This window comes from Macaca fascicularis, chromosome 10, assembly GCF_037993035.2.
Source record: "Macaca fascicularis isolate 582-1 chromosome 10, T2T-MFA8v1.1".
NCBI classification, from domain to species: domain Eukaryota; kingdom Metazoa; phylum Chordata; class Mammalia; order Primates; family Cercopithecidae; genus Macaca; species Macaca fascicularis.
In genome coordinates, this window is record NC_088384.1 from 113,445,996 (window position 1) to 113,556,648 (window position 110,653).

A 110,653-nucleotide genomic window follows, 5' to 3' on the forward strand; every position below is an offset into this window, starting at 1 on the left:
TGCTCTACTCAGCACTTGCCTAGGAAATTTTCTCTACATAGAACTCTAATATTAAACATTTTCATTCATGCATGGTCTCTTGTCCCCTCTTAAAATGTAAGCTCCAGAGGGATGTTTGTTTCCTACTTGTTGTGTCCCTGGGACCAAGAACATGGGCCTGGCATGTGACGGGCCATTCGTAAGTGTGTGTTTGGAGTCATTCATAAATGTGTGTTTGAGGCTGGGTGCGGTGGCTCAGCCTGTAATCCCAGCACTTTGGAAGGCCAAGGCAGGAGGATTGCCTAAGCACAAGAGTTCGAGACCAGTCTCTACACAAAATATAAAATTATCCTAGCATCGTAATACACACCGGTAATCCCAGTTACTTGGGAGGCTGAGGCAGGAGGATGGCTTGGAGCCGGAGAGGTCGAGGCTGCAATGAGCTATGATCGCTACACTCCAGCCTGGGCAACAGGGCGAGACCTTGTCTCAAAAAAAAATTTTTTTTAAAGTGTGTGTTTGGGTGAATGACTAATTGTTAGGCAGAAGTTGGTGACCCGTGGCGACATGGGTCCGCCGGAGGGGCGGAGAGATTGGTGATCCAGAAACCCAAGGAGGCCGGGGGCGAAGGAGTGCGACTGGACCCGCAGCTGGGCAACCGCGTCTCCAGCCTCCACGGTCCTGTCCCGCCCCCTTCCGGGCAGGCAGAGGCCCCGAGGCTGCCCCGCCGCCTGGGCCCGGCCCCCGCGGCAGCAGCCGAGCGGCCGCACCCCCACTTGGGACTGTCTTGCCGGGAGGGGCGCGGGCGGGGCGGGCCCGGGCGGCGCTGGGACTTGTAGGCCGGGAGCCCGGGCGCCTCCGGGCTGAAGCGCGTGGCCGCGCCATCGACGGGGCTCCAGCCCGCCCAGGTAACGCGACGGCGGGGGACAGCCTCGGAAAAACTGAAGGGGAAACTGAGGCCCGGTGAAGGGACCCAGCTGGGCTAAGAGCATGCGGCCGGGCAGTGGCCGCCTCCCCCGGCCTCTAGGGGGCAAGTGAAGGTCACACTTACATGAAAGTTTTCAAAGGCGCTTCGAAGGGCCTCTGGCTGGGCTGGAGCTTTCCCCACTCCACCTCCTTCCATCGTGGATACACTCAACAAACATATCCCAGAGCCCTCTCCTTGCCAGGCCCTCCAGCTCGGGCGAAACATCCCAGGTCTCTGTTCTCGCGGCGCCCAAATAGCAGGGGAGGGGCTCCAGGCAGGCGAACACACAGGGCGGGGAGCGGGGAAGCTCGGCGAAGGAAGGAGAGGAAACCACGCGGGATAAAGGACAAGAAGGGCCGCGAGCAGGGACAGGAGCGTCAGGAACGAGGAACGAAGCGAGAAGGGAGGAAAGGAGGCCGAGGCTTCCGGAAGACTCGGGGTCCCATCCCCATTGAGCAGAGAGCTAGAGCGGGACCTGGGGGAGGGAGAGGTCAGAGGTCAAGGCTGCGCGTGGAGTGTGGGCCGTGGAGTGGGGGAGGGGGCGGACAGACTCCTCCCCGCCGGCAGCCAGGGCAGAGGGTGGTGGAGGAAACGCGGGGAACTCCTCGGTGCTGGAGGAAACGTGGGGAACTCCTCGCCGGCCTCGCGGTCCCCCACAGCCCACGGAGTGCCACTCCCAGTCCCCACAGACTCCACCTGTGTCGTCCTGTGCTGAGGGGAGGCCGCAGGGCTGGGGCGGGGAGTGACCCGGCTTAGAGCTGCTGTTTCCCAGCTGCACAGGTCCCAACCGCGGGTTCTGGAGATGAGGCGGGCTTGAGGTCCCCCAGTCCCGGCTTCAGAGGTGGAGAGTGTGACCCGCAGGTCCAGGATCCCGGGGCCTGTGCAGTCACACGGCCCATCCCTTCGCTCAGAAAAGCCCAGGGCTGGGTTTCATGCTCAACCACTGCCAACTTGAAATTCCTAGGTTTTGAATTAGGGGCCCCGCGTTTGCATTTTGCACTGGGCCCTGAAAATTCTGTGGCTGGCCCTGCCTGGTGTGAAGCTCACAGAGCCCCAGTATAGGCCGCCCTTCTATGGCTGGGGGCCGGGATGAGGGACCGGGGTCTGTTCTCAGCTTGCCCCCAAAGGTCCCTGACACCAGCCCAGAACGGGGTGGAGCTGGAAAGAGCCCACAACTGCTTCCTCTGCCCCACCGCTTCTATGGCTGCACCCTGGTGTAGCTCCCTCCGGGGTCGTATGCTGTATGTTTACTGGCGGAATTGTTTCTCAGTCCTAGACGCTCCGTGGGGCCAGGGAATATGATCTGTGCTCCGCTGCAGCCTCGCGCCCAGTGACGCATGGGGGCCCTGGTAAATATCGGTCGGATGAACTAATCTTACACATAAAACAGAAATCATTTCACTTTTTTAATACGACACGTGGCTGTTCCCTAAGTCGCCGTGGGTTAAATACAGACTCAATAAACAAGATGCTAAAAACCGTTTACATTTAATTCACCAGACGGTGCGCTCCACGAGGTCAGGGGCCTGGCCTCCCTGGTTCAGGGCTGTGCTTAGTGCCTGCAACCAGGCGGGCCCGCGGGGGCAGCCTGGAGAGAAAGGCGCGCCCGGCGCCCCCAGGCCCGGATCCGCCCTCAGCCCGCGTGCGCGCCCCTCCCCCCGATCTCCGCGCGCCCGGGCGCGGCTGGGCGGGGTTGGGACTACGCTTCCCGGCGGTCCCCGCGCGCCTGGGGCGGGGCGGGGCCGGCTGGGGGCGGGGTTGAGCTGGCCGGGGGCGGGGCCGGCTACAAAGCCCGGGGGCGGCGCCGGGGCGCAGAGTCCCCGCAGCGCCGGTCGGGAGCGCAGCGCGGCGCAGTTCGGCGCGCACGGCGGGAGCGGCGCGCGAGTGGTCGGGCCTGGCGGCTGGACGGGCGCCCCTCGCTGCCCCGCGCGCTCCCCGCCGCCCCCCATGAGCGCAGCCCCGCGCAGCCCGGGTCCGTAGGCGGCGGGGCGCCCCCCATGCTGCTGCAGCCCGCGCCGTGCGCCCCGAGCGCGGGCTTCCCGCGGCCCCCGGCCGCCCCCGGCGCCATGCACGGCTCGCAGAAGGACACCACGTTCACGAAGATCTTCGTGGGCGGCCTGCCGTACCACACCACCGACGCCTCGCTCAGGAAGTACTTCGAGGGCTTCGGCGACATCGAGGAGGCCGTGGTCATCACCGATCGCCAGACGGGCAAGTCCCGCGGCTACGGCTTCGTAAGTGGCCCCCGCGCCCGGGCCCGCACCCCGCCGCACACCTTATCGCGGCCCGGGCGCCGAGTCCACTCCGGGGCACACGCCCAGCCGGCTCGCGGCCGCCTCCGCCCCAGGCGCCTCCCGCCGGCGCCCGCACCTGCCGCCTCCCCCGGGCGCGCTCCTGCCGGTCCCGCCCCCACCACCCAGGGCCCGGGGCCCTGTCCCCACCCCCACCTCCACCCCTGGTTTAAAAGGAAGAGCCGCTGTGTTCAATTAGGACTCCTAAGTTGGTGGGGAGGTTTTGGAGCCAGTGGGTACTCGGGGTTTCCTGGAGCAGCGGCGGGTGAGGAGCAACGGCTCCACCCCGGGGTGTTAGGAGCCCTTCGGCCTCCCCCATATTTTCAACAGCCCCCTCAGCCACCCCAAATAAACATCAGCTTAAGTAAAAACGGTTTGAAGACACTTTCCTACTTCCCTTCCAAGTGCAACGTCGCAAACTCCTTCCCAGAGGGAAGTCTTGGCCCTCACTGGTGGGCAGTCCAGGCAGCCCCCCCACCTCCCTTCGGGGTTCGTTTTTGCCCTGTCCCCGCAGGGGATTATTTTTGTCCTTGAAGGCCACATTTCCCAGGCCTTGAACTTTGAGGAGAGGAGCTGGAATCCAGGAGGCATCTTTGTGGGAGGGTCAGAGGGGCTTTGGCTCAAGGACCCTAGGTTACAGGCACCCTCAGAGGAAGGGAAGAGAGGGGTGGCAGCATCCGGTGCCAGGGCGGAGCCCTCTGCCCCTTTTGCCCCTGGTTTCCCTCACGGCAGCCCCTGATGTGTCTGTGGCTCCTCCAGGTGACCATGGCCGACCGGGCGGCAGCTGAGAGGGCTTGCAAAGACCCGAACCCCATCATCGACGGCCGCAAGGCCAACGTGAACCTGGCATATCTGGGCGCCAAGCCTCGGAGCCTCCAGACGGGTGAGAGCTTGTGTTTTCCTGCTTGGCTCTTCTCGGTTTCTATATTGGGTGTCGGTATCTGTCGGGTGGAAAGAGGCCCCCCCTCCTCGCCCCAGCAGTGGCAGTCGGCTATCATGTGCCTGCAGAGCCGCCACAGGGCAGCCATCCCCCCCTGGAGGATCTAGACCCTTTCTCACAGCGTGTGGCCCACAGAAGGGGGCGGGGGGGGGGCGGGGAGGGTACTGCATCCCAGTTGCCAGCTGTCTTCGCAGGAGGGAGGAAGGGGCCTGGGGATTGGGAGTGCCGACACCAGTGGCTGCTGACACCTGCGTCACTGGCTGCCACACTTCAGAGGTGTGCTTTAGGGTTCATGAGGGGGAGGCCTGGGAGGGGAGAGGAAGCTGATGATCCCTTTTGACTAGAGATGTGTGACTTGTGGGATTCTGCCACCATGTGTGCAGCCCCTGAGACATCGCTCCTGCAGCAAGGCCAAGTCCCTGATTGTTCTCTCGTTTTAGGCTTTGCCATTGGGGTGCAGCAGCTGCACCCCACCTTGATCCAGCGGACTTACGGGTGAGTGGATGTGGCTGGCTTGGGGTGGGCAGTCCTTGGAGATGAAGTGGAGAGGGCCTTGGGCTTCCTGGGTCTGGAAGGCTGATGAAATGACGGTTTTCAGACATGTGATTGCGTTTAAGCCAAGGGAGTGAAGAGAAGGCAGATTGCATTTCTCCATCCCTGGCAGAGGCCGCACCACCTAGGGGATCGTGAGCCTTGGAGCCTGCCTGCCTTGGTGCACACCCCAGCTCCCTTTGCTAGGTGTATGGCCTTAGTTTTGTCACCTGTAAAATGAGAGTGGGCACAGCACATCTGAGTTCTCTGAATAGAGGGTTTAGGGTGGGCCTGGTGCAGGTAACGCCCTATTAAAGTGTTTGCTGATGACTCTTAGGGACTGGCAGGCCGGGCTCTTACCCAGGCACTCCTGTCACCTGCTCTAGTGCTGGGGCAGGTGGTGGCAGTAGGCCATTGCCTCCCAGGTCTGATGTTTGAACGCTGCAGCAGATATGATGTGTTTGGGGCGGAGGCCACCTGCCTGAGTGGCCTGGCCTGTGGGCTTCTAGTCTGACTCATTTAGAAGCAGCACATCCCACTCTTCTCCATCCTAAAATGCCTCCCACCTCCCTGCCCTTTTTAAAACATCTGATAAGGCCTGGCAGCTGCTTGGGGAAGGACACGCACACTTAAGGGATACAAAGGGTCCTGCCTTGTGTCCTGCCTCCCCACCCCGGTGATGGATGGGAGCTGTCTGCCCTAGCACCGTGGCGTATTGATGGGGTTGGAGTTGGAGGGGAAGGCAGCTCAGAGACCACCACCCCTTTTAGGGCATTGGCACTTCATGAGCTTTCTGAATCCGAATCCCTAATGCCAGTTGATCATGTGTGTGCACACACACGTGCGTGCACCGTGTAGATACCATGGAGAGACACACAGCTTGAGGAGTAACCTGCCTCACCGGGGCAGTGTGAACAAGGGGCCTGTGGAACTGGGCTCAGCCTGGCTCCCAGGTGAATGGATTAGAGGCCCCAGCAGAAGTTGTTGTGCCCACTTTTTGGGAGCGCTTGGGGTTACTTGGGGGATCCCTGCCAGCTTCTGTGTGTACTGGTGGATGTGTGCAAGTATAGCAATGGGAGGAGCCGCTGGTTGAGGGGTGCTGGAGGGTGGCGGGGCCCTCCTAGCCTTTGTGAGTGGCCGGGCAGCTCAGCTTCCTGCTGGGGTGCCTCTGTCCTCCTGGGAAGGGAGTATGTAGGGTGGTGGGAGCAGGCCGCCCTGTCCGTCTCATCCTGGAATCTGTTTTGTAGATGTCTAGAATCGTCTCAGAGGGTGTTTGGGGACACTCCAGCCTTCATGCCTTCACCAAGATTCTTCCTCTGGGGTTCAGGCCACAAGAAGAGGGTGTTCCTTGTTTTTCAGAACCTTGGCTCCGTTCCCCAGGCCCACAGCAGGCGCCTGGGGGCATGGGCTGGGCAGGAGCGGCTGCCCAGAGGCGAGGGTGTGCGCCTCCAGTGCCTGCAGCTCTTTTCTGCTTACAGTGGGATGAGGCCTTCCCGCCTGCATCTGGGCTCTCTCTGATCCACGCAGCTGCCTGTGGGACTCCATAACCATCAGTGCTCGGCCTCTGGGGCTTGCACATGTGGGTTCGAATCCTGACTTTGCCGCTTACCAGCTGGGTCTGTCTTGGCAGTGGCATCCTCCTTATCCAGAAAACAGGAACATTAACTGCTTAAAACAGTGGACTGAAACTATTCTTACTTTATAGGTGGGGAAACTGAGGCAGAGAACGGCTAAGCACATGTCCGGGCCTGGGGAGGGGGCGAGGTAATAGACGTCCGGGAGGAGATTAGAACACAGGTGGTGGGTGCCTGAACATACGCTTTCTTGGTGGGGTAGGGTGGGAAGGGCCCCAACCCGACCTTTCCCTTGCTGTCCTGGAATCCTGTGAACACCACCCATCCAGAAGCAGTTGGGATCAGTCAGTGTTTGCCACTGTGTGCACCCGACTTCAGGCGACGGTGTTTTGTAACTAAATCTGCTGGCTGGCCGTTAATACCTGTGACGGTGAAGAGGCCGCAGACTCTATTTGTTGGTTGCCAAAGGGTGGAGACCCAAACAGGGACGGTGTCAGAGGGACCATCCGCTCTTGGTTTCCTGGGAGATCTGAACTCAAGCCTCTGAGAATTGCGCCGCCCCCTGCCCCTGCCTCTAGGCCTTACTGAGGTGGGTGGGGGGAGGCTCCCGGGTGCAGCTCCTGGGTGCAGCGGGGCGGGCTGCCTGGGTCAGCTGTCTGCCCCCAGCCCCCGCCCACTGGAGAGCTGGGCCGTCAGCGTCCCTTTTGTCTTTGTGAACAATCAGGCCCCGGGAGCACAGCCGGGCCTGACTCAGCGGCCAGTTTTGTCGGCCTTGGGCTGGCAGCGAGGCCCGCCCTGCTGTTGGCTGAGGGCATGGAGGGAGGTGGGAGCCAGGAGCCCGGGCAACTGAGCGTTGTCCACCAGTTAACCCCTTCCATGCCTGGCTGAACTCTTCCTCGACTTTCTGACCCCGACCTTTTATACCTTGCCCTGGACAACTCTGAAGATCCCACAGCTCTGCTTTTAGGCAGGACCCTGTGCAATCTTCGCCTGGCTGGGTCTTCAATGTTAGTTTCGAATGATTTACCAAAGAACTTTACACTTCATGCTATTTGCCGGGATTTCCTTGCCTCTTTCCTTTTTTTAAGTTGAACAGGCTCTGTGAGACCTAACTCACCTGTGCATTTCTAACTGTATGTGGCGGGGCCAACGTCCGCGGTTTAGAGGAGCCTTCCTCTGCGGTGGCAAGTGCAGGAGCCGGTGGCCCTGGCCTGCCAAGGGTGTCTGCCAGCTGAGCGTGTCCGTCACCTGCTGGAGGGAGGGGAGCTGCAGCCATCTGGAGAGGGTCTGTGCCCAGGCAGAGCTTAGTCTGGCCTGGAAGGTGCCCTGGTGTCAGGGGGCGTCTGTCCATTCCTGGGCTGAGGGCACCGGGAGTAGAGGTTTGTCCTGGGCCTGGCTGCGCCCAGAGCCTCTCCTTGGGTTATTTTTGAAGGACCAGCTGCTTCCCTGGGTGCAGCTCTCCCTGCCTGTTAAGGAGGCCCGACTGTGGCCTTGACTCCCGTTCACTGAGTGCCTCGCTATGTACATTCTAGAATGTTGGAAGGGGGTGGAACATCCCTGGCCTCCACCCCTAGAAGCTAGTAGCATTGCCTCCCCCAAGTCATGACTACCGAAAATGTCTCCAGACATTGCCAGTGTTCCCTGGGTTTAGTAGTGTGAGGACGAGTATCTGTGAGTCTCTTGGACCTTGCTTCATGGTCACAAGATGACTGTCACAGCTCCAGACAACACAGCCACGTTCAGGGCAGAAAGGACAATAAGGGATAGTACGAACTGCCTCTGTCTCTTCTAGCAGAAAAATGGAAGCTTTCACAGAGGCCTCAACAGGCTTCCACTTAAGCCTCACTGGCCACAACGGAGTGACAGGACATGGCCACCACAGGGGCTCTGATAGGATAAGACAGGCTCCTGGGACTCCGGGGTGTCAGGTACAGGCCATATCCAGGAGCAAGGGCCCCGGGGTCTGCCTGGGCTTGAGGCCAGGCCCAGCCCGTCTCTGCAGGCTCCTGCCCATCTGTGAGTGAGAACAGTAACACTGCCTTCTCTACAGGGCCAACCTGACTGTGTGTGGAGGGCCTGGCCATGGGAAGTCACAGGTGGTCAGTGACGCATCTCTTACCGGCCCTGCTCCGGGGTCTGTTGATTGTGCAAAACCGAGGCTCAGAGCAACTGAGAGACTTGTTGGGTTCACACATCCCGGGATGGTGGGGCCTGAGCTGGGGGGCTGCGAGACTCTTGTCCCTCCCCCAAGGACTCAGCATCTCCTTCTGGCTAGATGGCAGCTCTTGGATGAATCAGAACACAAGGCCCTGAGACTGATGACGGCCGTGAGACCCTCTCCCAGGCATGTGCCTGCCCCACTGTGTGTATAGTTTCAGGGACCCCAACATCCTTCGTGTGAAGGTCTCCGGTGCCCACGTTGGCTGGGTAGTAGATGGCTGCCCTTGCCATCACAGGGCCTTGGTGTGTGCATGCCACAGGGCCTGGATAGAGCACCTGGGTCCCCAGGGTAAGAGGAGGGACTGGGGAGGCAGTGATGGGAAGATGTCTGTCTCCTTGAGAGCATGGGATGCGCAAGCCGGGGAGAGCGTCAGCAGCCACTCCCAGCATCATTCATCCATCAGGTGTTTATTGAGTGCCTGCTGTATGCCAGGCCTGGTGCCAGGGATCCTTTGAATAAGAAAGACACAGTCCCCGATCTCAGGGTGTCCACATTCTGTTTGTGTACTCATGGGCCCGCGTGGCGATGCGTGCAGTTAAACAGGAAGCTGGCGGAATGAGTGCCTGTGTGGGGACCTCACAGTCCCACGTCTCGAGTACAGTGGTGGGGAGATGTGTCTGTGTGTGATAAAGCTTCACAGTTCGTGTGTAACTACACGTGACGTGTAAGGTTAGTGCGTGCAGAAGATGATGCAGCGTGCCGAAGGCCTGCAGTCCGGGTCATAGCACTGTGCCTGGGGTAGTGTCCTGGCTTTGTAATGTCCTTAGTTACTCTGATGTGCCCTTGGGGGATGGAGGAGGCAGGGTACACAGGACCTCTCTGTACTGTTTTTGCAACTTCTTGGGAGTCTTTTATTATTTTAAAATACAAAGTGAAACAAAGCCAGATGAGCTGTTTGCAGGTGATGGCATGTGTGTGAGTGTACGCATGCGCACGTGTGCGAGCGCGCTGGGGAAGGTCCCACTGAGGATGGGGGAAATGGGCCCTATAGACGTCTGGGGAAGAGTAAGCAGCCCAGGCCCAGGGTGACAGGCGAGCGGCAGGTCGCCGTGGCGGGCACAGGGTGAGCACCGCAGGGCAGAGGCAGAAGCTGAGGTCAGAGCCAAGCCAGGCGGCATGGGGGCTGGGAGGAAGTGACTCCCCCACACACTGTGGCGTCACGTTTTCACCCTGAGGGTGTCTCGTGGTGGCCCCGCTGCCCCCCCCAAGGCTTCCTGTTTGGCAGCTCATCTGGAGCCAGGCGTGGGCTGCGCTGTGGCCCTTCTGGGCGGGCGCCCGTGCCGCACCTGTTGTTTGTCCTGTCTGCTGAAACAGAAAGCAGCCTTTGGGTGGCGGGGGCTCCTCTCCGAGCATGAGTTCTTACCCTGGCTCCCTGCTGGGCCTGGGGAGCCTCTTCTGGAAGCCTTGGACCAAGGGAGGCAGCTTTGTCTCAGGGCAGAGGCCTGATCACAGAGCGAGGTGGAGGCCCAAGCTCCAGCTTTCCTCGTTTCACCTCAGTTTCACCTTGTGTCCAGGGTGGACAGGCTGAGAACTCTGCAGTGTGCTGGGCACATCAGGACCTTCCCGCTGACCTTGTTTGGGTGGAGTAGGGAGTTGGGCACTGGGTCAGCTCATCTGACAGATCTTGGCTTGCTTTCTACCCGGCTGGGGACGTGTGCCATGGGGGTGAGGGGAGACCCGGTCCCACACCTAACAGTGTTTCCTGCAGCGAGGTTCTGAGAGGAGGAGAGAGACAAAGGAGGTCAGCATGCCTCAGAAGACGACAGGAGCGGGGAGGGGAAGGGAGCAGCCGGGGAGGCTCAGGGCCCAGCAGGGTGGCCTCAGCTCCTAGAGGACTTTGATGACCCAGGGAGGCACTGCTACCTTCCTCCAGGTGACTCCCGGGCCACGCAGGCTCAGAGCGGAGGAGGGATGGGTCAGTCTGCATTTTTGTTTTCAGAGCGTTTTTGTTTCTGGCTGCTGGGTTGAGCCTGGACTGCCGAGGGTTAGGGTGGTGGTTGGAGGCCCTTAGAGGATGCCCAGTAATCCAGGCATGAGACAAGGGTGCTGCCTGCCCCAGCGGCCCTGGTGAGATACAGTGAGATTCTGGGTACATATTTTGAAGAACCTGGGACAGAGGAGTCCAAGAAGATTCTGGAGCTTTGGGCCTATGAAGTGGGAGATGGGCTTGGCCCTGACTGGGGTGGGGGCTGCTGTGCAGTGCAGTTTTGGGGAGGTCAGGAGTTGGAGTTTGGGCAGGTTCAGCTGGAGATGCTGTTCCAGGCCTGGCATTGCCCCACAGAGAGGACGTTTGACCTGTGTCCTGTGACTGGCTGCCCCACAGAACCTGAATGTCAGAACCAGCTCCCGGCCCTCCCCCTAACAAGTCACTGGGGATTCCCGGGAGGCAGAGCCGTGGCCTGGCTTCCTGCCTGCCGGGCGCCTCGGGGACCTTCCCACACCCAGCCAGGCGGGAGTCAGAGCCCTAAGAGCTGCGGTCTCTCTGCCGCGGTGGGGCCAGGCCCCTGGAGAGCAGGGAAAGTGAAATGGGCTCATTTGCCTTTTTCGTTTTTATTTTCGGAGGCGACTTTATGTTCAGAAAATGAGTCCTCGTGGGCCATGGTCAGTTCTTGTCATCGAGAGTTCTGCTCTGAGTGTGGGCAGCATGTGTCCCAGGCACCATCTGTGCTTCCCTCGCCCGGCCCGCCGGCGTGGGGTTCTCAGACTGCAGGGGCCCCAGCCCTCTGTCTTGGGGGCAGCGTTGGACTCTGCAGCATCCTTAGTGTACAGATGGGGAAACAGAGGCCGGAGGGACTGAGTGATGGTCCATGCGACTTGGACAGGCATGGCCAGGATCTGGACTTGGGGCTCTTCCTGCCCTTGGACCCCTGAGTCTCCGCGGACTGAGTCAGCTGGGGTGCTCTTGGCTGTGTGCTGACCCTGGCTGTGTTGGGGTGCAGATGCTGCCTGGGCCACATGTGAATGGGAAGGGAGGCAGGCACTTCAGATTTCCAGTGTGGACCAGGCCCTGGGTCCCCCTGTCCTCTCCTGGGCTGTGGCAGAGCCAGCTCCTCGTGCATGCCCAACCCTCCTGGGATGGCCTGGCCTTTCCAGCCCTAATGGTGGCCGGTTTCAGTGACTCCGTGATCTGGGAGTTTGGTGTTGCCCAGGCTCCGGCACTAGAGGGAAGCAGAGAACCCCTAAGTCGTCCTTCCGCAAACACCCCTGACCCCAGCTAGGTACCTGTGCCCAGTGTCCAGCGTCGCAGAGGGGCTTGGGTGGCATGTGGGAGGCCTGTCCCACCCATGCCCCTGGTTTCTTCCTTGGCTCTGCCTGGACTTTGCACAAGTGGTGGGATGAATTCTCTGGGAAACAGATTCGCCTCTGATTGGTGCAAGGCCCTCTTCCGGGATCTTGGTGGGAGGATAGAAGTTTTCTGCAGAGGATGAGGAGGCACCGAAGCCCGGTTGTTCTGAGGCTGGAACTTGTAAGGAAACTGGAAGGGAAGGAGGTTCCTGCCCACTACTGTGAGGGAACAGCTGGGCCGTGGCTCTGCATCCCTGGGGAACGGATGGGACTCCAGCGGCGGCCGTACAGCGGGCCGATTCCACAGTGGCTTCTAGAGAGGGAGCAAGTGCCCTGTCCTGAAGAGGCCGGCGGGCCCTGGCCAGACAGGAGCAGCCCTGATGGGCATTGGGTCCCCCGACCTTTGGGCTCCTACCTGATTGCGCCTGGCCTCTGGTCTGTTTTGCTCACCAAGGGTTCTTGTCTGCTGCCCTCTGACCTGGGGCTGAAAGTCCTAGGAAAGGAAGGGCCTCTGTTCCTCCCAGCATTCCTCAGGCCCAAGGAGGCATCGATGCTGCTGAGGCCTCCGGGGTGCACAGAGCATTAGATCCTCACAGCAGCCCCCTGGGGCGTGTGGTTCCCTAGAGGCAGTGATGAGGTCACCGGGGGCCGCCAGGCACCTGGCTGGGGAGCAGAGGCTGGTGGGCTGTGCCTGTCTAGCTGTGACTTGCTGGGTGGAGCCGTGCCTGCCTGTCCCTCCAGCCTACCCAGCCCTGGCTGCTCAAGGCTGAACTGCTTTCTCTGCCTTCTTGGGGCAGGGACTCTTGGCCTGGGAAGCAGTGGCCATTCCAAGGCGGGGGGCTCTTTTGCCTCCCAGGTGTGTGCAAAGCTGGGGCCTGCCTCAGACAGTTAGCACTGGGCACCTGCTGTGCTGGGGCACTTGGGATGCAGCGGCCGAGACCCTGCTTTTGTGGGGAAGACATTGTGCAAGGTAGATGACAAGGGGGCTTCTGATAATAAGAAACAGAGCCGCGGCTCAGGGTGGGCCCCTGAGGGGTGAGCTTTGAGCTGTGGGAAGAAGCAAGTGCATAGGTACGAAGGTCCTGTGGTGGGAAGGAGTCGAATCTGGGAACAGAAGGAGCCCAGGGCAGTGGGAGTGCAGGTGGAGATGAGTTTGAAGAGGTAGGTTGAGGCCTGATAACGCTGGAAGCCACGAGGGAGCAGTTTGGGTTTTCTTCTGGGTACAATGGGAGACAGCTGGAGGGTTCTGCTCCTGGAGGTGATGGGGTCTTAATGTTTTTGTTTGTTTTTTGAGACGGAGTCTCGCTCTGGCGCCAGGTTGGAGTGCAGTGTCTCGATCTCAGCTCACTGCAACCTCCACCTCCCTGGTTCAAGCGATTCTCCTGCCTCAGCCTCCTGAGTACCTGGGATTACAGGCACGCACCACCACGCCCAGCTAATTTTTGCATTATTAGAGACGGGGTTTCACCGTGTTGGTCAGGATGGTCTCGATCTCCTGACCTCATGATCCGCCCGCCTTGGCCTCCCAAAATGCTAGGATTCCAGGCATGGGTCTTGATGTTTTTAAGACAGCTCTGGCCTCCGCTGGGTGAAGGATTCAGGGATGGGAGGCGGGCCGCCACCACCACCAAGGCAGGGCTGTGCCATTGCACCCACCTGGAGAGTTGGTGATGAAGGAGAGGGAGGATCGGGGAATTGAGGGATGGAAGCAGGGAGCTCCCCTGTTGGATGGTGTGGGCATGGGCTGCAGTTGGGGGGAGTGGGCAGGGCAGTGCCTGGGTGGCCGGGTGGGCTCTTCACTGAGGTGGAGAGGGCAGGGGAGTCCCACCAGGGCCAGGCAGACATGTGCCCTGGCAGGCGAGCCAGGGCGGGGCACATGGTATTGACTGGAGCTTGGTGGGTAGGGTGGTGTGCGGCTACCAGGCCGTACCCTTGTGTGCAGAGGCTGTGGCACCTGACCTTTCTGAGTCTGGAGTATGGGTGGGGGTGCTGAGGAACCTGCCTGGCGCATGCACCCGCTCCCCATTGCCAGGGAGTGGAGTCTTGGGCCTGCGGCCGGACGCAGGCCTAGGGTGGGGCTGCCCTTGGACAATGTGGGGCCAGTGGTTTGGCTGCAGTTTTCTGTCTCACCTGACCACTCAGTGGGTTCGCCCAAGCGTGCATGGCTGCGTGTGCCCCTCTGTATCTCTTAGTTCCCACCTGCCTCCTTTGCGGCCCGCCCCCGGCATGGGCACTTGTGGTCAGAACAGCAGTGAGGATTCCTTGTCTTTGCCCTTCCCCGTGTGGTTTCTGATGTTCCACAGTCGGGCGTCTCAGCCTCGGCACTGCAGACCTTTAGGGTGGCATCGTTCTTTGTGGTGGGGGCACCCTGGGCGTTGTATGAAGCATTCAACACCCCTGGCCTCGACCCCTAATGTCAGCAGCACTCCCACCCCCACCGCATATGCCTAGTTGTCAGTTGTGACAACTAGGACTGTCGTTAGGCATTTTCCAGCATCGCCTGGGGACACAGTTGTCCTGGTTGGGAATCGCTGCTCTAGTGATGCCTCTAGCGCCTCACAGCGAGCTCTCGAGGCCATCCTCTGTAGGACCCAACTTACAGATGAGGAAACTGCACCTTGGAAGTTTTGAAACCTGTTTGGTAACTCAGACAAGTGCAGGACCAAGGTGCAGCCCTAGGAGGGAGAGAAGCAGCTGGAGCCCAGCTCCTGCCTGGCGGGGCTTCGTGGCTCCTTCTACCTTAACGTCACTCCGCCTTGGGGCCCTGAGGTGTGGCCCCTGCTGTGCCTTCCTTTTATTTTGAGCCAAATCTGGGGCCCCAACCAGTCCTTGTGGGCACAGCTACCAGCAGCAGACCCCACTGTGCCACTCCCTTGCTCTGTGATGGGGCAAGTCGCTTGGGGCCTCTCTGAGCCTCGGATTTCCTCTCTGGGAAATGGGCTAACACTAGCATCTTTTCTGTGGCTTTTTTTTTTTTGAGACGGAGTTTTGCTCTTTCGCCCAGGCTGGAGTGCAGTGCAGTGGCATGATCTCAACTCACCACAACCTCTGCCTTCTGGTTTCAAGCGATTCTCCTGCCTCAGCCTCCCGAGTAACTGGGATTACAGGCTCCCACCACAACACCTGGCTAATTTTCGTATTTTTAGTAGAAACGGGGTTTCACCGTGTTGACCAGGCTGGTCTTGAACTCCTGACCTCATGATCTGCCCTCCCTGGCCTCCCAAAGTGCTGGGATTACAGGCGTGAGCCACTGCGCCTGGCCTTCTGTGGCTTTGAAAATGCTTCGTAAGTTATCCCAGGCCCCTTATGTACAGAAAGATGAGTAGATACTGACATGCGGTGTCTGCAAGGATCAGGAAACAGGAGAGCCCCCGTTCCTCCCAGCCTGAACATTGCTCCCCCACGCTTGTGTTTGAGTCGCCCCGAGTAGGGCAGCTCCTTGGTGGCCCATGCAAGGCTCTGGCGCCGATGATGTGGGGCATCAGAAACCCGATGGAAATGACGGCAGCCCTAGAGGTGAGTGTGGCGGAACCTGGCTGCCCCACAGCCCCAGGCACTTGTGTTCTGTGTCCCTGGTCTGGGCAGCGGTTCTTGAAGGCAGCTGTGGATCAGGACCCTGGGCCTGTTCGTGCAGATTTCTGGGCCCTGTCTGCCTTTGCAGTCCACATGGGATCCACATTTGGGGGAGGTGTCTGAGGCAGGGGCATGACTGCCCATGTTTGGAGAAGTTGTGGGTTCAAAGCTTCCATAGCCTCCAACTAAGGAATGTTTTTGAGGTTCCGAGAGCTGGGTGGGGGGGCACTGGTGATGCCAGGGACAGCCTGCTGGGCACAGTCCCAAGACGGTCCTTGCTGTGTCTCCACTCGCCCCCTTCCTGAAGGAGGCCTCTGAGACCCTACTGGGGCCCCCTACTTCTGGCCAGAGCGCCTCATCTTTCTCAGTGGGGTCTGTGCCGCCCCCCGGGCCTTTGTTCTGTCAGCGCCACAGGGTGCCCAGTGCCTCCCACAGGCCTGGCCCTGGCAGGGAGCTGGGGTCCAGACAGAACCATCTCTCTGACAGAGCGTGCCGTCCGGTGGGGCATCAGGCAGCATAGGGAGGTGGGGGACTGGCCTCCACGTGGGGTCGCGGGGCTGGAACAAGGGCTCCGGGCAGAGGCATTGGCAGGTCCCAGGCCCATGTGGGGAGGAGGGGAGGGATCAAGGCGCTGCGGGGTGTGGGCTGGCACCAGCGTGGAGCTGGATGTGCGGTGGAAGCCAGGGGTCAGCCGGCCGGGCCGCCCCCATGGTGGGGGTGCCGCTGGAGGGTTGTGCACAGAGGCTACCGGCTGCCCTCGTCCACTCTTCAGATGCTCATACTGGCGCCTGCCTCCGTCCTTGTGCCTCAGGGCTGCTCCCCTGTGGCCAGCTCTGCCTCATCATTAGGTCTCTGCAGGCATCCCCTCCTTCAAGAAGCTGCCCTGTCGTCTCCCCCATCGCTGTCCACACATCACAGCCCTCTGCTGTCTTGACTTCCCCAGACGCTGCCCCCCACCGACCTACAGACTCTGGTTTATGCGTTGGTGCGTTTTAGTGCCTCTCCCATCCTAGAGGCTAAGCCCCTCGAGGGCAGGGGCTGTGTGGTCTGCTCCGCTCTGCATCCTGGCAGATATGTGAGAAGGGCGTTACAGCTCGAGAGCCGGAATTCGAACCCAGGCCTGGCTCCGTGCAAGGCTCTTGTTCCCATGGAGAATGCAGGGTGGACAGCAGACCTTCTAAGCTGGGGAGAGGGAGAGGAGGCGTCGCTGCTGGGTTCCTGGCAGGAGCTGCCTGGGCCTCTGGACAGATGCTGTGGAGGGTTGGCCATGTGGGCTGCAGGTGTGGTTACAGCAGCCATTAGGGTGGCTCAACCTGGGAAGGAAAACAGCAGTAGAGAGGGTGACGCGGTGTAGAAACTTCCCACACACTTCCCAGATGGGGTGGGGGGAGCAAGAGGCCCTGGGTGCCCCCTCAGGCACAGGCCAGGTGTGCCCTCAGTTGTTTGCTGCCAGGTCTGTGGGAGGAGCAGGGACCCGCACCCCTGTCATCCAGGTTTTCCTGGTTCCCACTGTTCCTGTAGGGCTGCAGGATCCACTGAGCACCCCTGCCTTTGTGCTGGAAGCCAGGGCTCCTCTCTGACCCTCAGGGTCCCTGGCTCTGGGGAGCGAGCACGTGTTTTCAGTGGCCCACATGTTACCAAAACGTGCTCCAGAACGCTGCCCAGTTTCTGTCCCTGCCGAATGCAGGAGAATGCAGGGAAGATGTTGTACTTTTCCTCCGGAGCTGCTTCCCTTGAGTAGGGGCTCTGCCTACGGGTGCAGGAGGAAGCTGAGCTTCCAAGTTGCCCCCCAGGCGGGCCTGGCCTGTGTAACACGCAGGCGTGCAAGGCAGAGGAGATCCTGATGCCCAGGGTGCAGTGCTGTGCCCTGGCAAGACCACTCCGTGCCTCAGGCTCTGCAGCAGCTTCTGATGCCGCGGAGGCGGCTGTTCTCTTGCCACCTGGGAAACTGAGGCTGAGCGGCTTGCGCCAGGCCACCCAGTAGCTGGTTGGCAGAGCAGGCACATGCCGGGAGAGCTGCCTCCCTGAGCCACGTTTCCCCCTTGCTGAGAGCTGGGCATGGTGTTGCATGGCTAGCCCGCAGCAGGCAGGAAGTGGTGGCCTCGACGCGTTTCCACAGTGGCCTACTCAGGTAGGGTTAAGAGCACAGCTGTGAGGCCGGCTGACTCCTGGCCCCTCCACCTCATCAGCTGTGGGCCTTGGGCAAGTCACCTGGCCCCGTGTGTGAAATGGGCCTCATGATGGGAAGACTGAGCCGACAGGTTGATGCACACAGTCACAGTACGGGTCTCCCCGAGCGTGGGTGCTGGCGAGTCTGGCAGCTGCTGGCGCCGTCATCTCAGTGGTCGGTGCCATTGCACTCCTTTGCTCCAGCATTCACGCAGTCACTGTCACGTCCTCACGGAGCTGCTGCAGGCCAGAGTCCGTGCTGGCAGGGACAGAAAGAGAAACTCTGTGAGGAGCAGGTGTTGGCTGGGGGAGAGGGCATGTCCATGAGCTGAGTGTGCAGTGTCACTTGGTGGGTGTTGGGTGTCAGGGAGATGAACAGGGCTGGACTCCCAGACGTGCAACGTGGGCCTGCTCTTTATCTTGTGCTGTGCTGTCGTGGCTTCAAATTCTCAGTCATTTGAAAACAACCATCCAAGATTGTTATTTTTGCACCAGCCCCAGGGATGTGGGGTATAGGGCTGGGATGTGGGGGTGCAGTCTGGGAAGAGCCTTGCTGAAAAGGAGACGTGGAGGGGAGGAGGGAGCCTGGTGGGTAGCGCGAACAGCCAGTGCAAAGGCCTTGAGGCAGCAGCCTCCGGCCCGGTGCTGTTTCTGTGCCCATCTAACTGATGAGGAAAGTTGGGGCTCAGGGGGCGGGGGGCGGCACACATCGTGTACCCTGCTGTTCTCTGAGCTGTTCCCCGACTCTGTTCTGGCCCTGACCCGCTCTGCTTGGCCCCACAGGCTGACCCCGCACTACATCTACCCGCCAGCCATCGTGCAGCCCAGTGTGGTGATCCCGGCCGCCCCTGTCCCGTCACTGTCCTCGCCCTACATTGAGTACACGCCGGCCAGCCCGGCCTACGCCCAGTACCCACCGGCCACCTATGACCAGTACCCATATGCTGCCTCGCCTGCCACGGCTGCCAGCTTCGTGGGCTACAGCTACCCGGCCGCCGTGCCCCAGGCCCTCTCAGCCGCAGCCCCCACCACCTTCGTGCAGTACCAGGCGCCGCAGCTGCAGCCCGACAGGATGCAGTGAGGGGTGCTCCTGCCCCGAGGACTGTGGCATTGTCACCTTCACAGCAGACAGAGCTGCCAGGCCATGATGGGCCGGCGACAGCCCGGCTGAGCTTCAGTGAGGTGCCACCAGCACCCAGGCCTCCGAAGACCGCTCGGGCACTCCGCCTGCACCCGGGGACAGCGGGGAGATGGCTTCTCTTTAAATCTAGGTCCCATTGTGTCTTGAGGGAGGACTTTAAGAATGACCGAGAGCTATTTAAAGACGCAATCCCAGGTTCCTTGCACACCATGGCAGCCTCTCCTTGCACCTTCTCCTGCCTCTCCACACTCCAGGTGCCCTCAGGTTTGTGTCTCCCCCGCCGCATCGTGGTGGGTGTCACAGACCCTCTGCAGCCCCTGGCTGCCCTGGACTGTGCAGGGATGCCTGACTCCAGGGAAACCTGAGAGCAAGAAGGTTAATGGACTGTGTATTGTAACTTGATCCTCACGAGCTGTGAGCACAGTCGAGGTGTGAGGACACGGCCTCCTGTTGGAGTCGCATTTTCTCCATCAGGGCACATGGGCGGCTTCCTCAAGCCCAAAGGAGCTCCCAGGCACATGGGGGCCGCCGGTAACAGGGGCAGCCGGCCAAAGGCCCCTTTCCAGTCACAGCACTGAAGTTGCAACTTTTTTCTTGTAATTGTTTTGCTACTAAGATAATTTCAGAAGTTCAGTCTATTTTTTCAGCGGATACTGCCGCCACCAAGAATCCAAAACCTATTTTTGACTTGGAGAGACTTGCTTTTGTTGGTTCCGCCCATGGAGACGACGACAGTGTTTCTGTATAATAAAGTGTCTGCCGGCTCACGGGCCAGGATCCTCTCGGTGGGATGGGCCCCATAGACAGGAGGCCCTGCAGGCCCGTGCGGGCCACTGTCTGCTGCCACCTGCCAGGGTGGCAGAGTGAGTTGTCTCAGGACCCCGTCACTGCGACATTGACGCTCCTCTCCCTTCCCTCCCTCCCCAACTCCCCAACCACTGTGGAAGGGGAGAAGGGAGTGACCCACAGCATCCAGGCCACTCAGGGTCTAGACCACGGTGGTGCCAGCCTGGGGGGCAGGGGCCCTCAGCTCTGCCTGCTGGAGCAGTTGAGTGCAGGAGGGTGCGCCTCTTCCCTCTACCCCCGCACCACCTGCTGTGTGCCAGCCCGAGACGGTTCCTGCCTGTCTTGGGGATTGGTGGAGGGAGGAAGCAGTTCTGCCAGTTGTGGCAGGGCTGCTATGGGGCATCCAGGGCTGTGGGGGTCTGGAGGAGGGGACATGAGGTGAGAGGTATCCTGGCCGAGGGCGGGGGGCAGCGGGGGTCTCCCTCCGGACCTACCTCAGGGAGCTGAGCGTGCAGGCGCTCCAGGGCAGGCCTGGGACAGAGTCAAGGCCCAGAGAATAAAGGTAGCTAATCTCATAATAATATTTTTATTAGAATGTTCTGATGATAAAAATAAAACTTGTTTTCTTTAAAGAAAAAGTTGGTCTGTAATTTTTCTCAAAACGCAGAGCTCCCCTGGTGCCTGAGCATCACCCATGCCCCGCCCTCCTGGCTCAGGAACCCAGGATTTCACTGGCAGCCGTGCATAGAGCGCCTGGCCTGCACCGGCCGCTGAGCCTCAGTAGCAGAACAGACGCAACCCCTCTTCCCACCCGCTAATGCAGGGGAGGCCTGGCGTTCCCTCCGCCATGCGTCATCCAGCATCAGCTTCAGACCCCGAGAGGACTGCGTTCGGGTTACTTCTTGGTGCTATGGCTGGGGAGGGATCTGGACATGGTTTGTGATTGGCAGTCCCCCCAGATCCCTGTGGAATAGGAGGACAGTTCCCCAAGAGAAAGAGGTTTGCCACCAGAAGACCCTGAATGTGGGCTCCTGAGAGGACAGTGGCAGGTGTCCAGGACAACCGCCCTTAGGGTAGAGTTGGAAAGGAAGCCTTGGTCTGGGGCTGGATAGTCCCAGCATCTAGAACTCAGAGTTGGGGAAATCACGAGGCCTTCATAGAGGAGGTGTCAGGGATGGAGAATCCATTAAGTCCTTCCTTGAATTGCTCACTCGCGTCATCCCAAGATGTGTGCTGGGTCATGTGCAAAGTGCTGAGGATAGAGCAGACAGCTGCCCTTTGGGTTTATCATCTGCTGGGGGAGACACAACAGTACCCCGGGGTGATAGACTGACAGGTTTCCTGCGGGGAGGGGATAGAGATTCTGTGGGGGTCTACACTTCTTCTCAGGCCCGCCCAGCCCCTCCCTCCTGCTGTCTCAGTTTGCAAACACTCGTGAGGGGTCAGGGAGGGCAGCATGGGGCTTCCAGCCCGGAGGAGGAGACTTGCCGCAGCTGATAAGAACTTGGGGGACCACAGAAAGGGGGCTGCGGGTACTGCCAGGGTTATCGTGAAGGCCACTCGTGGCCTGCATGTTTCCTGTCACTATCAGCTGGTGGCAGCCTCTGGGACAGGCCTTCGGGAAGGCCTTGAGGCCTTGAAAACATCTCCTGGGTCCCAGGATTGAAGGCTCTGGATGATGACGAACCCAGGAGAGAGAATTTCTAAGTCACCCGAGCTGAGTGGGGAGCAGGGGCCGGCTGAGGGCAGCAGGGATGAGAAGCGTGGCCACCAGCCCCGGCAATGAGAGTCCTCAACCCCAGCGCTGCAGCACCAACATCTGTGGCCGCTGACTGGTTGGCACACTGTGCCACGCGCTTTCATGGATGGTCTCAGTTACCTTCCAGGTAGCCGCGTTAACAGACTGATGAACCAAGATGCTTAGGAGTGGAGCCCACATTGCCTGGACCCCCAGGAGATGCGGTGAGGGGCTTGCCTGGAGCTGAAGGGCGTGGGCCTGATTGAGGTGGCCGGGCTGTGCCCAGACATGCAGGCTGAGCCCAGCCAGGCCTGCCCTGGCCTTGAGCCTCACTGTGCAAGAAGGTTGTGAGTGTCCTCCCAAGGCAGGGACTTTCTGTCTTACCCACTGTATTCCTAGCAGCCGGCACAGGCCTGGTGCCCAGAGGGCCAGATGGGCACACACACATGCATGCAGATGTATGCTTGTGTGTATATACACGTTAACACACATTATCCCAGCCCCCCATACACACACACACTGATACAGGCATACCTATGCATAGATACACATATCCACATAGACATGCATCCACAGACACATTAACACATAAACATGTATGTGCTATACACAGACACTCCCACTCAATGGTATTCAGGGACACATGCACACAGAGAAACAGACACACACTCATTCTCAGACACACCATCACACATATACACGTACACACCCTGGCTCCCACACAGTACATGCACATACGCACACGGAGACACGCACACACAATTACCTTCCAAGGCACACACATATATACATGTGGAGATGGACACGTGCACACACACCCCATGTACCCAAAGATACACACACGTGCACCCAGACACATGTGCACACATGTGTTGAGTGACAGTACAGGACCCACCCCCATCGTTTGGCTCCACATCAAGTGAGGGTGTTGTGGGGAGCAGCAGCCATGGTTTTGAGGGTTCAGTGGAGCAGGTCTAGGCCGGAGGGCTCGGGGGGAGAAGAGATGGGCACAGTGAGGGAGGTGCCGTGCCTGGCCGCTCACCTGGCAGTGGCAGACGGTGGCTGCCAGTGTCCTTCGGCGCAGGGGAAGACCGCTCACTGCCAGTCCCCAGCCCTCGAGAGGATTTCCTGTCTGGACTTTGACGCAGTCGCAGCCAGTGCATAGGCAGCCAGGAAGGGCCAGGGAGCTAACACCTCAGGACAGCCCTCAGCAGGCCGGAAGGGAGTTAGGGGATAGATGCCCCTTCCTCGCCGCCCTCAGCAGTCACTCTGGGGTGCATGCCCTGCGCTGGTGCCCTGAGTCCCTGACTCCCCCTTCTCTTCACTCTCACATCCTCGATCCCCTGCTGTGCTTCCAGGGATCCCCTCCTGAAGCAGCTGCCTGTGGGGTTTGCACACCTAGCTGAGATGGCTGTGAGGGACCACAACGACGGCAGCATGGGCTGGGCACTCACTGTCCTCGGGAGTGGGGTGCCCAAGTCCTGTGAGGCCTGGAGAAGCGCCTGTTTCCCCCTCTTCAAGGAGCTGACAAAGCCCAAAGAGCCTGCGTAGTGCAGCCAGGGTCACCCTGCCAGCCGGGCTTTGCCCACAGGTTGGGTCACCTCCGAGCTGTACCCTCCAAGCAGGCGGGAGGACCAGGCCTGGGGAGCAGAGGCCGAGTGCGACTTCTGGGGCATGTGGCTGCCGTGTGAGCCAGCTGGGGGCTGGGAGAGGCACGCAGGATCCAGAGGGTCCTGAGACCCCACCGCACCCCATGGCATTGATCTGGAGACTGCTTGCTGGGGAGGTGCAGTGGCGGGTGAGAAGTGCTTCCCTAGTGATTGGAGCCCCATTTTCATCCCACTTTCCAGTTGAGCAAACTGAGGCCCAGAGAGGAAAAACGGGCTCTCCAAGGCCATTGGGCCGTCACTCCCCTTCTAGGGGTGTACTCACAGAGGGACTGGGCTGGGACAAGGTGTGAGAACCACAGCCACCGCAACCCACAAAAAAACCACATGATGGTGAGGTCACCTCCATGTCACAGCCCCGGCATGCTCTGCCCGGCCCTGGTGGGGGCTTGCCTGGTTGCCATCCTCTCTGAACCTCACCTTCTTCCCTGCATGCACTGAGCTGACCCCTGGGTAGCCCCGCAGGTCCTGCCTGCCCAGCATCCACTCCCTTCCTGGTGACAGCACCTGGTTTTCCTTAGGGAGCTGCCCCCGCACCACCCTTAGGCCGGGTGGTTCAGTGGAGCCACCTCTACCCCTGCCTCCGCAGCTTAAATAGCATATTCTACTCCCCTGGACCCTGAGAATGGTTCAGGGATAGACGCGTGACCCAGTGTGGGTCCATGCGAGTCAGTCCTCCTAGGGAAGGAAAGCTGTTCTTCTGTTGAGGAAGACAAGCTGGGAGCAGATAAGCCTGGAGCAGCAGGGAGCAGAGAGGAGTTTGTGCTTGTGGAGAGGCTGCCTGAGAAGGAAGCCAGCCCAGGAGAAAGGAGAGCTGAGGAGGAGAGAGGACCAGAGACAGGGTCTTGGGGACACCTTTGGGGGCCGTTGATCCAGCTATGCCTGAAGTTAGACCCTGGACCTTTTTAATTTGAGAGCTCATACCTTCCCTGTTTTACTTAAGCCTATTTGATTTGATTTTTTTGTCCCTTGCAACCAAGACTCTGGACATATACAACCTCAAAGGGCTGGCATTACTTAGAATCAGGTTCAGCAACTGCAATAGAAAGTCCAAAATTAGGGTAGTTGTTAGCTACCTATAATTTGTTCATTTTTCTCATGTAAAATAAGTCTGAAGCAGGCAGTCCAGAGCTTGGATGACAGCTCCACAGTCATCAGGAGCTTAGGCCTCTTCCGTCATCCCAGTGAACCATTTCGATGCATGGCTTCCTTCCTCAAGGCCATCTTGGGGACCAAGATGGCTGCTGGAGCTCCAGCCATCATGTTCAAGTGCCAGACAGCAGAAGAAAGAAAGGGGAGGGCTAGAGTATCTCAAGCTGATACTTCTGAAGGAGCCTTCCCAGAAGTTGCACACAACATTCCTCTTCTATTTCATCGGCCAGAACTTAGTCACATGGCCATATTTAACTGCAAGGGAGGGTGGGGAATGTCGGTGTTTAACTGGGCATACAGCTACCTGGAACACAGAAAGCCTTCAGCTACCAAGGAGGACACGGGAATGTCCTTATGCAGACAACTTGCAGTTTCTGCCTCAGGTCCTTCCAGCAATAAGCTTTGAGTCCATGAGAGTCACGTCTCATTTGCATACACTTTATGGAGACTGTCATTGACCAAGCCTGTTACTTACCTTCGCACCAGTGGGGTGCGCTGAGTCTATCCTTATGCCCATTTCACCAAGGGGGAAATCAAGGCTCAGAGTGCTCACTGCACATGGCCTGAGGCCACCTGGTCCCTTAGGGGCAGTTCCAGGAGGACACCTCGAGCTTCTGCCTCAGTGAGGTGTTGGAAGTTTGGTAAACAGTTCTCATCGGACATGGCTGCTCACGTTCCTGCAGGACTGGATGCCCAAAGTGCCTTCACATTCATTGTCCTTGAGTGGGAGCTGGGCCTGGGGCCACCAGAAGGCACCCTCTGATGTGCTCCAGCGTGTTGCCTCAGTTCCTTCTCCTTAGCATCCTCCCATGAGGAGTGGAGTCATGGTCCCATTTTACAGAGGGGAGGACGGGCTCAGAGCAGGGAGGTGGCCTGATGAGGAATAGCTGACCCATCCAGCTTCGGACCCGGGTCAGTCTGCCTCCAAAACCCGTGTTATTGGTCTTTGGCTATGTGGCCTCCAGGGAGGTTGCATGAAACACCTTGACCAGGGCTCAGTCCTGTCTCCTAAGCCCCACCCATGCCTCCTTCAGGGGTGCAGACCCCCAGCCTGGGCCAGCTGCAGGCAGGGCCAACGAGGTGCGGCAGGAGGGGCTGGATGCTCGGGCCAACTCAGGTGATTGACTGAGCCCAGATGTTCCGGCCACCTCAGGCGATTGACTGAGCCACGGTTACGTCACCTAGAAACCGGTGAATAACCAAGGTCCCGTCTCCCGGGACTGTGGCTGGGATTACAGGGGATGAGTTAGGTAAGGTGCCCCGTGCAGCCCTGGTATGGAGTAGGCGCCTCTCAGGGAGCCCTCAGCCCCCACTGCCAGCAGGGGAAGCTGAACGATGGAGGGTGAGTGTGAGAAGACCCCTGATTCCTGAAAGGCCACCCGCTGGTTTTCAGGGTGCCGCCTGAGGATGACGGACCCATGCTGCCAGTCCAACAAGACAAACCCTCCTGCTTCAGTCTCCTGCCTCTGGAACCGAGGTTGTCCTCAGAGCCCCAGAATGTGTGAAAACTGGCATTTATTGGAGATCTGCCATGGCTTTACACCTGTCATTTCCCTAAACTCTCCCAGCAGCCTGTGGGAAGTTGACTGTGCCCAGTTCACAGATGGGAAAACCAAGGCTGAGAAGATTTAGCCACCTGCCCAAGGCCAGAGAGCTGGGCAGTGGCAGGGCCAGGGCAGAGCTGGGGGTTGGACCCATGCATCCTGAACCTGGAGCCATATGCCACTGTACCCCGAGGACTGCGTTCTGGCCACCACACCCGTCCTCCACCTTCCTCACCCAAAGCCAGCCGGGTGTCCTCCCCACCCCTGCCCTGGCTGCTGAGTCACACTTGTGTTTCTTCCCCAGAGACGTAAACACCCAACCAGGAACCCCCTGGGCAGGAGGTTGGGAGCCCTCCAGATGCTGCAGGAATAACAGGGGCAGCTGCCCAGCGTGCCCCGAGGCTGGGTGTTGCACAGGGCACAGCCTGGGGTGGGCACCTGGCCTTCCAGATACCTCCTGGGCCTCCCACAGGGGCTGATAAGTGCCTGACTCTGCTTATCAACCCCGTTGCCCTGCCTGGTCCCTCCTCAAGCCCTGGTGTGCACATTGGGGTGCACGGTGGCCTGGAGATCATGATGGGGTGAACCACCCTCCGCCCGCAGCCCGGCCCACCGGACAGCTGAGCCTGGTGCAGCAGAAACAACTCAGAGGGTTCCCGGGTGCCTCCTGCTGGCTCCCTGTCCCAGTGATGGGGGCAATTTTAGAGAAATTAAAATGAAGATCATTTTTCTAAATTATAAAGTTAACACTGGGGGAAAATGTGACTATTTCCTTTAATTTATTAAAATAATCTACATATGTGTATAAAAAAAAGCGGCAGGAAAGAGACCAGGTGTTAATGGTCGTAGGAGGACAGGAGGCTTTTATTTTTTCTTAACACGGCTCTCCATTTTTCACAGCTGAGAGATGAAAGCTAGCAAATGAGGCTTGGCGTTTGGTCACGTGCTCTTGCCTCTGTGTGCGCACTCCAGGTGCTCCAGGGTGGGTGGTGTCTGTACCCCTCTCTTCTGCTGGCTTTCTGGGTTTCTCTGATGGGCCTAAGCCTGCAGCGGGGTGGGGGTGGGGTCCAGGAGCTGGTCTACGGGAACCCACTCCGTCTTCAACCGTGTGACTCAGAACACACTGTTTCCCGGCACACACACAATCACACAATACAAACCCTCTGCGACTCTCCACTAAATCCCACTTCCTTGTTCAGCCTCCATGGCCAGGGTGAACTGACCCTGCCACTGGCCCTGTCGCCTGTCTGATCCAGAGGGAGAGAGATGGAGGGACTCACTCTCTCCTTGTTGTCCCTTAACCCTAACTCAAATGTCACCCTTGGAGATGCCTTCTGGGGCCTCCTATCTAAGCTATCACCTCCAACCCCATCCTTGTTCTCTCTGTCTCTTTTTTTTTTTTTTCTTTCCAAGCAGCTCTCTCTGGGATAAGGGCCTGGCCTCAAAGCGTCCTAGGCATGAGTCTGGGTTGCCTCTTCCTCCTCGTCCCTGGGCCTTACAACCTCGCTCCTGGAGATTGGGCTGAGCCTGGAGTTCCCACCCTCCCATGCAGTGACGGGACCCTGGTCCCCAGTAGCCAGCGTGCCCTGGGATGACTTGCCCTGAGCAGGTGTGGACAGCCTCTGCCCAGCTTGCAAGCACAAGCCCTCCTGAACCACAGGAGAGCGGAACGTCACCAAAGGCTGCTTGGCTCCCGCAGGCCTAGGTGGAGGTGTGGCCCATGAAGGCCACAGTCCTGAATCTCAAGCTGAGGTTTAGCAAAAGCCTGCAAGGTAACCAGGGGCGTGGGGAGCTGTGGTCTTCATCCTTAGGGTGGGCAGGGCAGAGAAGCCTGCACTTATCCAGCACCGGGTTTGTGCCAGGCCCTGTGTCCACCACTCACCAGCATGAGCTCGTCGAATCCACATAGCAACCCACTTTATACACGCAGACACAGGCTCAGGTTAGTCCGGGAGCTTGCCCAGGGCCACACCGTGAGTAGCTGGCAGAGCTGGGCTCCAAATCCCGGGGTATCTGATGCCAAAGCTGCCCTCCTAACCTGCAGCTGGGGTCTCCATGGGAGGGCACAATGACCGGTATTATGGTGTGGCCACAGGGAGAAAGGACACAGAGCCACAAAGAATGATACTGTGGAAGGTCTATTTCCCGACCCAGAGAGATGGCCACGGAGTATGGTGGAAAGAAAAAAGGCACCATGAACAGAAGCTTCTCTGACAACGCTGGGCGCAGAGTTCCTCACAGCGGCAGTGACACCCATGCTCTCCAGTTTGCTACAGTCCCCACCAATCCTTACTGTGCCTCTTATTGAACCCTGGCAGGCATTTTAATAACATGTTGGTTAGGAGTCACGGGAGAGCCAAGTAGGGGAGGAAGCAGGAACCGTGTCAGATACACATGTGCTTTATCCCCCTTGAGGTCTTTCTAGAGGACAGTTATGCAGTTATGTGACAGATGGATGGAGGGAGGGAGGGACTGATGAAAGGGAAAAAGAATGGGTGGAGGAATGGATAGAGAGATGCAAAAGAGATGGATGGATGGAGGGTGAATGGGAGGATAGATGGATACATGAATGGAGAAACGGATGGGGAATGGATGAATGGAGGGAGGGTGAAGGGGAGGATTGATGGACTAATGAATAGAGAAACAGAAGGAAGGAGTGTGAATGGGGGGATTGATGGATAGATGAATGGAGAAATGGATGCAGAATGGATGGATGAAGGGAGGGTGAATGGGAGGATTGATGGACAGATGAATGGAGAAATGGATGGGGAATGGATGGATGGAGGGAGGGTGAATGGGACGATAGATGGATACATGAATGGAGAAATGGATGGAGGGAGGGAGAGTGAATGGGAGGATTGATGGAAGATGAAATGGAGGGAGGGACGGAGAGAGGGAGGGAGTGATGGATAAAGGAAGGGATGGATGGAGGGATGAATGGAAAGATAGAGATATCTTCAACCTTGGTCCCTACTCCAGCAGAGTTAGCTTTGCCTCAGGGGATGGTCTGGTACAAGGGTTAATCATTCAAGTGTTTGGAATCTTTCAAGTGTTTGGAATCAGACAGACCTGAATGTGAATGTGAGTTTCTTTCCTGACAAGCTGTGTGACTTTAGGTAAGTCACTCACCTTCTCTGATCCTCAGTTTCCTCATTATTAGACAAGAAATAATAATACTAGATAATAACAATAATAGAATAATAATCCATATTCTATGGATTTGCCTATTCTGGACATTTCATAAGAATGTCCATGCAAGATGCGATCTTGGGGGTTTGGTTTCTTTTATTTTGTATCAGGTTTTCAAAGTTCATCCATGTTGTGGTGTGTGCCGGTCTTTCTACTCCAGCAGAGTTAGCTTTGCCTCAGGGAATGGTCTAGTACAAGGATTAATGATTCAAGTGTTTGGAATCAGACAGACCTGAATGTGAATCTGAGTTTCTTTCCTGATAAGCTGTGTAACCTTAGGTAAGTCACTCACCTTCTCTGATCCTCAGTTTCCTCATTAATAGAAAGGAAGTAATAATACCTAGTGCCTCCTAGAACACGAAGTAGAAAAAGCACTTAGGGCCAGGTTTGAGGGAGAAGTTGAAGGTCGGCCAGGCTTTATTAGGATCAGTGCTGCTGCTACGGTCCTGTCACCCCTGCCCTGAGAAAGTGCCCTTTCTGCTTCCAGGCCCTTTGTGTTGAGATGGTTCATCACTGGGGAAACTCAGCGGGTTTCCCACCTCCCCACCCCCAACTCTGAGGATCTTGGGTCTCGCTGGAGGCTGTCAATACCAATAGCATCCCCTGCTCACGGCCTCCAACCTCAACCGGACTCTCAGACCCCGCCCAAAGCCACAGCCACATCTTCGTGACCATGACAGTGAGAAGCCTCCTTGCAGCCCCACCCCAGAGCAATCCCTGTTATCAGGGCTCCCAGCCCTGGCTGCACCTGAGAACTGAGCTCCAGGAGCTGCTGAAAGCAACCCTGCTTGGGCCCCACCCGGAATCCAGTCTTTGGGAGAAGGCCTGGCATGGGTATTTTTTTAAGCGCTTCTGACTGATACTAAGGCAAAGCCTGGCCTTAGAATAAAAGAAGCTCTGTGTTTAGTTTCGTTTCTTTTCTTTCTAAAATGTTTCTATTTTTTCTTGACTTTTCTCTTTAGTTTCTTCGGCAGTGAAAACAGACTCTGCTCTCTGTAGTTGGATAAAGAATTCACATTTGTTTTCCTTTCAGGGTTTTGATTGTTCAGTGTAAAACATGTTTTTTGTTAATCCCCTTGGGGTACAGCTGGTTAGAGTAGGGGGTTGGGAGCCCCTTCCTCTTCCTTTACAGGGCTCCAAAATCCTCCGCAGAGTACAGTGTGGGGCTGACTTTTATTATAAGGTAAACTGGTTAAAAGAATAACACTAAACACCAATCGAAGGAAAGAGATGAGCTACCACTCTACATCCCCTAGGATGGGATGAAAAAGTCAGAGAAACTCATGTGCTGGTGAGAATGTGAGGGAATTGGACCCCCCCCCCACCCACACTGCTGGTGGGAATGGAAAATAGAAAACAATCTGGCAGGTTCTTCAAATGATTAAACAGAGAGAGCTACCATGTGACTCAGAGATTCAACTCCTCAAAAAACCCAAGAGAAATAGAAGCATGCTTCCACACCAAAACTTGGACACAAAGGTTCTTTTTTTTATTATTATTATACTTTAAGTTCTAGGGTACTCGCACACAACGTGCAGGTTTGTTACATACGTATACATGTGCCATGTTGGTTTGCTGCACCCATCAACTCATCATTTACATTAGGTATTTCTACTAACGCTGTCCCTCCCCCAGCCCCCCACACCCTGATAGGCCGAGGTGTGTGATGTTTCCCGCCCTGTGTCCAAGTGATCTCATTGTTCAGTTCCCACCTATGAGTGAGAACATGTGGTGTTTGGTTTTCTGTCCTTGTGATAGTTTGCTCAGAATGATGGTTTCCAGCTTCATCCATGTCCCTGCGAAGGACATGAACTCATCCTTTTTTATGGCTGCATAGTATTCCATGGTGTATATGTGCCACATTTTCTTAATCCAGTCTATCATTGATGGACATTTGGGTTTGTTCCAAGTCTTTGCTATTGTGAATAGTGCCACAATAAACGTACGTGTGCATGTGTCTTTATAGCAGCATGATTTATAATCCTTTGGGTATATACCCAGTAATGGAATGGCTGGGTCAAATGGTATTTCTAGTTCTAGATCCTTGAGGAATCGCCACACTGTCTTCCACAATGGCCGAACTAATTTACACTCCCACCAACAGTGTAAAAGTGTTCCTGTTTCTCCACATCCTCTCCAGCATCTGTTGTTTCCTGACTTTTTAATGATCGCCATTCTAACTGGTGTGAGACGGTATCTCATTGTGCTTTTGATGACACAAAGGTTCTTAACAGCACTGTTTGTAATATCCAAAAAGTGAAAACAACCTAAATGTTCCTCATGTGAAGAATGGATCCACAAACTGGCATATCCACGCAATGGAAAATTATCGGCTGTAAAAAGAAATGAAGGACCGGCACACGCCACATGGATGAACTTTGAAAACCTGATGCAAAATAAACGAAGCCAAACACCCGCGACCACATCTTGCATGGACATTCTTATGAAATGTCCAGAATAGGCAAATCCATAGAATATTTCAAAAAAAAGCAACTGAAGTCACCATGCAAAAATCAGAATTTTGTGGGCCTTCCCTATGCATATGTATAGCTTAATCTCTCTTTTATTTTGGATGGTGTGCAGGGCGGGGCGCCTCATTCTTCTCCTTCTCCAAAGTCTCCACTTGGCAGGAATACTGGGTTGGAGGTGACCAGGGGCAGGCACATCCCGCAGCAGGGAGTAAGCCACCAGGCGGTGCCGCCAGGCTACACTAGAAGCCTTGACTTCCAGTTTTACCAAACTGGGGAGGAACTCAGCCAAGTTCATGTGAGCAGCAGGGTGTTGGAGGCTGGAAACTGCGAGTCCCGTTGTGCTGTGCTGAGCGTGGACTGGTGGGCAGCAGGCGGTGCCTGGCGCATGAGCTGGGCTTGGGGAGGGCGCAGGCTGCAGGGGCCGTGGGCGCTGCATTGGGCAGGATGGACAGGCGATGCTGCCACCAGCAAACCCCTGCGGCCCAGTGACTGAAAGCACACAAGCTGGTTCTCATTCAGGACATGTCTGTGGAAGGTGGAGGCCATTCCGTGTCACTGTGGCCCTCAGAGCAGGACCCCGGACAGGCTGAGCTGGGCCTAAGGGGAACAACGTGGTCACGATGGTGGAGAGAAAGTGCACAGTGGCCTTCATGCATCTGCCCAGAAGCAAAGCGCTCATGTCATTCGGCCCACGTGTTACCAGAGCCAGTCATGTGGCCAAACCTCACCTCCGAAGGGTGGGAGGTGCAGCCCTCCAGTGTGCTGAGGGGAGAGAGAGCCCCCAGAGACCACTCCAGGCATCAAACAGAGGCTGTCACCACCCTCAGCCGGCAGAGACCGCCTGTGGAATGAGTGCTGGTGGAGGAGATGGGAGGGTGACAGGGATCCCTGGCTGGGCCCCACCCTGTGCCGGGCTCTGGAGGGGAGGAAACATCCCTGTCCCAGCTCCTTGCAGAGCTGCTGACCCAGCCAGGTTGCACCCTGCAGGAGGTGGCCCAGGAGCTATGCTGCCCTTAACCTCACCTTGAAGCTGGTCCTTCAGGAGGAGCCACCTCCATGGAGAGAGGAGGAGCCATGGAGAGGCCAGGGAAACTGCCACGGGGCCATGTCCAGCGCTTCTCCAGCCAGTACTCACCGGAAATGAAAGAGGTGCCAGGGCGATGTGATTGGGGTCTGTCTGCCCTGCTAGACTGTGAGCTCCAGGGGCACAGGGCTGGGCCAGGCTCTGCTCACCATTGTCGCTCCAGTGCCTGGCACCCTGCCTGGCATGCACTCGGCACTCAATAAACGTCTGTGGAAGGAATGATGCATGAGGAGTCCTGAGTGCACATGTGGCCCTGCTGAAACTCGTTCCACCGCGGGGCCTTCGCACATGCCATGTCCACTGCCTGGAGCGCCTCCCCGCAGGTGTTGATGTAGCACCCTCCTCCAGCCACTCTCTGACACTGCCTGCCTCCTCCGAGCGCTTCTCAGGGTTTGTGCTGCTCAGGGCATTTATTCGTTTGCTCATTTTAACATCTGCCTCCTTCCTGAATGTGAACTCAGGAGTAAGGTGTTTCCGACCCAGCCATGACAGTGCCCAGCTGCCGCATCCAGTGTCTGGCACAAAGCAGGGCACTTACGACAGTCGCTGCTCATGCGAATTTTAGAGAATTTCAATTAAACGGCCTTCCAAGCTTCAAAGGCAGCCGAAGCAGTGTCTGCCACCCACACAGTCACCTGCGTGGAGTGAGTCCTCATGAGACAGTGCACTGGGGGATGGGAATGCCCCAGGCACAGACTCGGGCCCCCCCTGGAGCTGCCCTGGGAAAGGCCTGTGGGGGTGCAGCCAGGCCCCCTCCCCTGTTCCCTGCTCCTGCGGAGTCTTCCAGGAGAGTTCAGAGCTGCCCGTGGGAGGGTAGGATGCGGAGGCCTCCCTCTGAGATCCTCCTGGGACTGCCTCACTCTCCTTCAAGGGCCACAAGATTCAATTTTGACCATATTTGCCTCAGAGACAAACGGCCACCCCGTGGGGTGGTGGTATAAATACCAGTTTATTTACTCTCATTCCCAGCAAAGCATGCTTCGAAGGAGCAAAGGCTTCCTGCTTGCTAGTGTACAATTTTGGAAATGTGGCCCTGGGGCAGGAGACTGTAGCGGGCTCGGCTAAAGGCACAGTGGGGGATGGGGTGGGGTGTCCAAGAATGGGGGTGCTGGGGTGCTGCTCCACCCAGGTCACCTCACAGAGTGCCTTCCCTCCAGAAAGTAAGACAAGGCAAATTCAAGAATAGATTCCCTGGCCCTCTGCCCTGGAGCTTCTGGGGCCAGTTACCAGACAGCCTGGAACTGTGCCCAGGTTTTCCTCAGGGCAACCCTCCCTTCCCTACTCCAGGTCCCTGGGTCTCAGGTGAGTCCAGTTCTACCCCTGGCCCCATGGGGGTGGGCATGAGGCCCAGGCCTGGCCAGTAAGAACATTGGATGCCACTGGCCGCAGTAATGAATTCAGGAATGGGCACATCACCCAGGCAGAGCTAATGAGATATCATGAAGCTTATGCTCGGGTGGCCGGGAGAGAGGCAGGACCCCTTTTCCATGGACATTAACCTGGGGGTTAGAGTCTGATGACCCTATGGAGCCTGAGCATGAGGCCAGTTTGGGGGGTAGCAGGGTGTGGGAAACAGAAACTAAGTCCTGATGACAGTGTTTAAGCTGCTGGATCCAGCCATTCCTGAAGCCAGACTAGTGAGAGAGCAAGTCAGTTCTCTTTTTTCATTAAACTAGTGTCTTGATTTTCTATTACCAACTCATCACCAACTTAGTGGCTTAAAAAACACTTATCTGACCAGGCATGGTGGCTCATGCCTGTAATCCCAGCACTTTGGGAGGCCGAGGTGGGCAGGTCACCTGAGGTCGAGTTTGAGACCAGCCTGACCAACATGGAGAAAACCCATCTCTACTAAAAATACAAAACTAGCAGGGCGTGGTGGCTCATGCCTGTAATCCCAGCTACTCAGGAGGCTGAGGCAGGAGAATTGCTTGAACCCGGGAGGCAGAGGTTGTGGTGAGCCAAGATCGTGCCATTGCACTCCAGCCTGGGCGATAAGAGCAAAACGCTGTCTGGAGGAAAACCCTGTCTCAAAACAAAACAGAACAAAACAAACAAAAACAACACTTATCCATTATGTCACAAATGTGTAGGTCATGCTCCAAATGGGACCTTGGCTTGAGGTCTCTTGAGGCTGAAATCAAGGTGTTGGTGGTGCTAGATTACTTACTAGGGGCTCTGGAGAATAATTCACTTCCAGGGTCATTCAGTTGCTGGCTGAATTCAGTTCCCTGCATTTGGAGGACTGAGGTCTCCCTTCCTTGCTGGCTGGGAGCTGGGGCAGGTCTTTGCTCCTGGGGGCTGCCAGGTTCCTTCCTGCACTTTCTTTTTTTTCTTTTTCATTTTTCTCTTTTTTGAGACGGAGTCTCACTCTGTTGCCCAGGCTGGAGGGCAGTGGCACCATCGTGGCTCACTGCCTCCGCCTCCCGGGTTCAAGCAATTATCCTGCCTCAGCCTCCCAAGTTGCTGGGACTAAGGTGTGGGCCACCACGCCTGGCTAATTTTTGTATTTTTAGTAGAGACGGGGTTTCGCCATGTTGGCCAGGCTGGTATTGAACTCCTGACCTCAGGTGATCCACCTACCTCAGCCTCCCAAAGTGCTGGGATTACAGGTGTGAGCCACCGTGCCTGGACTGTGCCTGTGCTTTCCACGTGGCCCCACCAGCAACAACAGGTGAGTGCCTCTCACACTCAATCTCTGCAGCTTCCTTTTTGCTGCCCGCCCCTTTCTGCCTCCAGCTGGAGAAAGTTCTCTGCTTTCATGGGTTTATGGGATTAGATTGGTCCCACCTGTATAATCCAAACATACTCTCCCTATCTGGAGGTTTATAATCTTAATCACATCTGCAAAATTCTTTTGCCATATAAGTTATTTGCGAGTTCCAGAGATTAGGACATGGATGTCTTGGGGTCATTATTCTGCCCACCCCAGCAGTTTGACTTGGGGTTTCTGTCATTTGGTAGGGAACCTGGGAACAGCTCCACCTGGGCTGGCCCCACCTTCCTGAAGAATGGTTGGACTGGATTGGCTCATGCAGCTATAAAGTTCTGGCAGGAATGGCTGAATCTAGCAGCTTAAACACTTATAAGGAATTATATCCTCACCATTCTCAGCCAATGCTGGTTCTTTGCCAAGGCCCTACAGGTGCCCCTGGCGTTCCCCACTCTGGGTTTGTCCACAGGAAAGAAGATGTACCTCCCTTCCCTTGGTCCCTAAAACAAATTTAACCCTCTTTATCATGCAGGGCAGTGGGTTTTTGGTGGTTTTTTTTTTTTTTTTTTTTTGAGACAGAGTCTCGCTCTGTCGCCCAGGCTGGAGTGCAGTGGCGCAATCTCAGCTCACTGCAAGCTCCACCTCCCGAGTTCATGCCATTCTCCTGCCTCAGCCTCCTGAGTAGCTGGGACTACAGGTGCCTGCCACCACGCCCAGCTAATTTTTTGTATTTTTAGTAGAAACGGGGTTTCACCATGTTAGCCAGGCTGGTCTTGATCTCTTGACCTCACGATCCTCCCACCTTGGCCTCCCAAAGTGCTGGGATTACAGGCATGAGCCACTGCGCCCGGCCTATTTTTTTTATTCTAAAACTCTCCATCCTGGGTTGGACTCGGGCTCTCCCTTTGATAAGCCTCATAGCCACTCAGTATTTTTCCCCTAAATGACAGCGCATTAAGTCCCAAAGAGTCTCCTTTTGTTCCTTCCACAAATGACACCTGAGCTGCTCCTCTGGGGGTGGGGGGAAAGCAGCAGTGAAGCAGTAGAAGGTGGGCATGGCTACTGCCCTCTGGAAGCTCACTGCACAGCACTGAGTTAGACTGTGAGGAGGGCTGTGAAGGAAACGGGCAGGTGGGACGCTGGAGGGTCAGGAGGGGCCAGGTGAGAGGCAGGGCCAGCAGAACCTGGGGAGAGGTCCCACAGTAAGGCGTGGGGGAAGAGCATTGCGGAGGTGGTGGCCTGTGCAAATGCCTGGGGGTTGGACATGCTCAGCCACACTGAGGAACGGCAGGGAGGCCGGGAGGGCAGGAGCGTGGTCAGGGAGTGGAGGCTGAGGCTGCCAGCTGGGGAGGGGCCCAGATGGGGCCGCATGACTTCATATCCTCCCACCCTCTTACAACACAGACACTGCTGGCAGCTTTGGAATGGCAACTCTCTGGGGGTTGGGAGCAGGCGGCCTGACTCCTGGCAGTTTCTTCCCCTCCCCAAGCACCGCTGCACTTGACCCGGAGACGATCCCAGCATGACTTCCACTCTCACTTCCGCCCAGCCTTCCAAAGAGTGCTTGAGACCTCCCTGAAGCTCCCACCTGGCACCCGGGCGCTGCAGGCTGCCTCCACCACACCCTGCGCCTTTCCGCTCCCAGAGGAGGGGGAGCACCATTGTTCTTGGTGGAGAAGCAGGTGCTGGCATGGTTGGCTTAGTGAGAAGGGGGAGGACAGATAGGTCCCACTGAGATGGACTCCATATCCCCTGCTTTGCACCCCAGCCTCTGAGCTCTCCAGCCTTCGGACATCAGCTTCCTGCTGCTAACGGTGGTGGCATTTCAATTTTTTTTTTAGAACTGCCTATATTGCCCAGGCAGGTTTTGAACTCCCGGGTTCAAGCTGTTCTCCCACTTCTGCCTCCCTAAGAGCTGGGATTACAGGCATGAGCCACCGCGCCTGGCCCGGTGGTGGCATTTCAACACAGAGAATGAGCCCAGCTTTGATTCCCTGTGTATTGATAGGATCCAGGAGACTCGTGGAAAGTCTCCCTCGCATCCTGTCCCTTCCAATTCTCTTCTCCCGAGGCGTGCGGCGCCTCCAGCTGGGAACGCTGAGGTCTGCACAGGTGGATGTTGACTCTCCCCGGCATCGAGCACAGGCCATTTGTTCTGCACAGCACCCGTCTCTTTCCCCTAAATGTATCTCGACCAGGCCCCTTAGCACACACAGGGCTTGCTCGTTCTTTGCCATCAGCTGCATGCTATCTGCGGCGTGGGTGGGGCAGGTGGGGTGGGCTTTTCCATCCCCAGCGATGGACGAAGGAGCACTTTCAGGCTCACCTGGAACACAGTCGCATGTGCTGGTCTGTCGGCATCGCCTCAGCAGTGAGCCCCTCTGTGGGCCCCATTTCATCTTAGTCCGCCTTAGTCCTCCCACAGCACTCCCAGGAGGGCATGGTGCGGGGCAGAGACACTGGATCTCAGGCCACACTTTCCTGAATTTTTCCCCAAATTCAGTGACCCAGCAGGACCTGTGCCTCCTGAAAGGGTTTCACTGTTATTTCTGGAGTCTCCCAAGGGGCTCACCTAGGCCCCCAAACCAGCCTCAGAAGCCACTGTGGGTCCTCGGAAGTCACCGCGGGTCTTCCCTGCCCTCTTCCCACTCTGCTGTCACTAGCCTGTGCCCGCCACCCCGAGGCTCTGGAGAAGGCTGCCTGGGACCCCCATCTCAGGACACCAGTGTCCACGCCAGGATCTCTGCCCACAGGCAGCTGCAGAGCTCCGGCCCCTGGGAAGGTGCGGAAGGGATCCTCCTTCCAGTGTGCAGTCCTGAGCCACCTCCCCGGGTCCCTACTGACCATCACAGCACCCACCTCACTGCTACCCACCCCACAGCAAGGCCTCCATGGCATGAATGGAGACGGTGGGCCTGTCGGGGAAGGGGTTAGAAACAGCGTCATCTGTTCCAGCAGGAGCCGGTCATGCTGCAGAGCGGGTGCCTCTGACAACTTCACCAGCCCCAACCTCACCCTCTAAACGCATTCATTCATCCAATCTTTCCCCATTTAGTTATTGAACACTGACCAAATACAAGGTCCTGGTGAGAAGACAAAGATGTAAGTCATTTAGCCGGGCATCGTGATGCATGCCTGCAGTCCTAGCTACTCAGGAGGCTGAGGCAGGAGGATCACTTGAGCCCAGGAGTTCCAGGCTGCAGTGAGCTATGATTATACCACTGCACTCTAACCTGGGTGACAGTGAGACCTTATCTCTTAAAAATAAAAAATAAAAAAAACCAAGTAAGTAATCTCTGGAATAATGTTTAACTTCAGTCTGATAAATGCCACAGTGAAGTGTCGAGCCTGCCCAGGCAGCCTCCCCGCCTCAGGCCCTTTGCACGTGCTGTTCCCTCAACCTGAATGTTCTTCCCCTAGGTGTCCACATGGCTCACCTCTTACCTCCTGCAGGTCTGTTCGTCTCACTGATTGCTTCGTTCAAGTTGCAGCCCCTCTCCCCGGCCTGCTTTACTTTTCTTCATAGCCCTTGTCACTCCTCCCAGCCTTTTCTCGCTCTAGGTGCTGCTCACTTGTTGCTTGCGTGTCACTTACATGTGTGTGGATTGCCAGTCCCCTCAAGGAATGTGAGTCCAGGTGGCAAGCATTCTGTCTGTCTTATTTGCAGCTCTTTCCCCAGTACCTAGACAAGTGCCCAATACATAATAACTGCTCAGTAAATAACTGCTGAATGAATGAACCGCCTTAAGGCATGTGACCTGTTCAGTGATTCAGCAGCTCGGGAGGAAGATGTCAGGGGACGTTTTCCCACCACTGGGGACAGACTCAGGTTTTTGTTTTTTATTTTTTTTATTTTTATTTTTTTTTGAGATGGAGTCTTGCTCTGTCATGCAGGCTGGAGTGTGGTGGTGCAATCTCAGCTCACTGCAACCTCCGCCTCCCGGGTTCAAGTGATTCTTGTGCCTCAGCCTCCCAGGTAGCTGGGATTACAGGCACCCATCACCACACCAGCTAATTTTTTATTTATTTATATATATATATTTTTTGTATTTTTAGTAGAGACAAGGTTTCTCCATGTTGGCGAGGCTAGTCTCAAACTCCTGACCTCAAGTGATCCACCCGCCTCAGCCTCCCAAAGTGCTGGGATTATAGGCACGAGCCACTGCGCCTGGCCTGGGCTCAGGGTTTTCAAAGCCTGAAGTTATGTCAATTTTGGACACAGTCTTTAAGAAAAAGAGATACAGTTACATGTGCAGAATTAGGGCCAGGGCCTTTCCCCTAAGCTAAACTTTGATAACCTCAGGGTGAACCCCGTGTGAGCTAAGACGGAAATAGAGACTGGCACTGATGACAGGAACCGCCTACCAGGCAGAGGGAACAGCCGCGGAAAAGCTTCGAGGTGGCAAAGAGCCGGGAGAGAAGGTCTGTGTGACTGCAGCTTGGCAGGGGATCCAGGCGAGGCTGGAGGCCCCTCGGGGCCGGATCAGGAAGTGGCAGGTATGACACTTTGCCTTGACATAGTATGCCTTGTTTCTCAGGAGTCCAGAGGACAAGACTGGCGAGATGACCCTTGGGTTCCAGCAGGACCGAGCCCTCTGCCAGCCGACGTTTTCCTACTCATTCCGGTGGCCCCAGCGCTCCCTCTCGGCTGCCAGAAATGTGTCACCCCTGCTTCAGGGTCCCTGCTGCCCCCTGCCCCACTCAGAAAGATCCCTTGGGGCTGGTTGGGGAGGGAGCCTCCCCGTCCTCCTCTCCCTGAGCTCTGCTCAGAATGAAAGCTCCTAGGGTCCTGGCTGTGGATGCCGTGCCCTCACCCATCCGTGGCCACTGCCAGCCATTTGCATCACAAATGAGGCACAGTCGTGCTGTTGGGCACCAGCCTGGTGCTACCCTCGGTGACTCAAGGACACAGGCCAGGATCCAGCTGCTGAACGTGCTGCCTCGCCCCACCCCCAGCCGCCTAAACTGTGTCACTGGGGAAGGATGCCCTGGTCTCCAGCCTGCCTAGGATCCTCCTGGCCTGGGCGGCTCTCCCCACCAGCCAGGAGAGCAACCATCGTCTGGGTGATAAACCCAACACCAGGCAAGGAGCGCTCTGTGTGTCAGGTAGGAGCTCAGCACTTGGCAGACATTCTTTCTGTTAGCTTTCACAGCAGCCTGCTTTACAGAGGAGGAAACTGAGGCTCTCTGTAGAGAGGGTGAGTGATGTGCCCATGGCCACTCAGCTACTCAGCTATACTCGGTAGAAATGAGGCTTGAACTCATGTCATTCTATTCTAGAAACTGTCCCTTCCAGGGCCATCCGTGCTTACCCTGGGCATGCAATAGCTATGCTACGTATGAATAAAAGTGACCAAAAGCTGCGTGCTGGATGAATATAAGTGACCAATAGCTGCACGCTGGATGAATATAAGTGACCAACAGCTGTGGGCTGGATGAATATAAGTGACCAACAGCTGGGCACTGGATGAATAAAAGTGACCAATAGCTGTGCCCTGGATGAATATAAGTGACCAATAGCTGCACGCTGGATGAATATAAGTGACCAACAGCTGCACGCTGGATGAATATAAGTGACCAACAGCTGCGGGCTGGATGAATATAAGTGACCAACAGCTGTGCCCTGGATGAATATAAGTGACCAACAGCTGCGCCCTGGATGAATATAAGTGACCAACAGCTGCGCCCTGGATGAATATAAGTGACCAACAGCTGCATCCTGGATGAATGTAAGTGACCAATAGCTGCGCCCTGGATGAATATAAGTGACCAATAGCTGTGCCCTGGATGAATATAAGTGACCAATAGCTGCATGCCGGTTGAATATAAGTGACCAATAGCTGCATGCCGGTTGAATATAAGTGACCAATAGCTGCGTGCTGGATGAATATAAGTGACCAATAGCTGCGTGCTGGATGAATATAAGTGACCAATAGCTGCGTGCTGGATGAATATAAGTGACCAATAGCTGCGTGCCGGTTGAATATAAGTGACCAATAGCTGCATGCCGGATGAATATAAGTGACCAATAGCTGCGGGCTGGATGAATATAAGTGACCAATAGCTGCGCCCTGGATGAATATAAGTGAACAATAGCTGCGCCCTGGATGAATATAAGTGACCAATAGCTGCGCCCTGGATGAATGTAAGTGACCAATAGCTGCACCTTGGATGAATATAAGTGACCAATAGCTGCGTGCTGGATGAATATAAGTGACCAATAGCTGCGGGCTGGATGAATATAAGTGACCAATAGCTGCGGGCTGGATGAATATAAGTGACCAATAGCTGCGCCCTGGATGAATATAAGTGACCAATAGCTGCGCCCTGGATGAATGTAAGTGACCAATAGCTGCGTGCTGGATGAATATAAGTGACCAATAGCTGCGTGCTGGATGAATATAAGTGACCAATAGCTGCGTGCTGGATGAATATAAGTGACCAATAGCTGCGGGCTGGATGAATATAAGTGACCAATAGCTGCGGGCTGGATGAATATAAGTGAACAATAGCTGCGTGCTGGATGAATATAAGTGACCAATAGCTGCGCCCTGGATGAATATAAGTGACCAATAGCTGCGGGCTGGATGAATATAAGTGACCAATAGCTGCGGGCTGGATGAATATAAGTGAACAATAGCTGCGTGCTGGATGAATATAAGTGACCAATAGCTGCGTGCTGGATGAATATAAGTGACCAATAGCTGCGTGCTGGATGAATATAAGTGACCAATAGCTGTGCCCTGGATGAATATAAGTGACCAATAGCTGCGCCCTGGATGAATGTAAGTGACCAATAGCTGCGTGCTGGATGAATATAAGTGACCAATAGCTGCGGGCTGGATGAATATAAGTGACCAATAGCTGCGGGCTGGATGAATATAAGTGAACAATAGCTGCGTGCTGGATGAATATAAGTGACCAATAGCTGCGCCCTGGATGAATATAAGTGACCAATAGCTGCGGGCTGGATGAATATAAGTGACCAATAGCTGCGGGCTGGATGAATATAAGTGAACAATAGCTGCGTGCTGGATGAATATAAGTGACCAATAGCTGCGTGCTGGATGAATATAAGTGACCAATAGCTGCGTGCTGGATGAATATAAGTGACCAATAGCTGTGCCCTGGATGAATATAAGTGACCAATAGCTGCGCCCTGGATGAATGTAAGTGACCAATAGCTGCGTGCTGGATGAATATAAGTGACCAATAGCTGTGTGCTGGATGAGCAAGAGTGACACAGAACGAGAAATGAGAAGTGGAGGGAGTCATACAGAGAGAGGCAAAGGTGGAGTGGACTCAGGCAGCCACGCCACCAGAACCCAAAAGAAAACCAGAAATGCAGGCATAAGAGAGTGAGGGAGACAGGCAGGAGAGAGCGTGACACCAAGGTAAACAGGGGTCTAGGGACAGGGTCTCCTTCTGGGGTGATGGAAATGTTCTGGAGTTAGATCATGGTGACAGTTGCACAACTTTGCATACACACTAAAACCCACTAAATTGTATATTTTTGTTTATTGATTTGTTTTAGAGATGAGGTCTCGCTCTGTTGCCCAGACCGGAGTGCAGTGGTGTGATCATGGCTCACTGCAGCCTCAAACTCCTGCACTCAAGCTATCCTCCCTCAGCCTCCCAAGTAGCTGATGACCACAGACACTCACCTCCATGCCTGGCTAATTTTTTTTTTTTTTTTTTTGAGTTGAAATCTGGCTTTGTTGCCCAGGCTGGCGTGCAGTGGTGCAATCTCGACTCACCACAACCTCCACCTCCTGGGTTCAAGCGTTTCTCCTGCCTCAGCCTCCTGAGTAGCTGGGACTGCAGGCACATGCCACCACGCCCAACTAATTTTTTGTATTTTTAGTAGAGACGGAGTTTCACTATGTTGGCCAGGCTAGTCTCGAACTCCTGATCTCATGATCCACCCGCCTTGGCCTCCCAAAGTGCTGGGATTACAGGCATAAGCCACCGCGCCCGGCCGCCTGGCTAATTTTTTATAAACTTTTTTTTTTTCTTGAGACAGAGTCTCCCTGTGTCACCCAGGCTGGTCTCAAACTCCTGGGCTCAAGTGATCCTCCTGCATCAGCCTCCCAAAGGGCTGGGATAAGCCACTGTGCCTGGCCTAATTTACATACTTTAAAAGAGCAGAGTTTGTGGAATATGAATTACGTATTATTTTAAAACACAAGAGGACATCAGGCAAACCTGAACTGAGGCACACTCTGCAAAATACTTAATACTCTTCACTATTTCAAGGTCACAAAAGACAAAGCCCAAGGAAAGGCTCCTGGGTGGTTGCAGTGTGACGTGAGATCCTGGAGCAGAAAATGGACATCAGGAAGAAGCCGTGAGGCCTGAATATGACCTATGGTCTGATTAATATTGTTGCATCGGCTGGGCACGGTGGCTCACGCTTGTAATCCCAGCACTTTGGGAGGCCGAGGCAGGTGGACCATCTGAAGCCAGGAGTTCGAGATCAGCCTGGCTAACATAGTAAAACCCCGTCTCTACTGAAAATACAAAAAATTAGGCGGGCGTGATGGCACGTGCCTATAATCCCAGCTACTTGGGAGGCTGAGGCAGGAGAATTGCTTGAACCTGGGAGGCGAAGGCTGCAGAGAGCCGAGATTGCGCCACTGCGCTCCAGCCTGGGTGACAAAGCAAGACTTAGTCTCAAAAAAAAAAAAAAAAAAAAAAAAAAATTGCATCAATGTGAATGCCTTAGTGTTGCTGATTGTCCTGTGGTTTTGTAAAATGCTAATGTAAAAGAAGCTGGGTGAAGGGCGCCTGGGAACTCTCTGTACTTACTGTCTTTGCACCTTTTCTTTCTTTCTGGAGATGGTGGTCCTGGTTCCCCAGAGCCAAGCTCGGGGCTTGAGTGGGATTACAGGCATGAACCACCGCACTCGGCCTCACCTGCCTGTTTATGATTACAGCAGTTTGCAGGACCATAGTTTTGTGTGCGTCAGTGAAACAGCTCCCATGAGAATGATCTGTGCTGTGCACAGAGCTTCGATTTTGTGTTTTCCACTGATGACACATTGAGATCCAGGGAGGGGGAGTATAGGTGAGGCCCATTCTTGGAAGGGCAGCCCCCACCCCCCCGCCAGGGCTCAGCCCTGTCACACCTGTCCCTTTCTTTCTTTTTTTTTTTTTTGTTTTTGAGACAGAGTCTCGCTCTGTCACCCAGGCTGGAGTGTAGTGGCGCCATCTTGGCTCACTGCAAGCTCCACCTCCCAGGTTCACGCCATTCTCCTGCCTCAGCCTCCTGAGTAGCTGGACTACAGGCGCCCGCCACCACACCCAGCTAATTTTTTGTGTTTTTAGTACAGACAGGGTTTCACCGTGTTAGCCAGGATGGTCTCAAACTCCTGACCTCGTGATCCGCCTGCCTCAGCCTCCCAAAGTGCTGGGATTACAGGCATGAGCCACTGTGCCCGGCCCCTTTTTGCTACTTTCATCACCTTCTTCAAATGGGCCCACCCATGGGCAGCGGGTCAGGGGTGGGGGAAGCATGGGCCTGGGCTGGGGGTGGGTTTGGGGGCTGTGCACTGCTCTGTGGGCTCCCCGAGGCTCCTCTGATAGAAATCATCCTAGTTATGGCAGCCAAGACAGTCATGCAGGGCTCAGAAGGGCCTTGCACAGGGTTTCATGCTCTGCTGTTACCATCTTGAAATTATTCTCTTTTTTTTTTTTTTTTTTTTGAGACAGAGTTCTCACTCTGTCACCCAAGGGCATGATCTCCACTCACTACAACCTCCAACTCCCAGGTTCAAGTGATTCTCCTGCCTCAGCCTCCCAAGTAGCTGGGATTAGAGGCGTGCACCACATTCCTGGTTAATTTTTGTATTTTTAGTACAGACGGAGGGGGGGGTCTCACCATGTTGGTCAGGCTGGTCTCGAACTCCTGACCTCAAGCGATCCGCCTGCCTTGGTCTCCTAAAGTACTGGGATTATAGGCGCGAACCACTGTGCCCAGCCCATCTTGAAATTCTTGGTAACATTTCAACAAGGGGCTCTGCATTCATTTTGTCAAACTTCATGTGGACATCTGACAACAGCAAGTGCCTTCGGAGCCCTCATCATGTGCCGGGCTCTGTCCTAGGCCCGCCACACACATTGCCTCCTTGAATCCTACCAGCCGTTCTGTTACAGGCATGGTCATCGTCAACCCATTCTGCAGATGGGGAAACTGAGACTCAGAGAGCTCCTGATTCAGGCAATACCAGGTAACACCAGCTTTGAAAATCCAATCTGGCCAATCCCTTTTTTTTCAAACCGAGACCCCGAGCGGCGAGGGTTGGCTCAGGGAGATGCAGCCCCTGTGTCTCAGTGCGGGGTTCCCAGCCATTCCCCAGGGAGGAACCAGAGACCACCTGCCCTCGGGTGCTTTCTCCGGGCCTTTTTGGAAGGCCTCATCGGCTGCGTTCTTTTTGCCACATTTCCTTTCTCCTGGCCGGTGAGGAGAACTGTCTCAATGAGGGGTGAACAAACCCCGGTTTTAATCAGAGCAGCCACTTCCTCTCACCAGAGAAGAAACCCGCCCGCTCACAACCCACTTTCTATATTTAGACCCGGGACCTTGCCTTGAGCTGGGCCAGGGCTGGGTGTGGTGGGGCCTGCGGCTGCTTCCGGCCCTCGGGAAGGAAGTTTCCACCTGTTTCCCAAGAGCCGGAGGCACGAAGCCTGCAGGTCCTCGGCTGAGTGCAGGATTCTTAAGCCCACAGGGGCCCACGGGAGGGTAGCTCCAGCCTTCCCCTCTGCAACTCTGCAGCCATGTGGGGGACAAGGCCCATTTCCAGGACAAGAGAAGCCCACTCCCGTTTCATTCATTCCTTCAGGAACCGGGTGTTTCCTGGGTGCCTCCCACAACCCAGGTGCCGTTCTGGACTCTGGGGATATGGCAAGGAACAAGACAGGCCCCTGCCCTCACTGAGCTGACAGTCTAGTGGGGATGACAGAAGTAAATACAATAAAAATAAATTAATAAAATAGAAACCGGATAACAAAGGAAAGGTAATGAAGGCATAAATCAGGTGGACCGAGAGGCGCAGCAGAGAGGGGCAGGGGCCCGGGGCCTCTGCGGGCCCCTGGGGTGTGGAAGGGCCTGGAATGCAGTGGACTGAACAGAGCTTAAGGCAGAGGACAGAGGGTGCTGACGTCAGAGGCAGGGCTCTGTGCCTGGCGTGGTGGGAGCCACGCAAACTGGAGACGGGGGTGAGGTCAGGCCCTGTGGGGCCCAGGGGCCAAGGCACAGGTGTGGATCTCAAACACCAAGAGAAACCACCCAGCGCCTTTGAACCTAGCATGACACGCATCATGAGCTGTGTGGTTTTTTTTAAAGCTCACGCCTACTGTGATGTCAAGAAAAGGAAGCAAGGGGCGAGGGGAGGGAGTCCAGGCCAGTGTGAATGGGGTCCAGGCCAGCGTGGAGAGGTGGTACCCCAATAGTCTAGGGCACTGGCTCTCCACTGGGGCCATTCTGCTCCTCAGGGGACACTGGGCAATGTCTGGAGACATTTTTTCTTGTCATAGTGGTGGGTGTGCTATGGGCATCTGATGGGCAGAGGCCAGGGGTGCTGCCGAGCATCCTGCCATGTCCCCACAGCAGAGGAAGATCTGGCCCCAAATGTCAAAAGGGCAGCAGTTGAAAAAGCCCAGCCTAGCAGGAGGAGGTGGTAGTGACCAGAGCAACAGTGGTGGAGGAAAGTGATGTGCCAGGTTCTGGGATCCAGGGTGCATGGAGGATGGATGAGGAGTCACTTGGCATTCTGCTCTGAGTATTTAAGAGTGACCCATGAGAACTGTAAACTCAAGTCTCAAGTGTGGGTGACCTCCAATACCCAGGCAAAGATCTGCCTAGCATGGGCTCCCCTGCCAAGTGCAGTGTCTGCAGGACTATTCTGGATGCATCTTTGGCAGTGCCATGTGGTGGCAAGATGCCCTGGCAGCAGTGACCTTTGGCAGTTGATCCCCAGCAGTGGGTTAAGGAAGACCTTGGTGTCCTTGGAAGATTGAAAACGAGAGAGGATTCGAGAAGGGGGTTCTGGACTTCCTGCTAACAGAGAATCTGGGCACCTGAGTGATTAAGGAGCAAAGGGACACAGTCATACAGGGATCATAAATTCGTGGAGTGGCTTATTCTGACTTCATTAGGGGTTCCCAGGAGAGCCAAGGAAAGGGGAGGAGGATTGCTGGGTTCAGGAAAGGCACCTGTCACACGCGTGCCTCGCTGACTTGCTCGTTGCTCCAAGAACATAGTCAGTGCTCCCTCTTCTCTGCATCTCCAGCTTCAGTGCTCTTCAGTTTGTCAGGCGCCTGCAGTCCCGATCCTGGGAGAGCGCCCCTCAGCTGTCAGGCTCCAGAATACCCAGGATGAAGGGAAGGCAGGCACGGTGTGGATGGGGCGGGAGGCTTTCCCCATCTCCCCCAGCTTCAAGCCCCTCTCTCCCCTTCCTACTTAGAAGATGCTTCCAGGCCGGGCGCGGTGGCTCAAGCCTGTAATCCCAGCACTTTGGGAGGCCGAGACGGGCGGATCACGAGGTCAGGAGATCGAGACCATCGTGGCTGACACGGTGAAACCCCGTCTCTACTAAAAAAAATACAAAAACTTAGCCGGGCGAGGTGGCGGGCGCCTGTAGTCCCAGCTACTCGGGAGGCTGAGGCAGGAGAATGGCGTAAACCCGGGAGGCGGAGCTTGCAGTGAGCTGAGATCCGGCCAGTGCACTCCAGCTTGGGCGACAGAGCAAGACTCCGTCTCAAAAAAAAAAAAAAAAAAAAAAAAAAAGATGCTTCCAGTGTGGGCCTGCCAGCTCCAGCTGACAGCACCAGGCACTGTCCCAGACACCACCTGAAAAACAATCAAAAGCGGTGAACAAACCATTCATCCCTGAGGAAATATAGACAGTTAACCGGTACACGGAAGACTGCACAGCCTTGCTGATCAAATGAGAAAAACAAAAATAGATAAAACAATAAAGCCCAGTGCTGCAAAGGATGCGGGGAAAATAACACATCCCTTTGCTGTACACAGATTCCGATTTTGAAGATGCTTCTGTCTGCATGGAAAAAGCCCCACGCAGCTACATGGCCCCCCAACCTCGAATGTTATCTTGAGGCCGGGTTCTGTATCCAAGGAAATAACCCTCAGCAACAAAAGCTTTCGCAACGGCATTATTTAAAATGAGAGGTGGAAAACAAAAAACAAAAAAACGCAGACTTCCCTTGCTCACAGTTGTGGAGCGCTCACACTATTCGAGGTGCCGGACACGCATTCGCTCTTTGATCCTTTCCACTGCTCTGTGACTTGTGCTTTATGAGCATCCCATTTTATAATAAGCAAGGGACACACAGAGGCCAGCCCTTCCTCCACAGCCGCTCAGGGGCTCAGAGCTGAGGTTTGAACCTAGGCAGTGCCGCTTGGAGCTTGGGTTCCCCTCCCTCCAAGCTGTGCCTTAGCAACATGAGGCAACCTTGTCCACGAAAGAGGAGGTGACCGCAGCTCCTGGGGACGTGCCAACACGCAGATGTGACCTGAAGACAAAGGGCTTCTTTCCCCTACTGCTTGGCGGTAAAGAGAGCCCGCCGCCCAGCAGGCATGCCCCGGCCCGTGGTTCTGGACTGGGGGCGAGCCACTGTCCCCAGAGACCTGTGTTGGTGGCCAGGCCAGCCCACATACCAAACTGTCACATACTCTTGTGCTTGCCCAGGAACAGAGTCAGACCATTCACGCTGCCTTCATGGGAGTTGAACAGTTGAACGGATGCCCTTAAACCCAGTGTTTCCCTCTGGGAAGACACCCGGGGCCTCGTGGTTGTAGGTGCTGGAAGGATAGCTCCAGCTCCAGGCACCTGCCACCCAAAGGCAGTTGTGAGATTTCGGAGATGCTCTTGGCACAGGGCAGAGGTTGGGGATCTCTTGCCTGTGAGGAGAGGACAAGGGGACAAAGGGATGCACCTGAGGCTGGTGTGGGTGTTGATGTGACCTCTGCTCTCGGGGTCCAGCCTCCCCAACTCTAAGGAACGGGGCTGGCCTGGATGAGTGTGCCGGAAATGGGACTCCGGCCATCACAGTCTACCGGGTGCCCAGTGTGGTAGGCACAGTGCCCAGGAGAATAGCTGTTTCTCTCCAGTGATTGTTCTCTCCTTCTCGGCTGAGCTGGGGGCTCATGCGTCTTTAATACTGGCCAACTCCTGCTTACCCTCTCCATCTGAGAGAGCAGGCCCCAGGCTCCTGGTGTGTGCAGGTGGCAGTTCACGAACCCACTGTGATGGCATCTGAAATCCTGGTCAATGCTAAACATGACTGATGTCCACTGTGCTTATTTTCAGAGTCATCTGCAAAGCAAGTGATACTGCTTTTCTATTTACATTGGTGCAACAGAATTTCCTTTTAAAATAAACATTTATTTATTTATTTATTTATTTATTTATTTTATTTTTTTGAGACAGGGTCTCACTCTGTCCCCCAGGTTGGAGTACAGTGGTGCAATCTTGGCTCACTGCAACCTCCACCTCCCGGGTTCAAGTGATCCTCTGGCCTCAGCCTCCCAAGTAGCTGGGACTACAGGCATGTGCCACCATGCCAAGCTAATTTTTCTATTTTTGATAGAGATGGGATTTCACCATGTTGGCCAGGCTGGTCTCGAACTCCTAACCTCAAGTGATCCACTGGCCTTGGCCTCCCGAAGGGCTAAAATAAACATTTAAGAAAAAAAAATGACTAAGTCATTTTAAAGAAAAGTATGAAACAAATGATAGACCAGATGAGATGGTCAAGGTCACAGAGGGAGCCTCGGAATGTGTGAAGTTTGGGAACCCTGGGCAAGAGCCCTCCTTAGCCCCTGGCAAAGTCACTCCAGATGGTGTGGGTCTTACCAGCCTCTCCTCATCCTGGCGTTGTTTTAGTCCCCAGGGCCTGGGTGGGAGATTCTTGAGTCTCTGGGATCTTTGCCCTCCCCTCTGCTTTTCCCTCTTTCTCTGCTCGTTCCTCCTTCTCCTTCCTCACCGATCAAGCTCAGGAAGCACCCAGCAGGTCCACTGCAGACCCCTCCCATCCCATCTCGCTTTGAGGCTTTTCTCATGGGACAAGGTTGGCCTGTCCTGAGTGTGGAGTCTCCACTTCCTCACTGGACCCCGCTTGTATCTTCCTTCATCTGCCCAGTGCACCGAGACTGCTCATCAGAGTCACCTGAGGGGCTCTTACAAGATGCGCCAGCCTAACCACCTGACCAGTTGAGTCGGAATCCCTGGGGGAGGCACGGGCTACCTCTCTTGACCTTTCTATGCTTCCTCCACTCTGCCCCTGCAGACCCTTCAATAGCTGGCCGTGTCTCCTCCACCATGGCCATCTTGTTAAAACGCTCTGATGCCAGTCCTGGATGGGCCTGAGACTCTGCTTTTTTTTGTTTTTTTTTTGAGACAGGGTCTTGCTCTGGTGCCTAGGCTGGAGTGCAGTGGTGCAATCATGGCTTACTGCAGTCTCAACCTCCCGAGGTCAGGCAATCCTCTCCCCTCAGCCTCTCGAGTACCTGGGATTACAGGCGTGTGCCACCACACCTGGCTAATTTTTGTATCTTTGGTATAGATGAGGTTTCGCCATATTGCCCAGGCTGGTCTCAAACTCCTGGGATCAAGCAATCTACCTGCCTTGGCTTCCCAAAGTGCTGGGATTCCAGGCGTGAGCCACCGTGCCTGGCCAGACTCTGCATTTTTAACCGTGGTGTCAATGCTGCCAGTCTATGGACCATATTTGGGGTGGCGAGAGTATAGACTGGTGGTTGGCAAACGTTTTCTGTTTGAGCCAGACAGTAAATTCAGGGTACACATAGACAACATATACGTGATAGGTTTGGCTGTGTTCTAGTAAAACTTTGTTTATAAATTCAGATGCGGGCCAGGTTCGGCCCACAGTCTAGGAAGCCCTGGTATAGACCACCCTCTCCTGTGGTGGGCATTTGGGGGGCATCATCTCTCCACCCTTAGCAGCCCAGTGCTGCAGACCACGATTGCCTTCCCTGGGATGTGTATGAGCAAGCTAGGGATCAGAGAGGGGGAGCCAGTTCCCCAGACCACACAGCCGGCAAAGGCTAAGGCCAGGACCCAAACCCAGCTCGTGTGATTGCAGCATCTATGTTACCTGACCCACAGCATCACTGAAGCTCTTTCAGCCTCAGTTTCCCCACTTAGCTGTTCTAGAAGGAACCACTCAGTCTCTCTCTGGGACTCTCTCTGGGAGTCCCTGCCTCCCAGGGTTGATGAAAGGTTGAACACAAGGGCTAAAAAGTTTTTCATTCATTGGATGATTTAGTTTATCTGCTTAGGGTAAGGGGATAAGGGCCCTGAGGAAAAGGGTTGGAGAGATGTGAAAAGAAAGAGAAATAGATGAAGGTCTTCCTTGGGGGATCCTGGGGTCCCTGCCCCTCCTCAAAATCCTTCAAGGCCTCTAGAAGGAGCTTCCTGGGCAGGGGCAAAGCACCCCCGGCTCCTTCCCCCGGAAGTCTGGCTGCCCCTCCTCCTGGCCAGGAGCCTGCTCCTGCGAATAGATCTCCTGCAACCCCAATCCGCGCTGTGTGATTGGAAGGTGCTGACAGTCCCCGGCTGGCATTTGTCACCCCCATCTGGGACATCCTAACAACTCTCTCCTGCAAGGAGCCTGGCCTGACGGGAGGAGTGTTTCCCTGTCCCTGTCGCCCTGGGGCTCATTTTCAGGCGGATGAACAATGGCTGCAGAGCGTAGAAGCCCAGCTCTGCTTCCCTGAAGGACTCATCCAGCTGCGCAAACCTGGGCCTTGGCTTTACCGCCTTGGTTCATTCCGGAAGGACCCAGATTCCTTCCACACTTCTGCTCGGTCACCCTCAGTGTGGTGTCTTTTAGTTGCTTCATGGTCACGAAGTGGCTGCGGCTGCTGGGAGACTCCTGACATCACAGCAGCTGCACCAGCACGTCAGTGGCTATGACTGGGTCACATGGCTCCTGCCAGCTGCAAGGGAGGCTGAAAGTCAAGTCTCGGGCAGAGGGCAGTGGGATGCCTATGATTAGGCCCGTCCTGATTCATCCTTAGGGCTAGGCATGCGGCTGGCCCAACAGAACTGCTATTTTGGTAGCAAAGGAAGAAATAAGAAACAGCTTTTGAGAGTGCAGCCAAGAATGAGTGTGACAAGGAGACATAAATATCTATATGCCGGCCGGGCACGGTGGCTGGCGCCTGTAATCCCAGAACTTTGGGTCAAGGAGCGTGTGGATCACTTGAGGTCAGGAAATCAAGACCAGCATGGCCAACACTGTGAAACCCCATCTCTACTAAAATACAATAATTAGCCAGGCGTGGTGGCAGGCGCCTGTAATCCTAGCTACTCGGGAGGCTGAGGCAGGAACCCAGGAGGTAGAGGCTGGAGTGAGCCGAGATCGTGCCACTGCACTCCAGCCTGGGAAACAGAGCAAGACTCCATCTCAAAAAAAAAAAAAAAAAAAATCTATGCGCCTCCCACTGACAGATATTTATTTTTTTGTTGGCATCCCCCACCCTCAGAATATACATTCTAGGCGGGAAATTTTGTCTCTTTTGTTCTCTGCTGTATCTTCAAGATCTACAACCGTGCCTGGCACCATGTAGATGCCTAATAAGTATTTGTGGAGTAAATGGCCAACCCTATGAGGTGGGTACCCCTGTTAGCCCTGCTTTCTAGTTGTGAAACAGGCCCAGAAAGGTTCGGCAACTTGCTGGGGACACAGGGACCTCCAGCTGATGCAGCCTAGAGTTGAGCCCTTGGGGAGCTGGCCCCAGAGCTCATGCACTCCGCCCTGCAGAGCTCTGCCTCTCCTACTAGGCTGGGAGCTGAAGCTGGTGGTTCTAGGCGCAAATTCTTGCTCTGCAGTGACCAGCTGTGTGACCCAGGGCAGCTCCCTCTCTGGGATTTGCTTCTTGTCTACACAGAGAGAAGCAAGCCTTTCCGCTTAAGGATGCATGTGCATCGCAGGAGGTGGTCGCTAGCACAGCTCCTAACAGAGTCTGGCACCCAGCAGCTGCCTGGCCATTGCTGGCTGTTGTTGCTCTCCCACGTTATAGGGTGGGCAACCAAGAAGCAACCAGAAGATGTTCAAGGTCACAGAGCCTGTGGGTTCAAAGCTAGGCCTATGTGTGTCTCCTGCTGGAGGAAGAGCTCCCCTGGTGTGGCCAGTTCCTGGCCGCTCCTGCACTCTTCTGGCTTCCCTGGCTGCCCCTTGCCCCACCCCCTGACCCCTGTGTCCTGTCCCCCCACCCTCCCACCCCCGATCCCTGTGCCCTGCCCCCCCACCTCCCACCCTCCCAGCCCCTGACCCCTCTGCCCTGCCCCCTCATCCCCCCACCCCCTGACCCCTGTGTCCTGCCCTCCCACCTCCCACCCTCCCACCCCCTGACCCCTCTGCCCTGCCCCCTCATCCCCCTACCCCCTGACCCCTGTGTCCTGCCTCCCCCCACCTCTCTGCCCTGCCTCCCACCCCCACCCGCCGCCCGGACTCGGCCCTGGCTTTGTCATGCTGACCCCCTCGCAGACGGTGTTGCCCAGGCGCTGGCAGGAGTTGGGGTCGGGCTGCGCAGTGGGCACTGGTTGCTATTTGTCTTCCTCTCCACGGCCCCGCCTGGTCTGGGCAGCGGTGGCATGGGGCCAGGCCAGACACGTGGTGGGGAGGGCACCTGGCTGTCCTTTCTCCTCTCCCTGAGCTCCTGGTGGTGCTGGCCAGCATCTAGTTTGCCCAGAACTGAGGGCTTTCCTGGGAAGCCTGACTTTCAGTTCTAAAACTGGGAAAGTCCCGGGCAAAGCCGGGTGAATTGGTCACCATGGCAGCAGAAAACCTGAGCGGGGTGGGGGTGGGCAGTAGAAGGGACAGCAGGGGGTCAGGGCCAAGATCAGCCACCCGAGACAATGTGCTGCCCCCCCAGCACCAGACAGAACCAAGGGAGGATCCCTGTCCCATCCCACATCACTGATTCTGGGAGCCTCAGTTTCCTCTTTGGTAAACTGAGGCTAGAGATTCCCCACCTCACAGGGATGAGGGATGGGGAACCGGGTGAGGAAATGAGCCTAGAGCACTTAGCAGATGCGAACATGTGATTCATGGGAGATCACATTATTAGGTCTCTGGCTTCAAACCCAGCTTCCCGCCGCTCAGAATAAAACGTGACTCCCCACAGACCCTGGAAGCTCCTGCAATCTCGGACCGAATCTCCCCCAACTCCACTGCTCACTCTGCTCCAGCCTCGCGGGCCTCCTGGCTGCCCTAGATTGGGCTGGGCCTTGCCCTGCCCCGGGGCCTTTGCACACACTGTTTCCTCTGCCTGGGGCACCATGCTCTTCCCCCTCTCATCTTTGGGTCTCAGCTTCAAGGTCACTACACAGAAAGGCCTTCTCTGTCCCTCTTATTTGAAGGAATATCTGTCTCCTCGGGGACTGGTCATCTCTTAGCTGGTTGAGTGGCTGCCCAGGGCCTGGGATGGTGCCCCACCCAGATTAAAGCTCAGGATGTGGTCATGGAATGGAAGAATAAATGAATATTGGCATGCAGAGGTCCCAGTGGGCTGGAGAAAGACCCCAGCATCTTAAATCCCTTTCCTCTTCTGAACCTCGGTTTCCTCATCTGTCAGCAGGCATAAGAGGAGCGTCTGAGTCCTTGATCTCTGTGAGGCATGAATGAGGGAACAGAGACAAAATCTGTTCAGTGCACTTGGCACGCAGCAAGACTCAGGGCCTGGCAACTCTGCTGATGGCACCCTGGGGTCACCCCTCCCCACTGTTTCCTCCCTGAGCCCTCAGGACCCCATGGGCAGTGGGCGCTGCTCCACACTCCACACAGACCAGGAAGTCAAGCTTGGGCCACCCCCAGTGCCTTCTCTCGGGCACCATTGCTCATGGCTGGCCTCTCCTAAGGCCACAGGTCTGGCCTGGCTGCCCAAGCTCTCAGCCTAGAGGCAGCTGAAGCATCACATGCCCTTGGCCAGCCCTCTCCCGGGGGCGGGTTCCCCTCGGGAGACTTCAGCACATTGTCAAAGCTGTCAAACAATTTCCCTGCCAGGTTTTTGCAAGAATCCAAGGCCTCGCGCCCAATGCCAAACACCCTCTTAAGACGATACCTCCGGGGCCTGCAGGCCCGCTCGGGTCCGCTGCCTCTCCTCGGCCTTATATAGGCAAAAGCCGGGGAATCCCTGTCCCACCCTGGGCTGGGATCTGATGGAAGCTGCCTCAGCCTTGGCCTGACCCCGGGATCTCCCGCCTCCAAATCGGCCATCTCTGGCCAAGGGGCTGGGTGAGAGGCCTGGCATGCGCGCAGGCCCGCGCAGGGCTCTGGGTGTCCCATCGGCTGGCAGCCGGCGCGGCCAGGCCAGCACAGGCTCTTACCAAATAAGGCCTGGGCAGCTGGGCTTGGCCAGGCTCGGATGCCGGCAGCTGGGCCGGCGGCAGCAGGCCTGCCTGTCTCCTCCTCCTCCTGTGCTGCCCTGCCTGCCCAGCAAAGCCTCTGCAAACTGTGGTCCCCTCGACTCAAGGGAGAACTCTACCCTAAGAAGCCTGGATGGACGGTCCTGGATCTCCTTCCAGAGGCATTGCCATGCGGAACCTCTGGGAAAGTTCCATCAGGAACCTTAAGAAGAGAAGGCAAGGCGGAGAAACATTCCTGGGACTCCCGCTGCTGCAATGGGAGCCCTGAGCCAGGCCAAGAAATGGCCCGTCCCTCCCCCAGGACCCCGCCCCCCACCACATCCCCCAGGGTGTTCCAATCTGGATGCTGCTTGTGCCACCACTCAGCCCCTTCCTGGTGCCTGGTCTTTGAGGTCAAAGGGCAAGGCTGGCCGAGTGGTTTGGGAAGGGGGCCTGGGGCTCAGGAGCACACTGAGGGCCCCTGGGCAGTGTCCTGCCCTCCAACTGTGGCTACGATGAGGAAGGGGCATGCCTGCTGGTTGAGGAGGGAAGACCCCCATGACCATGAGCTGGTGTGGGCAGAGGAATGGGCAGGGGGAGGGGCAGGCAGACCGGGGGCCCAGGGGTCCAGGGGTCCAGGGTGCAGGTCCTCTCTCAGGAGCCACTATGGGGCATGGGGCTCCTGTGTCTGCTCGTCTTGGTTCAGCCAGCAGCTTTGGTTCTTGGAGCCTCAGTTTTGCCATCCTTAAAATGGGTGTGATACAAACGCTATCTCAGGGTGGCAGTGGGAGTTTAAGGGGACAAGGTGCACACCTCCCAGGGCCCTGCAGGAAGTTCCTGGAAGGTTGACAGCAGGGCGAGGGAGGGATCTCTCCTTTCCTGGGAGATGGGGGAGGCAAAGGCTCTCCTTCTGTCCCTGACACCCCCTCCTCAGCTCCTCCTGCCTCATTATCTTAGGGGTGATGGGGGCATAGTGAGGCCTCCCAGCCACTCCCAGTGCTGGAAGTGCAGGCGCGGGGTGACCAGCTATTGCACATGTGACTGCATGGCTGTGTGTGTGCATGTGGGGCCCTCCCAACCCCTATCAGCACAGCCATGGGAACGTGATCGTGCAGCCCACGGGATACTCGAGAGGGTGGCCCCAGCCTGCGGATGTCTGAGGTTCTGCTGCTGCCCATTTCTGAAGCCCCTTCATGAGTTCTGGGACTCCTGGGGGGATGGGGCCCACTTACGAGTGCCTCTGAGGCGCTCAGTGCAAAGTAAAGATGTGGCCCCCCCATTCAAAAGGGATGAAGACTTTCACGACAATAGCAGAGTATTAAACCAACAGTGGGCCCTTCTGAGTGTCAGGGTCCCTCTGCAACTGCACAGGTCACACCCCATGCAGCCAGCCCTGCCCCTCTCCGGCTCTGCAGCTCAGGGGGGCGGGGTGGGGCCACTCCGGCCTGGTCACTCCAGCCTGGCCTTAGACTCTGGGGCGAGTAGTGCCAGGACCCACCGGTCAGCCTGGATTCATTATAGCCTCCGGTGTCCAGTAGGCTTGGCAGGAAGGGTCTGTGGAAGTTCATAAAAGTGACACGACCCCCCAGCCCCCAGCCTGGGGAGCAGCCAGGAGCCCTACGTCAGGATGTACGGCCCCTAATGAAAGTGCTCTTCCAGCCACCCTATTTAAGCCAGGTGAGTTTGTTTTCAGGGACTGGAGGCCGGTAAGGTAATGCAGCTGTTTTTAGCATTTTAGCAGGAGGCAGGAGCTGGCCAGGACGCCTGTGACGCTGTGGGTGATGATGGCCATGACTGGGACATATACGGGATGGGCAGCCTGGGCAGAGCTGGTGTGCCTGGAAGTGGAGGGGTTGCCTGGAAGACTGGTGTGGCCTGGACGTCCTGAGAGCCCCAGAACCTCTCCTTGGGGCTCCCTGGGTGGCCACCACCTTTGACTCTTGCCCTAGGGGCACACACTGCTAGAGGCAGCCCCACCTTTCCAGAAAGTTCTCTGGGATCTCCAGAAACTGACCACCCACCCAGGTGCTTGAACGTGTCAGCTGGGAACTTGCAGCTGTTCTGTTGGAACCTCTGAGATTCCGAGCAGAATTGCTCAGAGCCTTCCGATGCCTCACATGACATCCGCTCCCTTGGGGGTGGACAGAGTTTGGCTGCTCATCGGGGTCTCCCAGAACCTCGAACAGTGCTGGCATGAAAGCCGTGAACAACCATCCTGCAAAGCTGGAGAAGCAGGGCATTTCCCCCCTGACGCGCTCAGGACCAGCAGCTGGTGTGAGTCAAAGTCAGCACCAAGGCCAGACCATGACCTGTGAGATACTTGTCCCTCAAGATTACATTTCAGTGGAAAGACTGGCATTTCCCATTCATTCACCTATTTTTTGATGGAGGAAAAAGGTCTTTCTGAGTGTGGGGGGCTCTGTTGCTGGGGGTGGTCCCCTCACATCTTCCTTGCATCACCCGCATCTCCAGTGTATCTTGTGCCTTTGCAGTTTCTCTTTCTTTGAAATGGAAGAGAGAAGGAATATGCTCCCAGAGACATTAACTGGAGAGCTTTGGAGCAGACTTTTATACTCTAAACTTGTCCTTTTCATTAATTAATTAACAGAGATTTATCTGGTGTGGACCTCATGCCAGAGCCTGTCCTGGATGCTGAGAACAGAGGAAAAATGAGCCTAGGGAAATTCTGCCTGAGTGCAGCTAGGTCAGTTTTCTGTTTTACAAATGCAGGAACCAAGGCTCAGAGAGGGTGCGTGAATCATCTAAGGCCACACAGCGCCTGTGTGACAGGCTTTGGCCTGTAAGGGGAAAGCTGGCTAGAAGAGATGAGAGAATGGGGTGTCATTCACCAGCAAAGCTGGGTTCAAATCCGCCTCTGGGAACTTGGGTAGGACCTGCCTGCCTGACACAAATGCATATCTGATTGTTCCCGTATCCCATTTTGTCTGTGTTATCCCATGTAAAATGCAGATTCCCCCATCTTTCCTTTATCCCTTTTGTTTCTGTGGGTCCCCTCAAGCCTTAAGGCCTGTGCTCTGCTACAAGCTAGCCAACTTCTTGGAGCCTCAGTTCCTCATCCGGAACAATTACTGCTGGTTCCTGCAGTCACTCAACAAATATTTGTTAAGCACCTACTATGTGCCATGCAGCATTGGAGGCACTGGGATACAGCTGTGAGCCAAACATCCAGCACAGGGCTGATGTGGGAGTTGGTGGGGTGGTGCAGCGGGCCTGGCCTGGGCTCCCTCAGCGAGTCAGGCCCAGGGTGCCCCAGGGCAACAGGGCTACACTACAGGTAGACTCAGCTTGGCAGATCCCTGGCCCTGGTGGCCGTCATATGGGGGCCAGGCCAGGGGCATGTGGGAGACGAAAGAGGATGGGGGGCAGGAAGGAGGGAGAAAGACGGAGAAGAGAGGAGGGCGCCCTCCTCATCCTCATCCTCCAAAGAAGAAATGACGGCATCGTGCTCTCACCGCCTCATTGTCCTAGTAGGTCCTTCGGACACCCAGCAAGGCAGGCCTCCATTTGACAGATGAGGAAACTGAGGCTCAAAGGTAACATCACTTGCCTAGGATCACTGAATTTCCGAGGGGGACCCAGGCAATCTCCCTTGACAACCCGTTCTCTTCCCTTCGGAGGCAACAAGAAGGAAGGGGAGAGAACGATGGGAGGGGGCCGGAGGGAGGGGCAACAGGAAGTGTTGGAAGCAGGAGGGGGAAGCGGCCCTTGGGGGGCTTTCTGGGCCCTGCCTTATTTTTCCCTCCCTCCTTCTTCTTCTCCTCCTCCTCTTCCTTCTTGTTTGAGACAGTCTTTTTTTTTTTTTTTTTTTTTTTTTTATTGAGACGGAGTCTCGCTCTGTCGCCCAGGCTGGAGTGCAGTGGCCCGATCTCCACTCGCTGCAAGCTCCGCCTCCCGGGTTCACGCCATTCTCCCGCCTCAGCCTCCCGAGTAGCTGGGACTACAGGCGCCTGCCACCACGCCCGGCTAATTTTTGTATTTTTAGTAGAGACGGGGTTTCACCGTGTTAGCCAGGATGGTCTCGATCTCCTGACCTCGTGATCCGCCCGTCTCGGCCTCCCAAAGTGCTGGGATTACAGGTGTGAGCCACTGCGCCTGGCTGAGACAGAGTCTTGCTCTGTTGCCCAGGCTGGAGTGCAGTGGCATGATCTCGGCTCACTGCCACCTCTGCCTCCCGGGTTCAAGCAATTCTCCTGCCTCATCCTCCTGAGTAGCTGGGAGTACCTAGCTCATTTTTGTATTTTCAGTAGAGATGGGGTTTCACCATGTCGACTAGGCTGGTCTCAAACTCCATCCCCGCTTCTCTGGGGGCTTTTGCTCCTAGGGACTTGGACTCAGTTGAGCTCCTGTGGCAAGCCCTGTGGGACTGGCATCAAAGACTCCTGGGCATGTGGTGGCTAGGACTATTCCCTGATGATGGTGGCCCCACCTTGGGGTTGACTTCTCCCCTCCAAGTCAGGGACCTGGCATTTTTGGCAGCCCTTGGGGGCTATTTTTAAACCTCACAGCTGGTTTTCATCATGGCTGCTGATATGTACGTGTAGAAACATTGGCTCTTGCCAGCATTCTGAACAAACCTTGAAAACGAGCAGGGTTGGAGCAGATCAAAGTAGGGGCTCAGGGAAACCTGAAGTGGCAGCCAGTGCTTTGTCCCCACCCAGACCCTTGTAAGGGTAGGGGATGAAAGAGCACGGCTCAGATAGGAGGTGCCAGAGCAGGAGAGAGCAGGGATTAGGCACGTTTCCCCAGAAGACGTAACTGAATGTTGGCAGACAAGAGAAGGGATCTTTAGCAGCTCTGGTCCTGTCATCCTCATTTTCCTTCTGGGAGGCAGCAAAATACAGAGGTTGAGAGCATGGATTCTGGTGTCCCACAAACCCAACTCCTGCCTTGAGTCCTGACTCAGCCTTTAATAGTTGTGTGACTGTGAGTGTATCATTTAGCTACTGCTATGTAACAAATCATCCCAAAACCTAGTTGCTTAGAACATGATTCTATGAGTTGACAGTTTAGCCTGAACCATCAGATGGATGGTTCTGGTGTGGGCTGGGATCCCTCATGCATTTTTGTGGTCAGCTGCCAGGTCTGCAGGAAGCTCTGACTATCATCTAGGGTGATGGGAACAACTGGTCTCTCATTCTCCGGCAGACTCTTCTCCTGATGGAGACAGGGGTCCGAGAGAGAGAGAAGAAAAATGCAAGGCAGTTTGGGGTCTTAGATTTGGCACAGTATCACTTCCAGCAATTCTGTTGGCCAAAGCAAGTCACAAGACCAACCCGACTCAAGAGTTTGGAAATCACCTCTGACTTTTGATGGGAAGAGCTGCAAAAACGTTTTGCAGGATACGTTTTTGGCATGGATACAAGGAGGGATGAATTGAGGTCATTTTATAAAAATCTAGGTACCACACTGGGTACCTATATACCTCTCTGAGCCTCAGTTTCCTCAATTGTGACATGTGAATGATTTGGCTTGTCAATCAGAGAAAACGATGAGACAAGTCTCAATCATTTTTGGAGATTTATTTGCCAAAGTTAAGGACGCACCTGGGAAACAGGTCTGTGCCTTTCTCTGAAGATGATGTTGGGGGTTCCAAATTTAAAGGAGAAAGGGTGGGATATTGAGAAACACACAGTTTTCACATAAACAAAAGGGATAAAGGAAAGATGGGGGGATCTGCATTTTTCCATGAGAGAACACAGACAAAATGGGGTAGAGGAGCAATCAGATATGCATATGTGTCTGGCAGGCAGGGGTGACTGCCCTGGTGAAGATAAGCTATCAATGTTTGTGAGAACTAAATAAGGTGAGGTATGTAAAGTCACCTGCATAGTGCCTCATGCAGAGTAAGTGTTGATTCCTTGAGAGGAGGCTTACTTCTTGTCACTCCCTATCCCACTGTCCCTGTGAAACATGACCTAGGAGGTCAGCTGCTCTCTGGAGAAACACTGCCTGAAAAGACAATCTGTAGTTGCAAGAAACCCACCAGGACCGGGAGCCTTTTGGTAAATATTTCTTTCACTCTCTGCTTCAGTGATAGAAATGCAAAGTCCCAGTTAAGCAGGATCAAAGTTTATCAGGCATAAGGACACACTGACTGCTGTCTTTCTGTCCTTCAGGCCATTAAGGTGTCTTCGCTCTTTCATTCAACAACATCAAACACCTACTGTGTGCCAGGTGCCATATTAAGTGCCGGGGGACACAGTGGTAGCAAAAGACAACACAGTCCTTGCTCTCAAGGAGCCAACAGTTAACTAATGACAGCAATACACGCCAGTTCAGGTCTATGTCCCTGTAATAAGGTAAGAACTTCAGGTCACAATCCAGATACTCAGTAAATATGGCATTGGTTTATTTTTCTTACGATCAACAGAGTTGTGATTGGATCCTTATTCCACTAGGCTGGGTGGGGAGCTTAACCTCAAGCTGTCTCATATTCTAGTTGCTAATAATAACATTCAAGCGTCCTTAATAGCACACTTGTATTGAGTGGTTACTAAATGCTGGCCCAGGGCAGGTCTTTCTTTCTGTTGTTTTTTTTTTTTCTTTTGAGACAGGGTCTTGCTCATTGACCAGGCTGGAGTGCAATGGCATGATCACCTCTCACTGCAGCCTGGACCTCCTAGGCTCTAGCCATCCTCCCACCTCGGCCTCCCAAAGTCCTGGGATTTCAGGCGTGAGCCACTTTGCCCAGCCACACTTCTATATCATACATGCCACTTCTTGCAGTCTCACACACTCACACACATATGCACACGCCACTCCAGCACACCCACACTCACATGCACACACACACACCCCCCCCCCCCTCCTGGGCCACCTTGAGCCTCCACTCACCTGGCTTGAAGTTTGCTTTCCTCAGTTGACCCTGGCCCTGCAAATTGAGAAGCTGCACAGTCGAGGCTGGAGACAGGAGACTTATTTTTCACCTGGCTCAGCCACCAGGTCACTTGCTGCCTCTGGGCTCTATTCCCCTAACAAAAACAACAGTCCACGTTTATTGAGGATGCTGTGGATACAGTCTTACCTAAGACTCACAGCGGGCTCCCGGGAAGTGGAGGCTCGGATAGGGAAAACAGCCTGTCCAAGGCCACCCATGCAGTAACCAGAAGACCGAGGGTTTGAACCCTGACTGTGGAACTGTAGCTACTTTGCTGTGCGACTTCCCAGCCCACTTCATTCTCCCAGTGAGGGTATGCTGCTATATTCCCTTTTCACACACGAGGAAGCTGAGGCTGGTAGAGTGCAATGGCTCTTCACACTGGACTTCTCTGCCTCCCTTGCTCGGAGTGGCTTTCCTCCTGCCCCAGGGCCCTGGCCCACTTTGTTCTCTCTGCCTCCCTGCTTTGCCAAGTTCATTTCTCTTCTTCCTCATGGTCTTACCCCAAATACCATTTCTTCAGGAAGGTTTCTCTGACCCCCAAACTAGACCATACTCTCGCTTGAGGCTTTGCCTGTAGGTTTTCTGTTTGCTGGTATCACACGTGACCCCCAGTGCCATGGCCTGAAGCACCTTTTGATTAGCTCACCGGCTCCTTGAGTCAGGCGTCTGGGTGGGCTCCACTGACCCTCTGTCCGGGTTCTCAGTGAGCCCAAGTCAAGGTGTCAGCAGACTGCGCCCCCTTCTGGAAGTTCTGGGGAGCACCTGTTTCCTGCTCATTGGAGTGTCTGGCAGGATTCAGGTCCTTGGTTCCTGCCTCTCCAAGGCAGCAGCCTCAGGGTGAGTCTTCCCTCTGCCACCCCTCTTCCCGTTCCCTCTTGCACTCTGAAGGGCTCCTGTGAGGACACTGGGCCCACTCCAATGGTCCAGGATGATCTCCCCATTTCCAGGTCAGTTGTTTTGCAACCTCTGTTCCATCTGCTGCCCGAATTCCCCCTCACCGAGCAGCCTAGAGTAGTTACAGGTTCTGAGACTGGGGTGAGGGCATTATTCTGCCCACCACACTTCCCTTGCTCTTTCCTGCCACCTGTTCTTACTAAATGTGTCATTATATATTCGTGTGCTGGATTATTTGTTTTCTCTCTGTCTGCCTCCCATAAATATCATCTGCATGACTCGAGTGGGGGTACATAATGCCCGTACACAGGAGGCACTGATTACAAATTCCCTGAACAGGTAACAGCACTGGGGCCTGAACCTGCACCTCCATGTCATTCTTCACCAACAAAGTGGTTTGGATGCTTAGTTTCTCCCCTACCCCCCATCAGGTCTGCTGTGTCCAGTTGCACAGGTTGTAAACTGCACAAGTCCAGGGCACTATTTGCACCTTAGTCTCTGTGATCCTCACAGTTGGGTGGGGTCCTTCAGGACCTGTAGGCTAAAGCTCTGCTCCTGAACCTGAGCCTGTGTTCTAAACCTGGAGCCTGTGTTTATAACCTTGGCTGCCCATAGAATCATCCAGAGGGCTTAAAAAATCCTCCTGCCCAGGTCATGCTCCAGACCAACTGTGCCAGAATCTCTAGGGTGGCATTTTACACCCCAGGTGACTCGGAAGTGCAGCTGAGGTGCAAGCCTCCCTCCAGCAGGGATGCAGAGATAATTACATAATAAAGGAAGAGGGCCCCACCGCCCCGCACCCCCATATATTTTGCATAACTGAGGCCGGGCAGCTTCCTCTCCCACAGGCCCATTTCTTCACTCTGTGTGGCTGCAGCTTGGCTCTCCAGCTTCCTGTGACCGATAAGCCGTCCTGCATCATTTACGACGCTGGGCCGACATCTGGCTGCCAGTGTGGTCACCAGCCCTGCTCCACTGGGGGGGCAGTCATCTCTCCCGGTGACAAACTGCCTGCCCGGAGTGGCCTGAGAGGAGGGAGAGCAAAACCACATCATCGAACCCCTTGCTCGGGAGTCACTGGAGGGTTGCTGGCTCCTAAGTTTTACTTGGCTTTGGGAAATTTGCTGGCACATTAGTTGCGAGTATTTTGCTCTGAGGGTGCTGAGCACGGCCTTCGAGGTCTCAGCATCTTGGTTCTAGGCAGGTGATGAGGTGCACTGGTGGCTGGGCCATGGCCGGGTGAACTGAGGTGCTGGGAGCAGCAGGGACCATCTGGGGCAAACTGCCGCCGACACACTGGGTTTCTAGGGTGGACTCGGCCTGAGAAAGGACGGAGGAGGTAACTTGGAGGGGCCTGGAAAGCGTGCAGGCCACAGATGGCACTGTGTTTGCACATTTCACGTTCTGTGAGAAATACGCATGGCCGTCTTGCTCTGTCGAGCCCCGGCAGGGAGGTGTGAGATTGCAGCCCCTTGGTCACGTCCCCTCACGGGGAAGGTGCAGTCCCTGTGGGGACACAAGCCCAGGGATGGGCCCAGCACCCACAGCTAGCCATCCCTGGAGCCCCCCGAAGGAGTCCCCCAGGGCAGCCCTCCTCACCTCTGGACCTCTGCCTCCCCCGCTCCCAGAGGTCTGTGTATCTTTGGCCTCCTGACTGGGGGCCTTGGCATTCCGTTTCTTTCTCTTTCCTCCTCAGCAAAGCTGGCGATGAGATGGAGACAATTCATGTCTGACTGCCTGAGCAGCAAAGGAAGGCGGATGGCAGCTCGTCCCAGGCAGACCCCGAAGGTGAAACATCCACATGGCACAGCAGTGCACTTGTGGCCACTGCACCCCGTAGTCAAAACTCCGGGATGTCACCATGCTGAGGACTCTGTCACAGCCCCTGCTCTGGCTTGGCCAAGCTCCAGATGGGGACAATCACATGCCCCACCTTGTCCCAAGAAGGAGAAGGAGATGATGGAAGACCAGCCTTCTCCATGGGGCCATGCGGTGACACTTGCTCTTGCTTACTGAGCACTCACGGGGGACCATCCTCAGTCTGCTGCGTATGAATGCCTTCAGTTCTCACAACAGCCTTGCAGCCATGTCAATCCTCCCTGTACTCATCTTGTAGATAAGAACACCAAGGCACAGAGAGGTCAGGTAACCAGCCTGGGGCCGCATAGCCCGTGGGGACAGTGCTGGTGTTGGGACGCAGGCCTGACCTCCCCAGGCGCCCTGAGTCCCGCTGCCCCTTAGAAGGAGGCCCACGAACCTTGTCTTTGCGGGGCTGTGAGAGGGGACGCTGCTGTCCCCGCTGCAGAGGTCACAGGGGAGCCCTTCCACGGCTCAAGAGGAACCGGAACTTTGGGAACCACATTCTTATCTGCCCCTCACAAGAGCTGCAGCTGGCAACACTCATGAGCCATTAGGGTTGGCTGAGTCCACAGGATGGGGCTTCATCTGCCTACTCGTTCACTCAATCATTCATTCACCGACTCTTTCATTTGTTCAGCCAATGTTTATTGAAGCCTTCTGAGGCCAAGTTCTGGACCAGCTGCACAGCCACGCTGGAGATAAACCCACACGCACGTGCTGTCCATGCTGGGCCAACTGGAAGGACGCCAGAGACAGGTAAAGCGGATAAAGGGAAGGAGGAGGATGGGACAGGAGCCTGCCTTAGGCAGGGCAGTCAGAGAAGGCCTCCGGGGAGGTGGCATTTGAGCAGAGATCTGAATGGAGAGAATGAGCCAGGACCTGGGCGCAGGATGTGCCAAACAGAGGGAACAACCAGTGCAAAGGCCTTGAGGCAGGGGCGGCAGCAGGGCGGCCAGTGCGACCGGAGGCAGTGAACAAGAGGGAGGGTGGCGGGGTGAGGCTGGAGGGGCTGTCGTGGGGAGGGATGGTCAGGTCAGGATGGGCCTGTGCCGCACTGTGAGGGCTTTGGACTTGACTGAGTGAGACGGGGGACAAGGGGGCCCATAAGATTGCTCTGCCTTGTGTTTTAAAGACTAGGGTGGGGCTGGGCATGGTGGTGTGTGCCTGTAATCCCAGTTACTCGAGAGGCTGAGGCAGGAGAATTGCTTGAACCTGGGAGGCGGAGGTTGCAGTGAGCAGAGATCATGCCATTGCACTCTAGCCTGGGCAAAAGGAGTGAAAGTATGTGTCGATAAATAAATAAAGACTAGGGTGTAAGGGCAGAAAAAGGGAGGAAGTGAGGAGGAGAGAGACGTCAGTGGCTTCACATGATGGGGGCAGGAGGCTGTGAGAAGTGACTAGATGCAGGGCTTGATTCTGACTTTGACAAAGGAATTTATGCGGAAGGCGGGACACTTGATGGAGTTAAAATGACTGTCCGGCCTGGGCAACACAGTGAGACCCAATCTCTACAAAAAAACTTAAAAAATAAAGTAGCTGGGTGCAGTGGGTCATGCCTATAATCCCAGCACTTTGGGAGGCCGAAGTGGGAGAAATTCTTGAACCCAGGAGTTTGAGAGCAGCCTGGGCAACATAGTGAGACCCCGTTTCTACAAAGAAAGAAAAAATTAGGCAGGCATAGTAGTCTGCACCTACAGTCCCAGCTACTCGGGAGGCTGAGGTGGGAGGAACACTTGAGTCCAGAAGGTCGAGGCTGCAGTGAGCTGTGATGGCACCATTGCACTCCAGCCTGGGCCACAGAGCAAGACTCCATCTTTAAAAAAAAAAAAAAGTCAGTCACGGTGGCTCATGCCTGTAATCCCAGCACTTTAGGAGGCCGAGGCGGGTGGATCACTTGAGGTCAGGAGTTTGAGACTAGCCTGGCCAACATGGTGAAATCCCGTCTCTACTAAAAATACAAAAATTAGCCGGGCTTGGTGGTGCGTGCCTATAATCCCAGGCTGAGGCAGGAAAATCGCTTGAATCCAGGAAGCAGAGTTCGCACTGAACCGAGATCTCACCACTGCACTCCAACCTGGGCAACAGAGTGAGACTCTGTCTAAAAAAAAAGGTGTGATTTTGGGTGAGTGGCTGATTGTCAGGTAGGAGTTGGTGACATGTGATGACACGGGGTCATCGGACTGGCAGAGAGGTTGGAGAACCAAAAACTCCAGGGGGGTAGGAGGAGAATGAGTGTGACTGGAAGAGAACCTGGGCAACTGCGTCTCCAGCCTCCAAGTTCCTGTCCTGCCCTTTTCCAGGCCAGCAGATGCCCAAGGCTCCCCTGTCCCCACCCCCTCCAGCCCTTTGTTGCTTTCACTTGAGCCCAGGAGGTGGAGACTGTAGTGAGCCGTGATCATGCCACTGCCCTCCAGGCTGGGTGACAGAATGAGATCCTTCCAATAAAGAAGAGAGAGAGAGAGAGAAAGAAAAACAGATAGAAGGGAAGGGAGGGAGGGAGGGAGGAAGGAAAGCAGGCAGGCTGCAAAGATTTCAGCCTGAGCAGTGAGGGGCACGGAGGGCCCACTGTGGAGATGGGAGATGGGGGAAGAGCAGGTATGAGGGAGCAAATTCTGAGTCCTGCTTTCGACGTTGCATTCGTCTGCAAGACTGCTAGCTAATTCCTGAAAACGGGGCGGCTTAAAGCAGCAGAAATTTAAATCCCAAATCAAGGTGTGGGAAGGGCTGTTTCCTTCTGGAGGCTCTGAGGGAGAATCCATCCCAGCCTCTCTTCCAGCTTCTGTGGGCACCAGAGGTCCTTGGAGCTCCTTGGCCTGTGGCCGCGTCACTCAATCCCTGCCACCGCCTTCACACGGCCTTCTCCCTGCGTCTCGGAGTCTCTTCTTTCTCCTACAAAGATACCAGTCATTGGATTTAGTGCCCAACCTAATCCTATATGACCTCATCTGAACTAATTCCATCTGCAAAGCCCCTATTTCCAGAGAAGGTCACATTCTGAGGTTCTGGATGAACATGAATTCTGGGGGACACTGTTGCACACGGTGCAGATGTGGTAAGATTAAGATGTGATGGAGGCCGAGACGGGCGGATCACGAGGTCAGGAGATCAAGACCATCCTGGCTAACACGGTGAAACCCCGTCTCTACTAAAAAAATACGAAAAACTAGCCGGGCGAGGTGGCAGGTGCCTGTAGTCCCAGCTACTCGGGAGGCTGAGGCAGGAGAATGGCGTAAACCCGGGAGGCGGAGCTTGTAGTGAGCTGAGATCCAGCCACTGCACTCCAGCCTGGGCGACAGAGGGAGACTCCGTCTCAAAAAAAAAAAAAAGATTAAGATGTGATGATGAGCCCGCCTGGCGCTCCTGAGAAGGTGGTGGGCCCTGAGCTGGAGGTCAGCAGGTGGTCCAGGCTGGAAATCGAAATTGGGAGTCATTGTCTTAGCCACTGTCCTGGATGTGACACTGAGGAGGGAGGGTGCACAGAGAATAGGCAAGAGGTCAGAGTCCGGGGCCCCCCCAGGCACCTGTCAGAAGCACCTGGGGATTTTGAGGTGGTAAGAGCTCCCCAGGGCATGTGGGGGTGCAACTTGCATGAGCACCCCTGATTAAAGCTGGGTCGTGTGTGGGACCCAGTGGCTCTCTGATGGCTGTTACATAGAAGTAGATCAGTGCCTCCCAAAAGGACAGGTGTGAGTGGCTCTTGCCATTGATTCTGATGAGCCTCCTCCTCCTCAGAGCAGGGTCTTGCAGGGCTGTGCTTGCCTCCTGGATCTCCTCACCGTTGGCAGGGCCCTTGGAACCTCTGGTAGCCAAAGAGATTGTGTGTGCATACAATGGGCAGGACAGCAATTTGACATTCAAATTTGTTCTCTCAGCCCACCAGCCGCTGGGCCCCGACTTGAATGGGCTTTGTAAATCAGATGACAAGGAGCAGTGTTCTTTCAACCGCCATTACCCTCCAGCCTGGCCTTGTGCTACTACCTCACACCCATCCCCCATGACACCTTGGCCACACACAGGCTTTCTTGGGTTGTCTCAAACATGTTGAGCTCCTTTCAAACTTGGTGGCCTTTGAATGCATTCTTTCCTTTTTCTGGGAATCCTGTTTTCTTCCCCTATTCCTCTCTGGCTGACTTGGATCCACCATTCAGTCTTCAGCTTCATTGTCACTTTCTCCAAGAAGCCTTCCGTGATTGCTCTTCCCCCTGACCCTGAAGCTTGGGCTTGCCCCCTGTTATAAGTTCTCATAGTTCCAATGCTTTCCCATCATTGCACACATCAGAATCTATTTAAATAATTATTTCTGCAGTTATTTGTCAATTATGTCTCTGTTGCTAGGATATAGGGACCTTGCCCGTCTTGCCTGCCATGTCGCCCCCAGCACCTATGACAGGGTGTGGCTCACAATAGCTGGTCACTAACATCCGCTGGTGGAGGGATGGGTCTGGCTGGAGGGGAAGGTTTGGTTCAGTGCCCTGGGGTCAGGGGATATTCCTGATCGTGGCACAGCTATTTGAGAGAGGCCGCAGCATCTGATACAGAAAATAAACCAGCCAGTTGGACCACTGGACATCTCAGTCACTGCCACCACGTCCACAGCCATTGCAGAAGGGGCAGCTCACTCAGGGTGGCCATGTGTGTGGAGACTTAATCCTGCCCCTATGGTGCAGATATTGAACCATGAGTGGGCATCTGACCTAGGGGTATCCAATCATTGGCACCAACAGATGACCTGAGCCAATCCAAACTCTCTTAGGGATTTAAGAAGCCCTGGGAATATAATGCAGATGACGAGATGATAGCAGGGTGTGACGCTGACGGTTTCTGGGGCAGAGGCAAGCCAGGCAGGACATGTTGGCCACCTCTTTGGTGCTCCCCAGGCATGCCAGGCACATTGCAGCCCCAGGGCCTTTGCACTGCCTGGAAGGCTCTTCCTGTGGCTGCATGGCTCGCACCCTCACCTCCTAGGTCTTTGTTCTCATGTTCTCTTTCCAGTGAGGTGTACACTGACCACCCCTCCCACCAATTATAAACTTAATTCTCCCCCATGAACACTTGACTTCTCCCCATCATTTGCATCCCCATCTGACATACTTGACTCTTTTTTTTTTTCTCATAGAGATGGGAGGGTCTCGCTGTGTTGCCCAGGCTGGTCCTGAACTCCTGGTCTCGTGTGATCCTCCTGCCTTGGTCTCCCAAAGTGCTGAGATTACTGGTGAGAGCCACTGCGCCCAGCCCTTTCTTACTCTTGATTGACTTTCTTTCCTCACTAGAATATAGGGAACATGGCTCGAAGAGGGGCCATGAGCATGGTCTGTGGAGTCTGGGAGACCTAGGTTCAAATCCCAGCCTTGCCACTTTTTATGTGTGCGACCTGGGTGAGGGACTCTCTCTCGGGGCCCCGGTTTCCAACTCAGCCAGGGTCACAGTGGGAGGCTGTCATCGAGGCTAAGGTCAAGGCAGGTGAAGGTGTTTTGTCAACTGGGAAGAGTGGATGGGTTTGCAGAGTTTGCCCTTTATTCTAGAAAGGAAAAAATGTATGAAGCTTCCAGATGGGAACTTTCTGTCCCTGCATGTTCCCTGCAGATGCTCCATGGGGATGAAGTTCAGTATTTCTTGTGGAAAGTCATTTCTCATCTCTCGTTGTGATTCTCTACAGAACTGAGGCTTCCTGGGTGCTTTGCATTGCAGCCAGCCACGTTCCAGGGAGGGGGTAGCCCCTTGAACCGGAAGTCCTAGATTGAATCCTGGGATTGTAACTCTGCAACTGCACCAGACCAATCTGGTTCAACTTTTATGTAACAAAGTTATGAGTTGTTTTCAGTTGCCGTGAACCCCCAGGTTGAAGGTCGCATAACCTGGGCGTGCCCAGATAACCAAGCATGCAGCCAGGGACGGAACCTAAGTGCTTGAGCCAGGATGCGGGGACTGAATTAAGAAGTGGACATTGCGTGGCAGGATCCAGGATCCAATCAGATTGAGCCCTGGCGTCACCCCAGGGCAGGATCCAATCAGATCACACCTCCTGGCATCACCTCATGGGAACAGCCAATCAGATCACACCTCATTATCCTACGCTTATAAAACCTGACCTAGCCCTCAGTTGGGAGACAGATTTGAGTGTTTCCTCCTGTCTCCTTGCCATCGGACTCACAATAAACCTTTCTCGCTGCAAAATCTCAGTGCCTTGGTGTTTGGCTTTTTGCTGCATGTGGGCAATAGACCCAGTTCGGTTCAGTGACTGACCTAGTTGGCAGTGAGCTCAGCACATGACGCAGTGGCTCAGGACTCCACTCAGCAAGTTCTCTGGGACTGCGTCCCTTTATTGTCCCATTTTCCAGGGAGGAAACCAAGGCTCACTGTGGCGAAAGGGATGCCCGTGGTCACAGCTAGTGAGTGGAGGAGCGAAACCTCCAACCCAGGCGTGTGGCATACTCGACCCTGAGCACCAAAACATTCTTGCTAGAACCATGACAACAACGTCAACAACGACAAATAACAGTGACTAGGTGTTTGCCATGTGCCAGGCATTGTCCTAAGTGCTCCATGGGAACCATGATGACCATCCCATGAAGGAAGTGCTCTTTCAGATCCCATTTTGCAAATGAGGAAACCAAGGCTAGCAAGCAGTCAGATTGGAATGGGAGCCCAGGAAGCCCGCCTGCAGGAGCCGAGAGCTCACCACTGCACCGTGCTGTTTAGTGGACTGTTCTGTCCTCTGATCCCGGCCGACAGGCTCTCCTAGGTTCTGGTGGTAAGAGTTATATTGATTTCTATGATATGTAACAAATTATCACAAGCTTAGTGGCTTCGACAACACCGATTCATTATCTGTTTTAATGAGTCACGAGTCTGGCACGTTCTAGCTGGGTCCACTGCCCAGGGTCAGACAAGGCTGCAGTCAAGGTGGTGGCTGGGCTGCATTCTCATTTGGAGGCTCGAGTGGGAAGAACTCACTTTCGAGCTCCCTCTGGTTGATGGCAGGGTTCATTTCCCTGCAGCTATAGGACTGAGGTCCCTGTGGTTTGTCCAGCTGTTGGCTGGGACTGCTGTCAGTTTCTAGAGACCACTCACAGGTCCTTATCACATGATCCCTCCTGGGACCCTTTCACACTTCCAATCTCTGACTTCAAGAAAGGTTCAGTTCCTTTTAAGAACTCACCTGCTTAAGCCAGGCCCACCCAGAACCACCTCCCTTTTTAGGAACTCCAAGTTAACTAAGTAGTAATTTTCTCAAGGCATGATACACCACCATGTCTACAGTCCTGCCCACATTTCAGGGAAGGGGGTTATACTACAGCAGGGGCCGGGATTCTGGGCCATCTTAGAATTCTGCCTCCCACAAGGGATGGGGGCCTTTCTGTGCTGTGAAGGAAGACAAGGGTTCTCTCTGGAAGGATTCCCAGCCACAGTGCCTCAGAAAGAAAAGTTAGCAAGAGGCATGGGCCCCTTTCCAAAGCCTCCCCTCAGCCGGCTTTGGGAATTTCTCCAAGTCTTGGGCACTGTGAATCAAGTGTGGATTCAGCTCCTGTGTGGCTGTAACCTTTGCAAGAGAGGGAGAGAGCGCACTGCTAAGGGCGCTTTCTGTCTTGAGTGACACAAAACCAGACTCCACTGACTTAAGAAAAACGATTTGTGTGTAACTGAAATGGTCTAGGTGCTGGCTGGCTTCAGGCACAGATGGATCCAGGGGCTCAAAGGCTGTCATCAGGACTTGATTTTTCTCCATCGCTTACTCTCCCATCTTTTTCGGTCAGATTCAGCCCAGGGCTTACCTCCTCCCACCTCCCCTTCCAGTAGAAAGTCAGATTCTTTCTTCCCGATAGGGGCACAGAAGTAACTCCTGTTGGACTGATGTGAGTCATGTTCCCATCCCTAAGCCAGTCACTGAGGCCTGCGGGATGAAATAATCGGATTGGCCAGGACTGAGTCACATGTCTACCTTGGACTTTGAGAGTGGGGTTTTCCCTGCCCAGACTGCTGGAATTCAAGTTGTGGTGGTGGTGGGGGGGTCCTCTCAGAAAATCCTGAGTGCTGTTTTCAGAAAGCGTGGTGATGCACACCTGGGGTGGGGTGGCAGAAACAACAGTTGTCTTCCCCAATATGGCGAGAAAGTGGAGTGGTGTAAGCACCTCCCCATCCCACACCATCCAGGGGCCAGAGGCGACTGAGGGGATTATGAAGCCAGTGGGGCTGTGGGCGGGGGATGGGGGTGAGCGGGGAGGGGGAACTAGTAGCCCCTCCCTGAGGTGGCTGAATAGAGGGAGGGGCAACAGAAATGCAATGGTCTCAGGGGAAGAAGGAGCCTTCCCAAGACTGGGAAGGGGAGGGGTCTATGACTGCGGAGACTGTTTCCTGGGGGCAATGTCTCCCAGGGGCACTGGCTTCCCCCAGTGTCAGGGACTCCGGGTACCGCCAAGTTCTCCAGCCTCAGCTCAGCCAGAGGCTGCAGATCCGCCCTGTCTGGGGATCACCAGCCTCTGACAATGAGCACTTCAAGGTGGACAGTGTGAACCGAAGACCAGCCAGCACCTGCAGTGTCCCACCTGGGGCAGGACCGTGACTCTCTACATTACCTGGGGGCGGTGGGGCAGGCCTGGCTGTGTGATTTGTAAGGCCCAGGGCAGAATGAAAATGCGGAGCCTCTGGTTCAAAACGATGGAGGATTTCGAGGCCGGGACAGCAGAGCCTCAGAGCAAGGCGGCACTCTGAGCTCAGGGCCTGTGGGGCTGCCTGGCAATTCCCTGTGGGAAATCAAGTTTCATCTGGCTTAGAAAAACAGTCAAGTGATGCCTCCTGCCCTCACTGGGGTGTCCTTTTTACCCCGGGCACTTCTCCTGGGCTCCTGCCCTCCTGGCACTGAGGTAAGAGGAGACACACGAAACCTTGCTGGCCTGGCCAGGAGGAACCCAAAGCCGTCGTTTCAGACAGACGAACCTGAGCCGGACGTGAACCTGGGTTCAGACCCTGCCGTTGCTGTGGGTCAGCGGCTGTTCCGCCTGTGGAGCAGCATCGGGTGGGCGCTGCCTGGCACTGTGGCTGTGAGGAGAACTTCTGCATGGCATGGGTGTACTTCACAGGGGGTGCGGCCCCTCTGTAATCGCTCTGCAGTCTGGGCGCCCTGTGATGGGGGCCTGGTCCTCGTCCGCAGCTGTCTAGGCTGGCTCCGGTGTGAGGTGAGGAGTTAACCCCCACCCTAGGTTCCCTCGCTTCTCTTGCCACCCACCTCCCCACCACCAGCCCCTGACTGCCTCCCTGCTGTCGCCAGGGTCCCTTTGCTTTGTGCTGAGGGGATCCTGCCACCTCCCCCTCCCCTATGTGCCCCATCTGAAGGCGTCCCATGGGTCCCCAGGAGTAATCGGGCAGGAGCCTTCCCCAGCGCACATCCCTGAGTCTGCGGGCAGGGGCCTGTCCTGGCCGCCATTGGTCAGAGGCGTCGCAGGGCTGTCCTGGGAATGTCCCCAGAACAGCAGTGTCCTTCCAGTGCTGGGTTCCATCCTACAGCGTGGTTAATGGGCGTGTAGAAGGCACAACGTGCCCAGCTGCTGCCCAGAACAGAGTGGACGTTGCCTGGCTGGGAGCTGATTCTCTTCTGGGACTGCGAGATGCAGAGAAGTACCATGGGGAATGGCTGACAAGCGTGCTGGCCGCAGGCCAGTGCCTAGCTTATCTCCTGTAGCTGCCTGGTGACAATCTGACTTTTCCCAGAGCTCCTCCCACTGTCCTTCTTGACAGTGGGGTGGGTCACTCTGACCTCTTGATTGATTTGCACTTTGACCAAAGGGGAACCGCGGGGGAGGCTGGAGAAGCCAGGCCTGAGGTGAAGGCATCTGTTGAAAGCCATCTCTGGGTTGCACTGTCTGAAAGCCAAGCGATGCCTGAGTGAGGCCGGCTTTGTGGGCGTGTGACTTGGGTGGTCATATAGACACCTGCACTCCAGAAGGACCCCACGTGCCAAAGGACCTCATGGCTGGTTTAATGCCATGGTCGCTATTGGTTTAAGGCTCCCTTTGAACAGGGACCTTTCTTTTTCATTTTGCACTGGGCCCTGCAAATTACACAGCCGGTCCTGGCCCTCGGCGGCCCCACCACGGGTTTCTTACCAACAATTCGGTAATGTCTGTTTTCTCCCAAGCGACGCCCCTTGTTGTGGCCTGCTGGGGGCAGTTCATCCATTCTGGTTCAGAGTCAGTCCTGAACCCAGGCTGCAGAGCCCGGAACCTCCTAGTCCACAAAGGGCAGAAGTTCCTTCTGAGGAGGCAGGGAGAGGACAGGGTGTGCTGTGCCCACATCCTCCTCCCCTCCCTAGACAGCATAAGTCCCCAAAGTGCTTGGGATGGGGGGTGACCATCCACAGGGATGCCTCGGTGGGGACCACACGTGGTTAGTGCCAGGATCTGGCCTGGACCTTGGCATACATCCCCTCCTGGCCTCCCTGGGGACGGGAGGGACGGACTGTGCCAGGGTTCCCAGGGCTGGGTTCTAAGGGAGCTTTTTAAAACAACTTCCTGGTCCGGAAAGAGGAGGACACCAATTAAGTGCCTGGCTGAGGCCTGAGACCCAGATGGCCTTGAGTCCAGTCTTTCACTTAAAGTCCAAGTTTCCAAGAACCTGTCAAAGATGGTAAGTGAGGACTGACTGTACATGACTTTTGTGATGGAAGAGAGGGAGAGGAAGAGAAAGGGTTTTTACCCAGTGGAAGGGGATGAGTCCTGGCCCGAATCCTGGCTCTGCTCTGGCTGGGACTCAGGACCTTGGCTTTCTCCTCTTGGAAGCGGGGCTACTGACAGTTCCTGCTCGACGGGGTAGTGTGAGGAGGCAGAGGGCCTGTGCCCATGGGAGCTCGGACCCTGTGGATTCTCTGTTACTTGAAATATAGCCAAGTTGGGATCTTTCCAGAGACCCCTCAATCTGGGACTCCTTCCAAAGGACACACCTTCTGACACTGGAAGAAGCTTTCCAAAGAGCTCCCCAAAGGTGAGGAAAAACACACACCACAGTTTATTTACAAAGAAGTGGGATTTGGGGAAGAAAGACTGGAAAGGAAGTTTCCATTTTTTGCTTTCTATACTTCGGTATCTCTGAGCGCCCTGGGGCTCCTTGAGCAGTTCAAGGGGTGACCTTGAACTTTGAAGAGGAGTCGAAAGGCAGTAAAGAGAATCCTCGTTTATGCCTCACTTCCCTTGAATTTCCCATAATGTTATCATCCTCCTCGATGACCAGGGTACATTTGTCCAGACTAAGAAATCAACATTGCTACATTACGATTCACTAAATTCCAGACTTTATCTGGAGTTGACCAGTTTCTCCCTAATGTCCTCTTTCTGTTCCAGGATCCCATCCAGGGCACCACATACCATTCAGTCATCACGTCTTCTTAGGCTGCTCTGGTCTGTGAGAGTTTCTTACCATTCCTTGCTTTTGATGAACTTGACCGTTTCGGGGAGTACACCTCAGATGTTTTGCGAAATGCCCTCCAATCTGATGTTTTCATCATGGTTAGACCAGGATGATGGGTTTCTGTCACATCGTATCAGTAGAGGGTACATAATACCCACATGGCCTTGTTTTTACTTTTAAGAAATTCTGGAAATGTCAACGATACTGCTTATTTCTTATGGGATGTGTGTCTGTATCTCAGCCATCATATGTGGTAAGATGGTAACATCGCACTATCCTGCAATCTGTCTCACTCAATCTCAGAGTCGTGGAGGTCCCACGCCAAAGGGACCCCTGTGGTTCACTCTGAGGGAGGCTGATGGGGATTGGCTATGGTCCCCTGGAACCTGCGAATGTGACTGTATTTGGGAAAAGTGTCTTTGCAGATATAATTTAGGATCTCAAGATGAAATTCCCCTGGATTAATGTGGGCGCCAAGACCAAATGACAAGTGTCCTTAGGAGAGAAGAGAAGAGGAGACACACACAGGAGCAGCCTACTGAAGTCACAGGCAGAGATTGGAGCAATAGGGTCACAAGCCTGGGACACCTGGAGTCCCCAGAAGCTGGAAGAGCCCAGGAAGGATCCTCCCCTAGAGCTCTGGAGGGAGTGTGACTCTGTCTACACCTTCCTTGTGGACTTCTGGCCTCCAGAACTGTGAGATAATAGGTTTCATGCAACCCACTTGGTGGTGATTTCTTACAGTAGACATGGGAAGCTAATACAGGCACCATAAATTGCTATTATTATTATTCCACCTGTCCTTCGAGCGAAGTGCACATCCCCGTCTCAGCTGAGTGTAGCACGGCGGGGCTGTGTGCCAACTCCCCGTGACCATCGACAGCACAATGTTAACATTTTCCTGCACTCCGGGTCCTCTGGCTCTGCCGGCCGCCTTCCTGCAGGCCCTGTCTCTGGCGGGTGTGGCGCCCCCATCGCTACCTCCCTTGCTACATGATCTTTGAGGAAACTTTTCTGACATCCTGCAATCTGTCTTGACCAATTTCCTTGATGAAATTAGACCTCGTCACAAACATTGAACGATGCAGCGGCCTGATTTCCTGGAGGTTGTGCCTCCCCCCCGGGTGTGTAGAAAACCGTCAGGCTCAGCCAGGCGTGGTGGCTCACATTTATAATCCCAGCAGTTTGGGAGGCTGAGGCGGGTGGATTATGAGGTCAGGAATTCAACAGCAGCCTGGCCAACATAGTGAAACCCCATCTCTACTAAAAATACAAAAGATTAGCTGGGCGTGGTGACAGGTGCCTGTAATCCCAGCTACTCGGGAGGCTGCGGCAGGAGAATCGCTGGAATCCAGGAGGCAGAGGTTGCAGTGAGTGGAGGTCGCGCCATGTACTGCAGCCTGGGCGACAGAGTAAGACTCCGTCCCCCCCCCCAAAAAAAAAAAGAAAGCTGTCAGGCTGAAACGGGGGAAGCTGGTGGAACGCTCTGGTGTGTGTCCTGGGAACTAAGTCCCAGGGACTTCCAAGGCACAGCCTCCAGTTCACACAGGCAGGAGAAACCAGAGGGTACAAAAGAACGTTTCGTGTCTTTTGGGGGAAATTTGGCTAAAAGTGAGTCCTCAGGGGAGATGCTAGTGGGGAAGAGACCAGGGTTAAGAACTTATTCTGAGGGCGACAGAGCTGCCACAAAGCTCGCTCCACTGAGTACTAGCCACTGACCTTGAGCAAGTCACTGACCTTGAGTGAGCCACTGAGCGGGCAAGCCACCCGCCTCTCCAAGCCTCCCTGTGTTGGTCTGCAGAAGGGGATAATAATGGTACTGATAGCACAGGGTTGTTGGGAAATGCGAGAGAGATGATGCTGACATACTATGGAGCCCTGTGTGTTGGTGCTGACCCAGCGCCCACTGGAATTGTGCAATTCATCACTCTGGACATGAAGGGAAGGCAGCCTGGCGTGCACCAGCTCTGGCTCACTTGCTGTACTACAAAGGACACCTGCTGGGACTACTACTCGGGTAGTTTAGGGTGAAATCACCCAGACCAAGGAATCCGCCGCTTTCCAATCCAGAGAGCGACTTGGCATAGCCCGACTCCTTCCTGCTGCCCTCCAGACCCTGCGCAGGTCCTTTGGGTTGTAAATACTAGGCATCAGAGGCTGAAGATTCCCGGGCTGACCACCCCTGGCTCCTTATCTCTCCACCGCCCATGGCCAAATCCTCTGCTCTATATTTTCACTTGGTTTCTTGTGCCCAGGCCTCCTGGTCCGGATCTCCTTCCCTCCTGGCCCAGACTCTCCAAAGCTCACCTTCCCATCTGCAAAATGGTGCAGGGTTGCCGTGAGGATTGTGTTCCAGAAGTCCTTCTTTGCTTGCTTGGGGTGTGGATGCAGGAAGGGTCCTGCTGGCATGAGTGACTGGTCCCCTACTGCTACCCAGGCCAGGCAAGGACTTTCGTGACCCACCAGGTCATAGTGAGAATGGGCGTCAGCTGCTCCTTGGCAAACACGTGGGATCTCCGTACTGGCCAGGGCTGGGGAACTCTCCAGCTGCCTCGCTGAACACCATCGCCTGGGTCCCGCCTGCCTCAGAAATCCCTTCCCTTAAGCCTTTCGCTCTGAAACACTTTGCCTGAACATCTTCCTGGATTTCCCAGTCCATCCTGATCCTCTCATTCCTCAAACCCATTTCAGGATTCACCTTCAATGACCCAGCCCAGCACCTGGCAGGTTTTCCCTGCATCTTTGTGACTTTCATGGCATTGATTTGAACTTGCCTTTGCTTCCCAGGTGACATAACGAGTATTTTTAAGACCCGCAAGAAGCTTCTGTGTATATTATTTAATCCTCACAATATCCCTGCCAGGTGGTGGCTTGAGTGTTACTGGCCCCATTTCACAGGGGGAAACTGAGGTCCCCAGAACTTAGGCTGCCGCCCAAAGCCATGCAGCCAGTAGGGGGCAGAAGTGGGGTTTTGACCCAGAGCAGTGGCTATTCAGGGCCTGGGTTTCTTTCTGGAGCCTTTCTAGAGCGCTTCGAGCAGGGCAGGGGCTATTTAAGGTGGGTGAGGACCTTCCCTCAGGCACAGAAAGTTGAATCATCAACATAAATACCATTTTCATGCCAAATGAACGCAAAAAATCCATGATGTACAAAATATCAAAAGTCAGGATACAACACTGCCGTTGCCCCCCGCTGCCTCGCTTGCCCTCCCTACATCCAGCCTTGGCTCCAATAAAACATTATTTACAAACACAGATGACCAGCCTGCAGGGCGTTGTTGAACGATTTGAATTTTCATGTAGAAGGTTTGAGGTGTGTTCTCCTTCCCTGCCACCGCATCCCACATTTTTATTATGAAAACTTCCAAGCACGCACAAAAAGAAAAGAGTTAGATAAACACCTGTCTGTCTGTCCTTTTTATCCCCCACCCTGGATCCTAAGCACTTCAGGGCACGACATAGTGCTTTTGACTCAAACTGCTCCAAGCAGGGGCCTTGGAGGGAAGCGGTATGAATACTTTGTACCGAGGTGGTATTTCTGGTCCACCCTGACCCTCTGGGTCAGAATCTGCACTTCTAAGATTCCCTGGCATTCTCCGGCACAGCCAGATTTGAGAAGCGTTGGCATGGCACAGGCTTTGCCAGGAGATGGGACCTGTGTCCACATCCTAGTCCCAGCAGGTTTTGAGTGTTCAGTTTGGCAGTGATTGCTAGGTGCTGGACCGTCTTCTAAGTGCTTCCCATACAAAACTCATTTAATCCTAAATAACAACTCCGTGCCTCTCAACCTGTGATTCTGCTCTCCAGGGGACACTTGGCAATGTCTGGAGACATTTTTGGTTGCCAATCTGGGGGTGGGGCTGGGTGCAGTGGCTGACGCCTGTGATCACAACATTTTGGGAGGCCAAGGTGGGGGGATGAGTTGAGCCCGGGAGTTTGAGACCAGCCTGGGCAATATAATGAAAACCTGTCACTACAGAAAAGTAAAATAAAAATTAGCCGGGTGTGGTGGTGTGCCTCTGTAGTCCCAGCTACTCAGGAGGCTAAGGCGGGAGGATCCCTTGAGCGCAGGAGATTGAGGCTGCAGTGAGCTGTGATTGTCACTGCACTCCAGCTTGAGCGACAGAGAGAGACCCTGTGTGAAGAAAAGGGAATGAACCCAGGGAGGGGATGTTGTTGGCATCTGGTGGGTAGAGGCCAGGAATGCGGCCAAATCCCCCACAGGGCATGGGACAGCTCCACCCCATAGCGGAGAATGATCCAGCACAAATGTGAGTAGGGCCGAGGCTGGAGCACTGTGCAGCTGCCTAGTGAGCTGGTCGCTGTTATGACCTCTGCTTTGCAGATATGGAAATGGAGGCTTAAAGAGGGGAGGGTTCCAGAACCACCACCCAAACGGTAGGTGGAGGGGCTGTGACAGACCCCTCAGAGGGTTGCTGTAAGAATCAAATGGGTCCTTTGATCAATTTTTTATGAAGCAGCTACTCTGTGTTAAGTCCTAGGATCGTGTAGTTCAGGGCTGGCACACAGTAGGCATTCAATAAATACTGCTGCTCATCATAACAGAGCTGCACACCATTCATTGAGCACTCAGGAAGGACATCGTGGGATTGTCCGTGAGGCTCCAGTGACACTGTTCCAGTTCTGTTGTGTGGTGTTCCCATTTGGCTTCCAGCAAACACAGGATGTCCTTGTGGGCAGCTTGCTGGTGCTTCCCTGCTCTTTGGCACCAAGTTACAGCTCTCTGTGCAGAGCCAGGCTGCCCAGCGTGCTTCTGGAACCCTTGGATTCACATCCCGGGCTACATCCCAGCCTAGCCCATCTGCTGTCCCACCAGGGATGTGCATCTCCGCAGGGTATCCACGGTGCTGTTTGTAAACCTCAGGAAGCCTGATTCCTGGGATAGGGCCCACATTCCCGGGGCAGCGGCTCCTAGAAACACCGGCAGCCCAGCAATATTCCGACATACTTATACTAAAAAATTATTCACTGCTCATCTAAAATGCAAATTGAACTGAGCATTGTGTATTTTATCTTAGTCCTAATTCCTGTACCACCCTTCTCCATCTCCCTTTCCCTGCTTCAGTATTTTATAAACACTTTTTATTGTGAAATATACATACAGAAAAGTGTACAACATTTAAGAAACCAGATGAGTGAATTTTCACAAAGTGAACACGTCTGGGTAAACAGCACCCAGATCAAGAACTAGAACATGATCCCAGGAGCCCCATCGTGCCCACAGGTCGCCACTCCCCTCCTGAGGGCAACCACGGTCCCTTTCTGAACTCCACATGGTGACTTCTCCTGCTCTGGGGCGGTCCGGGTGTGGAGGTGCAGTATGTTCTCCTGGTCTGGCTTCTTTTGCTCACACTGTGTGTGGGGATGCATCCCCGTGGCTGGGTGCCTCATGTGTTCTCATCCATCTAGAATATTCCATGGTCTGTTGCGTCACCTTTTGTTTCTCCAAACTCTGTTGATGAGCATTTGGATTGTTTCTAGTTTGAGCTACTATAAATAAACAGCTAAGAACATTCTTGCATGATCCTGATTTAAATTTCATCCTAGCACTTAGAATCACCAGTTACAGCAGACATTGAATTGTTCTGTATTGCCATCTTCCCCATTCGGCCTAAGCCCCATCGGACCCAGGCTGTCTGGGTCACCCTGCTAACCAAGCCCCTCACACACTGCTTGCACACAGTAGGCGCTTAATGTGTGTCTAGGGGATGAAAGAACACCAGCTCCCCACTCCCCAGGGCGTGTGTTAAGGGCTCTCAGGGACAGTACTTATCAAGGGTTAACCTTGGGGCACAGAGCTTGAATTTGCATGCGCTTTGACTAAGGCCCCCAGACAACTGCCAGGCAAATCTTAGGGAAATGAGCCCCGTAGGCTCTGGGAGAGGAGCAGCCCAGACTGGGGCGCTGGAGGGCTCTGCTTCCTTTCAGCTGACTGCCTGTGCCTGGCTCCCACCTGCCCGAGTGTCCTTTTTATAGCCGGCCATGGGCTGCCCTGACTCTCCCCAGACAGTCGCCAGTGGGAACATTCCTGGGGCTTCTCGAGTGCCTCCAGCCTCCCGCTCTGATGGCTGAGGGCTGGATGATAAAGGACAATTAGGGATTCCGACTCCAGCACCCACCTGGCCTGGCTTCTATCAGAGTCCTGTAAAAATAGCCTGCCTCTGGCTATTTTGGGTCGTGAAAAGCCTTGGGGAGACACACTGTTCTGAGGAGGACCGAGAAGGGAACCCAGAACAGCTAATCCAGAGGGAGATGGAGGCCCCCGAGCAAGCCCAGCTGCTCTTCCAGCAGAGAAGAATGTTGCTGAAAATTGCAAATTAGCAGCTCTATGTAAGAATAATGGCACAGTGCACATGCAAATGTACCCCTCCACACACGCGCGCGCGCACACACACACACACACACACACACACACACAGCACTCCCTCCTGTCTCTGCCCGGGCCACTGGCCCACAGAAGTTTGCTTGCCTGGCCCTGGGACATTTGAACTTGGCCCTGGGATGACTTGGCTGGGGGTGGGGTGGGAGGGATTGCTTGAGGAGAGTCTTGCGTGGCAAAGGGCGGCCAGATTTCTCCCTGTCAAATGAGGCATGAGGTTCACTTTGAACTCCTGTCTCAGCTAGGTGGAAAGTTCTACCTTCCATGCAAAGAACTCTCCCATGAAATGAACTCAGCCTCTCACAGTCGCTTTGTTTAAAGCTGATTTAAGAACATTTTAAATGAAAAGGGGGTGCTAGAGTCCCCCCACCAGCTCACCTGGGTTCAAGTTTACATATTCGCTTCCTGATCCACCTGGGTGTCGTGCATCTGGTCTGTCCAGGGGCCTTAAAGTGACAGGAAGAATAAGGAATGTTGTCAAGAGTGCAGACAGCTGGCTGCTGGCACCGTCCTGAGGTGAACACAACGGCTTCACAGCTTTGCTGACCAGAGTGTGAGAGGCGATGCTATCAGCGCCCTGGGCCCTCAGCCTTCCTCCTGCCAGTGAGCCTCTTTCCCCATCTGTGACATGGAACAGGACCTACCTCCCAGGTGACTGTGTGGATTCCATTAGATGAGGGCCGAAAGGGTTGAGCGCAGGGCTGGGTTAAATCAGCTGAACCCGCAGGCTGCACCCTTAACTTAGCCTCTCAGCTGAAGATTTCGGTCATTTTAAATAGTCCTTTGTTATCTGAAAGGGCTCTGGAATTCTGCACCCACAACCTCCTTCCCTTCCCTTTTCTCTTCTCTTCTTCCCCTCCCCTTCTCTCCCCACTTTTCTCTCTCCTTAGGTGAGGTTCCTGGAAGTGGCATGAATACATTTTGCAGGCCTGGCTCCAAGGACAACCAGCCAGTCTCCTTCAGGGGGCTGTGATCTCTGTGGGAGGGGTGGGGGCCGGCGGTCCCTGACCTCTCAACATCTGCCCAACATCCGCCTGACCCTAGCCGAGTCTCACCTGCCTTTTGGACCGGAGCCTCCCTGTCCGTGCACAGGAGCTGCTCAGCACCCACAGGCCCAGGCGGGTGGCAGCACTGGTCCTGTCCCCTGCTCAGGAAGGCGAGGCTGCAGCTGCTGGGGTCTTGCAAGGGGGCTGAGTTAGGAACCCCCATCTAGGGCAGGAGAGAAGCCTTAATTCTCCGGGGCAGTGCAGGGAGAGCCACAGCCTACTTTCCCCTCCCTCCCTCCCTCCCTTCCCTTCTCTCTCATTTTCCCTGCATCCTCTCTCTCTGCCCTTTCCTTTCCTCTTCCCTCCCCTCTTGTTTCCATTTCCCCTCATGTCCAGGGCAGGCACAATTGTGCTGGCCAGGTGCCCAGTGGGGGTTTGGAGCGGGGGTCGTTTAGCTTCTCCTGCCCCGGGAATCTAAACTGTAGGGGGTGGGAGCTGGTAACAAGGATTCACGTTTCTGGGTTGACCTCACTATTTCCTTTAACACATGAGTCTAACATGGCCGCACTGGTCGATGGAGATGGAGTGGCAGCTGCCACACTCCCAGGGTCTCCCCTCTGTCTCCAGGGTGATGCTCGGGTGGGTGAGGATGGGAGATGGGCTTGGGGCCTGCAGCCTCCCCACAAAAGCCAACTGTCCAGAATTCGGAGGCCAACAGGGAACAGTCCCCTGCCCTGGCCCAGGTGTCTGCCTTCTGAGTGGGCCCGGGGCGCCTGGGCTATGCGCCCCCAGAGGTGGAGCTGCCCCCAGGATCACGGGGACATCCTGGCTTGAGGGGACCATTCTGTCTGTGAGGGCTGTCTGGAAGAGCAAAGGCGTCTGGCCCTCACCTCTCCCCCTCCCTGCGAGGGAGTCACGAAGGAAGTTCTGGCTGCCCAGGCTGTTCTTTCCAAAGGACACTTCCAGAGCCGGGGCGATGCTGGATGGCACAAGAGCAAGGCCTATCCAGGCCCCTCGGCCTCCCAGTCAGTGGCTTGTCCCCTCTGAGCCTCTGCCTCTCCCCTACAGGGCAGCAGGATGGACTGGGTGGGCCCTCAGGGTGGGCGCTAACCAGAGCAGCCACGGTGGTACTTCTGACCTTGCAGAGGGGCCAAACTAGACTTCAGCAGAGATGGAGCAAAACCACCTGAGCATGCGGGTCAGAGCCTGGGCTTAGGGATTAGGTGAGCACCGGTTGGAATCCTGGATCAAGGTCCCATGGGCAAGCGTGGCCTATAGTCCTTAGGCCTCCTTTCCACACCTACCCCAGGTCCTTGCTGTCCCCTGCCTGGAATCCTTCTCTCACAAGACTCTCCTTTTGCTCAGTTGTCAAATTCTCTCAGCACCCCCTTAAGAAATGATTAACTCACCCTCCTCTTCCTAGAGCTCCCTGCTCCCATTGCTGCGCTTCGTCCACAGCACGGACACCCTCTGCGCCACCTGCTATTTCACCAAGTCCTTTAGACAAGGACTCCATCCCTTTTATCCCTTGCACTTAGAATAGCACTTGGTACACGGCAGGCGTTCCATAAATATTTGTTCAATACACTTAATAAATGGGGGCTGGAGCAGTGGCCACACCTGTAATCCCGATACCTTGGGAGGCCAAGGAAGGGGCATCGCGTAAGCCCAGAGGCTCAATGGCAGCCTAGGCAACATAGTGAAAAAATTAAAAATTAGCCAGGTGTGGTGTTGGGCACCTGTGGTCCCAGCTACTTGGGAGGCTGAGGTGGGAGGACTGCTTGTGCCTGTAAGTTCAAGGCTGCAGTGAGCAGTGATCACAACACTGTACTTGATATGGTTTGGTGGTGTCCCTAGCCAAATCTCACCTCGAATGGTAATAATCCCCACGTGTCAAGGGCAGGGCTAACTGGAGATAACTGAATCGCGGGGTTATAATTGAACAGTATGAGTTCCCCCATACTGTTCTTGTGGTAATGAATAAGTCTCACGAGATCTGAAGGTTTTATAAATAGGAGTTCCCCTGCACAAGCTCTCTTGCCTGCCGCCATGTAAGACGGGACTGCTTCTCATTTGCCTTCTGCCATGATTGTGAGGCCTCCCCAGCCATGTGGAACTGTGAGTCCATTAAACCTCTTTCCTTTATAAATTACCCATTCTTGGATATGACTTTATTAGCAGTATGAGAATGAACTAATACAGTACTCCAGCTTGGGCAACAGAGTAAGACACTGTCTCTAATAATAATAATAATAATAAATAATGATAAATGGTATGGCTTATGGTTCATCACCAATAGTGGAACCACATTTTGATCCTGCATCCGAGTTGCCAGAACTTTCAGGTACCCATGCAGCAGGGATTTCCCATCTCTGGAATAAAGAGCAGGAGGAGGATGATCACTGCACAAGCAGCCGGGGGGCCTCACAGGTTCCTACGTCTTGGGAGTGTACAGAGAGAAGGAAAGGAATCCGTGGACTCGCCCCTACTGCTCTGTGAAGGACTGACTGAGTTCGGGAAGCTTCCACAAGCGTCCAGGCAGCCCCTCAGCTCTTCACAGCAGGAAGCGGATGTGCAGACAGCCGTAGCTCATTGTCGCAGCCTGGCATGTTTCATTAGTGGTTTCACAATCCACATGCTGGCCCTCTCTTCCTCTCTGCCTGCGGGGGACACTGGGGAGGTGAGTTCTACCTCACAGCCTTGCACATCAGCTCTGTCTGCTCCACGTTGCCTGAGCTCTGGCTCCCAGGGAGTGTCTGAAAATGCCCTGGCCAGAATCCCTGAGGAGCTGTAGCAATCCTGAACTGGGCCTTATCCCAGAGTTCCCGTGTAATTCATGCAGGTGTGGCTTGGGCACTAGCAGTTTTTAAAGTTCCCTAGGGAATTCTAATGCACAGCCAAACTTGAGAATTGCCCTGTTAATGGATCTTAGCTAATAGAAATAATATTAACTATCCTTTATGAAGTTGCTTCTGCCTGCTGACGCTTCTTTGCAAATGTCTCAAATCGAGCTCCCTCTGGGGGCCGGGCAGGGCGTGTAATTGGAAGAAGTGGACTGAGGGAGAGACAATAGGGAAAAGCTGGGATTGTGGTGAACTGGGGAACCACGGCCCGTCCCAAAGGGGCAGCCACGGCTAAGTGCAGCTGATTGTCAACACCCCAGAAAGCAGATCCAGTGGGTAAGATCCTCCTATCAGTAAAGAGAAACAGGAAATTTGAATTTTAATGTGAAATTTGCCAGTTAAAAAATATTAGCAACTCATGGAGATTGGATGGGAGGCGAATCATGCTCATTGCTTGGGTGGAGCCTGTGGGTGGCCAGTTTGAGGCCCTTGCTTCAGGTCCATTATATTTTTTCTTCACTGCAATGTCCGTGGGAGTTAGATATTTCTTATTCTCTTCTTAGAGGCGAAGAAACAGACTCAGGGAGGTAAAATGGTTTCAAAAGCTTGCCGAGGTCGGCAGAGTAACAGCTCCCAAAGATGTCCATGTTCTAATCCCTGCAACCGTGATGTGCTGCCTTCCACGGCTGGGAAATTGAGTGGCACATAGATCTAGCGTTGCCAGTCAGCTGCCTTTAAGAGAGGGAGGTTATTGTGGGTTGCTGGGTGGGTCCAGCATAATCACAGGGGTCCTTTAAATGTGGAAAAGGGAGGTAGGAGGGTCTGTGTCAGAATGAAAAAGACAAGACCAGTCTTTTCTGGCCTTGAATATACAGGAAGAGGCTATGAACCAAGGAATGCAGGCTTCTAGAAGCCAGAATAGGCAAGAAAATGGATTCTTCGCCATAACCTCCAGAAGGAACGCAGTTCTGCCAACACCTTGATTTTAGCTCATCTTAGACTTCTGACTTCCAGAACGATAAGAGAATCACTTTGTGCTGTTTTAAGCCACTGAAGTTGTGGCAGTTTACAGCAGCCCCTGGAAATGAATGCACCTACCCAGCTAAATAAGAGACAGTGTCAGAATCTGAACTCAGGCCCTCTGACTGCAGAGCCTGAGCTCTGAGCTAGTCCCTGAGCATCTGAAAGTATGAACACACCAGAGGGCCTGGATTTTCTGGTACAACCCTGATCTCAATATCTGCTTCTCTGCAGGAGGATGAGTTTGGGGAAGTACAGCCTTTGGCCTAGGGGACAAGAAGGGGATTTGCTCATCAAGTTGATGTCTACCCAATAGCTGTTGAGCCCCCATGAGGCAAGGACTCTTAGACGGCTCCAGGATCCGTTCTTCCTATAGTAACAAGCCCCTGAGTGTCAGCAGGTGGAGGCCCAGAACGCACCCTCCATTTCCCACCTCCCTTGTGGTTAGTATTTGGAGATGGTCCTGTGGCTGGCATCAGGCCACTGGGGGGTACTCTTAGAGGCACAAGGAGGGCCGAGCTGGGGGTGAACCATCCTGGACCATGCAGACAGGGCACCATTTCTGGCACTTTCTGGCACAATTTCTGCCATTTTTTGGCAGCAGCAGGCCACAGTGGGATCTTAGAAGGGTCAGCAGTCGTGGTGGGAGGGGGAGGCTGGCATTGAGCCTTTACTAGAAGCTGTCTTTGAAACATCACATCTTTCTCTCCCAGAAGGTCTGTCACTTGAATATTTTCCTTTATTGGTTAAATGAGGTTTGGCTACAAGGGGCAGAAAGCAAAACAAGCAAAAATCACAATAGCTTTTAAAAAAAGAAACTGAATTCTCCTGGCATATTTTTATTTCCTATAAAAATGAAGTCTGGGGCAGCATTCCAGGGCCAGGAGGAGGCTCCACAAAGTCTTTAGGGTGACTCACGACTCTGCCATCCTCATGGTCCAAAGTTATTGCGTGAGCTCCAGCCATCACATCTTCTTTCCAGCCAGGAAGAAGGAAGGAACAGAGAAGGATGTCCCCTGTTCCTTTGAAGAATACTTTAGAAAACTTCCGCTCACCTCCCTGTGTCATGTGGCCATACCTCTCTGCAAGGAAAATGTAGTCTTTATCCTGGGTGGCCATGCAACCCCCTGAAAACTGAAAACTGGGGGTCTTACAACTTGGGCAAGAGAGAGAGTGGATAGTGTTGTAGTCGGCCCGGTCAGGTCTGTTCCGGCTACAGGGAGGAACTGAATGGAACAGCATCATTCCATTTAAGGAGATTGGCTATGCGTTCTCAGGCAAGTCACTTTTTTTTTTTTTTTTTTGAGACGGAGTCTCGCTGTCTTCAAGGCTGGAGTGCAGTGGCATGATCTCAGCTCACTGCAAGCTCCGCCTCCTGGGTTCACGCCATTCTCCCGCCTCAGCCTCCCGAGTGGCTAGGACTACAGGCGCCCGCCACCGCATCCAGCTAATTTTTTGTATTTTTAGTAGAGACGGGGTTTCACCATGTTAGCCAGGATGGTCTTGGTCTCCTGACTTCATGATCCGCCTGCCTCGGCCTCCCAAAGTGCTGAGATTACAGGCATGAGCCACTGCGCCCGGCCCTCGGACAAGTTGCTTAATCCTTCTGGGCCTCTTTTTGCTCATCTTCAAAATAACTAAAATCAGATTAAATGGTTTTTAGTGTCTTCTTCAGTAGAATCCTTCTATGGGTCTAAGAATTGTCTCATTTTTAGACCATATCAAGATCATATCAAGATGTAGAGACACTGGTGGGTACTGCCTGAGTGGGGTAACTTCTGTGTCAGACTGACCAGGCTTCAGGTCCTGAGGGGCCCTGGAAAACGTCCTTCCTCCTCTGAGCCGGGTCCCTCCTCCTGGTCAGACTCGGGTGAAGGCTGTGGACGAACTGACTGTAAAGTTCCCAGCTTGCCACTCACCAACTCCAGCAACGCCAGCAAATTACTAACATTCTATTAATAAAATCAACAGAGGAAATGCACCTGTTTCCTATTGCTGCTGTAACAAATGCACAAAGGTAGTGACTCAAACACCACACATTTATTCCCCTTCAGTTCTAGAGGCCAGAAGCATGAAATAGACTCACAGGGCTGAGGTCAAGGTGTCCGCCGGGCTGTGTTCCTCCTGGTGGCTTTCAGGGAGAGCCCATTTCCTGCTCACTTGGGTCGGTGGCAGAATTCAGGTCCCAGGGCTGTGGGAATGACCTCTTTGGAGGGTCAGAAACAAGCCCCTGGGATTATATTAGGCAACAGGTTGGATTCAGTTTTAGGAACAGAATTGCCATTTGGAAATTATGCTCCAAATTCTGCTAGATCTGAATTTTTTTAAATAGCCAGTGCAGACACAGAAGGGTAGCTGTGAGCTGGGGTGGCAAGGAAACTTTGGAAAGCTGTGTCCATAGCATCCTCCTTCTGTGGACCCCGAGGAGACCTCTGGGTCCATCTGGGCCTCTCCCCGCCCAGCTTCAGCCGTCGTTGTTTCAGGCCTGTCGGGGGTCCCTGCCTCCCTAGCTTGTCTCTGTCCCACTCCCAAGGCCATTCATTCTTTCTGGCACGCACGTCCCCAGACACGCCCCCTCCCACCCAAGGCCCAAGCAAACACCTCACAACCCTGATCCCAGCCGCACCAGAGGACAGCATGGAATCTGGGAGTTAAACACCAAATGGCCAAGGGTGGTTTTCCGCTGAGGCCTAGAGCCGAGGGGGCCATCAGCACCCATACTCTGAAGGCAGCTGGGGGCAGATCCGGGGCAGTCGAGTAGGTGGGCTTTGGCATCACCCAGCCCAGGCTCAAATCCCAGCTCCACCTTGGAGCTGTGTGACCTAGGGTATGTTTCTTAACTTCTCTGTGCCTTGCTTTTGACATTTGTAAAAGGTGGATCATGATGGCACTTTGCTCCCAGGGCAGGTATGAAGATTACAGATGAAATCAATCCAACACAATTGGTGTAAACTGCTTGGCTTAAGGGGTGCCTGGGACATCCCACAGGGGCTCTGGTAACTGCGATTCCTGTTATGACCATGACAGGCGACAGCAGAATGCCCCACCCAGCTCTCATCTCAGTTGTATAGGCCGTGGGCTCCGCTTGGCCGTGTGTGTTGTGGGGAGGGGCACCCTGCTTTCTCCCGCCGTTGCAGTCCCATTCTCTTTCCTAAGGATTCTCTTTTCCTTTTTTTTTTTTTTGAGTCAGAGTCTCGCTCTGTTGCTCAGGTTGGAGTGCAGTGGCATGATCTTGGCTCACTGCAACCTCCACCTCCTGGGTTCAAGAGATTCTCCTGCCTCAGCCTCCCAAGTAGCTGGGACTACAGGCATGCGCCACCACACCCGGCTAATTTTTGTATTTTTAGTAGAGATGGGGTTTTAGTAGAGACAGAGTTTCACCATGTTGGCCAGGATGGTCCCGAACTTCTGACTTCAAGTGCTCCACCCTCCTCAGCCTCCCTTCTCTTTTCCTTTTACAGCCCTTCTGAGACATCTCTTCTTTGGCATTTCATTCACTCCCTGCTGCACCCTGGATGCCTGTTCACAGCTTGGTCCAGATTTCTAGAGCTGCTTTTAAAGGGTAGGTGCCACCCAGTGTTGCTCCCTGTAATTCCCAGGTCACCTTGCAGCCACAGTGAGCTTGTCCCCACTCTACAGACGATAATAATAATAGTAACAATGATGATAGGAAACACTTGCTTACCACTAATTAAATATGAGGGTCTGTACTAAGCGGGTGTCCCTGAATGATCTCATTTCAAGATCTCCGGAGTCACAGAGGCAGCCTGTTTCCAGAGAGAGTAACTGAGGCACGGAGAGAGGATGAGGAAATGAAGCTGGGAGGCGGTGACTAGCTTGGTGTTCCTTACAAATGGGAGGCGGTGGCTGGAATAGGCCAGGCTGGCCTGACTCAGAGTCCAGCTCTAACTTCTGTCACTGGATTTAAACCAACATTCTAGAGTTTTAATTTTCCCTGAGCAGACACTTCCACACGTGCTGGACACATTTGGAGGTGGACAGAGATGAGGCAAAATTAAACTTCTTCGAACTGAGTCTGGTTGCTCTGGGTAGAGGATCTTGCAAAACTGCCTTGCTTTGCTGAGAGAGACTTCGGTGATGAAAGACAAATATTCTGCCGTCTAAATCAGGTGCAGGAAGTCCCGCGCTGTGAATTGTGCTGCTTAGAAATATTGCTAGTTATTGGGTTGCTTTTACCATTTGGTAAGGAATTTAAATCCCCCATCAAATAAATGAACTGCTATTAGTTTACAAGAAGGGGCTTGGATTTCCACTTCTTTCTAAATAAAGCCTCAGGAAGACAAAAGGGACATGGGGGAAATTGCAAGTAAATTTTTTGGTGTGCTGTGCTCATAAAATTCCAGGACGCATGCAAACGAGGGTGAAGATGGTCACACGGATAAGAGCTTAAACTCGCCGAGAGCCTGCCACTGCCAACACACTTTAAAAAATCAAATATATGAAAACAATAAACTTTATAACGTAGCTATGGTAAATGGAAAACATGATCATTTGCCAACAACAGTAATAAAAATAATGATTATGATTAGTCACATATTTTGAGCATTTACTCTGTGGCAGGCACAGCTGTAATGTTTTAAAACTGATGTTATCCAAATTAGCCGGGCACGGTGGCCCACGCCTGCAGTCCCCACTACTCGGGAGGCTGAGGCAGGAGAATCGCTTGGAACCCAGGAGTCAGAGGTTGCAATGAGCCAAGATCATGCCTCTGCACTCCAGCCTGGGCAACAGAGTGAGACTCTGTTTCAAAAAACAAAACAAAACAAAACAAAACAAAAATCTGACGTTATCCTTTGAAACTGGTACCATTGTTTCCATTTTACAGATAAAGAAAATGAGGTTAAATTCTTTTTCCGGTATGTTAACAATAGGGGTATCCAACGAAGACATGAAACTTGCTTCATCCGTTGTTTCTGAGACGGAGTCTTGCTCTGTTGCCCAGGTTGGAGTGCAGTGGCGTGATCTCGGCTCACTGCAAGCTCTGCCTCCTGGATTCACACCATTCTCCTCCCTCAGCCTCCCGAGTAGCTGGGACTACAGGCGCCTGCCACCACGCCCGGCTATTTTTTGTATTTTTAGTAGAAACGGGGTTTCACTGTGTTAGCCAGGATGGTCTCGATCTCCTGACCTCGTGATCCGCCCGCCTCGGCCTCCCAAAGTGCTGGGATTACAGGCATGAGCCATCATGCCCAGCCTCACCCATTTTTAAAAAATGTACCTGAATTGCCATGTCCTCCTCCTTTCTTCCCTTATTTCACCTATTTTCATCCTTAAAAGTTTAGAAACTTGACGCAGCGGCACCCTCCTTGCCTAGGCTGGGACCCTGTTCCCCACCCACCCTGTGGCTCCAAAGTGCCCACCACACTGTGCCTGTTGTACTGAGGAGGGCTGGGACAGGACCCACTCACCCGCCTTCCCAGTGTGGGGCACAGAGTGGGTTCTCAGCAGACACTTGCTGAACAAATGAATGAGGGAATCAGTGAATGAATGAATAAAGCAAATGCAGAAGTAAATTCAGATTCAAAATCCACCAGCAGTGTTTCGCTACGATTTCAGTGATCCCTGTCTTTGGTTTAGTAGCGATGTGTCTTTTTAAGGCCCTAAACTACTTTCCTAAAATGAGGATATTAGGAGGGGGCGGCAATGCTGGACGTCCCCCAGGGACTGTTGCAAGGATTAAACCAGTTAATATGCTAGTGTATCAGAACAGTGCCTACCCAGAGCAAACACTCAAAAATGTTAATAACAGTAATGATAATATTTATTTATTTATTTATTTATTTATTTATTTTTATTTTATTTTTAAGATGGAGTCTCGCTGTATCACCCAGGCTGGAGTGCTGTGGTACGATCTTGGCTCATTGCAACCCCACCTCCCGGGTTCAAGGGATTCTCCTGCCTCAGCCTCCCAAGTAGCTGGGATTACAGGTGTGCACTACCACACCCAACTAATTTTTAAAAAAAATTTTTAATTTTTTTTTTGAGATAGAGTCTCACTGTTGTCACCTGGACTGGAGTGCAATGTCGTGATCTCAGCTCACTGCAACCTTCGCTTCCCGAGTTCCAGCAGTTCTCCTGCCTCAGCCTCCTGAGTACTGAGATTACAGGCACCTGCCACCATGCCTGGCTAATTTTTGTGTTTTTAGTAGAGACGGGGTTTCACCATGTTGGACAGGCTGGTCTCGAACTCCTGACCTCAGGTGATCTGTCTGCCTCGGCCTCCCAAAGTGCTGCAATTATAGGTGTGAGCCACTGCGCCTGGCCTATTATCAGTTTATATATGAGATATATTATATCTACCTATCATTATCGTTTATGACAAGTGATAAGGTTTCCTATGTACTGTAGCACTGTGAGATTTTACTTTAATATAAATGCATTTGATTTTAAAAAGTGAGTTGGAAATAAGTAAATGTCAGTGCGGGTGAGTCCTAGATAGGATCCCAATCCCGAGGTGGTGTTCAACCCCTGGGTGTAGGATCTCAGGTGAAGGGTTACTCAATTTGGGGCAGCTTCCCTAAGCCATGATTGTGCCATATGCATGGCTGGCAGCCTGGATGTCAGTGTGGGGAGGCCTCAGCCCTAGGAGGAGGCTGAGGCAGCCTTGTTTGGGACCCCAGGTGTGCCTCCAGCCATCTTCCCCACAGCCCCTTCTCTGAGCACGCAGCCTTCACCCCAGACCCGGGCTGGTATTTTTAGCACACAGGCACCCTGCACGGCCCTGTACACTCTGACCAAATTTAGAAATCTCAAGAGATCTTTGCACTTCTACGCCTTCAGGAAGAGCAATGAATGAAAAGCTCCCAGTCTCCAGTTTAGCGAGAGCAAACCCTCCTGTTTTCAGGGCTCTCTCTGGTAGGGAACCCCAAGCTTTACTGCACAGTGAAAAAAAGCCAGGTGCAGAATCCTGTGTGTGTTTTGGGTCTACGTCAGCAAACGCAAAGCAACCCCTGCACCGTGCACGTGTGTCTGAGTCGGCATAGCCAGCAGCCGGGCGTGGAAGGAGCCCCCGCAGGTGGGGGAGGAAGGAGCTGTGGAGGCGATTAACTCACCCTCATGAATATTACCGTTTCCCCTGTTAAACAAGTGTGTATTACTTCCGAAATCTGACAACCCCAAGCACCAAAAGGTTTAAAAATATCTCCAGATTGTAAAGCCTCCGACAGAATGCTGAAACAGGATTGCACAGTTTTCGACCAGGAGCTTCTGAGGTTGTGGCGGACCCTCCATGTTTCTGACTGCCGGACAGTCACAGCCCTCTGTTCTCTAATGCCACCGGATGTTCCCTGGGACTCCTGTCCCCAGCTCTCGTCCACACAATGCTGCCCTCCACCTCCAGACCCGGGGGAGGGGAGTGGCCAGGGCCGAGCAAACTGAGCACTGTATGGCCCCTGGCTCAGGACATCTCTGGGATCCAGAGGCCAGAGACCTTCTGCTGGGATCCCCAAGGATCCCCAGGGACCCCCTGGGACTGTTGTCCACCTCTGTGCCAGCAGGAGAGGAGAGCCTCGCTAAGACTGGAGTGACACGAGAGGGCGCAACCAAGAGCAGGCAGGGAGAACAGAGTGCAGGCGCTGCCTGAGCCCCTGCCCTGGGCTGTGTCCGGGGAGTTACTGTAGAACTTTCTGTATCTGCAGGCTCAGCAGGCAGCGGTGTGTGCCACCCGGTTCCGACCAAAACGAACCCACAAACGCTGATGGCGAGATTATTTGCATATGTGTTGTTAAATATGGTCAATATTAAAATTAAATGATACAAATGTATAATTAAAGGAATTATATTAAAAACAGAGATAATAGCTCCTCAGGACACATCACTCCCTAATTAGCATACTGCACTTCACCATTCCCGAGGCTCTTGGGGTTGCCACCTCTGCTGCATTTGGGGGAAGGAAATGCTTTAGGTCTAGATGTGCATTCCTGTGCGTCCTCTAGATAGCAGGAAATCCACCAGCATGGAAATGGGCAAAGGCTACAAACAGGCATCCCCCCAAAGCCGTTGCTTCCCAGCAGGCCTCTGAGAGAAGCCCTGTAACACAGGCAGCGGGGCACCTGCTCTGCAGGACCCCAAGCAACCGGAAGGAAACGGGAAGGAGAGGGGAAGGAGAGGGGATGGTCTTCGGCATCCTTACAGTGAGAATCACATTTTCTCTTCCCCGTTTCCCTGGTAGCTAGGAAGGGCATTCAATGAACATGTATTGATTGGCTTGAGGAAATCGGGGTCCTAGAAGTCTAGGGCTTAATGTCACCTAGCGGTGGGGCAGGAAGTGGGACACAGTTTTAATTTGACTCCGGAGCCCTGGACTAGCCTTGCAATTGGCACTTCTTGTGCAGTGCTCACGGACAACTCAGCTGAATGAAGGCCCTGCAGGTGGCTGGACAGAAATGCCCTGTAGCCTGCATCCCTCACGTTCAAGCCTTCTGTTTTGAGCACTCATTTCTAAGTGGCTTGCAGCCTTGCAAGATGAGTTTTGGAAGTGCACGGCTACAGTACTTAAAAACACAGAGTCCTGAGTTGAGGCAGGTCTGCCCTTTCCAGTTAGTTTCCAATCCTTCTGATTCCAAAGAGGTTTCTTATTTAGGGGTGAGCCTGACTTTCACACTCGGGCAGGCTCCACCAGCAGCCTCCTGTGCTCCAGTCTCCAACAGAAGTTAAAAAAACAAGGAGGGTTCAATGCATTCACTTTGGGGGATCCCTCCTACTTATTAAGAAAATGATTTTCCATTTTTGGTAACAGTAGAGTTTTCTTTTAAAATTATTCAAGTAAATTTGGGGAGCAAATGCTACAGATAGTTATGCAAGGCATCCTGAGCTGATGGGCAGTTGTTGGATTTGACGGGAAAGCAGGGTCCAGTTCAGTTTCCCAGAGAACGCGAGGCCTGGTGCGGGCAGGGAGGGTCAAGGAAGGGAGGAGCCCAGGGTCCGGCCCTCAGCCCCGCTCAGGGAAGGCAACTGCCTCAGAAAATGCTGGCTTTCATATGTCAGGGACAAAAAGGACCCTTTTTTCTCCTCTTTTTTTAGTTACAAGGCAAGCTTCGAACCATTTATTTATTTATTTATTTTGAGACGGAGTCTCGCTCTGCCGCCCAGGCTGGAGTGCAGTGGCCGGATCTCGGCTCACTGCAAGCTCCGCCTCCCGGGTTCACGCCATTCTCCTGCCTCAGCCTCCCGAGTAGCTGGGACTACAGGCGCCCGCCACCTCGCCCGGCTAACTTTTTTGTATTTTTTAGTAGAGACGGGGTTTCACCGTGTTAGGCAGGAAGGTCTTGATCTCCTGACCTCGTGATCCTCCCGTCTCGGCCTCCCAAAGTGCTGGGATTACAGGCGTGAGCCACCGCGCCTGGCCCTTGCTTTGAGCCATTTATAAAGACAGGCTCGCTGACTTACGGGAAAGTGGGCTTCTCTGCTGTCATTTACTAACTCGTACACGTTAGCTCTGTGTTCCCACCTGAATCTCATCTTGAATTGTACTCCCATAATTCTCACGTGTTGTGGGAGGGATGTGGTGGGAGATAATTGAATCATGGGGGCAGTTTCCCCCATACTGTTCTCAGGGTAGTGAATAAGTCTCATGAGATCTGATGATTTGATCAGGGGCTTCTGCTTTTGCATCTTCCTTATTTTCTCTTGCCACCGCCATGTAAGAAGTGCCTTTCACCTCCCACCATGATTCCCAGGACTCCCCAGTCATGTGGAACCGTAAGTCCAATTCAACCTCTTTTACTTCCCAGTCTCGGGTATGTCTTTATCAGCAGTGTGAAAACTGACTAATACACTGACTGTCATGTGTCTGGACGTGCGAACAGTCCCTAAATGGGTGAGAATCATGTGTTTCTGCTATACTCTGTTTCAGCAATGCAAGTCTTGGGATGGATTAGATGAATCTTTTTTTTTTTTTTTTTGAGACGGAGTCTTGCTCTGTCCCCCAGGCTGGAGTGCAGTGGTGCAATCTCGGCTCGCTGCAAGCTCCGCTTCCTGGGTTCACGCCATTCTCCTGCCTCAGCCTCCCGAGTAGCTGGGACCCCAGTCACCCGCCACCACGTCCAGCTAATTTTTTGTATTTTTAGTAGAGACGGAGTTTCACCGTGTTAGCCAGGATGGTCTCGATTTCCTGAGCTCGTGATCCGCCGGCCTCAGCCTCCCAAAGTGCTGGGATTACAGGCGTGAGCCACTGCGCCTGGCCTGAATCTTAAGTAATAAGAACAAAACCAGTCTTCAGAAAACTTTGAGGGGTTCCAACAGCATTTACCATGGGGCCTGGTGAAACACGAGCTTTGTTTTGCCTGGCTGCTGCATTGTGGAAGGATGGAGCAGAGCAGGAGGGGGCATGACTCCAGACAGGTCGGGAACATTCTCAGAGCTGGGCCCCCGGATGACCCTCCCCTGGTCAGTACAAATACAGAGCCCCACCCTGACACATGATTTCAGTTTGTCTTCTGTCACGTTCTGGCGACTTCTCAATAGTGCTGTGGTCCTTGGGGCATGTGCACCAGGATTGGGGGGCTTTCGCTCCCCTCTGAGGAGATGCTTTCTCTCTCCAGTGTTGATTCATTCTCATTTAATTAAACTTCAAGTTTTAAAATGAGAACTGTCCAACCCAAGTGTCCATCAATAGATAAACAGATAAACAACATGTGATCCCCCTCATGCAAAGGAAAATTATTCACCTTTAAAAGGGTAAAAAAATTCTGACCCAGGCTATAGCATGGATGAACCTCAGTGAAATAACCCAGGCACATAGAGTAGTGAAATTCATAAGGGTTGGGAAGGAGAATGGAGGTCTCCAGGGCCTGGGTGGAGGGGGATAGGGAGTTAATGTTTAATGGGGACAGAGTTTTAGTTTGGCAAGATGAAAAGAGTTCTGGAGATTGGGAGTACAACAAGGGGAATGTGCCTAACACCCCTGAACAGTACTTATCATGGCTAAGATGGCCAATTTTATGTATATCTTCCTTCCACTTACAAAAAGGATACTGTCAAGAGCAGTGGAAGCCTGTTTGCCAGCTTGTTGGGTCCTAACAAAAGACCCCACTGACTTCAGTCCTGTCCAGTTTGCTCACTGGGGCCTGCTGTGTGCTCTGATGTTCATCATGGCTTGGAGTTGCTTCCCCCAACAAAGTACAGAGAAGCTGAAAGTCCACTGTTAGCGGGTTATTGGAGGAGAGCACTTGCCAGGGGCCCACCTCTGCTGCCTGCTGTGCCAGGCTGTATGAAGCACTGTACTCCCATTCTCACCACAGCCACAGAGGACAGCATGTGGTCACCCCTGGGGAACAGCAGACAGCCCGAGGCTCTGATGGGCCATAAAAAGTAGTACAAAAAGAGGTAAGGAAAAAGAGAAAATAATACAACTACATAAATAATAACATTACATGTAAGTGGTCCAAATATACCAATGGAAACACAAAGATGGTTGGACTGGATGAAAAAGAAACTATATAAATAGTAAACACCCATTTAAAATATAAAGACATAAGTCATTTAAATAAAATAGAAATAAGTAAATATAAATATGGAGAGAGTAAAGAGAAAATAAATAGAATAAATAGAAATTTTAAAACATGTCCTCAATCTGATAAAGAGTACCTACAAGAGGGCCGGGCGCGGTGGCTCAAGCCTGTAATCCCAGCACTTTGGGAGGCCGAGGCGGGTGGATCACGAGGTCAGGAGATCGAGACCATCCTGGCTAACATGGTGAAACCCTGTCTCTACTAAAAATACAAAAAACTAGCCAGGCGCGGTGGCGGGCGCCTGTAGTCCCAGCTACTCGGAGGCTGAGGCGGGAGAATGGCGTGAACCCGGGAGGCGGAGCTTGCAGTGAGCCGAGATTGCGCCACTGCACTCCAGCCTGGGTGACAGAGCGAGACTCCGTCTCAAAAAAAAAAAAAAAAAAAAAAAAGAGTACCTACAAGAGTACTCGAGATGATTTTGATTTTTGTCAATTTACTGAGACTTGTTTTGTGGCCTATCACGTGGTCTGTCCTGGAGAATGCTCCATGTGATGGTGAAGAGAAGGTCTATTGTGTAGTTGGTGTAACTATCTGTTAAGTATCTATCTACCTGTAACTATGTGTTAAGTCCGTTTTTCTGGGGTATAGTTTAAGTCCATTGTTTCTTTGCTGACTTTCTTGATGACATGTCTAGTGCTGTCAGTGGAGTACAGTGAAGTCCCCCACTACTATTGTGTTGCCATCAATCTCATTTCTGAAGTCTAGTAGTAATTGTTTCATGAATTTGGGAGCTCCAGTGTTAGGTGCATATATATTTAGAATTGTGATATTTTCCTGTTGGACTCATCCTTTTACCATTGTATAATGTCCCTCTTTGTGTTTTTTTCCCCCACTGTTGTTGCTTTAAAGTCTGTTTTGTCTGACATAAGAATAGCTACTCCTGCTTACTTTTGGTTTCCATTTGCATGGAATATCTTTTTCCACCCCTCTACCTTAAGTCCTATGTGTTAGGTGAGTCTCCTGAAGACAGCTGATACTTGGTTGGTAGATTTTTAGCCATTCTGCCATTCTGTATCTTTTAAGTGGAACATTTAGGCCATTTACATTCAAGAAGAGCCTGTGTAGCCAAAGCAATACTAAGCAAAAAGAACAACTCTGGAGGCACACATTACATAGTCTTCAAACTATACTACAAGGCCATCCTTATCAAAACAGCATGATTCTGGTATAAAAACAGGTATGTAGACCAATGTAATATAATAGAGAATCCAGAAATACAGTCAAATACTTAAAGCCAACTGATCTTCGGCAAAGCAAACAAAAACATAAAGTGGGGAAAGACACCCTATTCAACAAATGGTGCTGGGATACTTAGCAAGCCACATGTAGAAGAATGAAACTGGACCCTCATCTCTCACCTTATACAAAATCAACTCAAGATGGATCAAAGACTTAAATCTAGGACCTGAAACCATAACAATTCGAGAAGATAATATCGGAAAAACTCTTCTAGACATTGGGTTGGGCAGAGAGTTCATAACCAAGAACCCAAAAGCAAATGCAACAAAAACAAAAAAATAAATAGATGGGACTTAATTAAACTAAGATGTTTCTGCACAGAAAAATAAATAATCAGAATAAACAGGCAACCCACAGAGTGCGACAGAATATTTGTAAACTATGCATGTGACAAAGGACTAAGATCCAGAATCTACAAGGAACTCAAACAAACCAGCAAGAAGAAAACAAATGATCCCATCAAAAAGTGGGTAAAGAACATGAATAGACAATTCTCAAAAAAAAAAAATATATATATACAAATGGCCAACAAACAAATGACAAAATGCTCAATGTCACTAATTATCAGAGAAATACAAATTAAAACCTCAATGAGATACCACCTTACTCCTGCAAGAATGGCCATAATTTAAAAAATAAAAAAATAGATGTTGGTGTGGATGTGATAAAAAGGGAACACTTACTGCTGGTGGGAATGTAAACTAGTATAACCAGTATGGAGAATCCTTAAAGAACTAAAAGTAGAACTACCATTTGATCCAGCTGTTCCATTACTAGGTATCCACCCAGAGGAAAAGAAGTCATTATATGAAAAAAGACACTTGCACAGCACGTGCATGTTTATAGCAGCACAATTTGCAACTGCAAAAATATAGAACTGGCCTAAATGCCCATCAACCAATAAGTGAATAAAGAAAATGTGGTATATATATATTGGACATGGAGGGAGTTGGAGACCGTTATTCTAAGTGAAGTAACTCAGGAATGGAAAACCAAATATCGTATGTTCTCACTTATAAGTGGGAGCTAAGCTGTGAGGATGCAAAGGCATAAGAATGATACAATGGTCCTTGGGGACTCGGCCAGGGGGAAGAGTGGAAGAGGGGTGAGGGATAAAGGACTCCATATTGGGTACAGTGTACACTGCTTAGGTGATGGGTGCACCAGAATCTCAGAAATCACCACCAAAGAACTGATCCATGAAACCAGCAATCACCTGTTCCCCAAAAACTATTGAAATAAAATGTAAAAGAGTACCTACAAAAACAGCTAGCATCATACTTAATGACAAAAACTCAATGATCTTCCTCAAGTGGAAACAAGGCAAAGATGTCAGCTCGCAGCACTCCTATTCACATCATATCCGAGGTCCTAGTAAGTGCCATGTGGCAAGAAATTAAAACAGACACACACAGTTTGGAAACGGGAAAATAAAATAGTCTCCATTTGCAGATGGCATGATTATCTATATAGAAAACCCTAAGGAATCTACAAATAAACAATTTCAACTCACACGTGAGTTTAGCCAGGCTGCAGGTTACAAGGTCAATGAACAAAAATTAACTGTATTTCTTCATACTAGCGCCAAAAAACGAGAAATTGAAATTGCAAAAACAGTACAATTTATAATAGCACTCTCCCCGAAGGAAAATCCATGAGAAACTTTGATACAGATTCAACATCTGTGCAAGATGTCTACGATAGATACAAAACAACGATGAAAGAAATCAAAGAAGGCCTAAATGATTGGAGGGATACACTCCTGTGTTCACGGATCGGGAGACTCAGTACTGTTAAAGTGTAAAACTCTTCCCAAATTGATCTATAAATTCATTCCCCCAAAGATCTCAGCAACATTTTCTTTTTGCATAGATTGACAAGTGGATTTGAAAATTTAGACGGGAAGGCAAAGGATTCAGAATCACCAAAAACAACTTTAGAAAAGAAGAATAATGCTGGAGGACTTGCATTGTCTGAGTTTGAGGCTGACTATACGCTGTCATCATCAAGATAACCTGGTTCTGATGAGGGGCTAGCTTGGGAAAGGGTGGAGCTAAAACACCCACACATGTGGCCAATCCTTTTTTTTTTTTTTTGAGATGAAGTCTCACTGTAGCCCAAGCTGGAGTGCAGTGGCATGATCTTGGCTCACGACAACCTCTGCCTCCAGGGCTCAAGACATTCTCGTGCCTCAGTCTCTCGAGTAGCAGGGACTACAGGTGTGCGCCACCACACCCAGCTAATTTTTTGTATTTTAGTAGAGATGGGGTTTCACCATGTTGCCCAGGGTGGTCTCAAACTCCTGAGCTCAGGCGATCTGCCCGCCTCAGCCTCCCAAAGTGCTGGGATTACAGGCGTGAGCCACCATGCCTGTCAATACATTTTAACACAGCTGCAAAGAGAAGTCAAGGGACAAGGGATAGTTTTTAAAATAAATGGTGCTAAAACAATACATCAGCCATGTGTGGAAAAGCGAACGTTGATCCACACTTTGGGTCATAAGTGATATTTGGCTCAAAATGGATCACAGACTCAAATGTAAAACATAACATTATAAAACTTCTAGAAGTAAACCTAGGAAAAGACCTTCGTGACCTTGAGTTATGCAAAAGATTTCTTAGATATGACACCAAAAGAATGATTCATCAAAGAAGAACAGATAAATTAGACGTCATCAAAATTGAAAAAAAAATTTGCTGTTTGAAAGACACTGTTAAGTGAATGAAAAACAAGACACAGACTGGGAGAAAGTATTTACAAAACATATGTCTGATAAAGAACTTGTGTCCAGAATACATAAATAACTTTCAACCCAGAGTATAAAATGTCAAAAGCTATGAACAGTCACTTCACCGGCAAATAAGCATGTGAAAAGATTTTCCAAATCTTTGGCTATTAGTGAAATGCAAATTAAAACTGCAGTGAGATGTCACTGTATGCGTAGTAGAAAGGTTAAAATTAAAAACAAAAACAAGGCTGGGTGCTGTGGCTCACGCCTGTAATCCCAGCACTTTGGGAGGCTGAGGCGGGCGGATCACGAGGACAGGAGATCGAGACATCCTGGCTAACACGGTGAAACCCCGACTCTACTGAAAATACAACAACAAAAAAAATTAGCCGGGCGTGGTGGCGGGCACCTGGGGTCCCAGCTGCTCTGGTGGCTGAGGCAGGAGAATGGTGTGAACCCTGGAGGCAGAACTTGCAGGAAGCTGAGATTGCGGCCACTGCACTCCATATAATATTATATATATAATATTATATATAATTATATATTAATATTATTATATTAATATTATATAATATAATAATATATAATATTCTATTATATAATAATATATAATAATATATAATATTCTATTATATAATAATATATAATAATATATAATATTCTATTATATAATAATATATAATAATATATAATATTCTATTATATAATAATATATAATAATATATAATATTCTATTATATAATAATATATAATAATATATAATATTCTATTATATAATAATATATAATAATATATAATATTCTATTATATTATAATATTAATATATAATAATATATAATATTTTATTATATTATAATATTAATATATAATATATAATAATATATAATATTTTATTATATTATAATATTAATATATAATATATAATATTCTATTATATATTAATATTAATATATAATATATAATATTCTATTATATAATATAATATAAGATAATAATATTATTATATAATTATACAATATTAATATTATTATATAATAATAATAAATAAAATAAAAATAAAAATGAAAACAAAAGCGTGACTGGGTGTGATGGCTCATGCCTGTAATCCCAGAACTTTGGGAGGCCAAGGCGGGTGGATTACTTGAGATCAGGAGTTCCAGACCAGCCTGGCCAAAATGGTGAAACCCTGTCTCTACTAAAAATACAAAAATTGGCTGGGCATGGTGGCACATAGTCCCAGCTACTCGGGAGGCTGAAGCAGGAGAATTGCTTGAGCCCGGGAGGCAGAAGTTGCAGCCAGCAGAGATCACGCCACTGCACTCCAGCCTGGGTGACAGAATGAGACTCAAAAAAAAAAAAAAAAGCCTGACAATGCCAAGTGGTGGCCAATATTTCTGATGGGGCAATGGGCATGCTCGGACCTTGCTGGTGGGAGTGCAGAGTGGTGCATTCACGTCCGAAGACGGTTTGGCAGTTTCTTATAAACATACATCTACCTTGTGACTTAGAAATCTCACCCTAGGTATTTGCCCAAGGGAAAGAAAAACATCTGTTTACACAAAACCTGTATGCAAATATTTATAATGGCTTAATTCATAAACCTCTCAAATTGGAAAGAAAGCCAACGTCCTTGAATTCGTGAATGATGAAGCAATTGTGGCGCGATCAGACAATGGAATATCGCTCAACAATCAAAAGAAAGGAACAGTGAGCCACGAAACAGCAGGAAGAATCTCGAAGTCATTTGTTGAAAGAAAGAAGCCACACTCAAATATATAGTGTAGGATTCCAGCTATGTGACATTCTGGAAAAGACAAAACTATCTAAGACAATTGAAACAAAATCTGGTGCTGGGGGCTGGGAGTAGGGGTAGTGCTTGACTACGAAGGAGTATAATAGAACCAAACTGGGGTCTGTCTGCCATCGTCAAACTGGGTATTTACACCAAGGTTTCCAGAGATAGGAAGAAAGGTTTTTATTGTAGGGTGTCGAGTATGGAGAACTAGGCAGCTGAATGTTTTAATTCTGATCTCCCCAATGACTTGCAGGTTAGGATTTTTAAAGGTGGGGGTAAGTTATTGGAAAGTAACAGTTACAGGCAACATTATAAATTAATATATGAAGGTTCTATGTTGGTTTAGACTTAAAAAGGGCAGGATGTCTTCAAGTGCGGGCTTACAGGTTGTAGATAGATTCAAAGATTTTCTGATCTGCAATTGGTTAAGGAAGAGTTTTGTTTAACAATCTGGGGTCAGTAGAAAAATGTTCACTGACTAGGGGAGTGACTTTCTGAAGCCTCTCAAGAAAAAACTTAGAACTAAAGTTTGGATTTTACTTTTCTTAAATTTGAGGTTTATGTGTCTGGATCTGTCTGATGGGAGATCTTAGAGGGGTTCTGAGTTTTTGAATGACAACTCGGTAACATACATTAAGGTGTTGTCTGGGTTTTACAGGGAAGGTAAACATTTTGGGGACTTGAACTTTTTTCGCTGTCGTCTTAGGTTACTATTTTGTTTTAGTAAGTTCTTTACTTTAGGGGCTAGATGTCTGGATTTCTTTTTGAAGGAACTCAGGGCTTTTTATGTGTGGGGTCCACCGGCCCCTAAAAAAGGGGGTCCCTGTTCTAATTTTGGGAGCACAGTGGGATTCCTAGGGTGATGGAGCTGCCCTGTGTCTTGACTGAAGCGGTGATTACACGACCATTCATTTGTCAAAACTCATAGATCTTAAAAGTGGGAATTTTACTGTATGTAAGTTATACCCCAAAAAAGTTTTTTATTTAAAGACCTAAAAATATGTAAAACAATGCATTGTTGGAAAATTCCACTAAGAATTCCGCTTTGCACTTCACTGAGCTCAAAAGCTGTGTAAGGAAACTCACTTCCATTTGCCCAAGTGGAGGCCTCACCTTCTCATGACTGATTTCTGATTCTTTGTGGAATTAAAAATATATATATATCTATCAGGAGTTATCTACCTGTCTGCATCCATCCATCCAAACATCTGAAGTCATCCCACTCACTGTAATACATGGTAAGGATAATTTTTAAAAAGCACCAGCCGCGCTTATTTGGAAATGGGTCCGTATCAGGAAGAGTGGAATATCATCCAGATGTAAGACCAAACAAGCTCCAGACAAACTCGCAGGGTCAGACAGACGAATCCCACAGTTGATGAATCCTGCCCACGCTGCACGTGACCGCATCTGCCTCCAGGTGGAAGAGGAAACTCTGTGTAGTCAGACCCCGAGTCTTCTTGCTGCCTCCCTCCCGTCCCCCGGGCCTTCCCTGGCCACTGCAAAACTGGGGTCTTGTTGGCTCCCCTCCCATGTCACCTGGGCATGCAATCGTGCTGCTCACTCCGTGGAGGAGGCCTGGCAAATTCCACAGCACGAGTCATGCGCCACTTCCAGAGGCTCTGGAACAAAGACCGGGTGACAGGCCAGCAGAGAGATGCTGAATTGCTCTTTGGGGTTGAACCACCCAGAATGAAATGCTAAGGGCCTGGCTACTGAGAGAACCTCCGGTGTTTCAAACATCTGTGAAAGCAGGAAAGAAACGCAGACTGGAGAGCAGTGGCCTCTGGGGCCGATGCTCCTGTGCCACTCCGGAGATCCTGTTTCTGGGCGTCTACGGGTAGGGTAGGGAGTGTTCCTGAATCTGTACATTTTACAAGCTCCCAATAATACCTAGGCCCAAAGAGATTTATGAGCTACTGCGGTTGAGGGCCTTGAATGTCAGGTGGGGGAGCTGGGCTTGCACCTCCAGATGGTGGGATCAGAGGAAGGCCAGGGGTGTCACATGGCAAGACTTGAGCAGGGCCACGCGGCAGGAGGAAGGAGCACGTGGGCCCAGGCAGATGGAGCCACTGGTGACCCAGTGAGCAGCACACCTCCAAGTGAGGGGATCCAGGGACTCTGCCCAGGCTGCCTCTAGTGGGAAGCACCCCACAGGGACTGGCTGCCACCCATAGGCGCACGGAGGTGGATCCCCACGCGTTCCAGTCAAAAGCCAGGCTCTCCCTCCGTCCACAGCTGCCCGACAGCAGCTGCAGCAACTGCATTCTATCCTGGAAGGCATCTCACCACTCCCACACCATGCGCCTCTCAGCAAAAGCACCGCTACACCCTTCTATGCTTCTCATCCTTTCCTTAAAAATTACTTGCATTTTGGCCGGGCGCGGTGGCTCACGCCTATAATCCCAACACTTTGGGAGGCTGAGACGGGTGGATCACAAGGTCAGGAGGTTGAGACCATCCTGGCTAACATGGTGAAACCCCATCTCTACTAAAAATAGAAAAAATTAGTCAGACGTGGTGGCACGCACCTGTAGTCCCAGCCACTCGGGAGGCTGAGGCAGGAGAATGGCGTGAACCCGGGAGGTGGAGCTTGCAGTGAGCTGAGATCCGGCCACTGCACTCCAGCCTGGGCGACAGAGTGAGACTTCGTCTCAAAAAAAAAAAAAAAAAAAAAGCCGGGCTCGGTGGCTCAAGCCTGTAATCCCAGCACTTTGGGAGGCCGAGACGGGCGGATCACGAGGTCAGGAGATCGAGACCATCCTGGCTAACACGGTGAAACCCCGTCTCTACTAAAAAATACAAAAAACTAGCCGGGCGAGGTGGCGGGCGCCTGTAGTCCCAGCTACTCGGGAGGCTGAGGCAGGAGAATGGCGTAAACCCAGGAGGCGGAGCTTGCAGTGAGCTGAGATCCGGCCACTGCACTCCAGCCTGGGTGACAGAGCGAGACTCCGTCTCAAAAAAAAAAAAAAAAAAAAAAAAAAAAAAAAAAAAAATTACTTGCATTTTACTTCCAGTGTCTCTGAGGCAATCTGATGTTAGTAACAACTGTAACATGGGGCTATATATAGGATATTGTGTATCAACATTCTTGGGATCACATTCTAAAATTGCAGGCACCCAAAGTTAAAACAGAGTGAGGTCAGCAATCATGGCCATGTTTCGGGGAGGCTGCTGAGCTTGAAGTCACATGGGGCTGACCCTGAGGCCTCCGGTGTTTGTCCTGGGAGTGAGTGTGCCAGGGAACTGGTGGCTCAATCGGGTACATCCGTTGATGAAACTCTGACTCCTTCCGCCTCCTCGGAAGAAGACTTTCAAATATCAGCTTCTTGTCAGGGGTTGCAAGCAGGAGGCTGCAGACTACTTACTGACGCTCGGCTGCAGAGACAGAACAGGCATATTTGCTCCTGTATCCATTCTAAATCAATTTTTGAACTCCAGGGCAGCTGGATCTAACTGCTTCTATATGATCAGTAAATCTGGGCATGCCTGTGTAACAAGCGTTTTGTTTTCTGCTTAAGAAAAATTATTTAACTGACACAATGATTGTTTTTTTATCTAATAGGAAAATCCTTGGCTCCCTCTTAAAATTCTGTCATATTCACAGATAATTTTAGCGCCGCAAGCACGCTGCTCTCCCCGTTGGGAGGTAAGCGGTTCTCACGCTGTGAAAACGCTGGATGGGCTTCTTTCCATACACAAGTATGTGTTTAAGTTGTCACACAGCCATTAGGTGAAGGGGCTACCCTGGAAAAGCAAGAGAAAACACACTTTTGTCTATGGCATCTAGTGACCCATGGGGGCTGATTTACAGTAATTCATTGTTGCCAGGCATGGTGTCTCACACCTGTAATCCCAGCACTTTGGGATGCTGAGGCGGGCCAACTGCTTGAGCCCAGGAGTTTGAGACCAGCCTAACGTGGCGAGACCCCTTCTCTACAAAAATTACAAAAATTAACCAGGTGTGGCGGCGTGCACCTGTAGTCCCAGCTACTCAGGAGGCTGAGGTGGGAGGATTGCTTGAGCCCAGGAGGCAGAGGTTGCAGTGAGCCAAGATTGCACCACTGCACTCCAGCCTGGGTAACAAAGCAAGACCCTGTCTCAAAAAAAAAAAAAAAAAGTAATTCATTGTCTAGTATGTTATTTTCTGCCATTTTACTGCTTCCGATAGTTCAGGCCTTAGGTTATGAGTATAGCAATGACCAGAATGAGTCTTTTAGTCAGCAACCGTTGGACTCACGTACACACGGTCATACTTTATTAAAGGGCACGATAAAAGCGTGTGTTCAGGCTCACAGTTGCTCCTGAGAGGAGCTATTCACAGCCTTTCTATATGAACTCTGCAGCCAGCTTTCATCCACTGTGGTGCAATTAAGAGTTTTTTTGTTTGAAACAGGGTCTTGGTGTGTCACTCAGGCTGGAGTACAGTGGTGCAAGCAGCCTCAGGCACTGCAGCCTCAACCTCCCAGGATCAAGTGATCCTCCCATCTCAGCCTCCTGAGTAGCTAGGACTATAGGTGCATACCACCGCATCCAGCTAATTTGTGTGTGTGTGTGTATATGTGTGTGTGTGTGTATATATATGTGTGTATGTGTGTGTGTGTGTGTGTATATATATATATGTATATATATATATTTTTTTGTAAAGACATGGTTTCACCATGTTGCCCAGACTGGTCTTGAACTCCTGGGTTCAAGCAACCCTTCCCACCTAGGTCCTCCAAAGTGCAGGGGTTACAGGCATGAGCCACCTGGCCCAGCCTAATGAAGTTTGTTGATGGCACTTTTTGTCCTGACAAAGCGAAGTGAGCATCCCATATAGTACTCTATCTGCTATGCACAGAAAAAGAAACATATGCATCTTAAAATGCATACTTCAAAAGATAATGATTTAAAGGAACCAGGTTAATAATCGCACCCATGCCTTGGAAATGGTTCAAAAGTTACTAAAAATAGCATAAACTAGGCTGCCACTTAAAATCTGTGTTTATGTGATACTCTCAATTAAAAATAAAACTGCAACGAAAGCATGAGGAGATGCGGCAAGCTGATTTGATAAGCCAAATGTCCCAAGGCTTGAATGGAACATATTTAAGCAGAAATAACAATGCCCATTAGTGACTAATAATCATAAAGAATGCATTTATAGGGACTATTCAATCGTTATCAGAAAAAACTAAACATTTATACTGGAAATAATATCTGGAAAATATCTTGCCATTTTCAAAAGGTAGGCTGTCAAACTTTATCAAATAAAATGACTTCAGTTTCATCGCGTCTATCCAGCCTTTTCAGGGACTGATCTCAAACAACAGAGGCTGTTAACATGCATCAGGCAGGTCTTAGGTTTGTTTAAAAGCCATCCTTTATATAGTAAAACTGTTGTCAAACAATGTTGTAATTTAAATACCCACTCCCTGCAAAACAGAGATGTCAAACTGTGCAAGAGGTGTACATTTTGGAATTATTTCCTGCTGGATCTCAAAATTATTTTAAGCAAAAGCATGTCACTCAACAAGCATTCACGAACTCAGATCCAACTAGTGTCCTCACTCCCAGGTTTTGCAAAGGTCCCTTCTCTTCCTTGGCGAGGAAAAAATTTTCTCTTTCTGTATCATAGAATTAATAAAGTTGCCAAGACTTTGCTATAAC

The 110,653-nt window shown here is 53.1% G+C and overlaps 1 protein-coding gene across 7 annotated transcripts; it reads left to right on the forward strand.

Moving 5' to 3' along the window:
• The first annotated feature begins 2,759 nt into the window (after window positions 1-2,759).
• RBM38 (RNA binding motif protein 38) lies at window positions 2,760-95,492 on the forward strand. 7 transcript variants are annotated; one of them, XR_012419569.1, is made up of 6 exons: window positions 2,760-3,180; window positions 3,997-4,120; window positions 4,618-4,672; window positions 64,900-65,819; window positions 91,170-91,270; window positions 93,537-95,492. XR_012419569.1 is itself a non-coding variant. In XM_005569422.4 (4 exons), the coding sequence occupies exons 1-4, from the start codon at window positions 2,944-2,946 to the stop codon at window positions 18,609-18,611; spliced, it is 714 nt and encodes a 237-aa protein (XP_005569479.2). In that variant the 5' UTR covers window positions 2,760-2,943; the 3' UTR covers window positions 18,612-20,095. The 7 variants fall into 7 exon arrangements, 4 of the variants coding, with proteins under 4 accessions (XP_005569479.2, XP_073861687.1, XP_045219098.1 ...); XR_010578742.1 differs by lacking the exons at window positions 91,170-91,270; window positions 93,537-95,492 and adding exons at window positions 70,180-70,275; window positions 70,720-71,237; XR_010578741.1 differs by lacking the exons at window positions 91,170-91,270; window positions 93,537-95,492 and adding an exon at window positions 70,720-71,237.
• Window positions 95,493-110,653: the final 15,161 nt, after the last annotated feature.

Bases quoted from the DNA above. Each gene is read 5' to 3' on its own strand.
- RBM38 (XM_005569422.4), top strand. From the start codon at position 2,944: ATGCTGCTGCAGCCCGCGCCGTGCGCCCCGAGCGCGGGCTTCCCGCGG. The intron at 3,181-3,996 runs GTAAGTGGCCCC...TGGCTCCTCCAG, and splicing joins AGTCCCGCGGCTACGGCTTC to GTGACCATGGCCGACCGGGC. The intron at 4,121-4,617 runs GTGAGAGCTTGT...CTCTCGTTTTAG, and splicing joins GCCTCGGAGCCTCCAGACGG to GCTTTGCCATTGGGGTGCAG.